Source organism: Manis javanica, chromosome 10 (genome assembly GCF_040802235.1).
Source record: "Manis javanica isolate MJ-LG chromosome 10, MJ_LKY, whole genome shotgun sequence".
In the NCBI taxonomy this organism is placed as follows: Eukaryota; Metazoa; Chordata; class Mammalia; order Pholidota; family Manidae; genus Manis; species Manis javanica.
In genome coordinates, this window is record NC_133165.1 from 6,895,617 (window position 1) to 7,020,555 (window position 124,939).

Genomic DNA, 124,939 nt, shown 5'->3' on the forward strand with positions numbered 1-124,939 from the left:
CAAAAGTCTCTTCTTGCAAGCACAGAGCTTATTTTATGTGGCAGACTCATAAGGACCCAACTCGGGGCCTTAGACGTGTAGCCAGGATATCTGTACAGTCATTAAGATTGCCACAATAGGGAGAGATGGTCTCTGTTTATCAGTCTCACGAGGTCATGATGTTCCAGGGGCCAACTGGACTCCATGGATCTGACCCACACATAACCATTTAAGTGTGAAGCCTCCCTCTCCCCATTAAAGACATCTGGAGGAGCGGGCTGCCATTCTCCAAATCCTGTATGATGTAATTAACTTGGAATGAAAAGGGATCAGTAACCCACCGGTTTAATTTGCCCATTACATATCTGGTGTGTTGCCAAGAGGTGAAGGCTGCACTGCCCTCTCTCCATTTCAGGGAATTATTCCCAGGTCAGAATAAAAATCCCTTGGCCAGAGAGAAGCTGTTTGCAGAAACAATGTGGTAGGAAAAGAGCTAGGACCAGGAGCCAGCACGCCTGGGTTTAGGCACCACTGCACTGCTGGAAATCTGGAACCAGTTATTTGCCCTCTCTGAGCCTCAGTTTCTTCATTTGTAAAAGGGGTTAGTCAAAGTCCTCCTCTGGGAATCTGTTCTGGGCATACCTTACACGCTGGAGAGTTATATCACGGCAGGCATATCAGGCGCATTTCCTTTTGAATCTTCACATCAATACTGTGAGAGAAATATGTTTTTTTCCCCTTGCCTTGGAATTGGTACAGTTGTATACCAAAAAAAAAAAGACCCAGCACAAAATGGATTTATACAATTCAATGAGTTTGGACATACACTTGTATTGGCACCACCACAATCAAGATAATAAACATATTCATGACCTTCATAAGTTTCCTTATTTCTCTCTTTTGCTTTGTTGTTGTTTTGCTTTTGTTTTGTGGTGAGCACACTTAACCTGAGCTGGACCTGCTTAACAAATGCTAATCTCATCTAGAAACACTCCCCAGACACCCCTGGAATCTGGGTTTAATCCAGGCACCCCTTAGCCTGTCCAGTTAGCACATTAAGTTAACCCTCACAAGGGAGTGGTGGGGAAGGAGGAATGACTATAGTGGGCATGAGGTGGCTTCACTCACTTCCTTAACACAGCCATCCTGGGGGGTGGTTTCCTGTCTACCATCAGCACATGGGCTCTGGAGGGGGCCACCTGGGTTCACAGCACACCCGCAACCTTCCTAGCCTGGGACCTCGGGCAAGGTCTAAAGCATCACTAAGCCTCAGTTTCTCCATCTGTCAAGAAGGCATAAGATGATCCTAACCTTGGGACCACAAGGACATGACCTGGAATCACACACGTGATGCTCTGAGCAGAGTCCCCCGGTCGCCATAGAAACAGTGGTAAACATTAGCACAGGCTCTTTGCGGGGATCTGTGTTTTACAAAACATGACAGGACCGCTCTGCATCTGACCCAGCCAGGTCACACAGCTAATAAGGCACAGGCCTGGCATTCAAACCCAGGCCCGACTCCAAACTCAGGGGGTTGTCCCTAGCCTGGTACGAATCTGAACAATTAGGTCTGACATCTTTGCCTGCCCCAGGCCTCCCCCTGAAAGTGTTTGCCGCTCCAGAGGACACAGTGTCTGTCCAGATTGTTAAAGCCAGAATTGCCACATCAGAGCCCAGCGCCAGACTCCAGACAACAACCCAGAGCCCTCTGTGGCTGGGGCATGTGAAGGCTGCACTAGAAATGTGCTGATAGAGATTCTGAACGTCTCAAAGGGTGGGTCTGGAGCCGGCTGGATCTCTGAAGTCATGTTCCTGCTGGGTAAGAAAAATGTTCCTCTCCCTTCAAGGTTCTTCTGGCTGGTCTAAGAATCAAGCTGTCATGATACAGTTTAGGAGGAGAAAATCTAAGTTAATTACAGGTGTTCGGGGAACCCACACAGACATGAGGTGCTAAGGCAGTCAGGGAAAATGAGGCTTGTAAGTCATCCCAAACCAAGTAGAAGAAGGTCGGGGCCTGAGACTTCAGAGGGAAGGCAATGCACAGAAAGATGGAAGAGCAAATGGGTTACAAGTGAATGTTTGCCGGGCCACAGAGAAACCATGGAACAGGGAGGGATTTTAACAAACAGACCTTACCGCGTTCCTCCCTGTCTACCGCTTCTAGTTCCTTTCAGAACGTGGTTGTCTTCCTGGAGCCGGTCCTTTACCTAAATCGCCTTTATGCATTTAGAAGGAAGGTCCAAGTTCCTTTCTGAGACTTTTGGGCCTTGATTGTTTTCAGCTCGACACAAACTGCCTGCCAAAGGGGCACATCTTGGGGCCCCTTGCCCTTGGCCCCTACATGCCCTTGAAACTTGGGGCCACTGTCACTCCACTTCCCCAGCAGAACCTGCAAGCAGAGGCCATGAGAGACAGATGTGGTCCTTCTCAGGATCGCGGCTCAGTGGCAACTGGGGACAGGGAGAGACACTAGAGTCACAGAGCTGGCAGAAGCCGTAGCGCCAGCCCAGTCATCTTACAGAAGAGGAAAGCAGGGCCCAGAAAAGAAAGGGCCTCACGGAAGACAAGAGGAGGCCCATCCCCGGGCAGCCCGACAAGCTCCAATTTACTGAGCAGCTACTGTGTGCCAGGCACAAATGATACAGCAGGAATGGGACAAGGACCCCTTCCTCCTCCGAGGACCTCAGTGTCCTGGGGACGGAGCAAAGGGAAGAAGTACATGCCATGTGGTGCGTCGCGTACAGTCACAGAGGTGGGTCTAAATTACACTATTTGATGACACCTACCGTTTGTGGGGCGCTGACTTAAAAAAGCCTTTCCATATGGGATTCCAGAGAGCTCCCCCAATCGCTGTCCCCCACCTTGTCATCGTGTTGATGAGTTTCATCTTCACAATGCCATGCATGAGTTTCCTGTGGCCACTGTGCCAAATTATCACAAGTTGAGCTGCTTAAAACAATGCACACTTATTCTCTTTCCGTTTTGGAAGTCAGATGTCTAAGATCAGTTTAGGCAGGGCTGCACTTGTTCTGGAGGCTCCAGGAGAGCCTTTTCCTGGACTCTTCTGGCTTCTAGAAACCACCCGCACCCCCATCTTTGAAGCTGACGAAGTAGCGTCTTCCCTCTCCTCTCTGATTTTGCATCTATCATTTGACTTCCTCTCTCTGACCTTCTGCCTCCTTCTTACTAGGACCCTTCTGATCACACTGAGCAAACCCAGATAATCCAGGAAGATCTCCCCACCTTGAGAGGCTGACCTTGGTCACACCTACAGAGTCCCCTTTGCCATGGAAAGGAACATAGTCACAGGTTTCAGGAGTTAAGAGTGGACGTCTCTGGGGGATCATGATTCTACCCAGCCCAAACCCTGAGAAGGCAGGGGTACCATGACCCCCGTGTTGGAAAGGAAGAAACTGAGGCTTACAAAGGTGAAGTAATTTGTCCAAAGCCACAAAAGGAGCAGGAAGGTGAACCTAGGTTTCCCTGATCCCTAAGAGTAGAGTCTTGGTCTCCCTTCTGCTACAAAACACAGCAGGGGGAATCCAGAGCAGGCCAGTGGAGGAAGGCTTCCTGAAGAGGGGCCCCCAAGCCACAGGGCATTTGCATTTGGGGCATAAATAGGCCATTCTGGAGCTGAGCCGCAGCACCTGGGAAATGAAGCGGGGTGGATGCTGTCCTCCAAATCATGCCTGGCCCGTTTCCCCTCTAGTTTCCGATCAGTGACACACCAACATTAGCTTAACTAGAAGCTTCAACAATTCAGCCATTTATCTCCACATGCCAGCTCATTTGATTTGAAATAAGTTGAATGAAACCTCTGTGAGCATCCATCTCCCATCTGGAAAATGGGTATAATTAGGCGTAATTGATGCTTATTCCTGTAAGCACATTAACCACCCCTCCCGACCTCCTTCTGTTGTCTCCCTGGCCTTGAAGTTGTGTTCAGAAACATTTTTCCAGTGTTAAGAAATATCTTGTTTCTACAGCAGCCAAGGGAAATAAGGCGTCTAGACACAAGCCAGACAAGCCTGGCTGTTATCCAACCTCAGCCATTACTAGAGTCTGAGTAGAATCCGCCAAAGAATGAACCATCAGAGACTCCTGGGGTTGTCCAGCTGGGAGGGAGTGGAAATGTTTAGTATAAAAATAGTATGGAATCTTTTCTTTTCAATCTTTGGAAAAAGGAAGAAAATAAAGGTGCCTTTCATCCCACAGCCAGAGAAAACTGTATTAACACGTCATGTGTGTTTCTTTTAAATCTTTTTTTCTATTCAAATCTTTTGAATCAAATAATGATAATAGCATTTATGAAGTTTTCTCTGGGTGTGGGGCCCCGTTCTAAGTGTTTTGCATGCTTGTCTCAGTCCTTCCAGAAATTCTATGGGGGAGGATGCTATTATCCCCCCAGTTAACATGTGGGAATGTTGAGGTAAAGGGAGAGGAAGAAGAAAGAGGGAAAGTAGAGTCCAGATGGTGGATAAGAGTAGAGGCTTTGAAGGCAGACCACCGGGAGTTCTTTTACTTTTCTCTCACTTTATGAATTCCTTATGTAGGTAATATTGACACAAGAGGGAAAATACACACGTTTAAAAATGCAAAAGGTTCAAAATGCCATACTGTGGAAAGTCTGCCTTTCTCTCCTGATCACGCTCACCAGGCCCCCTTCCCCAGAGGCAAGCCCAACTTCGCGATTTCTTTCCAGAGAGATTTTGTGCAAGCAAATACGGTTTTGTACACATGTATGTGTGTCTCTGTGCACTTTCTTTTTGCACAAATGGCAGTATGCTCTACGCCTGCTTTGTTCCCTTAACACAATGGCTCATGGGTCGTTACAGGCGAGTCAAGGGTGGGTTCCAAGTTAAAAGATACTTAACTAGCTCCTCCTTCCCCCAGTCATTGTGAGAAGCAGATGAAATAATACAAGACCCTTAGCTAGAGCCCTACACATAGTGGGCGCTCACAATATGTAAGACATTATTAGAATTGTAATCATACTCATGTAGAGTTTTCTCTTCAACTATAGCTACATCACTCAGTTGGATATCATGTGCAAAAAGAAAAAGAGAAAGAAATCCTGATCCTTACCTTGCACCACATATAAAAATTAACTGAGTGGATCACAGGCCTACGTATAAAAACTAAAGCTATTAAACCAGAGGAAGAAATTCTTGTGGCTCTGCGTTAAGCAAGATTTCCTAGGCAAAGCATAAAGAGCAAAAGTCATAAAAGAATAAAGCAATGCTCCCCAGTGATCCCACCTCCTAGTAATCACACCCTTGTGTAATTCCCCTCTCTGTGAGTGTGGGCAGGATCTGTGGCTTGCTTCTAACCAACAAAACACAGTAAAGGTGATGGGATGTCATTTCTGTGATTGTACTAGTTGAGATTGTAATTTCCTTCTTGCTGGCCGGCTTTCTCTATTTGCCTTCCCAGTGTGCACATCTCATGTTGGAAAGGCCACTGTGGCCAGAAACGGCATGTAGCTCCTCTAGTCAACACTAGTGAGGAACTGAGGCCCTCAGTAAACAGCTCGGGAGGAGTTGAATTCCGCCAACAACCTGAGTGACCTTGGAATCAGATTCTTCCCCTGTCGAGCGTTCAAATGAGACCCCAGCCCCAGATGATAGCTTGCCTGCACCCTTATGAAAGACAGCGAAGGAGAGGGCCCAGACAAGACAGGCCTAGGTTCCTGAATCACAGAAATGGTGGCATAATAGATGTGTGCTCTTTAAAGCCACTACATTTGTGGTGATTATAACTAATACAATTGTCATGTTTCTGGAGAGCAGTTTGGTGCTGTGTGTCAAGGACCTGAACAGGCACATACATACCCTTTGATTCTGCAAGTCCACTTTGGGAAACTGAGGCAGTTGCACCAAATACACACTAAGGTATCTATCATAAAGTGACATAGTCTGAGAAAAGTATCTAACATTTAATGAGGACCTACTACATGCCAGGCACTTTGTATGCTTTATTTCACTGAAGCCTTACACAATCCTACTCATATAATATTATACCCATTTTACATGCCAGAAAATGGAATCTCCAAGAAGAAAGTGATTTACCAAAGATGAATCAGACAATGCTTATTAAATTCTTAGCACTATGTCTGGTACAAGGCAAATGCTCAATAAATCTTACAGTGTTTGTTCTCATTCAGTTTCATGTTACAGAAACCTAAGCCAAATAGTCTAAGCTAAACAGGGCTCACAGAATTGGGAAGCTCAAATGAGCAACTGACTCCAGGCATGGTTGTATCCAGGAGCTGAAGGACATCTATTAGTGGGAGTCTGTCTTTACCAAACTATTAGCTCTGCTTGTTTCTGTTTCTAGGCTCTGTTCGCATAACAAGCAAATGCCCCAGACTTATTTCCATCTGACCTAGCAAGCCAGGGAAAACAAAAGCATCCCTCTCCCAAAAGCCATTGACAAATCCCAGAGAAAAATCTGATTGGCCCTGTTTGGGTCACATGCCTCTTTCTAAAATTGTGTTGCCAGCAGTTTGGGGCTCTATCACTGGCCATCCTGGATCAAATGACCATCTTCCCAGCTTGAGTGTCATGACTGACAGTCTCTCCCAGAACCACAAGGGTGAGGCAGTGTGGTTCCTGCAAGGAAGGAACGCAGCAGACAGCATGGGCAGAGTTACCCCATCGAGCAACTAGTTTTCCATCATGGATGTCGACAGGGAAAACCACAGTCAGACCTGCACCGCCCAGCTCTGGAGCTCACACCATGTCCATCACACACACCTCATCTCCCACCTCCCTGCTTGAATCTTTTCAAACTTCAGGGTAGCTCAGGAGACGAGAGCTAAAGGTTGCTGTCAGCAGGTCTGGAAAACCCCTGCCTGACGGCATGTCCCAGAGGGCGGCTTGTAAAAAAGACTCCGTGTATGAAGAAAGCCAGCTGCATGCAAAGGTCAGAGCCGAGCAGAGCTGACATGTCCTCTGGACCCTGCACACAAGGGTTTGAGGGCTGCCAACATTGTCAGCGAGCGACACAGCGAGCCCCAGAAAGGCTCTCTGGACCTCTGAGGCTCTGGTAGCTTCTCTGTGGCCCCACCCAGATAATAGAACACAATTATAATTGGCTACTGTTTATTGAGTATGCACTGTGGGCCAGGCCCTGTTAAAAATTCTTTACCCAAACTGCCTTCCGCAATCCTTGACACAACCCTATGAGGAATGTCCCATCATTACTCCCATTCTACAGACAAGGAAACTGAGGCATGCAAAGAAGGGGGAGTAACTCGCCCAAGGCCAAAGTCCCCAACCCCTCTGAATCCTGTCACAAAGAGGAGCAGGGTGCTCAGAGCCCCTTGGGAGTGCCATGTCCCATGACCCCTCATTGTCACGCCTTGTTGCACCCCTGTATTTCTGCAGTCACCTCCCACCTGGTATTTCTGAGCCCAGACTCACTCCCGCTAATGTCTAATCCGGTCTCCACTCTTTTCCCCATGGCCATTTGACCGCACACAGCTCTGTATCTGTTTGGATGTCTTAGTTGGAAGCCACTGAAACCAGCACTGGCTGATTTATGCTTTAAAAAAAAAATGTGATACTGTGCATGGGGACTCACACCAAACAGCGGGAAGAGCTGGAAAAGCCAGACAGTGAAAGGGCAGAGAGACTCAGGAAATTTAGGGCAGAAGCAAAGGGACCCTTTTCAAGACATTACCGTATAAATGAATAAGCCCCAAGCCCCAGCGCTTTCCGTCATCATATTCTCTCCATTATATTATATTCCTTCGTTAAATTCCGGAAAGACGAGCATCTGATTGGTCTACCTTGGCCATGAGTGGGTGGGACACCTTGATTGACAGCCCCGTTAAGCCTGAGACCTGGAAAGGATGGTTCCCCTATGAAAAACTGGGTACCATTGTCTGAAGCAGGGGAAAGGAAACCGGGCAGCCTCAATCCCAGAGGCCCACGGTACCGTGCCCTCTCACTCCTGGCGCGCCAGCCATGCAAGGCTGTGGGTTGTCTTGCAAAGACCATGCTTTACCTCTGGATCTTTGCACCGGAATGCGCTCCTTGTGACCTGCCTGTTGATTCATTCCCACACATCCTTGAAGCTCTCCCCCTTTGGGGGTCTTCCCTAGTCCTTTGTCACGCTGAATTGGGAACTCGGAATTATGGGAACTCCAGCAAGGGTGCTGCGCGTACTTCGGTCAGCTTCTCGAAGTGGCCCTGCATTCTTCCTGGCTTCGTTCCAGTCCCTAGCCAGCCCCTCGTCATCTGCTGGCCGGAGGTGGTGCCAGCTCAATACATACCAACTTTCTGCATGTCTCTGGATATTATTCCTGTTGTGGGGCCGGGGGTGAAAGGGGAGGAGGATTAGCTGCAGGCAAAAAGGGCAGTTTGTGCAAAAACAAACTTCTCGATTTCTTCTTTCCCAACTGGGGAAACGGGAGGCCAATCAAGCAGCCCCGAGCTCTGTGGACGACAGAGCAGGATTGCTTACAGGGCAGCGGGGGCCCGGGGAAGTCTCCGGGGAGATGGGCTGGTAGGGCGGGGCTGCGGGCAAGTGAGAGGCATTGCATGCTCCCAGGGATAAGCAAGCATCGTTTGGGAGTTGAATGGGGGAGGCTGGAATGCCAAGGAACCTGGAATGGGATATCGAGAACCAAAGGCCACCCTCGTGGGAGGCAGCATGATGTGGGCACAAAGGCCTGGGCTTCGGAGTCTTAGATTCAATTCCTGACTCTTGCTAACAAACTATATGACTTGGGCAAGTTTGTAGTGTCTCCGAGCCTCAATTTTCTTCATCTGCAAAATGGAATCAATTGTGCCCAGCTGGCAGAGTTGTTTGGGGGGTTAAATGAAACAGCCCCACTTGGCACATGGTATACAGTAGTTGCTTAATAAACACATTTTTCTCTTCAGTCCCTGAAGAGTTTATGGAAAGAGACAAATCTCTCCAGAAGAATTCCAGGTAACATATTGGTATATGTAGATACTTTGCTCTCCGGGAGGTGGCGCTAAATTCCCCTCTCCGTGAGTGTGGCTGGCCTCTGACTCCTCCCACCGCCATGAGGTGGGCGGTCTGATCCCCTTCTTGAACCTACACCGGCCTTAGGGACCCACCTGGCCAATGGAACAGCAAATGCTGTTCTGATACTCCCTAGCCCTGGTCAAAAGAGGCCCTGCAGCTCCCCCGGGAGAGGCCAGCTGCCGTGTAAGTCACTGGACGCCCCTGTGGAGCACACCCCAGGTAGAGGGGCCCTGGAGGATGCCCTGTCGTGTTGGAGAGATGGAGACCAAGGAGCACTCGTGTTCCCAGCGTGGATCCTCGGCTCCCAGCTTCCCATTGCATGGATCAGAAATAGACAGCGCAGGTGAACCCTTCCTAAACTCCTGCCCCCCACCGTAGTGAGCGAAACAAAATGCATACTTCAAGAAAGGTTTAGAGTAGTTTTCTGAGCCACTTTTAGAGTCAATATCCTCCCGGTGCAGCCCCCAAGGAGCTGAATGACTGCAGTCAAGTGACTTCACATCTCTGAGCCTGGGTTTGCTGATCTGCAAAACGGGACCAGTCTTGGGGCCAGCCTCCCTCTTAAGGTCGCCTGGAGAATTAGAGATGATGTATGTGAGCGTGAGGCGGGCGCCCAAGCTGTGGGCGCTGCGTTCTGCACCGCTGGGTGGGAATAGGTGGGTATGTCCCGCTGGGTGTGAGTTCTCAGGCCATGCAGCCTCGCCTCCATGCAGTGGGCTTGGAGCAGACCCTGGAAGATGTGGACCTTCCCCAAGCTCTCCGCAGAGTGGATTTGGTTTGCAAAGTGTTTCCAAGATAAAAGGACCGGATGGTGAGCCATATAATCAAAGTGTATTTGTGAGATCTGAAGCCTTAAGGAGTATTTCCAGCTAAAAAAATAGAAAAATGCGAATTAGAGGGAGGAAAATAACAGATCACAAAGGCCAGGCACAGAATGAAGGGGGCCGCTGCATCCTGGTCCTCCAACAGTGGCTCCCACTTCGGTTCTGGGGTGGTGCTGGCAGAGGATGCCCTGCAGGGGAGAAGGCATTAGTAGTCCTGTCCCAAGTGGAAGGCAGAGCTCAGAGAGGTTATCCCGAAGTCCCACAGGTAGAGACCGATCCTAGATCAGCTTAAGTCCAGAGCCCAGACTCTCAACCTCTGCCTCTCTCAAGCTGCCCACGGTCCCTCCTGACCCCGCTTCTGTGCTTTGTCCACTCTCCAGCCTATTCCCCCACAAACCACGTCCAACATTCCAAACCACAACGTGCTCTTAGGGGCTCTTGCTCAATACAGCCCTGATACCCAGAGGACTCTCAGAAACAAACAAGAAAGCGTCTATGAGAGGGACTGTGGTCATCCAACATGCCACTATTTTCCTGAAGGTCAAGACCACGATTGCACACCTGCATGGAAGATGTCAAGGTGTCACTAAAAAATAGGTAACTACTGCTCAGTTCAGGGACTCTCTGCAGCCAGTTTTGACATATGAATGTTGTAATGAGAAAGCAATCTGATGGCATAAAGTGGGAAACTTAAATACATTCTAAGTGTACAAGTCATGTCCACCGAGATGGGGCTGGACAGAGTTTAGGATTTTAACTGCTCTGTGCACCGCACTACATCTCAAGGTGAAGTTGAGGTTGTTTAAACAAATTAACGGTATCATTTTTGCTCCAGGTGGGGTCAACTCTCCCACTATTGGAAGGACTACCATCAGTTATGTGTGCATGATGCCTGTACTTCCGTCCATCTGGGAATTAATAACTGGGATGTGGCTTTGTCTTCCAGAGTCACTGCCCCTTACTCAGCCAGAAAAGATTGATCCATGCCCATATTTGAATGAAACAGATGTATTTTAAATAAAGAGAAATAGAAATCAGATGAGACCCCAAGGGCAGTGACAGTTAATGGGTGGCTGGTCCTCCCCTGGGGAGATGGTGCATTAGGCCCCCTCCCCCTCCCCATCACACTCCTGCTGCCCTCAGGATTCAGAGGTGATATACCCCACTCTCTGGATCCCCAGCGATTGTACTGGGACACTGCAGTAAGTGCCAGGATCCTTATTAGAACACCTTGCTAGGGCACAGCTATAATCGGAGGAGGGCAGAGCCTGGCTGAGAAGGTAATTGCTACTCAAAGTCCTCCATCAGCATTCTGGGTCCTGGGGTAACCTACTAGGAAGAAGAGAAATAACGCTTGCTTGTGACAATTGCAAATATTCATTATTCCCCTGAAGTCAGACACACAAAAGAACAGGGCAGCTTCTTAAGCGCATTTCAAAAGAGAACATTTTGATGCAGGTCTTCAAGGATCACGAAAACCTCTTCTCCCCGCCCCACAGAGGGAGGGAGCAGAGAGTCAATGGCCCACTTCTCCAAGATGGCATCCAGGGCGACAGCACCTCCAGGGGCATTGCAAAGTTTTCCATTCTGTCATTCATTCTGCAAATAGTTCCTGAGACCCTGGCTCCACGAGTTTCCTGATAACACCAAACTCCAGGAAACTGGACCCTTCGTGGTCAGTGGGAGGGACTGTCAATGTGGGCAGCCCCTTTGGGAAGCAGTGTGGGAGCTCCTCAAAACGTCAAATGCAGAGTCACCAGAAGACCCAGCAATTCCGCTCTTAGGCACCTAGCCAAGAGAAACGAAAACTTACATCCGTATAAAAACATTACATGAATATTTATAGCGCCATTGTTCACAATAGCCGAAAAGTAGGAATAACCAAATGCCCATCAGCTAATGAATGGATAAATAAAGTGTAGTCTAATCTAGAAAATGGGGTAGTATTTGGCCATAAAAAGTAATGAATTTCTGACACCTGCTACAACTTGGGTGAACCTGGAAACCATGCTCAGGGCAAGAAGCCAGACACAAAAGAGTACATATTGTATGATTCCATTTATATGAAACACTCAAGAGGGAATCCAGAGAATATGGTTTTCACTTACACTCCCTGAAAGAGCTCTGGGTTTTATGCTCTTTTCAAAATAAACAAAAAGGGGCAAATCCACAGACAGAACGTAGATTAGTGGCTGCCAGGGGAGAGGGCAATGGGGAGGGATGGCTAATGGGTGGAGGATTTCTTCTGGGGGTGATGAACATGTGCTGGCATTAGACAGTGGTGACGGCTGTACAACCTCGTGAATATAGTAAATCCGTGGATTTGTACACTTTCAGATGATGCATCTGATGGTCTGTAAGTCATATTTTATCTTAGTCTGTTCAGGCTGCTCTCAGGCATACATAGACTGAGTGGCTAATACACAACAGAAACTAATTTCCCACAGTTCTGGAGGCTACAAGTCCTCTTAGATCTTTCCCCATTCCAGCCCCCTCCCAGGAAGAAAGCATTGTTTCAGCTGGAGGATATCTTCCCCAACTTTTTTCTGTGCATTTACATAACAGGTACATCCTGAAAAAACATATTTTGGCATAACTGGTATTATGTAGTATGCATGGCACCATAACTTCATTTTTTTAATTACACAGTGTGACTAGATAAAATCAGTACAACTGATGGGCTCTTTAAAGTGCAACAAATACTGTCAGATCCCCTCAAGAAGTCAGGAGAGCCATGCCTGGAACTTCCCACATGTTATATGTCAATTCAGACTCCCTAAAACACTTCAAGGTAGGTATTATGATCAGTACTTGAGAAGTTAGAAAATTACGTTTCAGAGAAGTAACCATCCCATAACCTAGTATGTGCAAAGCTCCCGCAGTGAGGGACTAAGTGAACAATATAATGAATCAGTGGCCGAGCTGGGGATTTGAACCCAACTCCATCCCATCCAAAGGCCAGCCTGGTGCCTCTCCGCACAGAACCAGGAACCGGAGAGGTGGTCACTGTGAAGCTGCAGCAGCTGCTGTTAGAGGGGGGGGGGGGCGCGGGGAATTATAATCACCTGCTCTCAGCAGTCCTAACGGAAGAGCTCTCTCTTCAGGAGGACAAAATCTTCCAGAGCTGATAGGGGAAACACATCAAGCATTTCGTAAACACACAATCTCTGGGAAAAGGGCTGTCCTGGATACCCAAGCTAATAGTAATCACCTGATAGCAATTTCCTGCAAGCTGGTTTCTCATCACACATCTGGCAGCTCCTCCACCTTCTTCCACTGCATCGTGATTTGTCATTAGCCCAGGCGGTGGGACAGCATACGCTCCGGAACGTGTGAGTTAGCACCCTAATGCTTGCATTACCAAGCCTTGGGGGAGACTCTCAAAGGAGACAAGCCTAGGTTGCTCTAACACTCCATCCAACAGACTCACTTGGACATTTCAAGACCCAAGTCTGCACACCAGCTCTGCCACCCGGCAGCTGGGTGACTCTGAGTAAAAAAAGCACTTCAATGCTCGCAAGCCTCAGGAGTGGTTGTGTGGATGAAGGAAGAATTTAAATGCAAAGAGGCCAGCACAGTGGCTTGTAAATAATTGAGATTCAGGAATGTAGCCTGCTCCTTCACCCCCCGGACCCAAACTCCTGCAAAGCCCTGCAAAGAAGGGGTGGCTCACTCCCCCTTATTCCGACAAACTACCACTGTAAAGTACCCCCAAATTGGTGCATAAACAGTAATCCTTTTGTTATGTCCATGGATTCTGTGCATCAGTGGGGCTGGCTTGTGTCTGCTCCACAATGTCAGGGACCCTCTCAGCCAGGAGGACCAGAATGCCTGGGGGCACTCACAGCCAGCAGCTCAAGAGCTAGGTCTGGAGCATCTCTTGAGACAATTTCTCTTGTGAGTTGAACTGTGTCCCCCCAAAAAGGATATGTTGAAGTCCTAACCTCATACCTGAGAACATGACCTTGGTCTTACTTGAAAATAGGTCCTTTACAAATATAGTCAAGTTAAGACAAGGTCAGACTGGATTAGATGGACTCTAATCCAGTAACTGATGTCCTTGTAAGAAGAAATCTGGACACAGACACACACAGAGGGGAGGGGAACATGAAAAGACAGAGGGACAGATTGGAGTGATGCATCTACAAGTCAAGGACTGCGGGGAGCCTCCAGAAGCCGGGAGAGAGGCCAGAGAGGCAGTATGGACTGAATGTTTGTGTCCGCCAAAATTCATATATTGAAGTCCTAACTCCAGTGTGGCTGTATTTGAAGATGGAGCCTCTGAGGAGGTAATTAAGGTTAAAAGAGGAAAGAAGGGTGAAGCAATGACCCAACATGGTTAGTGTCCTTGTAAGAAAAGACATCAGAGAGCTCGCGGCCTGTCTCACTCTTTGTGCACTGGGAGAGGCCACATGGGGTACAGAAGACAGCTGTGTGCAGCCCAAGGGGAGGGCTCTCACCAGAACACCACGATGCTGGCACCTTGAGCTTGGACTTCTCAATCCTCAAAACTGAGAACATAAATTTTAGTTGTTCAAGCCACACAGCCTATGGTATTGTGTTATGGCAGCTCAAGCTAATACAGAAGGATCCTTTCCTAGAGCCTTTGGAGGGAGCACAGCCCTGGTGACAACTTGATTTTCGACTACTGGCCTCCAGGGCTGTGAGAGAATCGATTCTGGGTGATTTAAGCCACCCAGTTTGCAGTCATTTGTTACAACAGCCTAGGACATTAATACAGTTTCATGGATCACATTTGCAGGGCCAGCAGGATGACAAAGAACAGATTTGGCTGGTCCTACTAACCAGTCTGCACCTGTCCACCTGCCCACCCCATCCGACCCCAGCACGTGGGGGGTGTTTACTATCTGAATGAACTAGTATAAGCAATAATAATAGCTAATAAGGACAGTCGCCATTTTTTGGATGCTCACAGCACGACAAGGACGACGAAGGAGACACTAAGCGCTTTACAACAGTTAATAAAACTAGCATGCTGGTCAACAGCGCAGGCTCGAGAGCCCTATTAGTCTGGTTCGAATCCAAGCCCCACCAGTTAACAGCTGGGTGACCCTGGCGAGTTATCTAACGGTCCCCGACTCGAAACCCATCCCACGCAGACCGGCCACGCCAGCAAACCGGAGCAGAAGGGAGCTATGCTTCCCTCCGCCCCCAAGCCTCCACCTCCCCGAGGGCCCGAAGCCGCACCCGACAGCCGGCGGCACCAGCACGCATGCGCTGCCCGGGGAGTTAGGCGTGGCCAAGGGGCTGGGCAGGAGGACGCGTGCGGAGGGGGCGGGGCCGCGCCTGCGCAGGCTGCCTACTATGGCGGCCCCCACTGAACCTCTCTGCGAGAGGGTCGAGTGGGAGGGACAACAGGCTGCGGCCTTCGCCGGGTAAGCCTCTAGGAGAGGTGGAGGGACGGGGTACAGTGCGGGGGTCTCCCGCCACCGAGCCTGGCCTTGAAACCAGAGCTCCCATGGACCTGAGGCCGAGTCCCCACTCCCAGCCTCAGTTTCCCCTTCTAAGCAAACGTGTTGAGGGAAGGAGTCTATGTCGTCATCTCGGTTTCTGTCCGGGTTCCAGGCAGCCCCCTCAGTCTGGATCAGGGAGAAAAAGCGATGCCCGAGCGGTGACTGGCTCTTGAGAGGGCAGTGCTTGACCCATAGGCGGCTTGGCAGACGAGGGCACCGGGGCAGGAGGTCCGTGGAGCCCCCGGCTCCGACCTGCGCGGGTCCGAGTCTGGGCCCCACAGCCCTGGAAGAGTCAGGAACACCTGCTGTGGGGTGAACCTGCAGCCCCCAGGAGGGGACAGGATTGAGCGCTGTTCCCGGAAAACCGGCTGCCGAAGACAAGTGGGGACGAATGGAGAAATTGACTATGGGTTGGGTTTTAAATAGTGAAAAGGAATCGTTGCTTATCTCAGGTCCGCCAGTGTGGCTGTATACCAGCATGTTCTCTGACACTGAAGCATTTAGGAAGAAAATGTGACACCTGAAACGTACTCCCAGATCACATGTGGCAAAGTCTTGAAGATTATTGAAGCTAAGCAATGGTATAGCAGTGGTATATGGCTGTTTATTATGCCACGCCCTCAACTTTGTTTGAAATGTTTCATAATAAAACAGTTGGAAAAAAAAAGGAAGAAAAATTTCATCAGTGTAAGGGAACATTCAGATCCATTGCCGTAAATAAAAGATTACTATGCAAATGAATGCAATGTAAACGACACAGTTCTAATTCTAGCTGGGTTCTTTTCCCTTACCAAGGTTCTGAGGTTTTTCTCCTTTAACAAAAACTAAAAGAATTGAGAACAGAAGCCGTTTCCCCCAGGTGATGCAAAGCTGCTTACCACCCGGTGGGGTATGTTTACACTGTTCCCTTTGGGGGCCCTAAACTGAGGACCTGCTCTCCCCTCTCAGGTACTGCTGTCCCGTGATGAATGTGGAGCCATGGGCACTTGCTCCCACCCCAGCCATGGACGAGGTCACCTTCAAAAGCGACACTGTGCTGTCAGACGTCCACCTCTACACCCCAAACCAGAGACACCTCATGGTGCGGCTGAACGGCATGGGGCAGCCCGGTAAGGCCCTGGGTGCATGTGGAGTGGCCCGGCACCCCACAAATCCCATTTTGTTTTCTGCTTTCTTGCACTCATCTTTTTTGACAGATGGGAAGACTAGCTTGTTTAACTGTTACTCTCACACCACAACTAAGTGCCCTTGTTTCTTTGAGTAAACTCCTGTGCTTTCTGAGCACCTGCTGTGTACCAGGTCCAGGATTTGATGTTGGGACTGCAGAAGTGGACGAGCAGATCTCTACCCTCAGGAAGCCCGCAGTCCAGCAGGCTCCCTTTTACAGGGCCCCTGTGTCACTTGCCTCCAGCTCCTCCCACGGGGGGGTTCCCTGCTTTTTTTCCTGTACCACCCCACCAACCCCAGTCATCTCCCCAAGCAGCCAAGGGGATATTTTAAAAATGCTGATCACGTCTTTGTGCTCATTTAGATCTCCAGTGGCTTCTCCTGCTCTTAGAATAAATTCAGACCCCTCTCCCTACCTATGAGGCCCAGTCCAGCCCAGCGCCTGCCAGTGGGTCCCCACTTCTCTACCTCTCCCTAGCTGCTCTGCAACCCCTTCCTGTCCCTCACAGGTTGCACAACTTTCACACATCTTCCTCCTTGAGTACCTTCACTTTTGCTGTTCTTTCTGCCCAGATGTTCTTCCCTCCCATCCCTGGCTCCGCAGATGGCATCTCAGGTGCCTGGCCTGGCACCCTCCCCAGCTCTGATCACCATGTTCTACCTTGTTCTGATGTGATGAATAATCCCCCTTTCCCAAGTGTCCCAGTTTGGATTCCCGGAGGCTCAGAACAGATGAGTGACTTGCCTGGGGTCAGACAGTTACGGAGAGGGAGGAGGCCTGCCCAGGCTGGCCACCCCAGCACTTGCACCCCTGCCTCCAGCCCCCTCTCCTGGCACACGTACTCCCACTGAAACTTGTCCCAGTGACTTTCTGGCCACCAGATGGTAGGGAAACCTGGTGTCCTTGTCCTGTTCTCCAGACCTGACACAGCCACGTAGTGAGAAGGGCTCTGCTCAGGAGCTGAGCAGAGTGTGCGCCTCACCCCATCCTAAGCCTCATGCAGAGCTGTGCGGCCTCAGCAGCCTCACTGAAACGAAGTCCCCATGTCTGTGAGATGGAGCCTGTGCCCGCTTCGCGGCGGCCGTGAGGACTGCCTGAGCCGATACGGCCTGCCCCGGGGAGGCTCGCCCAGTGATAGCTGCCCCCACTGGTCACTGGGCTGCTTCGGTGGCCCCGCATCATGACTGAATTGGACTGGCCTTTCCCGCTGGCATCCGTGTGTCTCCACCTGGCCTTTAAAACTCTCCAGGTGGAAATCACATTTTCTAAAGGAAGGAGAGGAAGGAAAAAAGGTGATCACTTGGAAATATTCGCCTTTGGTGTTTTGTCTTGCCTTCAGTTTTCCTGTCCCGGTTCAGGCTTCTGTGGAACCAAGACTGTCAGACAGACTCAGGGGTCGAGGGCGGTGGTCCCGGAGGCACTCACGCAGAGGAGCCTCCCCCCGTGGGGGCCTGCAGCACCGAGTCCCCTCCGAGGAGTGGCCGCTGGAGCGAGGGGGTCTCCGTCCAGGCTGCGGCTGACACCGCTGGCCGGGAGCGTGCGGGAGCTCAGCTGGACGAAGACGGGGATTTGGATGTTGTGCGAAGGCCACGGGCTGCCTCGGACCCTGACACTGTGGGGCCCCTGAGAGTCAAGGTACATCCCGTGATTCTAACACAGGAGGAAGACGCCCTCCTGGGAGGGGGAGCACAGGAGAGCATCCCCCACAACGTCATCCAAATAGGTAAGTCACGTTCTGGCTCACCTGCTGCCAAGGCAGCGCCTCAGGATCAGGGCATAGGTATGTGTGTGTCAGGGGGTGTGAGTGTCAGAGGGGCGTGAGTGTCGGTGGGGGGTGGTATATGTCGGGTGTGAGTGTCAGGGGGGCGTGAGTGTCGGGGGTATGTGTCAGGTGTGTGTGTCGGGGGGGTGAGTGTCGGGGGGTATGTATCGTGTGTGAGTGTAGGGGGGTTATGTGTCGGGTGTGTGTGTCGGGAGTGTGAGTGTCGGGGGTGTGAGTGTCAGGGGGGCATGTGTCGGGTGTGTGTGTCAGGGGAGTGTGAGTGTCGGGGGGGTATGTGTCATGTGTGAGTGTAGGGGTGTATGTGTCGGGTGTGTGTCGAGTGTGCTACGTTCAGGTCCGAGCCGGGGCATAATAGGACAAGACAGATGTGCAGAACCAGCTCAGGCGGAACCGGGAACAAGTCGTGGCCCTGCCCCTGGGGGAGCTTTCCCGAGCACACAGATCGGTCTCCTGCTCAGCAGTCCCCGCTGGCTTCCCATTGCTCTCAGCCTACAGTCCAAACAAACGACTCACCTTAGCTCACGAGGCCCTGCATGATGAGGCTCTGCTCCGCTCCCCAGCCTCACCTCACTCCACCCTGAGCCCTGCACCTCTCCCTGTGCCTGCTCACCTGTGGGCCTCTGTGCTCTGCCTCCTGAAGGGCCCGCCCCCAGCCCCTGCTTTCCTAGCACTTCCTCCTGTCATACCTGTCCCAGCTTAGCCATCAGCTCCTTCAGAAAGCCTTGCTGTCACCACCTCCTGCCTTGGTGTTCTGACCCAACTTGGTGTGTAGCGGGTGTGGGTCCAGGCGAGAGACTGTGGGAGATTCTGCCAGCCTGGGCCGGAAGAGATTCCGGAGCTGGAGTGTGGCAGAGGGAGAGGGAGGAAGGCCAGACTGAAGCTGCTTGCAGGCCAAGCAGACGGGAGCTGGACCGAAGGGGCTGGAAGCCCCGTGAGGACGGGGAGGCGATCAGGTGGCAGGACAGCAGGCCGGGAAGGAGGTTGCCGCAGGCGCTCGGAGGCAGGACCAAGAGCGTCCACTGCCAGGCATGGGGCGGAGCAGAGGCATTTGGTGACACCATGCTGTCAAATCTTGGGACACGGAGCCTTAGAAGGGCCAGGAGTGGTAGAGAAGCAGGGTAGGAGGTAAGCACCTGTCGTGGTGTGATATTTTACCTACATCGCCTCATTCCCCCCATGTACACACACAACCTTCAACCTGCCAGGCGAGTCCCCAGGTCCTTTATTCTGGGAACCTGTACCCAGGGCTTCTTCAACTGTGTCCCTTCTGGGGGTGAGAAGGAGGCCGGCTGCAGGCGATGACTTGGAATCCCGTCTGTGGCCTCAGGCCGCCCACAGCGCTGCCCTCAGCCTCCTCTCCTCGCCTGTGAGACGACACTGGAACCTGTCTCGGGTGGTTTTGAGGATTAAATGAGATCTTACCAACCGTTTAGTGCAGCGCCTGTCGCAGAGCAGGTACCCTTTCCCCGTCACTTTACCAGTATAACACGGAGCCTCAGTCCCAATGAAATGAATGACACCTCCTCTGAGGGCTGCTGTGAGGATCAGGAAAGTGGCACAGCCTGAGGCCCGATTCAGGGGGGCTGTCCGTCCAGTAAGTGTTCACTGAGGGGACTCAGTTGTGGGGGGGTCGGTGGACATATTTTTGGTCTAATTTCGAACCACATGGGTACATGTTAGGCTTTAACAATCTTAAGTCCTTCTGAAAAGAGCATATTTTACTAAAAATAACTTCTTTCAAGCCACAATATCAAACCCAGGCCAGCTGCTAGTGGACATTTTTATTGTCTGCTAGTCCCGTTTTATTCAGGGGTCAGACCAAGTCTGCATTCAGGGCAGAAATCTCAGGTCAGATTTGTCCCGGAGAGGCCCTCGGAGGGGTGGCCCGGGTTGCCTTGTGCTCTGGACCCCAGTGGTGTGAATAGCACTGCCCTCTAACCTCAGCAAAGCAGGATGCTCACACCGTGAGAGTGCAGGGCCGCTCAGCTGCCGGGGCAGAGCCCCGCGGAGGGGGCGGGGGCAGCTGACCCGCACCACTCTGAGCCGGGCCCTCCTCACCTCCCTCGGCCGGTCGGTCCCTTGGTCCCTGCTCCTGTGTTGTCACAAGCAAGTGGTTTGATCTGTGCAAGTGTGACAAGCAGCCCAGGTTTCCCTGCTGTGCCAGGGTTGGGTGTGTTTTGATTTGATAGCCCCCACCACTTACCCAGACAGCCAGTCCTCACGTAACAGCAAAAGTGTTGGGCATCATTCCATTTTCTCCTCCATCTTGTGTTTCCAGTCTCCCTTCCACCACCACCACCACCAGATTTTGTCCTAATGGGTTTTGTGCGTGAGAATACTTCATTCTTCCCTTCACCTAAAAAACGGTGTGAACTCAAACTTACTTTACTGACTTCAGTGTGGTTCTTCGTGTACGAAAATGCTCTGGAATGAGTTGTGATCATTGTGAGCATATGGTTGATGGAGGCCACATAAATGTGTGATGACTGTAATGTGCTGTTGTTGCACATGAAGTGGAGTGTAGGGTAGGTGTGTGGGCTGGGCTGGGCCGAGACCTGCTGTCACCCTGGTCTTGGGGCTGTAGGGCAGAGGTCCCCGGGTACCGGGAAGACCGAGCTGCTGCGCCTGGCCTGTGAGTGCCACCCCGCCCCGCTCCCACCGCTAGCTCTGCCGGCTCCGAGGCTCTCCGCAGCACCCGCGCCAGCACCCACCCAGCCGTGTTCGCCAGCTGTTGTGCACCACTTAGTCTGTGTTCTGTCCACCCCCACGTTCACAGTGGCCCTTTCTCTTTCGGTCTCCATCCCGTCCAGAGCACACCATGGCCACCCCCTTGGAGGATGTCGGCAAGCAGGTGGGTAGGTCCCGTCCGCCTCCCGTGGCCGCCAAGGGTCTCCCCAGAGCCTCACATCACCTGTTGCTCCTTGCCTCCCCTCCAGGTGTGGCGGGGGTCCCTGCTCCTGGCGGACTACATCCTATTCCAACGGGAACTCTTCCGGGGACGCACGGTGCTGGAGCTGGGGGCGGGCACAGGGCTCACCAGCATCGTCGCGGCCACCGTGGCACGGACCGTCTACTGTACAGGTACGACACTGTACATGCACTCGGCCCACTCAGTGTGTCGACACTTGTACGCGAGTCTAGTACTTCAAAATAAAAAAGGAAATCAGTTGGAAATATGTATCAAAAACTTCAGAAAGGTCACACTCACTTCTAGGAGCCTAGTGTAAGGGTCATCAGATGACATAAAGGTTGTCTCTGAGGGGAGGCAGTTTCTTCTCAGAGCAAATGCTCTCTACGGAGAACGGGGCGGGGGAACTGGAAATCGAACCTGGGCTGCTGTCGGTTTTGCTGCCGTGTTAGCTGGTTTCCTCCGCCCGCCATCGTTTCCTCAGTGATAGCAGAGTGACTCAGCCACACCCGGCAGGCGCGGAGCCACTCCCGCTGCAGACGGCGCTGGTGGCTCTGCTGGGACCCCTTCTCATAGCCCCCTGAGAGAGAGCAACATCTGAAAACCGTGAGGGACGTGCCTTCGCAGGGCTTACACACAGGCTTACTCAGCTTTCCTGATTATAGAAGTCTTGCCTACTGTTTGTGGGAAATCTGTAGAACAGCAAATAGACTGTACTCGTAATTGTACAATCCCCAGATCCATTCAACAGTGTGCAACTTATTGAGAGCCTGCTGTATGCCAGAGACGGTTCTAGATGTGGAGGTCCGGGAGGGAGTGTGACACAGACCAAGTTGCTGGCCTCGGGGAGCTGTAGGGTCTGTATTGTATCCAACTGTCTGTATCTGTTTTTTTACAATCTGTTTCCTTCTTTGTGCATATGTATCCCATAACAGTAGCTGGAGTCATTATATGTATATATTCAGTGCTGTATCCTGCTAAAGAAGTTGAAAGTACTTTTCCCAGTGTCATTAAAAATTATTTTTAAGTATTAACTTTTAGTGACCAGGTAATATTTCACCCTTTTTTAAAAAAAACACAGTCTCCTTCTGCTGGGCATTTTGGTTGCTCCCATGTGTTTTGTTTTTGTTTCATTGAATTTGTCAGTTGCACTGCCGTGGACACCTTTGTGTTGTCTGATGACCTTTACACTAGGCTCCTAGAAGTGAGTGTGACCTTCCTGAAGTTTTTGATACATATTTCCAACTGATCAGCAGAGTGACAGGGCACAGAACCATCCACTGCTCCAGACCCGCCAGCACACTTGTCTAGAAAGGCTCTCTGTCAGTTTCATTAGCCATTTCTCATGGGTCAGTATTATCATTATCACTGTTAAATTTTATCTTTAGTCTCTGCTGATGTGTGTGCATCAGTGAGTCCCAGTTCCCATTTTCCTGGTACAGGTCTTTTGTTTCTGAGATAGGAAAGGGGAAACCAAGGATTGCCTCTGTTCCGGGCATACTTTTCATACATCCTGAGTTAACTACCGGTTGGGAATCTACAGCAAAGCCACCCTTTCTGCTGCTCCTTAACAACCTGATGTAAATGGCACTGACGGAGAGAGCACTTCTCAGAGTCAAGCCATCATGCCGTACCAAGAGCTTTGCTCTGTGCCTAGAGCCTAATGGCAGCGTGCAATCGAGCTGTCTCATTCTTGAGAGGGATTTGCAGACATGAAGAAGTTACTCTTGTATTAGCACCTGCTTGTAACTTCACAGTGACCCCGGCTGTAGCCAGAGCCATCACCCTCCCCTCTGTCCACATGAGCAGACTAAGGCTAAGGTCAGAGGGCTGGCCCAAGCTCGTCTGCGTAGCTACCAACTCACAGCGTGATGCCTTTCATCACTGGGGCATGTCAGACTTTTTCATGGAGTAGATTTCCCTGAGCTCAAGAGAGATGGGGTTGGGGGTGGGGGGCAGCCCCAGGGCTCCAGGGCTCCCTCCCCCACTCAGCCAGAGCCATGCCTCTCTTACCTATTTCATAGGCTAGGAGCCTACGCAAGGTCTGTTTTGACAAAAACTACCAGTAAAGGCTTGAAAACTGCCGTGCACGCGCGTGCTGTCAGGCACACGCCATCACTGTTCTCTGGACCCGAAGCCCCGGCACAGGGGTGGAGGTGTGTCCCTTCAGCGAGCAGGGAGCCCCTCCCCAGACAGGCTCTGTGTGGTTGCTGGGATGGTGGTGATGTTCTAGCACCCCGGCAGTCTGCAGGGCGTGGGCTGGGGGCATCCACACCGCAGCGGGCCGGGAAGATGTTGTTAACTAGACTTTCTCCATTTCTGCATGTACGTTCTCCTAATGGAAAATTAATTTTGACAAAACACTGCCCCCACCTCTGTCCCCGTCCCCATCATGGATTGACTGCACTACAACTCCCTCCTGTTGAAATGACGGGAAACCCCCCCCCCCTCCCCCGTCAGAGTGGGAAGTGACTCAGCAGACACAGATGGTGGCCCTGGCGGGGACTCAGTTCAGGAGACTGTGCCTCCAGCCTGTCTGAGCCTGCTCAGTTAGTCACATCCACATGCCCTTCTGGTTCTGGCTGGTTTCCCGGGGCATCAAGGAGCAAGCCTGGATTTGGAGTCAGACACCTGGGTTCAGACCCCAGCCCTTGCCCCCACTCACTATGTGACTTCACCTGCCACCCCATCTGTGAAGCGGGAGTCATGATACAAGCTCGGGGGTTGTCAGAGACACTGGGGGCTGTGGAGAGAATGCGCTGGCCACGTGCCCTGCCCATGTGGGTGCTTGCGCCCCTCCCTCTGGAATGCACCGATCTGTCCTCACCAGGGTGGGCATCTCTTATTTAAGGAGAAGATCTCTGTAATAAAGAGCCATAAGGTAAACATACTTGATTTTGGCAGAAAACCGGAGGGGGATCTTTACTCCGTTCAGTGTTGCCGCTTTTTGCCGTCACACTGCAGACACCAGCTCTCTCCAGCAGGGACGTGGAGATGAAAGCGACGCAGCGGCTGGCGCCTTACGGCACATCCTTCTGTCCTTCCAGATGTCGGTGCCGATCTCTTGGCCATGTGCCAGCGGAACATTATTCTCAACAGCCACCTGACTGCTGCTGGAGGTGAGGCCCCATGGGTTCCGCCTGGGGTGGAACCTCTGTGAGGCAGGTGGGACAAAGCCAGAACCGGGACACTGGGACACGGGTCCCATCTGCTGCCCGTTACCCCCTGGTGAACGGAGGGAGCAGACGTGTTGACTTCATAAAACTTCAGGTCCTGGGTCATGAGACCGCCTCCCACGCCCACTGCCACCTCCTGCTTGGGCTCTCTTCCCCCCAGAGGTCACAGCAGCCCCCTCCTGGTGTCCCCAGCTCTGGTCTGACCCCTTCCTCCGAGCAGCCTGGGTGCTTTCCCAGGACGAGCCAGGTCACTTCAGCCCACAGGCTTCAGGCCCGTCAGAGGGTTCATGTTGCTCTCTGAGTACAGACCAAGCTCCTTTGCTGGTTCTGGACCCGGAGGGGGCTGGCGCCGCCGTCTGTGGCCCTTCCTGGCCCATTGGAGCCTCCCTCTCCTTGGAGCCTTTGCGCTTGCTGTTCCCTCTGCCTGCAGTGGCCTCTCTCACTCTTGTCTGTTCCTAACCATGTTCACACTTGCAGACAAGGTCACAGTGCCCTATGAGACTCCCTTTGCCTCAGACACTTGCATTTTCACATGTTTGTGTGACTAAGACTGGTGCCTGCCAGTCGCCTAGACCGCGTGCTCAACGCAGGCAGCCTGTCTGTGTTTGAGCCCCAGTCACGTCAGCACGTTGTTGCTTGAATGCCCGGCATGCAGTAGGCAGTCTCCAAGGACTGGAAGGAAGGAGCAGGCACGAATCCCCGCCTCCGAGCCTTCCCTGCCACCCCATCTGGCACGGAGATCCTCTCTGCTCCTGCACCCACGTGTCCTCGTAGCACTGTCCTGGCCACACCGCCTTGTGGGGCTCTGCTCGCCTGCCGATCTGCCCCAGGCTGCTGGCTCCCAGGGACAGGGACATGTCTCATAAGTCCTTGTATTCCCTGTGTGAGGCACAGGGCCTGATGCTTAGAACTCAAAAAGTGCTGGAAGGAGGGAGACGGGAGACTTGGGTGTGTAGTGGAGAAGCTTCCCTCTTCCTCGGGTTGTCGTGGGAGCTGGCCATCGTCCTGCCTTTGTTTTTCAGGTGGAATAGTTAAAGTGAAAGAACTGAACTGGCTGGAGGATGACCTCTGCACGGGTGCGTGCCTTCCTCTCATGGCCCATTTGGTTCCATGGCCCCTGGGAACCCCTCGGGGCCGTCGCCCTGTGGCCAGGGCTGACCAGCAGAGTCCCCCACTGCTGCCACGGTCCCACAGCTCCTGGCGGTTCTCTCCGTTGGCTGAGTGACAGCTGTCATTTTGTGTTCCCCTGCTGCATGCCGGGTACCTCCGTTCGTTCTGTCATTCAGACTTCATGGCATCACTGCATGGTCAGTGCGAAAATCCCAGAACCGTGAGCGAGGACTGACGCTCAGAGGCTAAGTGCCTCCCAGGGTCTCACGGGTGCTTGGCAGGGGCAGGGTATGAGCCCGAGTCTGCCAGGCTCCAGGACTTAGCCCATTTCCCTGTGCCCACAGCGAGGTGGGCCATGTGGGCTCGGCCCACTGGGTGGGAGAGCTTTCTGAAGTCTCACACAGACTATTTCAGACTGGCATGAATGCTCTTTCTTTGCATAAGTTTGCTCTGTAGATATTAGGTGAGGGGCTGCTGCTTGTGGAGCTCCTGGTGGCTGCCAAGCCCCAGGCCCTTCCGGTCCCTGACCCTTCCCACAGGCCTGTGAGGGAAGCATTATTGTGCCTGTTCTGGTGGGAACCTGGAGTCCAGAGAGGTGAGGCACCTTTCTCAGGGTCACACAGCACATGCTTGGTGCCAGCAGTTCTGTGGATGGAGGTAGAGATCATGTGCCGAGGCCACGGGCAAGGCGAAAATCCACCTGCCCCCCAGCGGCTGAGGCAGACCGTGGCAGAAAGGGCACCTCTCGTTGCGGCACTCCCCGCGGGCAGCCGTGGCCCTGAAGCCAGGGTGCTGGATTCAGATCTGTGAGGCAGCCACTGAGAAGGGAGGGCGCGCCAACTTCCTTCTTTTACAGATCCCACGTTCCCCTTCAGCTGGTCCCAGGAGGACATCTCCGACTTGCACGAGCACACCACCATACTGCTGGCAGCCGAAGGTCAGAACACCCACCGCGTCCTTGCCAGCTTCCTCCCCACCTAGGCAGCGCCAGGTCCCGCCCCTCCAAGGAGGCCTTTGCTTCTTAGAACCATCATTCCAGGACTTCCGACCCCAGCCATGTGCAGTTTTTAATCAGAACCGTTGTGGATCCACGGTTACAAGGACTCAGGCCGTGGGGCTGACCTGTGGGGTCCTCTGAGGGGTGGAGTTCTCTGCCGTTAGCAGGTTTCCCCGATGCCTGGTTTCTTCCCACAGTGTTCTACGACGATGACTTAACTGACGCTCTGTTTAAAACGCTCTCCCGACTCGCTCACCAGTTGAAGAACGCCTGTGTAGCCATTCTCTCCGTGGAGAAGAGGTGAGCTCTGCCCCTCAGCCCCTGTGGTCCTCCTGAGAGCCAGGTGCTCGTCTGAGTGTGTTCCAGCGCGTCCTCACTGTCCCTTACGTGCTGAGCACCTTCTATGCACCGGGCCAGTGCTGCCACTTTACACACAGGGTCTCCTTCAGTCCACACACTGTCCCCATGTCACAGATGAAGAGAGGAAGACAGAAGACATCAGGGAGCCTGTCCAGGCCACAGCTGCTCATCAGGGGAATGAGGACTTGAGTGCAGACTGTGCCCCAATGCCAACTTGCGTGGCCGCCACCCATGCAAGGTGGAGGGCCTCTCCTCTTCCCAAACCTTCCCTCCAGGACGCTGTCTGCCCCGCAGCGCCCTGGGCTCTGTCCTCTCCCTTTGCAGACAGCTCCTCCAGGAATTTCCACCTGAGTATCCTAAAGTACTTGGGCTCTGTTGACATGTGTCTGTCTTGTCATTAGATGCAGTGCTAGACACCTTCCACACTGTTTTCTCCAATTCTTACGAGAGTACACATCTTTCCTGAAGGCACTTTGGAATATGCAGCAATAAAACTGAACATAGTTACTGACCCAGCCATTCAGCACTAGAAATCTGCCCTGTGGAAGCAATCCCATCTGTGTGCAGAGGCGTCCACATAAACATGTCCACTGCAACATTGTTTATACCCAGAACGTCAGGGACCCCCATCAAGGCATGTGACCAGTGGCAGCATGTGGACCTCACTTAGGCTCTGAATTTATAAACCATAAAGGAAAAAATGGAGACAGGAAAGGTTGTACACATTTGACTGGATATTTGATATTAAATATTTAGCAATAAATTTATTTTAGGTGAAAGAGACTTCATCTTTTCAAGACAAACACAAAACCCTTTCCGGTGGTGGTGTCAGTGTGTGTGTGCCCGCTGCTCGTTCGCAGGCTGAACTTCACGCTCAGACACCTGGACGTCACATGCGAGGCGTACGACCACTTCCGCTCCTCCCTGCACCAGCTGGAGTGGCTTGCTGACAGCCAGCTGCGCTTTGTGGTGGAGCTGGTGGACACCTCCTTCCCGCAGCTCCTCATTTATGAGCGCACCCAGCAGCTGGTAGGTGGCCTTGCATGTGGGGACAGGGGAGCAGCCAGGGCCAAGGCTGCCTGCTGAGTGAAACCTATGGTGGCCTCTCACCCTGTGCTTAGCGGTCATCATGTCCAGGATGGGCCTACGGGTGGCCTGTCACCTTGGACTGTACAGCACGCTCCTCCCTATGGGCAGTTCAAGCTCTGGAGGAAACAGGACTGAGGGCGAAAGTTTGTTTGGGAGACATTAGGTCAGTGGACGGCGACCGATGAAGATCCTGATGCAGGCGCCCAGTGCTGACAGCCATGTCCTCACTGGCAACATGCTGGCCTCGGACCAGGCAGGCTTGTCTGATGGCCACCTTCCAACCTGGCACAGCTGGATCCCCCCACATTAGGCCCCTGAGTGACCATCCTAAAGACGATGCATGTGCCAGGTGCCGTGCTGAGCTCCTTTCATCCACTGCCAGCATTAAAGGGAGTGTCGCAACCCATCACAACCCGTCACATCGGCAAGCACGGCTTCTTAACTGTTCTTGTGATACATTTGTTATAAAATCAAAAGCTCTGAAAAGTCATTATTACCCTTAAAAACCCCTTCCGTTACCTGGAGCAGGGGTTACGAGGCCCCAAGGTCAGGAATTACTGTCCTCTCCGCCTCCTGGCTGGGCCTCCCTTTCTCTAGCCAGTGGAGGCCTGGGCCTGGCAATGAGGAGAAGGGAGGGAGAAGGATGGCAAAGGGTGCGTTTGTTCCCGCTCCCGACCCAGGCCCCGGGCAAGCGCTGAGTTGAATTTGGGTGGTTGCCCTGGATGAGAGGGAACCTTCCATCAGTGTCACCACCTCTGGGCAGCGTCCCAGTAGATGGCAGATGCACTTCTGCAGGTGAGAATGCAAGGTCTCCACTAGGAACTTGGCATGTTTTGCTCCTCGTCCACCTGCCAGCATTAAGGAGAGCATCACAACCCAGAAAACAGGCTCCTTACAGAGCACGGCAGCTGCGGCACACGGCACTGAAGGTCTCTGCAGGTGGAGAGTCATGCTCTTCAGGCCCCTTGGCTGTGTCTTCTGGGGCCTCGTGGGTGGATGCCAGCGCTCACCCTCCCAGCCTCTCTTGTACATTAGACAGAACAGCTCAGAGCAACTCGGAAATTGGAGGAGCTCCCGGCTCTGCAGCAGCCTGCATGCTGTGTGGCCCACGTGTTGTTCGGCTCTTGGTGGCTAATTCCCTCTTTTCTGAAATTGTCGAGTCCTGTGCTGCTTGGAGACTCCTCTCTCCGTTCTCTGCAGGAGCTCTGGAAGGTCTCAGTGGAACCAGCAGCCTGACCCGTCGCATCAGCAAGCATGGCTTCTTGACTGTTCCTGTGATACATTTCTAATAAAAGCTCAGAAAATAATATGTTTGGGATTTTATCATTTTTAAAACATGGCAAATACACCTCATGTGACCCGGTGCAGTTTTCTGGCGTCTGTTGCTGCCTCCCGACAGCAGCCGCACAGGGTTTGTGCTCTGGGCCGGGGTCTGTTTAGTTGGGTGTGTTTTTCATGCTGCCGGCTTGTCATATGCGTTCCAGGATGTTTTGAGAGTGAGAGCGGCTTGATCCAGTTGGGCAAATGTTCTCAACTGGATTCCACTCCAGTCAATTTCCTTAACCCCCCACTTCCCTCAAGGGCAGGAGCAGGGCTGGCCAGCAGCCGTTAGTGCTTCCCTTTAGCAGCTGCTTACAAATGTGTTTAATATCTTCGCTGCAGTTGCAGTAGTAACACCCGAGGCCTCCTTTCCTCCAAGGCTGCATGTGCTCAGTTCCTGTCCCTCTGGTGAAGGCCGTTTGAGGACGCGGCAAGAGCTGCTGCCTCTTGGGCTGAACTTGTCTGGCAAGCGGACTTGTTTTCTGTTTTAACATTTTACAACTAAAATCGGCCGTGTTTGGAAGAAACATACGGGGCATTATTGTGAGTCCTGTGTGGCTGACCTGGGCCTGCATGATGGGCTGGCCCTCCTTCAGCCTGACCACATCCCCGTCCTCTCGATCTCCTGTCTTGCATCACCTGTGCACATGTCTGTCTGTCAGGGGTTTTTTTAATCATCACCTCTGTGCCTCTCCTATCTGCCCCCTCACCCTGCTGCTCTGCCCCCCTCCCATTGCCTCTCCCTCCTCTGTCCTTTGCAGAGTGGGGCCCATGTCACTTCTGCCCTGGGCCCTCCCCGCAGCCCCCTCCCTCCTGTCTTGCTGCTCCTGCACCCTTTTCCGCAGAGCCCTGCACGGCCTGCTCCCTGCATCCCCCTCATAGCCCATGTCTGGCTTCTCTGCCCCTCCAGCTCCAGCTGTTCTGCCTACACTCCCTGTTCTCCAGACACCAGGGGCCAGGCATCTGCATCTCTTGGGAGTCAGCAGCCTGGTTACACCCATTTAACAGTTGAGAAGACTGAGGCTCCAAAAGGCAAAAAACTCCATGCAGTCAGGGGCCCTGTTTTTCTTAAGTATCAATCTATTCCTGGCATATGGTCTGGTCCAAAAAATGTACTAACCACATGTTGTTGAATGAGTCATTGACAGGAATTACTGCTTGGAACAGGGTTTCCCAACTGTAGGCATTTTTGCCTTCAGGGGCATTTGGTGGGTTAGGAAACATTTTTGGATATCACAGCTCAGGAGATATGTGCTATCAGGACAGCCCCCCCACAATGAAGAACATCCCAGCCCCGAGTGTCAGTCGTTCTGAGGTTCAGAAAGCCTGCACTGGGAGAATTTGCTACTTCAAGAGAGAATAACAGGTGTCGGCTGAACTTACAGGGAAAGCGCCTCAGGAAAAGGTCTCGCTCCTCCCCTCTGGGAGTAGGAAGGAATCCACACAATCTTCGTAAATCTTGCAAAGACTCCAAGAAGCAGAAGTGATCCCCATTTTATATGAGAGACCTTTGAAAGCCAGAGAAGTTCAGCAACCTGCCCAAGATCACACAGCTGCTAAGTGGCAGAGTGACATTTGAGCCCACGCCAGCTGATCCCCATACCTGTGCTGTCCCCACATTCCCACTGTGAGTTGCCTGGACCAGCATCAGCAACCCAGCCTAGATCTGAGTTAGAATTGTGACAAGATGGGGTGATTTGTGTGCCCAGAGGTTTAAGAAGCATCGCCTTTTAGCTATTCCCATATTCTGAGATTCCTAAACAAAAACCATTCCTGATAGACTTGCCGTAATTGAGCTGAGTCACAGATCACAACAGAATATATTAATAATGAGTCTTCAAAACAGAGCCAGCTGGTGATACGTCAGCACTAACAGCAACATCTTCCCAGTGCTCCTGGACAAGCCCATAAAAGTCATCGGCACCAAGCAATAGAGCTGTCACACCTCTCACCTGGCGCATTAGGACGCGTGCTTGCATATCTAAACCCCCCAGCCTGAAAGCTTCCTCTGAGTGGGGGCCAGAATTCATCTTGACCCACTACACCTCAGAGCCTCCTCAGATGGGCACTCGGAGGTGCAGTGTGCCGCTGTCACCATGCTTTACATCTCTGCTTGAGCCTCTGTAACAGCCTGTTTGGCAGCAATATTTCAGAATCATCAAACCGTCAAGATGTTCTGCTAGGGAATTAACCTAGGCTATTGGACTCAATCTTTTTTTTGACACAGTCTACCATTTTCAGAGACTATATAGCCCAAGGAAGAGACATGGCTGTTCAGGCCTGCAGAGGAAAGATTTGGTAAGACCTACAAATAGTGAAGCCATGGGCCCATGCGCTTGGGGTCTTGCCAAATGAGTCACCCAGGGTCTTGCCAAAATGCAGATTCTGACCAGGTCCTGTGTGGGGTTCAATACTGCCATTTAACAAACTCCCAGCTGTGGCTGGCGCTGCTCGGCCAGCGACCACACTGAAGAGCAAAGCTGTGACGTGTCATTCCTGGCGAACAGCACAAACTCAGCTTCTGCAGAGCCAGGTTCAAGTCGCAGCTCTGCCACGTACCAGCCAGATGACTTTGGACAAATGACCTAGCCTCGCTGAGCTTCAGTTTCCTCGTTTATGACATGGTCAGACTCCTCTCGTCACAGAGTTACTGGAAATATTATATTAGGTGACCCTCATAAGATGCACCAAGGACATTTTCTATAGATTGGAGATGTCCTGATACGGTTTCTTGGTTTGGGAGTGTCTCCAGCTTGCACACTATGGCCTTCGTGATTTATAAGGCTTCATTGTCTAGCATTGCCACCTGCTAGAGGAAGCACTGTGGGCAATCTCTACCTACCTTTGTAAATAAAATGGAACCTATTTGTTTCCTGACCCTGTAGCAGGAGTTGGGCAAAGAGGAAATGTGAACAGTCATGTTGAACAGGCCTGCCTTAGATGCCAGGCTCTGAGTCATACATGAAGGTCTCTTTGGGGGACCTGGATGACCTTCAGAGGAATAGGCAAGTCACCCCCCACACCATGGACCCCACAGCCAACAAGATGCCCTGTGAGCTGCCAGCAGGGAGAAATGACGTTGGAGTCCAAGCTCCTCATACAGAGTGAAGATAAAAGGGGCCGTTGTGTCTGCCCCACTGGGGAGAAACCCTTGTGCAGTGAGCTGACCTAGACTCGGAGTCACGAGCTGGCGGGCACACCGGCCTGTGTGACTGTGATACAGAATACCAGTAGGAGCCCCAGCTTGCCTTGTCAGTGCATCACGGTGACCCACACACATCCTGGCTCTCAGTCGCAGCAGCTGTTCATGCCCCAGTGGGTACGGACGGGGGCAGAGAAGCCTTGCGCCTGGGTGCTGGAATCCCCGATGGGCTGATGATACTGTGCCTGCCATGTGTCCTGTCCTGCATCCTTTTAGAAAGCTAAGCCGTTGTGATGCCGTGGACCCTGGAAAGAGGCAGGCGTTTCAATCCTGGATCCCAACTCAAACCAGGGAGACCTTCCAGATTGTTCTGTTTCCAACACAGCAACTCAGTGCAGTGCCCCAAAGCAGCTATCAGCAGGGAATGGCTTATTCAACATGGCTTAGTGATTCTGCCCAGAACACTGGGGCAGCCAAACTGGTGGTTTTTAAATCTGCACACTGTTAATAATATTATTATGGTCTCTACCAACAGACTGAGAAACCAGCCTGGTAGTTTTAGCCCTCTGTTAAAACCGCCAAGGGCTGCACTACACCGGAAGTTCATTGACAGGGTCACTGCCTCAGACCACAACAGGTTTGGGTGATGAAACATGCCATGGACTCACAGGGACGGCCCCAGTCTGTCCCTACACAGGCCCTCATTCTTGCCAGAGCAATGTGACCCTCAGTGATATGATTTCTCTGTTAACAGGACAATATCGATGGAATGAATAGAAAGTGGTGGAGGAAAGATCAGTACCACTGTCAGTGATTGAAGACTGGGGGAAATCAACAAAGCTAAATGAAGTGCAGTATACAGATAAATTAATAGAAAAATCCATCTTATTGATTGATAGATACCTGGTTGAAATGGGTCATGGGAATGATGTAGACACCTCTGTGTCAAACTGTCTGGCAAGGCAGCGATTGGGGTGCTGGGCGGGGCAGGGTACTCGGCAGGTGTCAGCCCCTCACTGGAGGTTGACCAGAGACTCTTTTCATTTCCCTGCTCTTAAGGACTGAACACTTACATCTCCCAAAATGCGTATGTTGAAGCCCTGATCCCCCACTGTAGCTCAGTTTGGAAACAGGGTGTTGAAAATTCCTCCTCAAAGTGAGGACGGAAGGTTCAGTGAGGTCTCAGGGTGGGACTCTGACCTGAAAGGATCAGCATCCTCAGGAGAAGAGACAGCGGGAGCTCACTCCATCGGCACGCACCGAGGAAAAGCTGTCTGCAACCTAAGGGGATTGGGGGCCAGCCCCCTGCCCTGCTCATGTCTCTCCCAGGCCCCTGTAGATGAGGAGAGGGGAGAGAGCCTGCCTCCTTCTCAGGCACCTGGGAGGGCCCTGCCCTCTGGGCTGCGCCCCTTCCATGGGCTCTCTCCCCAACACGTTTGTTAAAACCAAACCTGAATAAAACTACAAGTTTAATATGAAAAAAAATGAATAAAACAGTAAAAACATCAGATAGCAGCCCTGTTGCTCCTCGGTTCTGGACTTCCCAGCCTCCAAAACTGTGAAGAAATAACTGCCTGTTTTCGAAGCCGTGCTGTCTGTGGCATTTTGCTCCAGCAGCCCTGGCAACCTGCTACACCTGCCATGCGCGCTCCGCTGCAGGCAGCTCGTGACATGTGACATGACAGCGGCCTTAGAGCAACAAAAGAGCAGAGCGAGACGTCGGCCCAACCGCAGACATGCCATCCCGTCCCGTTTGTCATACTCAGTCCTTCGGAAGGGAGTCACGAAGCATGGGGAGGGGATTACACACCCAGAGGTGGGGTGGCTGGGGACCGGCTCAGAGGCTGTCCATCCGGAGCAGGGTGAACCCGCCACCAAGAACTCGCAGCACGACAGGTTCCCATCCTCAGCTGACATTCGCTGGGTGCCCCCTCACCCGGGCTCGTCTGTCCAAATCTGTTCCTTTCCTTGCCCACCTAATGTGAGGTCACTGGGTGGGGGCGGGTTCCAGCCCCACCACCGCACGCATTTCCCCAGGAGTGCATGTGTCATTGGCTGGAAGGACACCGTGAGCGGATGGGTGAGGCCTGCAAAAATACTCAGTCTTCAGCATGTACATGTGATGGAAGATCTTCCTGCTGTGAACATCTACAAACTCATGAATTCTGGCACTTGCCCTTCAGGCCGGTTATCAGTCGTGAATGTTGAGGCTCTATGGTAGACGTCCGCTGTGAGAGGTCGTTGCTGTAAACCCAAGCCCACAAGAGATTTGCAGTCCCACAAGGCTCCCGAGGTCTGGCCTCCGCCTGCCTTTCCAGCCCCGTCCTGTCCACTGTACTTCACTCCTGCTCCCAGAACACACACTCTGAGCTGCGGACCTGATGCAGCCCTCTTGCTCTGAAGCCACTCTCACCCAGCCCATTCCTTTGTTTCATCTCCCAGAAACCCTTTCCCAGGTGTCCACAGTCCCTGCGCCTTCTATGATGCAACCCTTTTAAAACCCGGTGTGACAATTGCCTGTTTCCCTGAGCGTCTCCCTCACAAACGGTCATACTCATTCCCCAGCCTGACACACCCAGTCATGCCACAAATATTTATCGAGCACGTGCCACCTGCTGGATATTGACTAGGTGCCTGGGAGGCTGCAGGGAGCAAGACATCTCCTGTCCCTGCCCTCATGGGGTCCGGATACAAGATGAGGCAACGAACATACATAAACAGACAACATAAGTCAGGTCGTGTAAAGGACAATGATCCCAAAATGGGAAGTAAGACAGGTGACTGCTCACTAGAGCATTGGTGAGAGCGTGCTCGCATCCACAGCCAGTCAGGGGCAAGCCATTTTCAATCCTGTAAAACTGAATCCGTGCTGTGATTTCCTTTCCTGTCCAGTAGCAAGAGAACCCCAAGGGGTACCGTGTTTTTGCCCCACCAGATATAACCAAGTTTGGGTCTGATACGGTGCTTTCACCTCTTCACTTGTCATATCCTCTTTTGGACAGCTGTGCCATCCTGCATGGTCCCTTATTCGTGAATTAAAGACTCCGCCATGTGTTCACCACCTATTTTAAGAGAATTATGTCTTAATGGTTTAAGAATGATAACCTTGACAGGGTTGATAAGTGCTACAAAGAAAAAGTGGTCTAGGGGCCCGGAGGGCCTTAATGACGAGGAGGAAGGGGAGGAAGCCCTGAAGGATGACAGGAGCTGAGAGAAGGAAGGGACCTGTGAATGAATGACTGGAGTGTGTTCTTGGCTTCGTGGGTGGTGTTCTCCTCCCCCGGGCTGCAGGACTTAAGGAGGCAGGCCTCATCCTGCGCCTGACCTGGGGCTGGCTTGCTGGAGGACTCTGTCCACGAGGTGGCACCCCAGCCTCGTGAATCCATAGCAGAAACTGCTCCAGGGAATTCAGAGCAGTCATCCGTCAGTCTCAGCCTTGCGCTGGTTCTGAGAGCCACCAGCACCCAGCTAGCCCTATGCCCTAGTTCAGATCAAAGCCACGTTTATTGGGCATTTACAATGATCTCAGTTATCTGCATACCAACCATGTGCCCATTTTACAACTGGGTGAGCTGAGGCTCAGAAAGCACACATGGGCTGTCCGAGGTAACAGGATTCAGAAATAACCAGGGTAGCATCTGCACCCAGGTCTGTCTGACTGTAGCCAGCTTTCTTTCCATTACCTGCTGCCCAGGGTAGAGATTGTTTGAAGGCCAGGAGGAGCCATGTGGTTTGAAGACTAGGCTGTGCCATTGTCCTGGAACAGATTGAAGGGTTTGATGGGCCAAGACTGAGACACGATTCCGCCTGAGGCTTTAGGAAGCAATGGACGTTGGAGCCGTGCAAGAGCATTAACTGGGGCAGGAGTGTCCGGACCAGGAGGAAGCCAAGCTCAGAAATGAGCTGCACGGGCAGGTGGTAGCGTTTCCAGCGTCAGAGCTCACCAAGAAGAGAGCGCGGAGCTGATGGTTTAGATGCTGGAGCCGGGGACAAAAGGAGTTGAGCCTTCTCTCCACACCCCCTTCAACTGGAGGCCCCTGAGAGGCAGTAAAGCTTGGTGGGTAGAGCCTGGTAGCTCCAGCCTTCACCTCTCTGAGCCTCAGCATCTGTGTCCATCCAATGGGCACACAGCAGGGACTTACCTCTCCAGATTGTACTTGATAATGCACATAAAGCACCAGGCCCGTCACCTGCCCAGGGGAGAGGTGCGGGAGATGGTGGCCATTGTCGTCATCATCACTATTCTCAGTTACCTGCTGTGGCGTTTCTGTTAACTGCCGGTCTCAGTGGACAGAAAGTCCCCAAGCAGGCACCTTGCTCTATGGTTAGTGATGGTAAAACCACCTCACTTGCCTAACCACTTCCCCTAAGTATTACTTGATTGACAGGATGAGTTATTTTCAGGAGAAAAAAAAAATCAGTCAAGCTCTTTGAGTACCCATCCCTGAAAAGTTTCCATGACAATGCATGCCTGGATATTCTAGGGGGAGTGTGTGGCCTCTCAGGAAGAGTCAGAACTAAAATCAGGAGCTGGGGAGGGGGTCCCCCACTTCTGTTTTTCTGGTTGTTTGTACAGCCCTGGGCAGGAGGCTTCCCCTAGGCGATCCCTTGCACACCTCACCACAACCCAGTGGGATAAGTACTGTATTCCTGCCCCCATTTGACAGATGAAGAAATTGAGGCTCAGGGAGGTCAACACTTGCCCAAGGTCAGTCTGCCAGTCACACACTGGTGATTCTGGACCTTTCTGGGTTTCATTCATCAAACCGAGGAGTCATAGTGGGGCAGGGTTTCTCTGCCCCAGCGCTGCTACCACTTCAGGCCAGACCATTCTCTGTCGTGGGTGCCATCCTGTGCCCTGCCAATGTTTAACAGCATCCCTGGTCTCCTCACGCTAGACGCCAGTAGCGCCTGCCTCCTTGTCCCAGTGTGACAACCCAAACTGTCCCCAGACATGACTGGTTGTCCCCAGTTGACCACCACTGGGCTAGATAATCATTGCTTACACTTAGACATGCATAGAGCTTTATACACTCTGCATGTATAAAGCTCTTTCCCAGGACCTGTCTCATGGGATCCACATGTGATCATGTGCCTTTGGGTCCTCAATCGTCAGGATCCTGGGGTGAGCCCAGTGCCTGAGTTAGGGTGAACCCCAACCATCTGACCTCCTTGTTGGGCAGAGGCATCTCATGGTATCACCTGGGTATGGGCAAGGAGCCCAGGGGTCAGAGAGGAGGGATCCCTGGGGTCCTGAGGCCCATGAGAGGCAGGGCTGGGAGGGATCCCAGCTGGGTCTGACCCGAGGCTGGGGGCTTTCCACCGTAGCCTCGAATGACTCCAGATCCCAAAGGTCTCTGCTGGGTCACACATCGTCAGCCAGCTCCACTTAATGTGACGCACCATAGACTCGGAGCCTGGACTCCGGCCACTCCCACTCAGGACCCAGCATGGCAGATGGCAGGCCCCCAGTGACACATGGGAGGGTGAAAGGGGGGAGGCTGCCACCTTCCTGCAGGTACAGTGGGGAGTGAAGGTCATTACAATGAGAGCAGCTTTGATGCGATGGTCCTCAGGAGGATGGGGGCCTGCATGGAGATGGCGTGATTTCCCTAGCCACATGCACAAGCTGCCACGTTTACTGCTCTCAGCAACCAGCAAGGAGAAACTGCCATCCTCATGTAGAAAGCTGAGCCCAAACAGAGTCAGTGGCAGGCCCAGAGTCGCAGCTGGTCTGGGACTGGGGGGCTTTGGGGAATTCAACTCAGGAGCTGATCCCTAGAGCTGGCAAGAAGTCTGGTATCTTCCAGGAAATACTTCCCTGCTCCAGCCTCTATGTTCAGCAGGACAATAAGCATTTCCATGTACTGTCTGCAAACCCCCAGGCAAGGAGCCCAGGGGTCAGAGAGGAGCCAGGATTTGTTTTCATGAAGACTTCTCCATGGGAAAGATCTTTGAAGTGTAAGTGATACACATGTCTAGTCCCCATAAAAGCCTCAATCTTTATGGCATGTTCAGAAAGAAAAGTAAAAAAAGACACACTTCCTCTAATTCATTTCAGTTGAATTAAACATGTACTGAGCCCTGCTCTGCGCCAGGTGCCGTGCTTGACACAGAATGATGATTTGGGCCAAGGGCCTGTCCTCAAGGAGGTCCCTGGCCAGAGGAGACACTCCTGGAACAGGTCACTGGATAGCCTGGTGCCTGACACACAGTAGGTAGTCGGTCAGCAGTTCTGCTCAGTGTGGAAGAACAGGTGCGTGAGTCAGTGGATGAACCAGTGAGGACTTGAATAATCAGCTAGTGAATTCATGATTGAGTGGCTGAATGAATGAAGTTGCTAAGTGCTATGAAAGAGGTGAGCACACACTGAGTGCCCGGGAGAGTGGCGCTGAAAATCTTAACGGTGGTCAGAGATGAGGATGAGGAGGATTGAGGACCAGAAGGAGGAAAAAATCCAGGAAAATCTGGAGCACTGACAGCACCAGATTCTGAACGTGGAGCAACGGAACTCTCAGTCATTGTTGGGGGGCATGCAAAATGGTGCAGCCACTTGGGAAGATAGTCTGGTGGCTTCTTAAAAAACTAAACATGCTCTTACGACACAATCTAGCCATCCTGCTCCTTGGTATTTATTCAAAGGACTTGGAAAGTTGTATCATCACCAAAACCTGCATACGGATGTTTATAGCAGCCTTATTCATAGCTGCCAAAACTTGGAAGCACCCGAGATGCTCCAGAAGGTGAATGGAGAAATAAACTGTTTACATCCAGACAATGGAATATTACTCAGATGAAAAGGAAATGAGCGGCCAAGACATGAAAAGACCAGGAGGAAGCTTAACTGGATATCTTACTAAGTGAAAGAAGCCAATCTGAAAAGGCTGTATGAATCCAACTTTATATAACATTCTGGAAAAGGCAAAACTATGGAGACTAAAGGGATCGGTGGTTGCCAGGGGCTGTGGGGAGGGAGGGATGACTAGGTGGAGCATAGAGCATTTTTAGGGCAGTGAAAATACTCTCTGCAATACCACACTGATAGACACATGTCATCACTTATTTGTCCAAACTCATAGAATGTATAAAACCAAGAGGGAACCCTAATTAAACTATGGACTTTGGGTGATGGTGGTGTGTTAAGGTAGGTTCATTGGTTGTTAACAGATGTCCCTCCTGGTGGAGATGTTGCTAATGGGAGGCTGTGCACATGTGAGAGCAGGGGGTGTATGGGAAATCTCTGTACTTTCTACTCAATTTTGCTGTGAACCTAAGACTTCCCTAAAACATAAAGCCTTTGTAAGGGGGAAACAAATACCCTTGGCAGCGACCAACGATGATGAGGCTGAGGTGGAGGAGGAGAAGCAGCCACAGCAGGCGCCCTGCCCTGCTCCGCATTTCCTTGTCCTTTGCATGCTCACCTCTTTTCTGTCACTGTCTGAGACTCGGCCTGAAGGCTCTGTATGCCCACCTCAGCTTGCTCAACCCAAAAAAGGACGAGCCAGATGTGTTGCGGAGTTGACACCTGGGCAGGCCTATCCTCGACCAATGACTGTAGTAGTTGGTGTGTAAATGCCCCAGCCCCCCTGCTCCTCAGTGGGGTAACTCGGAAGTGACTGCCCTCTGCTGGCTGCCAGCATTCCCCAATGGAAAGCAGCTCCAGTTGCTCACAGGAGATCATTTTATTATTTACCTTTTCTATCTCACTACCCCCACTCCCCTGCTGGTGTCTCCTGGGATCATTTCCCAGATAAAGTACTAGAATCTTCATCTCAGGGTCTGTTTCTGTAAGAACCCACCCTATAAGAGTGATGGTTTTGATGATGTTCTTAGTAATAACTAATATTTGTGGATCACTCACTACACGTTATACACTCTGCCACGTGCTTTACAGACATCTCTCCTGTTTAAACATGCATAAGAGCCCAGTCACACAAGCATTATCATCATCATCCCCATTTTACAGAAAAGGAACCAAAGCTCAGAGAGCTTAAGTCACCTGAAGTCATGTAACTTAATTGTCACAACGAGGATACGAACCCAAATCTCTGTAACTCCAGAGTTTGACCACCCTTTCCTGGTTTTCATCTTCTGTTGTGTGTAGGGAATAAAGGGAAGGATGAGGGGGAGGAAGGACTTTGGATTTGCTGTTCCTGGGTGAAGAGTTTGATCTGTTTGAGTTTTCTCCTCCTCTGTGAAATTTCAGCAGGGAGTTGCTGGACAGCTCCTTGGCCTTCCGTGCTCCCCAGGAGAGAGACAATAGGAGTCAGCACCCTCCTTCAGCATCCTGCTTGACACTGTCTCTGCATAGCGAAATTGATTGGTATTAATAGAGCACCCACTGCATGCCAGATACTGTCCTCAGAGATCTCAGAAATGACATAGATCTTACACATGCCAACAGTCCTCAAAGATCTCAGAGAAGACATAAATGTTTAGCTCTTTTCTCCAGCAGTGGAGATGAGAAGGGGAGCGTTTATATTCTTGTTAACACTTATTATTTTCCATTTTTTTTATTATGGCCCCTCCTAGAAAATGTGAAGTGGTATCTCATTGTGGTTTTGATTAACATTTTCCTAATGATTAGTGGTTTTGAGAATCTTTTCATGTACTTCCTGGCCATTTGTATGTCTTCTCTGCAGAAATATCCATTCCGGTCCTTTGCCCATTTAAAATAAAATTATTTTTTATTTTACATTTGAGAGATTTTTTTTTATTATGGTGGTTTACAACTTGATATATATTTGAATTATCTACTTATTGGTTGTTGTTTTTATTGAAGTATAGTTGATATACAATATTATATTGGTTTCAAATCTACAACCTAGTGACTCAACAGTTATATACACTATTAAATGCTCACCTCAACTAGTGTAGTTACTATCTGTCAACATAGAATGGTGTTACAGAACTACTAAGAATATTCCCTATGCTGTATTTCATGACTAATTTATATCATGATTGAGATTTTGTGCCTGTTTATCCCCTTCACCTATTTCAACAACCCACCCCAACCCCTCCCCCATGGTAACCACCAGTCACTTCTCAGTATCTATGAGTCTATTACTGTCCTGTTCATATTGTTTTGTTTTTAGATTCCACATGTAAGTAAAATCACACAGTAATGTCTTTGTTCACCTGGTCTTTTTCACTTAGTATAATACCTTTTAAATCCATCCATGTTGTCACAAATAGCAGGATTTCTTTCTTTTTTCTTTATTTGCTCATTTTTGAATTGGGTTGTCTTTTTGTTGTCAAGGTGTAAGAATTCTCTATATATTCTGGATACTAGATTCTTTTATGATACATAATTTGCAGATATTTTCTCATTCTGTGTGTTGTCTTTGATAGTGTCCTTTGATACACAAAAGTTTTAAATTCTGAAAAAGTCCATTTTATCTGTATTTTCTTTTGTTTTTTATGCTTTTGGTGTCATATTTAAGAAGCCACTTCCAAATCCAAGGCCATGAAGATCTACCTGTTTTTTCTTCTGAGAGTATTGCAGTTTTAAGTCTATATTTAGGTCTTTGCTCCATTATGAGTTAATTTTTGCATGTGGTGTGAGGTAAGGGTCCAGCTTCATTCTCGTACATGTGGATTTTGCTGTAAATATTTTAATTATTCAGTTTACAGATTAAAACAGAGGCTGAGGGGGACAAATGATTTGTTCAATGTCACATGGCCATTGGGAGGTGAAACCAGATTTCAATATCTGGTTCCTGTCTCATCCCCTTACTGTCACACCCAAATGCCTTCTACAATGTCTCTTTATTGTTTTATGAGCAGATAGTGTGGAAAGCACAGGCCTAAGAAATAAGGCATACATTCTGACCCGGCTCTGGGCAAGTTCTTCCTTGTCTCTGGGCCTCAGTTTCCTCTTCCATACAATGGGTGGCTGATCTCTCTTTTCTGCTCAGACGGCTGGTGCCCCAAGAGCCTCACACTCCACTGCCTCATTTCTCCTCTCAAGAGGTGCAGTATGAGCCCTCCCAGCCAAAGCTGAAAGTCGGGAAGCAGCTCCCATCCTGGGCCTCTACCAGCCTCTGGAAAACATTCCCAGCATTCCCTGGAAAACTCCTGCTGCCCAAGCAGCCCCGTAGGGAAACCATGGAGCTGTGGAAAATGCCAGCAAAGCCAATGTGAGAACTCTCTCCGCCTACTGACAGTTTTCTTCACAAGTGTCACAATGAAGCTCTTCGAGATTCACTTTGCAAAGCACCTGGCTCTAAATATTCTTCTCACACCCCCGCTTAACCAGCAATAACAGCTCCTCCCAAATGCCCAGTACCAGGGCCTAACCTACAGAGGGCGCTCGACATGGAGTTGAATGAAGGAAGGCAGGAACAGACAAATGATGGCTCCACACACTTTGTTTCCCCTGATTGCCTTAGATCAGGGCGTGGCAGACTTTTTCTAAAAAGTGCTAAATACTTTTGGCTTTGCAGGCTGTACGGTGTCTGTCACAACTACTTGGTTCTGCCCTAGCAGCACAAAGACAGCCATAGAAGGCGCACACATGAGCGGGTACTGCTGTGTTCCAATAAAACTTTATTTAGTCACAATGAGATTTGCATCTTGTAGGATTTTCACATGATACAAAATATTATTCTTTTAATTCATTTTTACCATTTACAATGTAAAACCCATTTTATATCATAGCTTCTAGGTATATAAAAGAGACGATGGGCTGCATTTGACTTTGACTTTTTTGCTTGTGTTTCCTTTTAAATATTTTTTTCACACAAAAGCAATATATATTCAATATAGGATACTTAGAAATTAGTGACATGCAAATAAGTAAAATTAGAATCATCCATAATTTCAACATATAGCAATAGCTACTTCGACTAACGGGCATTAATTTTTTTCAGTCTGTATCAGTGCTGTCCATCTTGATAGCTGCTAGCCATATGCGACTAGTTAACTTAAAACTAATATTCGATAGATTTAAAAATTCAGTTTCTTAGTCGACTAATGGCGTCTGAAGTGCTCAATACCTAATATGGCTAGTGGCTACCATCTCGGACAGCACAGACACAGAGCATTTCTACCACTGCAGGAAGTTCTGTCGGACAGCACTGATATATCTATTATCTATTTATATAGACTTAACAAAAATAGGACAATACCAAATAAGCATTTTTGGTAAAGGTAAATATCTTTGTTCACCTAATATTTTGAGAAGACATTTCCATACCATTAAGTACGTAACACTGTCACTTTGCTGGAGGCATTCTATTTCATGCAACAGTTGTCCCTTCGGAGTCCCTTGATAATACAGGTAAATGTAGTAAACACATTGTCTTTTCATGTGAAACCTTCATAAGAGTGTATATCAATAATACCTTAATAAAAAATTTTTTTTAAAAAAATGTGTCAGAAGTAATGGAAAGATCAAGAGACACTCTAAACAGAAATAAAACTTTTTAATATGTTTTTTTAGCAGAATGTTATGGTGGTGAGAGATGGATAGAATTACGAGGATATGAGTAAATAAGTCTATAAAAATCTTATCTGTGCACGGGGCGCAGAGCCCGGAACCCTGTGGCTATTGCAGAGGGTCACAGTCTCCCTCTGAGCCTCGTCTCATAAGCTTTTTCATTCCTTTTATGAAGAAATAAGTAGTAATCCTCCTCCTTGTGCACATGACGCCATTTAGATAGATTTGTATAATCTGACAATCCCACCATTGGATACTTGGTGTGTTTGTTTTGATTGTGGGCCTGAAAAGTGCACTAGAACGTAAACTTACATTACCTATAACAGTTGGCTCCAGGTCCATGAAGAGTGCTCTGGGTACACGCTTCCCAGCTCTTGTCTCACAAAAGAAGGTATCAAAAGATGCATCCATATTATCCATTCTAGCACTTTCCAACTGATCCTTTTCACCGTTGAGAACATGTTTTTTGTACATTTAAGTTGTTTCCAGTTTTTTGTTACGGTAAACAAAATGACAGTAAACCATTTTATCACTAAACCTTTGTACCATTCATTGTTTTAGGATAAATTCCTAGAGGCCATTGCTAGGTCAAGGAGTAGGGTCATCTTAAAGTTTTTTTTAAATAGGAATACCCAGTTTCTCTTCAGAAAAGTCTGAATCATTTATACTCCTATCAACAATTCATGAAACTGTCCACTTCCTTGAAACCTCCACAAATACTAGTAGTTATAATAATATAAATGAGGCCATTTTGGTAGATGAAATTTTTCTCTTTAACTTGCCTTTCTTTGACAAACTTTATTTCCTCCCATGTTTATTGACCATTTTATAGAAATGGGTGGGTCTTGGGCATTATCTGCATGGCTTAGGTTTTAAGGCAAAATTGCTAGATTTATAGCCCATGCCTCATAAAGTTCTGCAAGCAAGATGACAGGATGAACCTATCAAAAAGAATGTCAAAGCTCTCAGTTTCAGCAGAACCTTGGATCAGTTCTATTTTCTGTCTATTCTCTTGAATTATTCTTATCTATTGTTTCTTTTTGGTCCCTAGAGCCACAGATCACACTAGGGGGCAGGTTGCTTGGTTGGTAGTTTTTTATTTACCTATTTGTTTGGTTTATTTATCTTAATTCCTTAATTCCTAGGACTGTAGTCTTCCTTGCCTAATAAGAGATAGGGCAGCCTGGATTCACAGAAAATAGAAAGGAGGAACCTCGGGGTTCTGCAAGATTCGAGCAGACCAAGGAAATAGTGTGTGGGGGAAACCAACCTGTATTCTTTCTTGACCTTTTAAGGTCTGGATCTCCGTTCATCTATTCATTATGAACACTTGATGGTCTCGTGTTGTTGTGATGGGCAGTTTCTTGTGCTTTGATTTTACACCTGAATAGATGCATCCTCTTTCTTAATACTTTTAGAAAGCTACTAGGCTATCAGTCATTTACACTTTAGTATTAACTAGTTTTCATACAGCATTTTAATTTTTATGAAGGCACCTTCATCACATCTGCAATCTCGTTTACGCCCGTGAAAGAGTTGCTCTCACTTTTGTCTCCATTTACTATTGAGGAAAGTGAGGTTCAGGAAGGTGGAATGACCTGCCCTAGATCACGCGGCAGGCACCCTGGACTCCTAGTCCAGTGCTCTTTGTACCACCCCCCTCATGCACAAGCTAGCTGTCTTCTGGAGCTACTGGGTCGGAAGGTGTTAAGTGACTGGCACCTCGGAAGGCTGAGTGACAGGACCCAGAGCACCCGCCTTGCGGGGGGACAGAGGGCACAGGGCATGATGCTGTTTCCCCTCCCTTTCATACAGTCTCGTCTGCTCTGACGCTAGGGTTCCAGAGCTGGGGATCCGGGGCGCGGGGCACAGGTGGGCAGCCACACTGGCCCGCTGCCCTAAGCATCCAGAAAAGGGGCAGGGGATAACTTAGGTCTAGGTTAAATCGGCCCTTCTAGAGACGGGCTCCCCTCCGGCTTGATGGGGTCCTTGACCGCCTCCCTCTTCCACAGCCCCGATCCTTGGCTTCGGCCCTCGCGGTCCCTCCTCCTGGCCCCCTGCTCTTCCGCCCGCGGAGGCCGGACTCTGCCCCCGCCCCGCCTTCCCCACCCCCTCGGGGGCGGTGGCCCGTGACGGGCACGCTCATTGGCTGCGGTGCGAGCGAGGGCCGGGGCCGGCAGCGCTGATTGGCCAGCGCGGCTCGGCGGAGCCAAGGAGCCCCGCGAGTCGCTGGGGGAAGCAGGGCAGAGAGCAGGGGCAGCCGGAGCGCAGGGCTCCGATACCGCGAGCTGGGGTATCGGGGTCCGCAGACCGGAGCCGGGACCCGGAGGTAAGGGCCAGGCGCGGGGTCGCGTGGGGCGGGCCCCGCCTCGCGGAGCTGAGATGGAGTCCTTCGGCCATGCCCCCAGGGAGCAAAAAAATGGGGCATCTTTCTGAAACGGGGCCCTCACTCCCGAGACGCGGGCCCCCTTCCCTAAAAGAGAGGGTCTTCCATCTCCCAGAGAGCAAAATAGCGCACTTTTCCCATCAGAAATGGCTCGTCCTCCTGGCCCTATGGCGCTGGAGATAGAATTCCCCTCCCTAATTTACCCCCTTGGAATGTGCCCCCCAAAAGTGGGATCCAGCCTCCCCAGGTGTCTAGAGCCTCTTGACCTCTTTGGAGGCTGATGCAGGGGTCCTTCCGTGAAAAACCAAGTGTGGGTCTCTCCTCTCACCTGCCTCGGGAGTGACAGGGGTCGTCTCGGCCCGCAGATGAGAGTCCCCCTTCCCTGGAAAATGGAGTCCCAGGTGTCCTGGGAAATAAGCCCCTCCTCAAGCCAAGGAAATCCCCTCTTTCCCTTCTGCACCCTGAAACCCCGTGTGGGCCTCCTTGCATTCCGTCCACCTCAGAAACTGGTCTCCAGGACTTGCCTTCAGATGTGGATGAAACCCCTCCCTTCTCACCCATTAGAGAGATGCGGTCGCCCCAGAGAGCAGGGCATTAAAGGGGTTCGGGGGACTTACCCTCCCCCCTCCAATGAAGGTGCAAGACAAGGGGCTTTCACACTCAGAATAGGGCCGGTCTGACCACCCGTCCAGACCAAGTCGCCACCTCACTCCACCCTTCTCTAACCCTGTTACACAAACCTCTCCCACTAACCCCCTGCACCACCTCTCCCTGCCTCTCCCGAATCCCATCCTTCCCCAGGTGTACCCCCACACCTCACTGTCCCAACTAATAACATCTTACCTTTCCTCACCCGCCCCAGCCAGAGATAAGACCAGAGGAGGTTTAGCAAAGCTAGAGCCCTTGATGCTGGGGCCCTGACAGACCTTTCCGGGTGGCCCCCAACTCTGACAGCGGAGATGGTCTCTAAGACAGAGGATTCGCAGGGACCACCCACCACCACGCGCACACCAAGGGCTGTGATTAGAAGATCCTTCCCGGAAGCCGTCCAGTCCTCTTCTGGGGAAGTGGGTGCCTGTCCAGAGAGAAGGGCCCCAGTTTGCTCCCTGGCGCCGCTCCTTCCCCAGCTCCAAGGGGCAGTGGAATTCCCTGGGCACTTGGCCAAGGAAGGTGGATGCTGCAGGAAGCATCCGTTGGGCTAGAGACAAAGTGTTGGCTCTGCTGCATGGATGAAGCTGAGCCAAGGGTCAAGATGGTGGTGACCTGAGAGGGGCTGAGAGCAGCTGTTTTCTGGCAGGCCAGGTTGGGGGCAGGGAAGAGAAAGGCAAGGAGCTTTGCTTGCTCTTTGGAGCTGTGCCTGTGATGTGGAGTACGGAGAAATGTGTGTCCTGGATGCTCAAAGAGGTCAGCTCCAGGAGAGAGAAATCTGGAACCCTAAGACCCCTAAGGGCTTCTAGGTTAAAGATCCTGCCCCTTCATCTGACAGTTGAGCAAGCGGAGGCGCAAAGGGGGAAGAGACTTGCTCAAGGTCACCCAGCCAGGGGGTAGCAAAGCTGATCACAGCCTCTCCAGGGCTTGTGGCTGCCAGGGTCTGGAATACCAGCTCCAGTCCCCACACGCAAAGCAGGACTGTTGGCACAGCTGTCCCCACTTGTCAGAGGAGGTGCAGAGGCCTTTAAGGATGTCACGCAGTTAGGAAGAGGCAGAGCTGGAACTCAGCACCGCCCTGCAACACGCTGCCTTGCAGGATCCTTTCTGGGGGTCTGCCCTTCACCGCTTGGCCCATGTGGTCTTATTGAGCCCACTGCCAAATCCAAGCTTGCCAAAATCTAAATCGACCTAGGATAGCAAATCAGATCAGTTGCAATATGCTACAGGAACTCAGATACATAGCTGGGATTGCTCCGGGAACTTCAGAAAGCCCAACGGAGTCATGTCACCTCCCTCCAGGGCCCATTCCTTGTGGCCCCAAGCCCCCATCCCTGCAGCAATCTCCCATCCCTGCTCAGAGCCCTGCTTCCTTTCCTGAAGCGTTGGTGGAGCATGAGATGAAACTGGCAGCGAGTTCTCTGGGACCCAGCTGGGCAACAGCAATGAGGTCCCTACAAATGAGAGCGTCTTGAGGTGAGGGCTTCCCCTTTCCTCCAGCTAAAGGGCTGGCTTCATGCTCCTCTGTAGAGCCAGGAGGCAAGTTCAGGGTGCCAAGGTGAAAGTTCAGAGCATAAGGGGGAAGCAGACAGTGCCTAGGGGTTGAAAGATCAGTCTCTGGTCCCTATTATCTGAGTCTCAAGTCTGCTACTTAGGGTGTGATCTTGGGAGAATTGTTAACCTTTCAAGGTAAAATGCGTTAATCCTCATAAAGTGCATAGCACACAGCAAGTGGGTGGAAGCAATGACTGTGATTACAGGTGTAAAGTCCTAAAACCTCTAAAACTGGGTAGGGAGGTTGTGCTTTTAGGTAAAACTTTGTAACCTGCCCTGTAGATAATCTGCCAGCGGCCAAGGCAGTGAGCTTTTGGCCGACGTTGGGAGATGAGGGTGGTGCCTTCCTAGCAAGACAGTGCAGTCTATGGAATGGACTGCGGACCAGAGTCAAATGGTGGCGTCTTCTCCTGGCTACTGCTGGCCAGGGAACCTCAGGCTCGTCACTCTCTCTCAGAACCTCAGTTTCCTCATCTCTGGGTGGGGTTTGCTGGGGGTTAGGCAGCAGATAAGGGATGGTCTAGAGCAGGGGTTCTTACCCTTGGCACTGTGGACACTGGGGGCTGATGATTCTGTGCTGGGCTCCCGTGTGTGCTGTAGGATGTTTATAATCATTCTTGCCCCTCAACCCACTAGATGCCAGTAGAAAACCCCTCTAAACCCCAACTAAAACTCTCCAAACACCACCAAATGTCCCTGGGGGGCAGACCCCCACCCAGCGAGAACTACTGGTCCTAAGAGACGTGCCTTCACATCACTGATCTGACTTAAGACAACGGCCTTCTCAGGCTCCTCCTTCTGCTGTCTGCCTGATGGAGGGGGTGGTAGCGTTAAGGACCATTTTAGTCTCTCATATGTCAAAGGACTCTGTCACCTCCGAAGCACCTTCATGTGTATGACTCTGAGTTTCCCACTTTAGATGATAAACTAGGGCTCAGAGAGGTTAAATGACCCATCTAAGGGCTTTACCCTCTTCCCTGCTAGAGGCCAGAGGAACAGCCATGCCAGAAACAGCTTTAGAAATAACCTAGTTCTGGAGCCCCCTTCAGAAGACCATTTGGCAGCTTCAGAATTTAAAGTGCATGCCCTTCGGCCCAGCCACCCCACCTCTAGGACTCTCTATAGAGATGCTCCCGTGTGCACACAGATAGGCAAACACAGTGCCCCTGCTGCAGGGCTTTGTAATACCAGGGTGCATTGTTACAGTGCATTCCGGTGGGGCAGGAGCAGTCTTCAGAAGAATGCGGTAGATCTGCATTCCTGCCCTGGAAAGGTCTCCCGGACATTACTTAGTGAAGACAGTAGGCCGTCACAGAGTCTATCTATATATAGTATAAAAAAGAAAGACACATGTAAATGCACATAAACACGGCTAGTTAGGGACGCGAGGCGCATGAAAGAGACCTGTACTTATAAGAACATGTTTGTGGGGTAAGAGGAAGAAAGGGACACCTCTGGCCAGCTCGCTCGCTGTGCATTGACACTGAGCAAAGCACCGTCCACAGAGGTGGGCAGACTTGCTCGGGCTCCCTCAGCTGGGAAGTATGGCTCTGGGACTCCAGGCTGGGGTCCCTTCGACTGCCCAGACCCCCACGAGGAACGCAGCCTTGACCCTCAGTGTCGGCGAGTTCCAAGATGGGACATTCCTGCAGATGCTGGTCCCTTTCTCCAGGGACATAGTCAGGCCAGAAGTTGCCAGGGGCCAAAACTTGGGCCTTTGCACTTGCTGAGAGTTGTGGGCCCAGAGACAGGGAGCCGAGGCCTCAGCTCCCCAGGCCAAGCCTCTGCCCTGGCCCCAGACTCAGAATGACTGGGTCCCAGTTGGGCTGACACCAGCATGATGGCCTCAGGCTGTGGCCACTTTCCCTCTGTGTCTCATGTCCCCGTCTTGAAAAAGGGAACAGTAGTTCAAACATGTGGTACACGGTCCTGCTCAAGCAGTGTGAGCCGTGGCCCACCCCCTCTCTCGGCTGGCCCACACTCTGGCCAGGAGGCAGATGACAGAGGCCTCATGCATGACAGCTGGGGAGCCCCAGGCCTTCAAGAATGCTCAGCTGCCTGAATCAGTAGCCCCCACTCCCTGCTGGTTCCCAGCAGAAATCCCGGGGTTGGAGGGGATTCTCAGGGTAACTGCCGTCATGTCCCTTCCCTTGTGTCCAGCTAGGCTTGCTTTTCTAGACACTCCATGCACTAAAGTGCCTCACCCATTGCAGAGACAGGATAGCCGCTGTGGCCTCTAAGTTACACGTCCCTTCAGGACAAGGATCGGCTCTCTAGCACAGCTTCCCTCCTCCTGCAGAAGCTATACCGCATTCCCTCTTTTCATCGCACCCCCCAGGCCCTCCCCATGCCCAGCGGGAGAAGCCTTTCTCCCAGGAACCACCGTCACCCCCACCCAAGGCTTCCTGGGGTCCAGGACTGTTTGCTGGGTTTTCTCCCCTTCTGGAATTCCCTGGAGAGTAGAGATCGAGACGGTCTCATTTGCACCTGAGTCCCAAATGCAGAGCCCAGTTCCCGGCCCACAGAGACTGAGCATTAGTGCATGCATGAATGTATGTTTTTATTGTGAAGTATATAACATTTGCCATTTTAATCATTTTGAAGTCTACAGCTCAGTGACATGAAGTACATCCAGGGTTATTCAACCATCACCACCGTCTAGTTCCAGATCTTCTTCATCCCCCCCACCGGTACCCATCAACCAGTCACCCACCCCCCGTCCCCAGCCTCTGGCCACCTCTAATCTGCTTTCTGACTCAATTGGATTTGCTTATTCCGAGTATTTCATATAAATGGAATCATATAGTATGTGCCCTGTGGAATCTGGCTCCTCATGCTGAAGCATGCATCACTACTTCGTTCTTTTCTGTGGCTAGGTAATATTCTGCTGGATGGCTGGACCAGAACTTGTCTATCCATTCATCGGTTGGTAGTTACTTGGGTTGTTTCTAGCTTTAAGCTGCTGTGAATACTACCGCTGTGCACACATGTATACAAGTTTCGTCTTGAGGACCCGTTTTCGGTTCTGGGTATATGCCCAGGAGTGAAACTGCTGGGCCATATGGTAATTCTTTTCTTTGTTTAACCACTTGAGGAACTGCCACACTGCACCATTTATTTCCCTTCCCACCAGCAATGTGTGAGAGTTCCAGCTGTGTCTACATCCTTGCCAACACTTGGTATTTTCTGTTCATTGTTATTATTCTCATAATTGTGATTACTATTATTGCCTTCCTAACAGGTGTGGGATGGATCTGTGTGGTTTGGATGTGCATTTCCCTAATGACCAATGCCACTGAGCACCTTTTGGTGCACTTCTTGGCCATTTGCATGTCGTCTTTGCAGAAATGTCCCATCAAGTCCTTTGCCCATTTTTGAATGGGTTGTATGTCTTTTGTCTTTCTGTTGTTGGCTTGTAAGAGTTCTTTATATACACAAATGTATTTTTGTGTTGCCATTTCCTCTTGTATTTAAACATCTGCTCAGCTTCTGTGGGTCAGGCACTACTGTCTGGTGACCTCGGGATATCAAGGTGACCACAGTGCAGTTCCCCCCACCCACCGACCTGTGCATTCTCAGAGGTCCCAAGGGTTTAACTGCCTACATCCCCCATTTATCACTTTGGAATATCACTTTATGGATTATTTCCAGCAACATGCTGAAAATCTATCCCTTGGCCACACTGAGAATTCCTTCAAAGCTGGGACCCACTGTGCCCCAGCACCTCACTGCCTGAGGTGTGGTCCAGTGCCCAGCAGTACCATGTCATCCGGATGCTGGTTGGAAGTGCAAACTCTTGGGCCCCAAACAGACCTACAGAATGCAAATCTGCATTTTAAAAATATCCAGCTAGGGATGGGGGTGAAGGACTTATGTGCACACCCAAGTTGAGGAGCCTAGCCTAGGACATCTCTGGAACCCTCAACTCAGCACTAAGCCCTGTGTAGCTCTGCTGGTGAGTTACACTGATGGAATCTGTCACAGTGTCAATGGTGCCTGAGCTGGCACATCACTAGGGCATTACTGGTCATTCATATCCTTGCTTGATGTGCTTTATCTCTTGGAATGTGTGAACTGGCTTTGCTTGACCCAGGGAAAACAGGTCCAGAAGGGCAGCACCTGGCTCAAGGTGGCACCATGACCATGAAGCAGAATGGAGATTGCCATCCATTCCCTAAAGAGGAGCAGGATCCAGAGGGGATGAGGCACCACGGTGGCAATACATGAAAATATGGAGGGCCAGGGCAGCCTCCCGAAGCTACTAGGTTTGCTCTTCCGAAGTGGGGAAAGGAGGTGACTTACAAGTGGGTCAAGAGCAGGAGCATCAGTGGCATTCTTTTGTTGATTCAACAAGTGTTACTGGGTGCTTGCTAGGTAGGTGGGACATTGGCATGACATTGCTATGGTGCTGAGCAAGGAAAACAAGGCCTCCCTTCGTGGCTTCTGTCTTGGTGGCAATCTGATCATCTGACATGCATCCATTCACCATGAGTGTGTCCTTTTACTGCACAATTCCATGTGTCATGTACCATACTAGGTGTGTGTGTGTGTGTGTGTGTGTGTGTGTGTGTGTGTGTGTGTGTGATGGAGGACAGATAAAGACCCAGAGGATCTTCTAGGGTAGCTGTGGGGAGACAGACCCATAAACAACTGCCATTCAATGTGGTGAGTGCTGACGGCAGGGTGGGGGCAGGGTGGGGGGAGTCAACAGATGTTGGAGCTCAGAAAAAGGAGAGGCTCCCTGTTTCTGGGGGAAAAGTTTCAGGAGGGAAAGGCAGAAAAGACAGGAAAATGTTCTCAACTGAGGAAACATGAACAGAGGCTCAGACTGCATGGAAAACTGTCATAATCTTCAAGAAAAAAAAGGATAAAGTCACGACTCCCATACAGATACAAAAACGAACACTTGTTAATGATTTTATTAAGCTCATTCCATGAGGGAACCAGGCGGATGTTGGAACTGGTTCAAAGGCAGAGTCAAATAAAGCACAATTATGTATGGCATAAAGGAATGCTGAAATGAATTGTAAATGGAGGCAAAAAATGGTTGGACAAGACAGAATTTGCTTATCTGTCAATTTACTACAACTTAAAAAGTGTTGAAAAAAAGAGCTCAAAGATAATGAACAAGGCTGGGATCAAATAACCCAGAAATTTGTATTGTATATAGACAAAGTATAATTTTCCATTGAGGCACACCTTTTTTCTATAAAACCAAGGTTCAGAGAATGGGAGGGACTCTTGGTGGAGCACAGGGTGGGTGAGGAGGGAGAGGGAAAGTGGGAGGAGGGCCTCACAATGGGCAGCCAAGTGACCCATGACAATGAGTTTGGACTTAACCCAAAGACCAATGGAGAACCATGGAAGGGTTTTAAGCGAGGTCACCTGATTTGATTAATGCTGGAGAAAGATCCTCTGGAAGCTGGTTGGAGAGAAGATAGACAGTAAGGGGCTCAAACAGAGAGGCCTGCTACAAGATGAGATGGTGGGGCTTCACCTAGAGGGCTTGGCAATCTTTTTTCTCTGAAGGAGCAGATAATAAATATTTGAATTTCTGTGGGGCATGCATATAAAATCGCAGCTACTCAGCTGTCTGTACATGAAAGCAGCCATGTAAATGAACAGGCAAGTCTATGTCCTAATAAAACTTTATTTACGAAACAGGCTGACGGCTAGATGTCCCCCCTTCCCAACCAGTTTGTCAACCCCTGATCTGGATGAAAATCATAGAGGCTAGAGCTGTCCATGGTTCTGACAGACTTCCTCTCTCCCTTCCTTCCTCTAGAGTGCAGAATCCATTGGCAGCTATTGGTAGGAGCCCGGGGACACTTTGTCCCACCTGCCTTTGAATGTGGGTTCCCTGCAGGAACCAGACAATCCAAGGAGCAAATTGCTGGCCTTCCAGCAAAAGCTTTTAGGACCTCGAAGCTGCTTCGGGGCAAGGTTGGCTGAATAGCGGCTTACAGCAGCCAAAAGAGCAAGCCACTCCTGGGCAGGGCTGTTCCCATGTGGGAACAGAGCCTGCCTCCCCTCTCCTTGCCCAGAGCTGTAAATAGCTCTCTGCTGGCTCTGCAGGCTGAGCACCGTTCTGGGGACAGGCTGGAAATGAGCACACCAAGGAGCATTTGTGCAAATTACTGCCTGTGTGCAGATTTGCATGCCTGGCATCCTGCCCCAGCCCTCAGCGCACAGTCCTCCCCAGAGCTGAAAGCAGAGCTCGAAGGAGAGTGGCACCCTTAGAAACGCATGGACCTTCTCACCTGGGGATGGGGGCCCAGGGAGCTCCAGAGCTGGACTGGCAAGGTAATGATAAGCCACAAGAGGACAGAGGAGACAGAGGACCCTGGACAGAGTCTGACTCAGCCTCCACCCATCTTAATGACAATGACCCAAAGATGGTGGCAGCTCTTATTTGCTGAGTACTGAGTGGGCGCTAAGGCTGTTCTACAGGTTTTATGTATATTTGCTTGTCTCACTGCTGACAGCAACCCCAGGATAAAGACTGATCAGATTGCAGAGGTGGGAAATGCAGGCTCAGAATGGATGGCTGGTTCGCCCGGGCTCACAGTGAAGGCAGCATGTGCACAGAGAGACCCAGGCTGACAGACTCTGGGGCCCTGCTGCCTGAACACTGCACCACCCGGATGCCTCTGGGGGTCCCACTGCTCTCTCTGGCCTCAGTTTACTCATCCATCAATGAGAATCATAATGTCTTACCCCTTGACAATCACAGCAGTTTGGGAGGACCAGCTGCTCCAGCAAATGAGAGAACAGGGTTAAACTGCTGAATAAATTAAGTATAAAACTGCTGAATAAATAAAACCAGTGGTAGGTAGAGAAAGTCCCAAGGAGCAGCCATGCACAGACAACTCAGACCATTTGCAGTAACCAGATTCAACCCCACACAACCCCTCAAAAGCCCGCTGCAGGCTTGGGTCGGGCTCTGTGACTTAGACGCCCCTGTGGAGTGGAGGGAAAAGTCCTGTACTTGGAAAGCGGCTGTGTTGCTGGCTCCCTGAGTGCCCTAGAGATTGTGACATCTGCACCTCACTTTCCTCATCTGTGAAGTGACAATAGTACCACCTCGTGGAACAACATATTGGTGATTATTAGGCTGGATGCTAAGAGCAAGCGTGGTTGAGTGCTTTTCCAGATGCCGGGCTCTATTTGTATCCCTTCATTTAATGCTCTCAGTACCCAGGCGGAGAGGTCCTCTTTTGTGGGTGAAGACACAGAATCAGTTTTAAGTTTTTTGGCTAAGGTCAGAATTAGGAAGACCCACACACCGGACTTGATCTGAGATTGGCTTTGCTTCAACCAGGGGTTTCACCGGGGACCTCCAAGTGCCAGGGTCCAGACCGCACCTCCTTCCCTCCCCAGTCCCTCCTGGCCTGCACACAGGTGCCTTCTCACTGTGCCCTCGCATGCCAGAGAAAGCACCCTGGTGTAGCTCTTCTTACAAGGACGTTTACCTTGTCATAAGGGCCCCATTTGTCCTCACCTGATCCAAACCGAATTCCCTCCCAAAGGCCCCATCTCCAGTGTGAGGGTTAATGGGCTCTAACATATGAATTTTTGAGGAAACACAATTTACTCCATAGCAAAGCCATTATAAGTAGTGCTGCCATGAACATTCTAGAACAAGGTATTGCCCAGTCTAGACTCCAGCAGCAATGTGTATGAGATTCCAGTTGCTCCGTGTGCCATCCAACTCCAGTACCTTGACTTACTGTTGTATTTTTCAGTATCAGCCATTCTGGTGTGTGTGTGGTGGTTTCTTTAATTTTCTAATTACTAACTAAATCTGATCATCTTTTCTATGTGTTTATTGGTCATTTGGGTTTCCTATTTTATGAAGTGCTTGTTCAGATCTCTTGTCCATTTTTCTTTTGTTTATTTTTTTTCTCATTGCTTTTTATCATGCTCTGTTGTGACCCCGTTGGCACTTACATGTTCTGCCAATATCTTCTCCTACTCTGTGGTATGAGTCCCGTTTTCAGTGGTGGCTTTTGATGACTGGAATTTTTAATTTTTGTATCATTCATGTTATTAATCTTTTCTTGTTAGTGCTTTCTGTATCCAGTTTCAGAAATTCAAGGTCATTTATATTGCCCCCTCTATTAGTAAACAGAAGCTTTCATGGTTTGCCTTTCAGATTTATCTCTAGAATCTGTGTGGGGTTGATTTTTACATATTGGGTTAAGGACAGTCATGACAAATTTATCTTTCCATATCAATAATCCCATTCACCCGGTATCACTGATACTTGGTTGGAAAAACAGGCATACGACTGTTTCTTTGTTCTCTCCCCTGTCTCATTAGTAAGTACCCCAACACCGCATTGTTTTGACCACTGTAGCCTTAGAACATGGTAAAACATGCTAGATTGCCCTCTGAAGAGACTTCCATACTTCTACTATCAATTTAACAAAAACATATTAAAGGCCCAGGACAGATGTAATGATGGGGGTCTAACTTTAAGCATAAGCACAGCTTAAAGAGGTTTGCAGTCTTGGAAGCAGCCAAACATGAACTAAATAATTATACAAACAGATGCCAAGTAATGTGATGATGCCACAAAGGTGAGAGGTATGTGGGGCTAAGAGTGTGCACAGAGGGTCAGGGAGGGCTTCCCAAAGGAGGTGCATGTGGAGTTTAAATCAGAGGGCTGAGTAGGAATCGAGGAGTCAGAAGCAAGGGAAAAACATTTGGGGCAGTGAGAACAGCATCTGCAAAGGCTGTGGAGTAAGTCTGCACGTGACAGGCACAGGTCCAAGTGGCGGAACCCAGAGACAGGGGAAGGTGGGGTGTGCAGAGACTGGGAAGTGAGCAGGGCCAGGGCTCAAGGCCTCGGAACCACGTTCAATGGCTGGTTTATGCCAAGAATGGTTATCCTAAGAGAGTAAGAAGAGTCCCTTTGAATCTTCCAGATTAAGGGCCATTCCAAGAGCCCTCTCAGCACCCCTGCGGTTGCTGCTTTGACATCCTCTGGAGTGTCACACAGGTCCCACTGAGTCTCACCCCGCAGTGCCTGGCACCGAGCATTTCAGTTTGCTAGTTGGGGAAGCAACAGGTCTCCCAGGCAGCAGCCTGAGCTCTGCCAGCAGCACCCTCTGCCAGGCACCACGTCAGGCCTGGAACCTACTCTCCCCAGCCTGGCGACTCTGTCCTGCTGTCCGGCATTCCTGGGATGGGCCTGGTGTCAGACACTGTGCTGCGGACTTGAATCATTCCTTCCCGTTTTTCATCATCATCTCTACTGCATGATCTCTAGCTAGTCCCACTGCAGATGAGAACAAAAGCTCAGAAAGCTCAAGTCACTTGCTTAAGGCCACACAGCTTCCAAGGGGCACAAAATACAGTTTCCAGCTCTCTACAGATTTTATTCTCTAAACTTCAGTGGTGCTGTTTTCCTTTTCAAGGTAAAGAGTGGAGCAGGCTGGTCAGGAATTTCACCCGCTTAGGTACAGCATCTAATCAGGATTCTAAAATGTCCGTAGGTCCATTCCCTGAGCTAGGCTGATGAATACCGAGGCCTAAGACCCCTCATCCTGTTCTTGGCACTGCCTTTTTAGTTGGGTTTTGTTTCTTTCTGCACCAACTAGAGTGATTGAGAAGGTTTAGTCAAGATGTAGGTCTGCTGGGCTGTTACAGAATCGGGAGACGGGGAGACAGACCTGTGTAGGCCAGCACTTAAAATCTCATTAAATGAGTCCGTCCCTGTTCCAGGGCGGGAGGTCCAGGCAGAGCCGAGAAGATTGATGTTTTCGTGAATCCAGGCATCTGTTGTGTTCCTTGTGGGCTTTCAAGGCAGGAATTTCTTGGCAAAAGAATGGAAAAGGTAAGCTTCAGGAACATTCAGAGCCTGGAAAGATGGTGTTCTGAATGAGGATTTTGGAATAGGATTGGCCTTCCTCTGTACGGTGGGATAAGTTAGGGAAAAACAACAAAGAAAAACCAGACCACGGATTTCTGTTAGTCCCTCCCTTTGTCAAACCAGGCTCCCGTATAGGCGTGCCTGGCACCTGTTCCCTGAGCACCGCCCCTGCTCGGCAGGCAGTGTCCTGGGTGCTGAGAGTCCCCCCTCTGGGAACCCCAGGACAACTCTGTGATATGTTTTCAGACCCACTTTCCAGCTGAGGGGCCATTACCAAACGTGCACCAGCTCCCCAGGAACTGCGCTGCGACCTGAACTATGCCACCAGAACTGCTTTGCCAAACGCTTGCATCTGGGGCATAGTTCATACATCCCCTCGGAGGAGATGAGGGCCTGACATTGTCCCCTAAGAGTTGTGGGTTCCCACTGGGCAGTTGTGACCCCCCTGCACCCCCCACCACCAAAGCGAGGGCACATTTGACAAGAGCCTGGAGATGTTCTAGGTTGTCACAAGGTCAGGGAGGGTAGGACTCCTGGCTTCAAGTGGGTGGAAGCCAGGAGTGTTGCTCCCTACCCCACAGCGCTCGGGACATCCTTCCACACACGGCAAGGAATTACCTGGCCCCAGAAGTCCGCAGTGCTGTCGTTGAGCACATGCCTTTTCCATCCCCTTCTGGTGTTTTCAGAGGATGTTCTGTAGGAAGTGCAGGTCTAACACCTGGTCCCTGTGATTGGTTCTTACCGGGCTTCTGGGGTTTTCTCCCGCGAGGAGAGCAGGCCCTGGGCTCTGCGTCCAAGTCCGTAAAATGCTTTAGATCCCATCAACAAGGGGGTGCAGCTAAACCCATGACACCTAGCTCAGGATAGATTTTGAAAACTCACCATTCTGAATCCTGCGTTCCAGGGCATTGCCAGTGTTGCGGTCACCCCTGTGTCGATGGGGGTGTTGAGAGAAAGGACCCCTCCATCGGGGCCTGAAACTCTAAGCACTTGCCGTATATGTTCTTTTCTTTCTCGACAAGGAGAATTTTAATAAATTATTGCCGTTGCTGCCAAACACAGTATGCCAGAGGTCACTACATTGGTCCAGGTGAATTACCTGCATGCTTATCTTGAGCAAACATGCAAGCCCCTCCCCGCCCTCTGTGAGGGCAGTCTGCTACCTTGGCCAACTGAATAAACACCTCCTCCAGTACGACTGAGGAGAGGTGCGCTTGGCTCAGACCTTTGAAGGATCGAAGGTATGTCGTAGGAGATAGTGAATTGTAATTGAATTTCCCCCAGGACTGGTGATGTTTAACCTGGAGAAGGTCATAAAATGAGGCACATGCTCCCCTTCCTGACACTGGGGTTGCTGGGAAGGTCCTGCCCAGGCCCAGCATGGGGGCAGCAGTCACGCCCCTGTGTCCTGCCTCTCCCCAGCTCCAATGAGCAAGGCTGGCTGCAGGGCTCAGGGGTGTCTGCACGTGACGCTTGCCACACTTAATTTTGGGGTCAACCTTGCAAGCAGTGCTGAAGATATGATGGCTGCCCAGGGCTCTGCCTTTAGTAGGGAACTGGGCACACAAAACTGCTTGCCTAGTTTCTGTGAGTTATTGTGTATCCCCCAAGGGAGGTCCTGTCAACACAAACAGGAAACTGAGGCACCGAGAGGTTAAGTACTTTCACAGGATTGTATGCAGGTGACATTTCCATCTTAGGTGATTAAGAGTTCAAGAGCAGCCTGGCCCAGAGAGGCTGTCAGAAACGTAGCCCTGTTCCTTGTCAAGAGCCTCCTATGAGGCATCAAATCGCTTGTCTTCTCTGAGCCTTGTTTTTTCACTCTGTTAAATGGAAGGTTGGACAAGATCTCTGAGGTTTTTATGCAGTTCCGACAGTTAATGAGATCAAGGCTGAGCAATCCCTAGAGTAATAGAAATCTGGCCTTGGGCTGTGTCTGGGCAGGAGCTCCTGGGCAGAGAAGGAAAGAAAACTGGCAGGCCACCACATCCTAACCCTCAGGGGCAAGTTCCAGGTTGGAAAATGTGGCTCTGTGCTGCCTTCCCCACGCGCTGCACTTCCCCGGCCTCCTGCCCAGGCCCAGCGTTTCACACAGACTCAGGCCCAGGAGGCATGTGCCCAGGCTCTGAGCTTGAGCCTCTGCTGCTGGGGACACTGGCGTCCATCCTCTTCGGACCCATGCTGCAGCAGCGCAAGTTTTCCTCGAGAGAACTTGGGTCTCCTCGAGGCTGTGAGAGAGAGTCCCAGCTTTGCTGGGGGACGGCCTTTGCAGGTAGGAAGGGCATGTGACTGCCACATGTTTTTAGGGGCCAGTTGCCGAGTTTACAAAATATTTCTCCCTTGAGTTGGGAGAAAAACTGGAATGAGAAGGAGGTGGCTCATACTGGCTGCAGTAAGAGGCCACACCTCACTCTCTTCCTTTCTGCAGGAGCCAAGATTGTAAAGATTGCATTTCTCCATCTCTGTAGAATCACCCCATAACACCCTGCTCATGATTCTGCAGAAAAGCTAGGCAGCTGGACAGATATGAGTTCCAGTGTCAACTGCTGCTGCTTCACTGTAAGAGTGGGGGTGAGTTTGGCTTAATCTTCTCTGAGCCTCAGTTTCCCCATCTGCAAAACGGCACCCCGTTGCATCACAAGATGTTGAAGAGTGTCAGCGAGCTCTAGAAATCAGGCGGCACAGAAGTAGGTACAGCCTGACCCACCACAGGGCCCTTCTTTGTCCTGGTTTTTCTCATCTGTGGGATGGGAAGTCTCCCCGTGATGGAGCTAAGGTTCAGAACAAGTCACTCTTGGTGAGCAGTTACCGGGCTGACTGAACAGATCAGTTTGCGTCCGGGAGCTCAATTCCTGCCGTCTCCCAAACCGGGGAGTGGACCTGGGCAGTAGACCGTCAGAGAGCGCACGGAATCTCAGAGCGCCAGGCCCGGAGGTACCTCGGAGCCCACCTGTCTAACCAGGCCCCTTCCCTCTGGACCATCCTAGACAAGGACACCCAGCCTGTGGATTGAATCCACTCCAATACGAGGAGCTTTCTTAGTTAATGAGCCAAAAGCGGCCCATTCTGGTTATTTCTCTCGTTTTGTAACTTATCCAAGACTGCAACCACGCACAAGACACAGCTAGGACTTAAACCCAGGTCTCGGGGCACGGCTCGTGCCATAGCTTATGGGCCCTTTCGCCTCTGCCATGTGGGGTCCTGTTGCTGCCTTCCCCCTGCCCAGGACTCTGTGACCGTGCAGGAGGGCTCCCTGGGAGGACAGCCGCCCTCGTCCTCCTCTCGGGAGGTTTGGGAATCAGCACTCCGCCTGTGTCCCCTCAGCCCAGGCCAGCCCTTCTTGTCTGCGATGCTGACCCACCAATGGGACCGTCGGGAGACCTGGGGCAGACCTAAGAAGCACTGATCTTGGACAGGCCAGGCCCAGCTGACCCAAGGCCTCCTACTCTCCCCAGAGGAAGCTGCCGGGGTTGGGTGACCATTTGTTGATTTTAGTTTTTCCTCCCACAAAATCAGCCTGCTGCTCGCATCCCCAGAGGTGTCCACATCCTAAGGACTTACCAACACTCAACACACAATTTATATTGCACGTCTGTAGTGAAACAGGTGAACAAGAGAGGCGAGTGACTTGCATTCCAGTATGGGGAAACGGCTGCATCAATCACCAAATGAGAAAATGGTGTAGGGCCACAGGAAAATAAAATTCGGGGGTGTGAAGCCACAAGAGCCAAGGAAGGCCTCTCCAAAGAGGTGATATTTGAGCTGGAGAAAGTGCTGACTCCTCAGAGATGCGGAAGCACGTTCCAGGCTCCGGCCAGGCAGGGGTCACTGAAGGTGCCCGGCCCAGGCCCGGAGACTTGGAGGTCCTAGTGGGAGCTTGGGTTTTCTTTGCTGTTACACACCCTCGGCAAGTAAGCAACCAGGGAGCGATGTGAGCTGTTTCACTTTATAACGGTTCCTCCAGCCGCCCCGTGGAAGGCGACTTGAACAGGAAGCTTGGAGATCACTTAGGAGGCTCCTGTGGGCAGAGGTGGTTTGGATTCAGCTGGAGAAGCGAAGAGAGGACGTCCCAGAAATATCTGGAATGAAGTCAGGACATGAGGGGAAGGAGTCAGTGCCTGGTTCAGATCCAAGCCCGTGTGATGGATGTGTCAGCTTGCGGTTTCCTTCCCTCACGTGTAAATTTGAAATTGGAGGAGATGACAATCTGTAAATTGGGGAGATGAGAGCAGTACCTGTCTGATGTGATTCTTGTAAACATTCGTTGAGAGAATGCACTTGCTTCCTAAGGGCTAGTGCACCACAGACCGAGTAGCTTGAAATGACAAAAAGTATTGTCTCATGGTTCTGGAGGCTGAAGTCCAAAATCAAGGTGCCAGGAGGGCCGTGCACTCCCTCCGAAGGCCCCGGGCCTCCTGCTTGTGTGCCTGAGCGCTCCCACTGCCAGGGGGAGAACGAGGGGGCCGCTGAGCTCAGAGCTCCCCTCCGCAGTAGCTGTGCCCCCTGTCTCACCCTGGGGTTCCTGAACAGGTGAGAGGAGAGCCAGGGTGGCCAGAGAGGGGGGCAAAAGGGAGCAGAGGGCCTGGCCATGTCATCTCTCCTTAGAACCACCTGGTAAGGCAGACCGGACCCTTGATCTCGGGAAGCCGGGGTTCAGTTACCGGCCGGCACTAATGGGCTGTGACTGAAGGGGTCAGTATTTGAGTCAGAGCAATGTGGCATAGAGCCTCACAAGGACTCCCCGCCTCAGATGGTCCCACAGTGCTGAGACCTGGGCAGAGCCTCTAGACCTTCAGGGCTGCAGACAACAGCTGATTACTCTCTCCCCCACTTCTGGGGCTGCCTGGCCTGGGCTTGGCTGGGTGCCCCGGCCCGGGGTCTCCTGCAGCAGTGGGGCAGGCGCAGCCAGGCCGGAATCATCAAAGAATCAGCGGGACTGGACGTCCAAGGCGGTTGCTTCACTCGCAGACTTGGCTCCCGGTGCTGCTGGCCTCTCTCTTTCTCTCTCTCTCCATGGGGTGTCAGCCTCGAGGACCCCCTCGTGACTTGGGCTTCTCAGAGTGGTCGCTCTCCTGCGGAGGCCGGCCGCCAAGAGGCAGGATGAGGCAATGCCTGGAGCTGGCATGGTGGCACTTCTGCCGTGTTGGTTTATTCTCTGGCAGCTCTATGGAGATACAATTCACATATTGTACAGTTCACCCATTCAGCATCCAATTCAGTAGGTTTGGGTATATGACATTATTAACATTTTATATATGTAACAAAATTTGTCATGTTGGTCATTTTTAAGTGTACAATTCAGTGGCATGAATTCCATTCCCAGTGCTATGCAACCATCACCACTATCTAGTTCCAAATATTTTAAATCACCCCAAACAGAAGTTTCTGCAACTGTTAAGTAATAACTCCCTTTTCCCTCCTCCCTCCAGCAACTGGTAACCTGAAATCTACCTCCTGTCTATAAATGGGCCTATTCAGGATATTTCTTTCAAGTGGGTCATATGTCATACGCTGTCCTTTTGTGTCGTTCATTTACTGTACTGTCTGCAGGGTTCATCCATGTTGTCACATGCATAAATACTTTATTGCTTTTATGGATCAGTGTTTTGTTGTACGGATAGACCACATTTTGTTCATCCACTCATTCATCAATGCATACTTGGTGTTTCCACTTGTTGGCTGCTGTTCATAGTGCTGCTATGAACACCAGCATACAAATATGTTTCAGTCCTTGCTTTCGATTTTTTACAGTATGTACTCAGAGTGGAGGGGAATTCCTGGGTCGTACGGTAATTCTGTGTGTAACTCTCTAAAGAATCACTGACCTGTTTTCCACAGGGCATCATATTGTTTTGGTCAAAGCAGGCACAGGGCCTCCCCAGATTCAAAGGGGTGGAGAGAGAGCCCCCACCCCCAGCTCCTGATGAGGGGGAGGGCAAGGTAACAGAGACAAGATCTGTAGGAGAGGACATACTGTCAGCCGTTCTTGGAGCGTGCAGCCTGCTGCGCTGGGGACCGGCCACTTCCTTTATTCCCTCTCTTTGTGAATACTTGTTGATAGGCACCCTGTAGCGAGCACCTTACCGGGGCGAGGATGCGTGTGCAAGCAGCCTGCATGTGTCCTTGCCCTCTCAGAGCTCACGGTTACTTGGAGAGGCCCCTTAACGAAAATGATGCAATTAATTTGGGGCTCAGGGTGGGAGCTGGATTTTCTTGATATTTTCTCTCTCTCTCCTTTTATCTTATTTTAAACTGATGAATAACTTACTATAGTGAACCACACCAAACTTAAATATACAGCTTGATGAATTCCTCTGTGGGAACACCTATGGGGCCAACACCCAGGTCACGATAGACTATTCCCAGCCCACAGAGGGTTTCCCTCTGTCCCTTCCCAGTTAATAACCCCCAAAGGGTAACTCCTACTTTGCATCAGTCAGCAGAAATCACCTTTGCTTATTTTGTACTTCATATGAATGGCATCAGGCATTTCCCTCCACCCTGTCCATGAAATCCCATGATTAATTCTGTAATTAGAAGTTGGAGCGAGGGCTGTGAAGGAAACAGGCACCATGTCATGAGAGCAGGTAGTGACGAGGCAGAGCCGGGCTGGAGAGACCACATCAAGAGCGGTGACAGAAGAGCTGCCTGACTAAGTGCTGGCTCCGCTCCAGGCCCCGCGTGGCTCTGCCAGAGCAGAGCGCTCATGCCCCCTCTACAAACTGAACTCCCCTTGAAAGGGAGTGACATGGATCACCAGTCTGCTTTTAGGAAGACAGGACAGATGTGTAGTTTCAAAGCTTTGAATGCCTAGATCAAAGCTCAGCAAACTCTTTCTGTCAAGGACCAAATGGGTAATATTTTTGGCCTTGCAAGCCAGGTGGTTTCTGTTACAGCTGCTCTGCTTTGCCATTGTAGCATTTAAAGCAGCCGCATGGAGGAGTGTTTCAATAAATCTTTATTTTAAAAAATCAGTGACCGGCCATAGTTTGCAGGTCCCTGGCCTGGAATTCAAATCCAAGGGCAGCAAAGCCTCAGAATCTCCTCTTCTTTGCTGGCCCTCTGTGGATTCCAGATTTCTCTCCGAGCTTCCCTTCCCTCCGCTGTGTTGGGATGAGCGGAGAAGTTTTGCTTTGTGTCAATTAAAGATGCACCACGTTGCCTGCCTATGTTGACCTACTTTCAACTTGTTAAGTATTTCCTGGGGATTGGAATTCAGTTTGGCCTGACTCAGTGCCAGAAAACCGTGTCCCTTTTTGTACTCCACTTAGAAGCTCGTCTCCTCTTTCCAGCACCTTCAGAAACCAAACCGAACATGGATCAATTTTCAAGTGCGTCTGGGTTCTCTGCTAATGCCATGTTATGCCAAGTTATTCAGTAGTTGTTTTCCTATAATCAAATGTCTAGACACATTCGGCTGCTGTCAACCGAGGCTGCTGTCATTCCCTGTCATAGTTTCTCTCTGTGTATTGTCTGAGAAAGCTAGAGAGGCTTCTTCCCTCCAAACATTTGAAGAAATGAATAGTACAGGTCAGTAGAAATGATTGAGAAAATACAAAAAGGTAGAAAAAAGTAGATGGCCACTCTATAGACCCTTCGGTGAGATAAAACTGTTGAACAGAAAATACACTTCTTTCTGGCCTTCCTTCCTCAGGTATTTGTCTGCGGTTTTGTTTTCGTGCCTCTATGAAATGATGGCCCTACTGCATATAAAATTTGTATGGTCTTTTTTTCTCTCATCATAGTGCTTTGAAAATCATTTCCTTGCCTTCTTATGTGGTGCTTGGTAAATAACTCGGCTGTTGTGTCACACCGTATTTGAGCTGTCCTCTGCTGTTGGTGCCACTGTTTTCAGCTGTCCACTCTTCTCAAGGACACTCTTCTAATTTCTAGAGTAATTTAGAATTTTTTGCACTCGCTGCATTTCTGGAGGTGGACTTACTTGGGTCAAAATATTTAATCTCTCTTTCTTCCTTGTGGATACATTGCTTTTCAAAAGGGTTGGACCCAGGTACTCCCTACCCGTGTCTGTCTGGAGAGCCAGGGCTGACGTTCTGACTCACACATGAGGTCAGAAGGGCCACGACCAAACTCCAGATTGATTAGTTGGTTGGTTGACTCTTCCTTCTGGGTCTCATTTCAAACAGAGGAAATTGACTCCCCATCTAACGTGCACCCTCAATTTCTAAAATAGTTGAAAGAGAAGAGCAGCTTTACAGTTCCCGTGGCAAACAGTGCCATTTCCTGTGTATCACCGTGTACCTGTGCCATTTGCCCACATTTCTTGGCAGAGCCTCTGGACCCTGTGAATTAAGACCTTGCACACAGTAGTCTATCAATAGTTTTTTTCTAATTGTGTCATTTGGGGAAGTTTCTTTTCTTCTAAGCCCTCGGGTCTCTCATCTGTCAAATGGGTACAGTAAGAATTCATGCAATAGATATTGCATGTGTTCATCCTGTGTGCCAGGCACTGTGCTGTCTGCTGGGGACACGCTGCATCTGTGGGGGCTGGGGAAGGGCATGGAAGGCATGCATTGAGCAGATACTCCACAAATAAATGCGTAAGTGCAAACTGAGATAAGTGGAAAGAAACAGTGACAGAGAGCTATAAGAAATTACAGTGGGATAGCTATATTGCCATGAGAGTAAAAAAGCTTTTCTGAGGATGTAAACATGGGATGTTTGAAACCTGAGGGATTCATGGAAGTTGGCTGAGCAGGAATGAGGGAAGCAGTCCAGGCAGCAAGAACAGCCAGTGCAAAGGTCCTGAGGCCACAAAGCCCTGCACTTTCTAGGAATCAGACGCCAGAATGGCCTCAGAGAGTAAGCAAAAGGCAGAGTGTGGCATATGAGTCAGGAGGGGTAGGCAGGCAGGGGCAGCCTTGGGCAGCATCTCGGAGGCCTCTTGACAGGCTAGGAACCACTATTGAGCTGGTAGGGACAAGCTGAGGGTATGGGAGCTGGAAGGTGGCCCTGTGCCTGCAGCTGTCCTGGTGAGAGGTGAGTGTGGTGGCCCAGAGAAGGAGGTAGTGGAAATGAGGGGGAGAAGCAGATGAATTAGAGACATAATTTGGTGGCAGATTAGGGGTCCCTTTCTCCTCCCTGCTCTGGTTCTGTCCTCGGGCTGGCAACCAGGTAATCCCGGTTGTGTCGTGTTCCAGAAGTGAGCACTCACATGGGCTCAACTTTCATGCCAGTTTGCACGAAGCAAGAGGGAAGCCTGGCTTTCTGAGGCAGAGCCGTACTCTGGAACCAAAAAGCTGGCCAGACACAACTCCAGTGCATCCTAACCAGGATGTAGGGAGCCCCAAGTCATGTAACTCTTGGGCTTTGAACAGGATCATTTCAGGACCAATCATAAAACCACCACCTCCGTCCCCACCCCCAGTAAACATGGCCAGTACTTCCATGTCACGGTCAGGTCAGATGTGGCCTGAGCGGATGGAGCAAGCCGGAGCCAGCTGGCCTTACCATGTGCCACCTTCTGAAGGAGTGAACCCCACTGTGCTGACGGGGAGCTGCTCTGGGGGCACAGAGACCTGCGCCTGAGGGAATCCCTCTAATGCACATCCCACCAAGGCAGAGGGAGGCGCTACGGCTGGCTAGTCAGTGTCTGGTCTATGATCAATTCTTCAGGCCCTTGTGCTGGTACGAAGTTCACAGTGCCTTGCGCACTTTTAAATGAATGCTTAAACGAGCGTATGGACTGATGAATCAGTTTGCTTAAAATTCAGTGCCGCAAGTCAAATCCTTTTCTCAGGAGTTTGATTTTTACAGACCCATGTGCCTGACATGTTGTAACAGGATATTTGGCATTCGTTGGTGGCCACAGGAAGGGCCAGGTTTCCAGGGATGAACTCTGATTCAGCTTTCAACCAACTCTTCAGGTCATTTAGCTCCATGGCCTTGGATGTGGACCCTAAACTGCCTGAACTTCAGTTTTCTCCTGAGAGCACCTGCTTTCCACAGCCATGAGGATAAATGGAGTCAGTATTTGTGAAAAACTTGGAACAGGGCCAGGTATACAGCAGGTGCTCAATAACTGGTGGTCAGAATCATTATTAAAGCTTTAGCTCCTTCCAGGTACAGGTGGCCCAGGTACAACTACTTCTCCAGTAAGCCACGTGTGGCTCCTCGGCACCCAAAATGTGGCTACTCTGAACTACACCCTGGGCATGAAGTACACATGGATTTCAAAGATATAGTTTGACAAAGACTATTAAACCTCCATTCGTTCTTATACATGTCGAAATGATGCTTTGTACATATCGGGTTAAACAGAACATACAGCTAACATTAATCTGTTCCGGGTTCTTTGTAAAGGAGCTGCATCTGTGGGGGCTGGGGAAGGGCACGGAAAGCATGCATTGAGCAGTTTAGCAATGACTTGGGTGTGCTGTTTGCACCTCCGTCACCACACTAGACCTTCAGAACGGCCCTTGGAGGGGAGTCAGCCCCTCAGAAAGCAGGGAGACAGAGGTGCAGGAGGCTTTCAAGCTCTGAGCCAGAACCAGACTCAAGTTTTTCCTGTCAACCTGTTGTGCTCCCCAAGACTTGCCAAGCCTCCAAAGTGTGTCCCAGTTTTACTTTACCCTCCAGTTAGATGGCTTCCACAAGCGTCCCCCAGACAGGAGAGATGACCAGTGCCTGGTCCAGCCCACAGCCTGCAGGGTGACCTTGCGTGATAATGGGGCTTCCCTGCTGTGTATCAGTAGGGACACTCGAAAGGCAGGCAAGGTATTCCTGGTGCCTCTGTGGACTCCAACCTGATGGAGAACTATTGTCACTTGTGACAGAGAAGAGGCAGCTCCTAAAGCCATGTCCCCTGGACATACTGGTACCTATTTGTGTCTCAGACCAACATGACACCCACCTGTAAGAGTGGGAGATGTTGCACTAAACATGCCCCATTGCAACTTGCTTGAAGTTAATGCGTCAGGCACTTTCTCATGTCAGTGCATAAAGCACAGGCTAATTCTCTTTATTAGATAAATGCTATTCTGTACTGTGGGTGCACCAAAATTTGTTTGGCCACCTCCTTCTGATGGGCATTTAAGTTGCTTTCAGTTCCAATCAGCGAGACAAATTCCTTCAAGCTGAATTAAGCTGGGAAAAAATGGTTGGTGCTGAGCGCCGGAGAGGGAGTAGGTGTGGTGAAGGGGAGACCATGATTTTAGCTGAGAACACGCTGAGCTTAATATGCAGGACCTCCTGTTGGAGGCAGCTACTGGACTAGGGAGGGAGAGGAGGGAAACGGCATGGTGAGCCATTCGTGGAAACCAGGAGCATGCATGAGATACCCCAGGGGGTGCATCGATGGATGGGTGGGTGGGTGGCTGGATGAATGGCTGGATGACAGAAATCTAGATTTTATTCTATTTAGATTGGACCATATGAAATTGCTGTTCTTGTTCAAAAATCATCAGATATTTAACTTTACTCAGACTGTGGTATTTGAAGGGGAAAGGGTACTGGTGTCTGCAATTTACCTTGAGACGCGTCAAACACGGAGAGGGTAAACGGATGGAGATACAGAGGCAGATCCGAGATAAAGCGCTCATGGGAACGGCGTCAACAGCGGAAGCCGGGCGCTGGTGTATGTGTGCTCACTGTCAAGTTCGACTTTGCCCTTCATTGGAAATTCGTATACTAAATTCATGGGACGTATTTTTCAGTGGTCAGATGTTGGCAGTTTCATACGGTCTCGCTTAATACTGCTCATTGTGCAAGAGATCCTTCCGGGTTCCCATTCTGGGGCATCAACAGATCTGCCTTCCAGCCCCCCGGTGGCCTTCTCCCTCCCCGAGGTGGGGGCTGGGGGCCGGCATCTCGCCCTCCCAGAGTTCAAGCAGAATTGCCCTACGTGCTGATTACCGTGCCGAGTTCGCTGGTATCTGGCTTGTAATAATTACAGATTTCCTCTGTGATTTGATCCCATTGGTTGCCACGGCAACAGCGTAATAGCTCAACTGAAGCGCTGTCACGGTGATTTAGAACCAACCCGTCTCTGGGGCTGGGGGCCCCCACCACCTTGCCGTCGTCATGGCAGCTGATGAGCAGCACGTGACCAAAAGCTCTGTGTCCCCCTCCCCCCTCCCCCCAACCTTGTGACCATGTCCACTTCCTCTTCTGGACCCCCACTGGACAGGCGTTGACCCCAGCTTGGGGCTCTTATGGGGGGAGGGAGCTAGAGCGCTCGGCCCCCCAATCTCCTCCAGGCAGGGGATCAGGGGGATTGTCAGGGCCGGAGCCGCCCCTCTGCCCGCTCCCCAAGGTCTGGGAGGTGACTCAGCGCCCCTCAGAGCCCCTTCCAGGCTGCAGCCATCTCATGAGCTGAGCAGCCGCTGCCACCAGGAGCATCCGGGACGCCATGAGGAGTCTGGAGCCTTGGGTCTCTGCTTCCTGAGCCTGTTAGAGAGAAATCTAGGAAGAGACCCCTGGAATGGGACAGGGGAGGCAAAGAGCCCACTTCAGAAGGTCCCTTGGCAGGTGGCTCACCTTTCCAGCTTAAACCGAGCTGGACTTAAAACATCTTTTTAAAGATCTCGTGTGTTTTCTATTTTTCTCTCTCTGATTTTCATTCTCCTTTTTTCCAGCTCTGTCTTTGTTTCTGTGTGCATCTGTCCATTTCTGTCTGAAAGTCTCTGGATTTCTGAGGCCGTCTTTCAGACTCTCGCCCGCCGCCCCGCCTCACCCCCTCCCTGATCCTCTGCCTCTAGCACTTGCTGGGAACCAGCTGAGCGCATCCCTTTCCCCAATCTGCTCAGCTTCCGATCCTGTCCTCCCTGCTGCGCCTGTGCCCATGTCCTGGGGACTGCCAGCAAGTCGGGAGCATCCTCCCGAGCGGGGGGCTGGTACCCAAGGCACCTCTTAGGATGATCCAGCTGGTCACGCCCCTGAGGCTCCGCAGAATGGCTTAGAGGAGGCATTTTAAGCAGGCCGGAGCTGGGCTTGCTGCAGGACCCTGCCTACCAGGCTCTGTGAGTGCAGACGTGTGTGTGTGTGTGTGTGTGTGTGTGTTCTCATACATTTGCATGTATCTGCTGGCATGTGGAGATGTGTCTCAGTGCATGTCAGTGACTTAACTGTGGTATTGTGCAAATGTGTGTGTACTCGTGCACGTGTGCAAGTGCACCTGTGTGTGGCTTTCAGTCTGAAGGACACACAAACGTATAGGACAGATTTTGCAGGGACGCTTTGTGGAGAGAGCAAGGGGAAGAGCCCCTTTAAAGGGTATTAAAGCACTAGAACCAGGAATTTGTTTTGGCCAATAGGTGTGTGGACCCACTTCTGCATACATTTGCTTTCTGGTCGGGAAATGAAGTGAGGGTCACCTTGAAAAGGCACTTGTGCCACCCCCAGATAAACCCTTCCTCCCCATTCTAAGGGCTAAGATAGCACACACACCCCATTCTCTTGGAAACCCAGGAGAATGTAAAGCTCAGAAACACGTGATGGGGACACTTTATGTCTTCCGTCCACCGACAGAGTTTCCAGGAAGAACCTCTCGGCGAGATTCTGACAGCCTGGCTGGTTCGTGCCAAGAGCAAGGCTGAGGAAATTCTGGACTGGGACTCCCCTTTGCGGCTTTCACTTCTATGGCCCATTAGAAGTTCATTTCAAATTTTTTCATGAAAGCAGGCATGCCCCAAGAGGGGACAAGGAGAAAGCAGGCTTAGAAAGCAAAATGTCCTTCGCAGGGCAAAATGTGGGCATCCTGATGACTTGCTGTTTAAGAGCCCTAGCCACGCCACGCCTGGAAGGGAAATCTTTTGTGCCTCTCCTGTCCCTATTTGGGAGACTCGGCAGCCAGTCGCTCTGGGTGAATGCTGACTGGGGCCTGGGCACACCCTTGGGGAGAGGATGGACTCAGGGACAAGGACCAGCCTCAGGACAGCTCCAGTCCAAGTAGGAACAGACCCTGGGCATATGGTGCGGTACCCTCACAGTCAGGCCTTGCTGCCCCTTATGATGTCTCTAAGATACCACTCCCATTCTCCTAGGCTGTGGCCTCTGCCCTTTAGCAGCCCCACCATCTTGGGCTCCTGCCAGGGCTCTAATCACCTTTGAACGTCCTCAGTCACTGCTCCCAGAAAACCTTTACCTTCTACCCAAGTAGGGAGGATTCTGTTCGCCCTCCTCCACCTGCCCCCAAACACCCTGTGCCTCTAGCATCAGGTACCCTACAGACCTCTGTCTCCAGGTGCCCATGAGCTGCAGTTTATTTTACAATATCACAAGCAAATGCAATCAGTGCTCCCAGGGTGGGGCCTGGAGCACAAAACACTGCCACAAAGGACGTTTTGGGGACAAGTGGGGAATTTGAATATAGGCTTTCTATTAGATAATAGTATTATATCGAAGGTAAATTTCCTGAGCATGAAATACCTTGCACCTCAGATCATGTGTGCTGAGGTTACAAAGGAGAAAGTCTTGTTCTGAGAAGATACAGGCTAAAGAATTTAGAGAGAAAATTCTGAAGTATCTGCAACTAACAATTCAGAAAATAGAACAGAAAGAGAGAGTGGGTACAAATGTGGCAAAGTATTAACAATTGGTGGTTCTAGGATTATGGGTGGTTGTTGAGCTATGCTTGCATTTTTTCTGTGGGTTCGAATAGTTTTGAGTGCCCGCTACATGCAGAGCACAGTGCCTAGCTTTGTGCACAGACCGTCTCCTTTAGTCTCATTGAATCTTCAGGGCAGCCTGGAGATGCGGTAGCTCCATCACACCCAGTTTTCAGTTGAGAAAACAGAGGCAGACCTAGAACGAAGCCCAAGCCAAAACTCGCATTATTCCACCACCCCACGGCCACCGCCCCCAGCCCTGTTACTGTGAAATTCTTAATGATAAGTCAACAGTCTTGTACCTCTAGTAGAATCACTTCTGGTTTGAGTCTGAGCGACTTCAACCCTTTACTGTGGTGTAGAGGTTAAGAACGCTGGATCTAGAGCCAGTCTGGGTTTGTGTCCTGGCTCAGCTACTGAATGGCTGAGTGCCACTGGGCAAAGTCACTTAACCTTTCTGCGCTCCCATTTCCTCCTCCTCCTTTCTTTTTTTTTTTTGGTTGTGTGTGTGTGATTCTAAGAGTGGATAATTATTGTAACTACAAAGGTTGCTCTGCAAACCAAAGGAGCTCAGCACAGGGTTTGTCCCAAAGTTAAGTGGTCAGTCAGTTTTGGCGGTCGCTGTCATTGTTACTCTTGTTCTGGTAACCCCGGCGCCCTCCCCCTTGGCCAGTGATGGATACACTGGAGGGTCCTTCTCTTCTGCACCCAGGGCAGGCTTCGCAGGTTGGAGACCTGGTGGTCACATAGGACCCTGCACTCAGAAAAGCCCCAAACATGGTTAATACTCTACTGGCACCATCTGGAAATTCTTAATCATTTTTTGACAAAGGGCCTCGAATATTCACTTTTTTGCACAAGGTCCCCCAAATCACATAGCCAGTCCTATCTGCACACCATTTTTATCAGACCCCATTGGGAGTAACTCGTAGGCTTAAATACTTGTTACTGCATCACAGCTCAGACAAGCCCAGGCAGCCAGTGGAAATCCAGTGGATCAGATCGTTCATTGCTTTAGCCACACTGCAACCTGGACACAATACGTCAGCCCACATTGTCCAGTATGGCACCTGCTGTCCACGTGTGACTGTCAAGCCTGTGAGATGTGGCTGGCCCAAACTGAGATGTGCTGTGAGCATCAAAATTCACATCAGATTTTGAAGACTTCACACAAAAAAAGAAAAAGAATGAAAAATATACTATTGATAATCATCTTGATTACATATTAAAATGATTATATTTTAAATATGCTGGGTTAAATAAGATACATTATTAACTTTGCCTGGTTTTGCTTTTTTAATGTGGCCACTAGAAAATGTAAAACTACTTATACAGCTCACCTTCAAGGCTTGCATTATATTTCTGTTGGACAGCGCTGCCTTAGACCAAATTATCTGTTATTTCAGAATGACCTGTGGATCAACTTCCAGGTTATTTTAACCAGACTCCAGCCCTAGTGCTCTAGCCTAGACCCAGGTCTTCCCCAAAAATCCATCAGGCACCTCTCTCTCTGGGGTCATTGCTGCTAGCCAGCTATTTTTTTCTCTTTCTGATTTGTATACCCAGATTGTTGGTCAAGTGGCCTAAAGGTATTTGCAAGAAAGCATAGTGGACAGAAAGAACCTTGGAACCAGACTGACTTAGGAATTCAAAGTCCCAAGTCACCTGTTCTTCGGGGGATGAGCTTGGGCATGCTACCTAACTTCTCTGCACTGATGCACAACAGCGTTCGATTTAGGGTCTCGTGGACCTGGTTGTGATTTCTGGCTCTGCAGCTTATGAGCTATGTGACACGGGACAAGTCACTCACCCTCTTTGAATTTCAGTCTGATCTGTGCAGTAGGGTTGATTTAAGACTGTTAGCATGAAGTATGGTGAAGCAGAGCAAATGCCTAGCAGCTGGCACATAGCAAGTGCATTCTTAATCCCAGAATCCTCAATGACATCAATATTGCCCCCCAAAGGGTACGAGTTGATTCATGGGAGACAAAGAAAAAATCTTACTGTTTATGAGGAAAGCGCAGGTTATACCTACAGTACATAATCAAATAAATAGTATAACTTGAGGATTTAAATTTTCATGGGAGATTTGTCTAAAATGAGTTCTTAGGAAGATGATAATGAAAAAATGGTGAGAAACATTGTTTTAATCTGATGGACAAGATTCAGAGACAGACTTTCCACTATCACATCTGATGACAAGGCTGTTTTTTAGCACCTGCTATTGCTAGGCACCCTTATGGGCCCTGGGAACAGGATGGTAAGCAAACACTGCTCTCCAGGCCCAGGCTGGCCCAACCTAGCCTCTGAGGTCCTGGGGCCAGCCCCTCCCTCTGGGCGGGCACCCCCTGTGGACTCCTCCCGAGATCTCAGCTGGGGACCAGGACTTAGAGGCCTCCTCATCCCACCTCCTCCCTGCGGGACTGCCCTCCATGACTCCCCTGCGAACGGGTTACTCAGGTGGGTTACTCAGGTGCGCCGTAAAGGCCTCCTAGGAAACACACCTGCTCAATCAGGGCCCATAAATGCGCCAAGTCACAGAGCCTTAGACGTTTGCCTCAGGCAGCTGGGAACAGCCTCTTGTATTTTGCTCGTTTTGTGTTTCTTTCCCCACCTTGGTGTTAATAGTTCCTTGGAATGAACACGGAAGAACCCAGATAGGGAGTGTTTATAAAATCGCTCAATGTTTCTGGGTCCTGTGGACCAGGAGTTCACACACTTGAAAAGCCATCCTCAGAGCAGACTGCAAGAAGGGGGTGGTCTTTGTCCTGAGCAGGTGGGGTGGGTCCTCAGTCCTCTTGGTCGCCCTCCCTGCCTCCGCCCCCGCCCAAGGGCGTGGAGAGGAAAGGGCTGTTGCTGTGGTGATCACAGGACCCAGGCTGCCACGGGGACCCCTGGCTGGGGCATTCAAGTGGTGGAGTGGGGCAAAAATGTGCCGAGCCATGACGTGGTGCTGGGGGTGTGAGACGAAGCAGTCGCTCGGGATCACGTTAAGCTGATGCCCCTCCTCATAGTGTGACCTCATCTCTGTCCTCTCTCCCTTCCACCAGGGCAGAAGGCAGAGACTCTGCTGTCCGGTTCCACCACCCCCTTAGGATGTAGTACTGCGTCTTCTGACAGTAGGCGATCTGGAAATACTGTGCCTGACAATGAATCCACGAATGAATGAATGAATGAATGAATGAGTGAGTGAATAAAGGAATTTCACAGGCTAAAGGGAGAAAGAGAGATTATCACATTACAGGTGAACTGGAAAAGAACACAGATGACATGAACATGGCAAATGTTGACAACTGTTGAAGATACATGGTGGGTAGAGCCACGTTCATTCTGTGTATTTGAAAATTTGTATTAAAAAAAAAGAAGTTGGGTTGCTGGAGAAATACAGATGAGTGGCATGGAACCCTGAATTTGAGAGTCAGGAAGGCTTCCTGGAGGAGGTGGCTAGAGGTATGCTCCAAAAAGATGCGCAAGAGTTAAGGGAGTGTAAACAGAGGCGAGGGTGGAAAGGACTTTCCAACACTGCCACCTGAGAGAGGGCCAGGAGGCAAGAAAGAGCAGAAAGTGAACCGGTCAGTGTCAGCAGGCAGGGAGGGGCCAGAGACCCAGGGAGACCTGTGTACCCAGGCAAGCAGCTGGGCTACTCCTAGGGAGTAGCAGGGAGCCAGGGAATGTTCAAGAAAAGTCAGCTTTGAAGTGTGAAGAAATAAAATGCTTTAATTAAAGGTCTTCTCTTTCCTCCTGTAGGATGACGAGGGTTTTTTGCATGTCTCCAGTAGTATTCATTTTAGACATTTGCTTTTTCCACTTAGCAAGTTTGTTTTCCCCCAAAAGTATCAAAAAGTCATAAAATAGAGGCATTTTTCCCAAAGGGGAGTAGGGTGGAGAACACCTCCTGATGGAAGCCAAGGAACCAGGTGTTCGCACCCGAATGGGCTCCCCTCCAGTGAGGACTCCTTCCTAGGAGAAATTCCATCACAGTTTTACTTGGCTCTGTGTGGACAAAACACTGGGGAAGTGATTGATTTTAGAGGGGAGGGGGTAACAAAAGTGACGCTCTTCTGGCCTCGCTCGTACATTGATCATCACGAGCGCCCTGTGATCAGCCCTCTTCCCCAGATTTGTATTCCAGCTCCTGTGCTTCCGTGCCACATTTTGCCCTCCAGGCCCCACCTCTTTCACTGAACCAGCTAAACAAGGTATCAGCATGCGGTTAACGGCTCAGGGCTCCGCCAGCTGCCCCCTGGAGTCCCGCGGGAAGACTCCGAGCACTCCCCAAGTGGGCAAAGTACATTTGCACAAACAAGCTGCCAGATGGGGAGGGAGGGCTGGGCACGAGGATCTGCCAAGGCCATCCAGAAGGCCCGACTGTGCGGCCAGGGCCGTGTGATTGACAGCCACTGAGGCCCCGTGGAAAGCAAGGTGTAAGCCTGCCTATGGGGTTGGAGTTGTTTTTGACAAAAGGCCGTGAGTCCGAGTGCTTTTTCATTAACTTGGACCTACCCTTCAGGGCTTTCTGCCCCTGAACATTTAAAAAATGTTTAAAAAGTTGACTAGAAGAATTAGGGGGCTTGAAAAGGTAGGTGAACTCAGCAGATGAGTGTTTAAAACACCCAGGAAGCATTCTTCATTACCTGGAGCTGTCCTAAGTTCCTCCCTGCAAACATCCCACTGGTTGGGATAAGACGACCTCATCATAGAATTTGGGCCTCCGCACCCTGGAAGGGACTGCAGGGACAAGTGTCGGGGTGTAGCGGAAGTGCCAAGTGTGGACCCAGGTGGGGATTGCGCCATTAGGGTGACTGTAGGCACCATGAATGTGTGGCCCGTAGATGGGAGTGTTCAGAAAGGCTGCACGTAACTTGCAGATTGTTCTTGTTCCCATAAGAGATACATGTATTCGCCTGAATTGTCTGAGATTCTGAGCAAGGATTGAAGCCTCCAACCTGGTAATGCACCCAGATCTTGGCCTTCAAGCCCAAAGAGGCCTGGTTCTAATCCAGCTCCACTATCTCCAGCTGTGTGTTCGTCGGCAAGTGGCAAAACCTCTCTGAGCCTATTCTCTCACCCAAAAATACTGCACGAGTACTATCTGCCTTCTGGGATTAGATGAGATGGTATGTGTTAAGCCCTGACTTGTCAGACCTTCACCTATTAAATCGTAGCAGTTCCCTACTTGCACATATAAACGAAAGACCTCTTAAATTACTAAAAAGTCAAGATATTTCCAGGGGACAGTAGGAATACCATCAATCAAACATCACAGCTCTGCTCACCACCAAACTGCTCCCCGGCCACCTGCCCAGCAGACCTTGGAAGAAATGAATGATCCATTTGTTACAAGCTGTGGTATATGCATACTTAGCACTTCCTGGAGTCCTTACAGTAGTTTGTTTTCTCTGAATGGGAAACATGTCCTCTGATCACACTGACCTTGCTTGCTTGTCATTGGCCCTGCCCTGGGAATGCAGGGTCACCAAGAACAGAGCCAGGCCATCTTTGTTCTGTGTGCATCAGTATGCGCAGCTCAGCTCGGGTGCCCTGAGCATGTGGGGAACCAGACACACAGATTCAAAGGTTGGACCTACCGTGGCTTTGGCCGCGGGTGGGGGCTTCGCACTGCACAGCTTCCTTCCTCAGCCAGATGCTGCTCTCTGACCCCTGTCCCCTCGCAGGGTCATCCGTTTGCAGACGCCCCACCCTCAGAGCAACGGCTCTCTGTCTCTGTACTCAGGGGGCCTGCATTCCAAGCCTTAATTGTTCTCCTTCCCTTCACTTTGTTCACAGACTAGCGGGGGACCCACCTTTTGGCAACAACGTGTCCGTGCTCACTGCTCCCTGCATGTGTGATTTAAGTTCGCCTGGGGTGGAGGGGGCAGACCGGCAGGGTCCCAGGTGGGCGAGGACAGCAGGCCTTGCCGCACACCAGCTTCTGTTCTCCCTTGTGGAACCTGGAAGTGCAGGCTCGTAGCAGGGCTGCCGTGAGTGCCTACAGTCCTTGCCCTTCCCAGCACCTCAGGCCATAGAAGAAATGCCTTCCCTACGAGGTAGAGGGTTCTTTGGACACAGAGGAAATGGCCTGCAACGAGCCATCTCCTGTACATGCTGTTCGCCCTTCAGTTGGGCCTGAACAAATGGAGGGCCTCGTGACCTCAGGGGTAGGCTTCCTTCTTCCCATTTTACAGATGAGGAAAGTGAGGCCCTGATGAGTTGAGCAACTGGCCCAGACTCATCCAGCCCATACACGGCACATTTGGACCCAATTTCTGGTTCGTGTGACTTTCTCAGCTGTACCCTTCATCTTTTTTAGGAGTTAACACTTGCCGATTTCCAAGAACAGTATTCCCCTGTCCTCATACTGATGACTATGATGCCCCAGGAGGCAGCTTAATAGAAAACCATGAGTGCAGGGAGGCCGGGCTGGGGCCCACGCTGCAGGAGAGGCCAGCGAGGCCTCCGGAGCTGGGTTGGAGGAGGGAAGCCAGGTCCAAGATAAAGTCTGTCCGTCACAGCCCCATGCACGGGGCCCTGTAAGCCATCTGCAAAGGCCAAGGGCTCCACTTTATTCGTTGCCATGGTGACCCCTGGCCTTGACAACGGAGCCCCCTTGGCTGAGTGTGTCATTGTGTCCCATTGAGTCTGCCGGCAGCTGGGGCTGCAGACAAGAAAGGAATGTTCCGAGCCTCTGCCAGCACTTTTGTCTCGGCCCCAGGAGCAGATAAAATGAGAGGGAGAGCATCTTTGGGAAGTCTGGGAGGTCCATTTCTAGCCAGTGAGGGATGTAAAGATTTTGTATTCAAAGGGCCTGGGAGACAGCATAGTGGAAAGATGAAGCAGACACCATCTTTGCAGGATGATTGTCGAGCATTTACTATTCATTCAGTGGTTGTTTGCCACCAGGCACTGCTCTGGGGGCTGGAGATAGAGCAGGGACCCAGGCTCCAGGTCTCAATTCACTATCTACTAGCCCAGGAGTTTGGTTCAGTCGGTATTATGCCCATTTTACAGATGAGGAAACTGAGGCTCAGAGAGGTCACCTCACATGCCCAGAGTCACACAGCAGACAAAAGAAGCAGGTTTCACATTCAATGCCCTGCATGCCACCTGCCCGGACAGCCACCCTGTGTCATTGAGACGTTTAACTTTCAAAGTTATAAACCCTCTATTTCCCTGAGGATTCTCGCAAGCAGCCCAGGCTTTTGATCTATGGGTTTTGAGCTCTGAGACCTTGGAAAAACCCCCTGACCTTCTGTGCCTCTCAGAGCGCAGAAGGCTGAAATTCCATATGGAAGGACAGGACATGGCGTGTAATAGGACAGCAGTAAACAGCAGCCGATATTTCTATGACTGTTACCCTCCCTCCGGAGCAAAGAAGAAGGATTTTTTCCCCCCTTTTCACCCAATTCCTCTGACCTCCTTGACTTGAAAGCAGCACAAGCCTCTCCCCACCCCATCCCACCTTCCAAAGGCAAGAGGCAGATCGGAGGGAGCAGAGAGAGCTAGTTAGCATTTTAATTAAAGGAAAGCGGTAGGGAGCAGTGGGAGGGACTGGTGGCCTCGCTGTCCGGTTACACCAGCACTTGCAACCCCTTCTGACTGAGACACACATCAAGACATGGAATTTATTGGAGGCCCACTGCATGCCTTGAACAAAAATGTATCTGTTCTTGCCATGCATTCTGATCGTTCCTATTCAATTGATTGGTTTAAATTCTTTCTCAGTTCTGATCACAGTAAAGAAAAAAAAGTCTCAGTTTGCCCCTCGCTTGCCTTTAACACCTAATATCTCTAATATCTCCCAGTGTCCCTTTCCATCAGGAAGAGGGGCCAGGCCCCAGGCCCAAGCTTTGGGCAGTCAGCCAGACCTGGCTTCTCATTGAGTGACCTGCTGTGATTGTACTCTATCCTTTCCCAATCACCTTTATGTGTAGCTAATGAAACTGTGGGGAAGAGGAACAGCTGGTGATTAGAAAGAGTTCTGGGAAAATAACCATTTAAATTTAAAAAGCAAGTTGATTTCGAGAAAATGATTAAGTCTGTATCACCGGAGAACTAAGAACCTGAGGGAGGAGAAAGGTGCTGTGCTAAAAAAGCTGAGGTCTGGGAAACACGGGGGGTGGGAATCTGGGGCTGCAGCGACCAAGAGTGCCAGTGACCAACCGGCCTTCCGTTCGGATTCCAGGATTTCCCCAGTCTTTTCTTGGTCACAAACCCCAATGTGACAAAAGCCCCCCCACAGCTGGGAGCCCTCGGGCACCCCCACGTCTTCCCAGATGTTCAATCCAAGGTCCAGCAGAGGCAGAGGGCAGGCATGGGGGAGCTCTCGGCATGCTTTCCGGGTTATTCTCAGGTCAGAAGGGGCCTCAGGAGTGAGGTGATCCGACACCCAGATGTGACACAGGAGGAAACTGAGGCCAGGACCGGGCCCGCCTGGTTCCCGAGCCAAACGAGGGCTGTGGTGGACGGTCATGTACACAGTGGCTTCAGACTTGACAGGAGAGGAATGTTACTATTAAGTTGTTCTAACATGAAATTCAGACCCGCTCACTAATTGCATACGAATCCTGGGTCCCCCTAGAAGGCCTGTGTCACCATCCCCAGTTCACAGCGCGGAATACGGCATCCGCTCGCCCCGTAACCTGAGCACTGGTGCCGCAGTGAATGAGAACTCAATCCCCGTTCTCTCAGGCCACATTTTTCTAAGTGTGATGGGCAGGATTTGAGGCAGGAGAGTGACGCGAGATGATTTACCCTTAAAGAAGTTCGGAGGCCAAGTAGAAATGCTGGAGGGTGAGTAAGAGAGGAAACCAAGAGGTCCCTGAGGGTGCCACGGCCCCGTCCAGGTGAGAGACGAGGCGGCTGCCCCAGAGCAGTTTAGGGGCCCCCCCCAGTGCAGGACCCCCAGGTACCGGCCCTCGGCTGTCACTGTCATCACTTTGCGCATCTCTGCCAGCGATAGGGAGCCTTCCTTGTGACTGGCTTGCATCCGAGGGGCTCCAGAGCAAGTCCTTGGGGAGACCGCTGGACCCCTTTGCCCAGTGACCCCAGAAACCTCCGTGCTTCTGAGACGACGGAGCTCTGGAACAGTGACTGCATCAGCAGCAGAGAACGTGAGAGAGAAGAGCGAGTCAGAGACAGAGCAAGCTCCCACGTCTGCAGGGCCTGTGGTCTGCCAGGCTGCTTACACCCATCATCTCCAGTTCCCAGCACACCCCAGTGAGGGAGGCCTCACCCTCCCCATTCCAGTCTGCTTTCTATCTCTGTAGATTTGCCTATTCTTGAAGTGTCATATAAATGGAATCCTATACTGTGTAGCCTTATGTGTCTGGTTTCTTGCACTTAGGGTCATGTTTTTGAAGTTCTGTGTTGTAGCATCTAGCAGTACTTCATTCCTTTTTATGGCAGAGTAACCACTCCTTTGGGTGAATAGACCACACTGTTTAATCCATTCATCCATTGACAGACATCTGGGCTGTTCCCACCTTTTGGCTGTTGTGGGTGGTGCTGCTATGAAGGTGCATGTATGTGTATTTGTGAGTTCCTACTTTCGGTGTTTTGGTACATACTGAGATGTGGAATTACTGGGCCATGTGGTCATTGTACACTTAACTTTCTGAGGAACCCATACTCGTAAAGGTCAAGCCACCTCTCAGACCAGGAGTTCAGGAGCTGGTCCCTGCTTCTTCCTGCCCCTCATCTTCCCTTCCACTGCTCTGTGATTCATGTCATGTCCCAGCCACCCTCCCTGTGTGCCCAGATCCTTGTTCGTTGACATCCTCTCACATTATGAGCATTTTCTCAGGCCTTCCTTTTCCTTCTGGAGCCTCTGACATCCCCTAACATTTCAAGGTGTAGCTCAGGTGACTCCACCTCTGCCAGAATTCATCTCTGTGTTCCCAGAGCACCTTGCTCATACCAGCAAGAGTCATGGTTCCATCCTGTCTTATTCAGAATTAGTGTTGACAATGAACTGGGAAAATGTTATATGCACGCCTCGCCAGGTTATTTTAAGAATTTATTGACCTGATTGGCAGAGCAGCCTCCCATTTCCCCCCTCATTCCTCTGCCACTAAATTATGAGCTTTAGAAGAGAGGAGCATTTTATCCATCTTCATTTTCCTGTACCTAAATAATGCAGTGGCTTGCCTGTAACAGGCACCTAATTAATTGTTGACAACTGAATTAGCGGGCTAGAGAAAGTGATCGAAATGACACTAAGTCTTCTGACTGTTGGAACAACATTGTGCTGAGAATTAGTGTCTGACAGAGATCAGGTTTTGTTAGAAGGTCCTTTTCAACTGCTGATCACCAAAATATCCCCAGGACCTATTTCCCAGGGTGACAGTTTCTGTACCTGAAAGTGTGCAGGTGTGACACTCCCTCTCGCAGAATATTCGGATGTTAAATGTGCCAGTTCGCAGAGATTCTCACATTTCCAGAAACACGTTGAATGGGAACTGAGCGGTGTAGAATCTTAAGTGCCCCCACTTGAGACAAATGGTTTGAAATGCGAGACAGCGGCCACTACTCGCTCTACGCAGTCCCCACGATGCTGCCTTAACAGGCCTGCTTTGAGTGAGAGATGCCACAACAGACCGAGAGAGCCCCAAGTCGCCGAGGACAGAGTAGGTTCCTCAGGTAATTTATGGTCACAAGCCCATGCTTTTCTCGATAACATTTCTTCTAGTACTAGATCATTTGTATTCCTCAGCCCCATATCTACTGCAGTTACGTGTCTTGTTATTTGAGGGATTAATGAGTAGAAAACAAGGGCTTTGGTGTCAGACAGTCACAGGCAACCCTCCTACCAAAGCCAAATAATAACTCCTCTGAGCTTCTGTGTCCTCATCTCCGAAATGGGGTGACACCCAGTGTAGTACTGGACAGTTGAGAAAATTGAGGGGGATAAGCTACCCTTCAGAATCTCCCAGCTGACTCAGACTACAGTCACTTGCACCCTGTCCTGTGCCTGCCCCCTCCCTGGAGGGGCTGGACCGGAAGTCTTTATCCTTAACTACCCTGCAGGGCCCTACTCCTCCTGCAGCGCTGAGTTAGAAGGGGCATTGTTACCCCAGTGCACTCCCAAGATTTGGGGCTCAACAGTCTGATATTCTAACTCTACTCTTAGCTGGGCCTCTGTGTGCAAGCAACAGAAACCCACTCAAATCAGCTAGATAAATGTTGGGATGGGTGGATTTGGGTTTCTGGACTTTCTTACCAAGTTGTTGCCAGGCAACTGGGTCTGGGGAGGTCTCTCCCTGCACACTAGGTGAAACCTCAACCTTGATGGGGAGGGTTCTTGACTCTGGATGAGATAATTCTTGAATGTGTCAGATGAGTGTAAGGAAGGAAGGAATTCATTAAAGTGAGAGTGGCAGGGAATGGCAGCAGGAATGCAGGCAGCAGAGAGCAAGGGAGTGCAGAGGGGGGAAGGGAAGCTCACTGAACTCCTGCTCGGCACAGGGCAGATCCCCTGCCAACTCCTGAAGCCAGGGTCACCTGGCGTGCAGTGCCCACTTGAATCTGCACAGCATGAGAACTAAGCCCCCACCACCCCAGGATTGGGGGAGCCGCAGAGCACTGGATGGAGCGAGATGATGTGCTGAGAACTTCCCAAGGCAAAGAAAGGAGATTTGGGGGCGGGCTGCTAAAGAGCATGATGGCACAGCTGCAGTCCTATCCGGGTCACCCAGGCGATGAGAATCTGCAAGCCCAAGTCAGAGATCTCGGTAACTGTTCCCTGCTTATCTGAACTAGAAAAAAAGAGAAAGAAAATCTAGTGCTTAAGTCTAGAAAATAAAATGAAATAGCAAAGTAACAAAGGTGCTTACCACTGGACAAAACACAATAAGTTGAGCAGTGAGATGTCTTTATTTAGGGCAAAAAGTACACACTCAAAGAATGGGGAATGTGAGTAACCTCAGAGAGGAGGCTCACTTAAGGGCTTAGGATTCTGTCTTTAAGGCCTTCAAGAATGGAGCAAAGGGTGGTGGAGGGGGCGGTGCATAGACTTGACATGTGGTCTCATGATGTGTATCTCATCGGCATAAAAGGGATCACATAGCATTGTTGTGGGTATTAATAATAAATATTAATAATACTCTATGTAAAGTGCTTATCGCAGTGTACAGCACACAGAAAGGACTCTGGGAAACAGGGCCCATGAGTAGTAGTGAGAAGTGAATGGTTCTATCATTGTTCTGAGATACAACACAATACAACTGAAAATACATGTGCGAAATAACAAAGCAGGGATTTAGCAAGAAGACCCACAAACAAAAAGATGTGCAGGGAGCACACTGGTGGCCTGGGGGAAGGGGAATGGGAGTGCAGGGAGGCTCTGAAAGAAAACAAACCATGGTGGGGGCAGAGTGTTCCAGACCCCTGATGTAAACGGTCACTAGCAGAGCTAAGCGGGGGCCTGAGGGCAGGAGAGAACTGCATACCTGTGAGGTGGGAGCCAAGAACCTGACAAGCAATATTCCTGGTGTGAACAGGGCAGAGGGAGTGCCCAGCTTCTCACATCAAGTTATTCCTGTGACATCTGCTCTGAAGTTTCCTCCGTCTGAGTCCTTCCATTACGCAGAACAGAGGCTTGCTTTGCCTGCCCTGGGTGGATGTCACGCTGAGCTTGTCAGCTTGCTTACAGAGGGATTTCAAGCCAACTTTGTCCCCCTCTCTGTTTTTCCCATCTAAAAAATGGGCATAATAACCCTACTTGGGATGTGGTCAAGGTCAGATGAAAACACGTGTGATTTAAAAGCAAAGCATTTGATGTCAGAAGAACTCTATGTAAGGAAATAGTGGGGTGGGATAGTTGGTCAGGAGGGGATGGCCTCCACTGGCCTAAACTGCATTTCTGGTTTCTTTCAGTGCAGGAGTGTGTGAAGAGGGTCTCTGTTCCTGAAGGAAAGGGTCATGGCCTCCATGTTGCTCAACCGGCGGCTGGCCTGCAGCCTCCAGCACAGCTACCGCCTGCTTGTGCCCGGTAAGCCCTGGGGGATCTCGGCAAGACCTGGGCCTAGTGGAAGACACAGTCCAGACTCAGGGTTCTGGACTGGAAGAGTCCTTGGTGATAAAGGGACCAGCCAGCCAGTGCTTCTGGGGTTGTCCCACCATCCCCTGTAGAACTGCCCCCATCACCACCCCTTGCCATCTCCATGCCCGCCATGTGCTCTTGTCCTCAGCTGGGGGACAGGCTCCTCTGTGGGCAGGGGGCTGACCCATCCTGGAGCCACACTGCTTGCATGGAGATGGTGGCCCAGCAGCCAGAGGGCTCAGGCCGTGCCCACAGGGACTGTCAGGGAAAACACACAGCTAGGCTCGCTACAAGGAAACAAGAAAGCTACAAAAGACTTGGAAGTGACTCAAAGGCCAGCTGTGCCACAAGAACACTGGACAGGAGGTGGCGTCCCAAGAATGTCCCGCCCCCTGCCGCCCCCTCCCCTCCACCCACCCCGCCCAGGGCAGCAGCCTCCACTCCTTCCGCAGCCGTGGCCTCTTTCCGAAGCTTCCATCTCTCTCTGCCCTGCCGAGTTCAGGCAGCTTAGCCGTGTGAGCCTCATCAACGAGCACCCTGCTCGCAGGACCCCAGGAGAGCTCCCTCCCAATAGTCCCATGTGTAAATCCCATTTTACAGGTGAGAAAACTGAAGCCCAGAAGAGCGAAGTCATTCGCCCAAGGTCATGCAGCCACTTGACTGCCAGTCAGTCTGGCTCCGAACCTGGGTTACATCCCTCCTGCACGTGCCTCTGTCCAGCTCTGGGAGAACCAGGCTAGCCTCCTTTGGACAGCCTGCATCCCCAGGCTGTCCCCACTTCTCTCAGCCACATGCTGGGCGTCAGGGTGTTCCCTTGTTGTTACGGTCCCATCTGCCTTCTGAAGACCAAGTGCTGGCTATGCTTTTGGTTTGCATGTTAAATGCTGGCATTTGTATCCTGGCATTAAAAGCAGGAGCGTTCTCTCTCTCCCCTGGGAGTATTAGCAGGTTTTATTTTTAAATAACATTTTATTTTGGAATGATTGTAGACATACAGAGAGACCCCCACAGGCCCTCACCCAGTGTCCCCCACTGCTAATGTGTTACAATGCCAGTTTCTCCCTCAGCGCCTCCTTCTGTCCCAGGATCCAAATCCCATTTGGTCGTCACATCTCCTCTGTCCCCTCTGGGGGACAGTGTCTGTCTTTCCTTGTGTTTGACCTTGTTAGCCTTGGACATTATTAGCAGGGTTTGAGGTTTTGTTTTGTGTCACTTAGTTATCAGAGAACCCTATTAATGTTTGTCCATCATAATGTTAAAAACAAACAGAAACTAGAAGGATGCAGTCATGTTGGGCTCCGGGCACGAGGGTGGGCCATTGGCAGGGAAGAGTCGGTCCTTCCTTAACTAGGACTGTTGGGCGGCCTACCAGGTGCCGAGCGCTGTGCTAGGTGCTGAGGACATGCCAGTGAAAAGAGAGCAGGGCCCTCTTGGGGCTCCAGCCTGGAGCACAGGCAGCTGTGCCTGCGAAGGTCATTCTCAAGGACATCTGAGCCTTCCCTGGCAGACAACAGGGAAAGAGGCTTAAGACTAGTAAGATTGGGCTACTGGCTTCATTCACCACCCATGAGCCAGGTGGGCAGAACTTGCACAGGCTCAGTTTCCTTGGCAGAAAAATGGGGATGATACTAACACCCTCCCTGCTTCACAGGTTTCTTGTAGCAGAAGAAATGGCTCATGCGAGAGCACCTCATTTATATGTACAATAAAGTGGGGAATGTCCTAACTCCTGTTTTACAAGTATAGAAATGGAGACACAATGCAAAAAAAAAAAAAAAAAAAAAAAAAAAACAGAAATGGCTAAATCAGAGTAACTCAACCTTGCCAGAGTTGAAAATTCTTTTGGCACATTTGTGCCGGATTTTGAAAACCATACAGAGAGATTTTTTTCTTTTCTTTTGGCCTATCAACTTGGCATATCTGGGGAGAGAGAGAGAGAGAGATGGATGGATGGATTTTTTAAGAAAACACATGTTGGCAAAGATCCAAAGATCTGTGCACTTTCCTACCCTGCTGATGGGCAAGTAGCAATGGGGGACTAGTTGTAAATGCCAGCTTACCTTCAACTAATTTGGGCCTCACTACAACTCCATAAGACAGACGAAACTGAGACTGAGAAATTGAGTAGCTTACTTACCCAGAGTGTCAGAACTGGCAAGCGGCTGAACCAGGCTCTGAGCTGAGCTAGGCTGGCCCCAGAACCCCCACCCTTAACCACCGTATGAGTTACCCATTGTATGACAGATACCCCCAAACATAGCAGTTTAAAATAATGTGTGTTTATTACCCCACAGTTCCTGTGAATCAGGAACCCAGGGTGGCGTAGCAGGACCTCCTGGCTCCAGCTGTCTCAGGAGGGACAATGGGCTGTTAGCCAGGGCCCCGCTCGCATCTGAAGCTCACCGTGGGAGCAGGGGGATCCCGCCCAAGCTCACTCACACGGTTCCCATGGGATTCACCACCAAGTGACATCGTCCTGGAGCAGCTGGCAGCACGGCAGCCCCGTCCTCAGAGTGAGGGAGAGTGGCAGGGAGCCCGAGTGGGAAGCCGTCGCTGCTGTCACACCCGTGTAGATGTTCCTGTGTGGTGTCTCTACCCATCAGCTCCCTGTGAAGCCACTAGCCAGTATGATAGTTCACGGCCTGAGACAGCATCCCCAGGGGCATCATTTCCTGCCACTCCACCCCCCCAAAATAGTTTATAATCTTACAATGGCAAAGCAAGTACAGAGACTGGGAGGTCCAACAGCACAGTGGTTATCTCTGGGTGGTGAAAATACACGTGTCTTTTTTTTTCCCATTATTGCTTATTGATAGTTTCCTCAATGAGCACATTATCAAAAAATGAGGGGAATGGACAGTTGGGGGGAAGGAAAGATTTTTTTAAAAGAAAAGCAGAGCAAACAACTTCAGTTGAACTTGACCTTGACGTTAGCCAGGCCCACATATGGAAGGAACCCTTGCTGTTTGGGGAAATGGCATTTATTACTTGTAAAGATCAAGAGGACGTTAAAAACGGTTGATGGCTGTTTTTACAGTTCGGAGTTAACGATTAACTCTGGACTGGCCTGGCCACTGAGGGTGGTGAGCACGGACCGTCAGACCCAGACTGTCAGACCTGGATGTAGGCCCTGTGTCTGTGTGTCAGGATGCACCCCTGCCTCTGCGGGCGCTATTCTAATTCAGGAACGGAAGCACTGGATCATCCAACATAAGTTGAAACTTCTCGGCTGCCTTGTGCTTTCTGGAAGTAACTTGTTTGGGGGAAGTGATGTGCTTCCAATGTTTCTTTGCAAAGACGAGCACCAGATGAGATGAAAGGAGAGGTCAGATGGTACATTTCCAGCTCAGCCACTTAGTAGCTATGTGACCTTGGCCAACTTAATCGACCCTTCTGAGCTTCAGTGTCTTCTATAACATTTACCTCTTAGGGGGTTATGAGGCTTAAATGAGATAATCCATGTAAAGTGCCCAAGACAATTTCTAGACCATTCACCATAAAGTGCTTAATAAATGGACATTGGCTCCTGTGACTTGACGTAAGAGAGCCCAGAAAAGTCTTACTTGACCATTCAGATCTTGCTCTTTTCTCTTGTGGCTTGTGGCATTGTGTATCATCATTAAGAGAATATCCGTTGTATTGTTATTTGGTTATTTTCCTCTACAAAAAGCCACAATTGAGATATAGTAGGAAAACCAGAAGTATTGGACCTGACTTCAGGTCCTGACTCTAGTTCACTAGCTCTGTGACCTTGGGAAAGTCACTTAACCTGTCTGATGCTCGTCTGTAAAGTGAGAATAACAATACCATCATCCAAGAGGGGTGTGGATTAATTAAAACAATAAAAGGGAGTTTGCCTAGGTAGGGCCTGCCTAGCCCACAGTAGGGGCTGAATACTGGTAGCTTCTCCATCTTCCTTTTTCGGCCCTCTTCCATCCACACCCACAGACCTGGCACATGGTGGGAACTGCTGCAGCTCTTGACACAGACCCTCACCCAGCCTTCAGCAGCCCCATCTCATGCCCCACTGGCCCCTGCTCCCAGGGGATGTCCTCACCCTCGCCCCACTGCCTCTCTGTGTGTTTGCCCGCACGCTGGGCTCTAACCGTAGCGCCACACAACCCCACACGCTCCTGGTCATTTCTCTCCAGGTCCTTTCAGCTGCACCTCCCTTTGCTAACCACATCCATTCCCACTATTTCCTCCTGCCAATTCCCAAGATACCTTATGGCTACAATGTAATGTCAAGATGTTTTCTGGAGAAAGGAAGAGAGGACTTGTATGTCCTCATTAGAGGACACCTTGCTGATTTCGAATTTTTCACTTCCTCCTCTTTTAGCAATGAAGCAAGTTCACTACCAGTTAAGCTAAGAGCTATTTTTATCCCAATAATGCGCCCCCATTTTACACAAGTCTAGTTGGAAGCAGTCTTGACCAGCAACCCTGAGTTCTGACCAAGAAAGAGATAAAAAGTTTAGTGTTAAAAAAAAAAAGTAAGTTACATGATCTTTAACTCTGTTAATTTAATACACTCTTTAGGAATTCCCCTCTCATTTTAAGATCAAAGAAAAAACAATAAAAGCTGTTTGCTTCACGCCGTCAGATTTTAACTGGACTTTATGTTCAAGGCCTATATTTTATTACATAATTCATTCAGAAACCTTCTCTGACACCCAAAGCAACTTTGGAAAACCAGGAATAATTTACATAGAGTATCAAGTGATTCCCTAGTTTGGTGCAATATTCCCTAACCACTGAAGTATGCTAGGAAGAGAAAAGATGAACAGGGCCCTCAGCAGGATTTCCAGGGGCTACTGAATGTAAATCATGACACACTCATCCTGGATTTACCACAGATGTATTTCATTCAGGGATTAATGAGACATGGGGTCGCCAGGCTGCCCTTCAACAACATGCTGAGCTGACAGGCCCAGTGGGGCTAGCCTGGGAGCTCAGAGTCCATTTATTACTATGCAAAATGTGAAATGGGTCTCAGGAGGATGACTTATGCCCAACTTTTTTTTTTAACAAAAAAAACATCTGTAAGTGAGGACCACCTCAACTCAGACATTTGATTATTCCCTCCTAGGTGATTTCTCAATGTCACAACTAGGGACACAACTAGAAGGGCAGTGCTACTGACATCTAGTGGTTGGAGGCCAGGGGTGCAGCTCAACCTACCATGCACTGGACAGCCCCTGCAAGGATTATACATGGATAGCACCAAAGCTGAAAAACCCTGGTCTATATATACATTTGAATTTAGATTAAATTTTTACAAAATTTAAATGATTTTTATAATCTTGTCTGTCACATTGCTAATACCATGGGCATCCTTCCATGTCCATAAAAATTCAAAATGTCTACCTAAAAACTACTAATGGCTGCATAATATTCCATTGTCCATGGAAATGGAATGTGTCATTTTCTATGTAGCTGCCTTCCACTGTTGGACATTTAGTTTGTTTTCTGTTTGTTGTTGGACACAATACCATTAGGAATATTTTATATAACCTGTACTATGAGAAATCTGTTACATAATATTTTATAAACTCTATCTTTGTGCAGTGGTCCCATTACTTTCTTAGACTGATTCTTAAAAAAATGAGATTGCTCAGTTCAAAGGAGTAGGCATATACTCAGACTGGCAGGATGTGGATGTGCCTGTTTGCCTGCAACTTCTCTGGCACTGGACTTCCCCATTTTTAAAAGGTCTTCAGTGTTCTTGTGCTGTCTAGGTCTGGCCCCACTCAGTGTTCTGAGGTGGTCTGGCGGGGACGGGGCTGAGGTCCTGGTACTGCCTCTGCTGGAGACATTGGGCAGCTGTCAGGGATAGAATTCTCATTATATCCGCTGTCACCAGGGGTCCTCATCATCTTTGTTTACTGCAGGACCGAGACGCATCAGTCAGGCTGCAGCCAAAGTCGACGTTGAGTTTGATTATGACGGACCTCTGATGAAGACAGAAGTCCCAGGGCCTAGATCTCGGGTGAGTTGAGCACACCTGCATGGTGTGCTTCAGAAAAGAGCAAAAGGAATCCATGGGGCAAGAATACAGCCAAGCTTAGGGACCTGTATTCTTAGCCACTTTCAGAGAGTTCACCACTAGAGATCTGGGGCATGAATAGAGGCTGTTAGGCCATCAGAAGTCAAAGAAGCTTCTGAGAAATGTACCAGTTAGCTGTTGGTACAATAATGCTGCATAACAAACAATCAGAAAATGTCAGCAGCATCATGATTGCTCGTGCATCTGGGGTTAACTGGGAGTTGGCGGCTCTGTTGGGCCCGTCTACATCCTGGGGGATGACTGCCATCCGTTGATCTCAGGTAGGCTCGTCATAGTCACTGCAGTGCCTTCGCTCTGCTCCATGTGCCTCTCAGCCTCCAGCAAACTGGGCTGGGCTTCTTCTCTTGGGGAAGGCAGGGAGGGTGTGCTGTGGCTCTCCAAGGCCTCAGCTCCATCCTGGCCCACCACCACTTCCCGCTCATTCTGTTGGCCAAAGCGAGTCACATGGCCTGCTTTGAGCCTGGGATCGAGGGCTAGAGCAGAACATTCACCAACAGTGGCAATGCAATCAGGGACAGGACATGGATAGCAAACGCTCTTGAGGTTGACTCCAAAGGATAAAAAGGAGGAATTTGCCAAAAGAGAGCATTGTGCTCTAGGCAAGGGGAATTGTATGGGGGAGAGGCATGCGGGGTGACAGTACATGGCATATAAAAGACAGCGGGTGGCTCTGAGTCCCTGGAGTAGATGTTAGTGTGTGAGAAGGAAGTGGCACATGAAGAGTCTGATGAGGGAAGCTGGGGCTTCCCTTCAACGATGCTACGAAACCTGCATGTAACACATTTGGAATGCTGACTAATCTTGAATCTGGGTTGTGATGTGCAATACCGGTTTTAATGTTTGCACCTAAAAAACAACAGTGTAAACTTTTCTAATGCAAATCAACTTTTTTTTGCGCATTTTGCAGATTTTATTCATAGTACCATTTTTTTACTGTCAAGAAATCATTACATTGATGTAAATGATTATAGTTATTTTGATAGCCTTTTGCTAACAAAAGGAGAGATTCTTTCAGGCATATTTCTTTTGGGGGTTAATTTAATCGTAGTGAAATACTTGGAATAATTTTTCATATTCTTTTTATTAATATATTTTCTATTTCTATGTAGAAATATATAATATTTACACATTTTATAAATACACATGCATATATATATATAAATAGTGCAACATTTTATGACTCTGGTAAAGTTTATTTCGTGTTGAATTATTCCAATCAAATCTTTGTACTATTAAAGCAACTCATTTATAATTCCCACCTCCTATACAGATTCGCACAAAGGGTTTATGCAGAGTTCAGATTATAACTGTAAATAGTTCTTTGTTGTGCTAATTTTATTTTCAGTTAATTTATTTCCCTAATGAAGTATTAAAGACTTTTTTTCATAAATAAAAGCAGAACCTATGCTTTTATGGACACTAAACAGTTTAAATTCTTTTGTTCAATATTTTAGTTTATTTTATCGTTATTTTCCAGGTGTCTAAGTCTGTCCAGTGTCCTGGTAATTTAACTGGTAGGAATACTTTCCTGCCAACTATTTGTATTAAGCAATTTAAAAATATTTATAATATAACTGACCAATTATCAGGTTGTTGGCATGAAAGGGAGAAAATGCCCCAAGGTGTGGGAAGACCTGAGAGATTTCAAGCTACTTTGGCAAGTGTGTGCTCTCACGGTAATGTCTTTGCTCTTCTTGCCTGCAGGAGTTGATGAAACAGCTGAATATAATTCAGGTAAGTGAGGCTGAGGTAGCATTCCTCCCATTTCCCATTGCTTCTGAATTACAATTAAGCTGAGGAACAGATACTTGCTCTGTCCTGGCACTTTAAAAAAAAAGTACAGCTGACTTTTGTTCTAAACCTTTCTTTCTAATTTCCCTACTGGTTTCTCCTTTGATTATGTGTTGCTTCATTTCCACATTTTCGTGAACTTCCCAAACTTCTTTCTCTTATGAATTTCTAATTTCATTCTATGGAGGTTGGAAACTTATTTTGTGCGATTTCAATCCTTTCAAATTTATTGAGCCTTTTCTATGGCCCTGCATATGCTCTATCCTGGAAAGTGTTCCATATGCACTTGAGAAGAGTGAACTCTACTGTTGGTCAGGGGGGTGTTTTCTGTAGATGTTTGTGAGGTCCGTTAGTTTAGACTGTTGTTCAGGTCTTTTTCCTTGTTATTCTTCTGGCTGGCCATTCCACCCACTATTAAAAACCAGGTATTGAAGTCTCCAGATATTCTTATAAACTATTTTCCCTCCAATTCTGTCAGTTTTGCTTCATATGTTTTGGGGCTCTGTTATCAGGTGCTTATATGTTTATCATTGTTATATCTTAGTGGAACTACCTCTAGAAATATTTTTTGTTTGGTTTTATTGTCAATTTGTCTCATGTTAATATAAACCATCCCAGCTTTCTAATGATTACCGTGAGAATCATATATCTTCTTCTATCCTTTTACTTACAACCTGTTTGTATTCTTGAATCTCAAGTATGTCTCATGTAGATGCATCCAGTTGAATCTTTAGTTTGACAGCTTCTGGTTTCTGATTAGATTATTTAATCCATCCACAATTAATGTTATGGTAGATATGGTTGTATTTACATCTGCCATTTTTACTTTGTGTTCTCTATATGTCTCATATCTTTTTTTGTTCCTCTGTTCCTTTTTTACTATTTTTTTCTTTCTGCATTACATAGCTATCTCTAGTGGAAAATTTTCATTTCTTTCATAATTGCTACATATATTTTAGTTTTCTTCATGGTTGCTCCAAGGCTTACCATATACATCTTAATGTACCAGAATCTTCTTCTGATTTATATCTCAGCCTTCTTTGTTATGATATATAAAACACATATGGAAAAATTCATAAAATACAAATTCACAGCTTAATAAACTATTATAAATCACACCACCCATGTAGTTCCCCGGAAAGCAACAAATACAGCATTGCCAGACCCACAGAAACCCCCCATGTGTCCACAGAATGGGCAGATGTGCTTTACTTCACCAATTTAAGCTTAATCCTGAAAGACTGAGAATCCAGGGAACTACAGTGAGTTGATTCAGTCTCTTCTTTCCCCAAGAATGCAGAGGCTGTGCATTTTTTCTGCAATTATGAAGAAAGTCGAGGCAACTACCTGGTTGATGTGGATGGCAACCGGATGTTGGATCTTTATTCCCAGATTTCCTCTGTCCCCATAGGTAAGAGCCGGCAAAGCAGTCCTTGAATGTCACTTCCCTCCGTGTCAGTCGTGACTGTCCAGATTCTGGGTGCTCTTTCCAGCAGGCACATCCCTCTGTGCCGCCAGCCACTTCCCTCAAGGGCAGAGAAAAGGAGCAAGTCATTCATAGAGGGGGTATTACTAGGAACTTCACACGTTTTCTGTCGTTCACCCCTCCCCAAAACCCAACAAAATAAGCATGTATTCGTGTATTCATGTCCCCATTTCATAGATTGATAAAGCTTGGAGAGGTTGAATCACTTGCAGAGGAAGCATAGCTACAATGTGAACCCAGGTCTGTGTGACCACAGTGTCAATGTCAGTTAGGTTTTCTGGAAGAGCCTGAGGCAGGGATTCTGCACAAGTAGTTCCCTGAAGGAAAGCTCTTGGGGAGAAAGAGGAGGGAGGGAAATGGTTTAGGACAGGGTGGGTAGCTAGGAAGAATGAGGTCTCAGTCTGAGACTGGACAGACCCCACAGGGTAGGGCTCTGGAGCATGGACTGCACCCCAGAGTCGATCCCAGACCAAGAGAAGGAGGCTGGCCTTTTTGTACCCCATGCCAGTCATTCACTGCCTGTCAGCTGCCAGAGGAAATATATGTCTTCTCTTGGGCAAAACAGCTTCCATTTGCCAAGAGCAATTTTCCAGAGAGGAGGCAGCTGGACCATTATCAGCACCCCCACACAAAGTATCTGGGAGAAGGGTGGCCTGCCCAGTAAGGGTGACCTGGTGGGGCACCAGTAGCATCTGCCTCACCAGGCTCACCTCCTGGCCAGACAGAGCTAACTGCTGTAGGGGGGCACAGCAGACGATGGCACAGACAGGGCTGGTGTGGCCATGCAAGCAGCTGCTCTTTGTAGCTAAGATGGTTGGTGATCCTGTGGTTGGAGGAGTCCCTGCAGCACCCAGTGATGTCCAGGCTGTGTCTAATGAAGCCTCCCCCTCAGATGATGCCACGCATCCTCTGCTCCCCATCAGCATCTCCCCATCCCTCCCCTCCCAGCAGGCTGGGCCTCCCGCCCGTGACCCCTGTGAGGTCTGCACTCCTCCTCCGGTTCCCCTGACCCAGTCTCTGGAACCTATTTATTTCCCATTAAGATGCAATTAGACAGTAAGCAGATGGCCTATTCCTTTTGGGAAGTCCAGCATTCCCAGATGGACTTTGAAGGCATTTTGGATTCCAAGATTTTCAAAACCCGGCCTGCATTCTGTGTTGGAGTGGGAGGGATCAGATCTCAAATTTTCCAGGGTTCAAATCCTAGCTCTGCCTTATAACAGCCATGGGACTATGGGTCACTCACTTCCCCAGCCAGGCAGCATATGTATGGGGGATGTCGGGGGCCAGGCCAGCAGTAGTTGTTAGAAGACTAGAATTTCTAAACGTTCTCTCTCTGGCCACCTTTTCCCCCATATCTGTAGTTTTTGAGATGATTTTTTTAAGCTAATAATCACTGAGCATTTAGTATATGCTGGCGTATTGCTAAGTCCCTGAGTTATTTCATTAAATCCCTACAACGGTCCTTAGACATTGGGTCTTTGAATATCATGTCCAATTTATCCATGGGGAGCCAGGTTGCAAGAGGTTCACGGTTTGCCCAGCGTGTACAAGGAGCCCAGGGGTTTGAACCAATGACTCTCTGCCTACTAAGCTTACTTCTGTTAAAGCAGCCTCCCAGCCAGCTGCCCCTGCCCTGCCCTCCCTGCAGTGGGGGCGCCCCCAGCATCAAACGCTCAGGTGTGGGATTTCCCTGGTCTGAGGGAATGGCTTGGCTTTCACATCTCCTCCTAAAGCCACTATGACAAGCTGCATCCGGGGCTTAATGAGATTTCCCTGGAACTGGCATATCTCCTGAGGCAGGAAAGTCACAGACACCCAGGCTGCGTGATAAGGAGCCAGAACTGAAGGACCTCTGGCCAACACACGGCTGGAAGAAACCCACCGTGTTCCTTCCGTGATGATGAGCATCTACCAGCCTGGGGCCCAGCGTACCTTGCAGTGGGGTGGAATGGAAAGGGGGTGCTGTCAACAGCTCTGTCCCTGTGTCCCCTAGGCAGCACCCCCAATCCATCCTCTTCACAGCAGGCAGGGTGGAACCACAAGGCTCTTCAAGTCTGTTCGACGTCTTTGATGTCAGGGAGGAGAAGTCTCCCCTGGCTGGTGTGGGCCTGAACCTGCTGAACTCCTGTCAGGAGGAGGGCAGGCCCCAAGCTCAGAGCCTGGGGCAGGCCTCTCCCCATAAGGAATTAAAGCCTCCTTTCAAAGTAAACATACTTACTTAAAAATGAATTGTTTTAAAGCAAACAGGTACGAGGATAAGAACCATGGTACTTGAAGACCAGGAGTGTGTCTCCAAGGCCTACTTCCCGTACCAAGTGTCAGCGATTAGCCTGTTCTCGTAGACAAGTTTCGAGTTCTTGCCCAGACCGCTGACTCTGCACAGTTTTCATTCATTCAGCTAATTCCCATTGAGCTGAACACCTGGCCAACACCTTTGAGGGGTTCACAGTCTGCTCTCCTGACCTCTGTGCCTCCTACAAACTTGGCCTTCCCGTGGGAGCTGTTGCCTGAGTCAGGGGGAACCAACAGGAAATGGAACTGAAGCAACCAACCAGGGCACTGCGGCTGAGTGCTGGACAACACCGTCTGCGCCTCCCTCCTTTCCGACAGAAGTTTCCATTCACTGATCACCTACCTCGTGCAAGGGCTTCCTGCCCATTATTGCTAACCGGGTACCACGTATGGGTATGAGGCTGCTTGCAGGCCTGGAGATCGGGGCGTCACGGCTGACACATACATACATTGGTCTTTATACACACGTGCAGGATAAATCGTAGGAGAGCAATTGCCGATCAAAGGGCGTCCTAAGCCTTGTCGTGGGGCGTCAGGCTCAGCCTGGATGGTAAAGGCAGAGGGACCCTTGGGATAAGCCGATGCACAAAGGCTCTGACATGCCGGTCACAGACCGCCGGTCCCATCCCTCACTGGCACCTCCCTGAGCAGACATTCACTGCGATTTGACTCAGCCTGCGGGCCCTGGGGAAGAAGCTGAGGACAATGTTTGCAGTTTATCACAGCGGCCTGGGGAAGCCCTCCCAGCCCTGGTCCTGAAGTTGCTTTGACCTTGCATTCACCTCCCTTGTGTGTCCAGTTCAGTCCTGTAGCTCTCAAAGCTGAGCATCAGAGTCAACTAGAGAATTTGTTGAAGATTTCTGGGCAGCACCCTGAGACATTCTGAGCCAAAGGGTCTGGGGGTGCTCCAGGAATGGGTCTTTCTGTCTGCAGAGGATGGGAAGACCCCCTTGGTGGGTGAATGGAGAGTTGCAGGGATGGAGAGGAAAGGAGGGGCAGGCAATGGGCGGGCAGGGGACACTTGACAGGTGCTGGCCTCTAACGGTGCCCCCTCTCCCCAGGTTACAGCCATCCTGCTCTCATGAAACTCATCCAACAGCCTCAAAATGCGGTGAGTCCCATGTTTGCAGTGTTCGTGGTGACCCAGAGGACCCTTCATTCACTCATTCATTCATTCATTCACTCCATGGATATTTCTTGAACACCTACTATTCACTAGTCACTTGCAATACCTCGGTGAGCAGAACACAGAGCCTGGTCCCGCGAGACAGTCGATAAACCACACTCGTAAATAGAGAGTTGTGTCCATATTAAGCACTACAGGGAGAGGCAGGCTGTGCTGTGTGGGCATAAAACAGGGATGATGATAAGCATGGCTGACGTTTATTAAGAGCAAAACGTACACCCACCACTGCATTCGGCACTTCACAGCTGTACTATTGACAAGTCTGTCGGCAGGTACTGTTTTTATCCATTTAACAGACAAGTAAACTGAGGCACAGAAAAGTTGAATATTTGTCCAAGGTCACACAGCCAGAGAGGTACTGGGAATAAAACCCATAGGAGCTGGGCTTTTCGGGGATGGCTGGGGTCAGGGAAGAGTTCCCAGGAAGTGACATTTGAGCTGAGACCTGAAGGAGAAAGTGCTACAGGTGACCAGCCAGGGAGAGGGTGAGGGGGACCAGCAGCGGGCTGAGCACGAAGGGAATAGCATGGCTGGAGCAGGGAGCCAGGGGGGTCCCAGGAGGATGGGGGTTCAGTTGTAGATACCACACACCTCAGCCTCAGCACCCATGACAGTCGGTGACCCCTCCCTGATGGGTGCCATCCCGGGCACTGCGGGGTGCTCAGCGGCACCCTGGTCCCCTCCCCCTCGACACCACTAGCATCAGCTCTCTGGTCGTGAGAACCCAGTGTCAGCAGACAGTGTCAGATGTCCCCGGGGGGTGGCATCTCCCCCCCGTTGTGGACCCGTGAGCGGTTTGCGCCTCTGTCCTGAAGGGTGGAAAGCAGGAAGCACCCCCACTGCCTGGAGCAGCTGCCCCCCAAGCACACCGCTCGATGCGCTTCCCCTGTTACCAGTGTCTCTCAACTGCTTCTCCACTGTTACTTCCCTAGGGAGCCTTTTGAGACATTATTTTCCTCATTGTTCCACCATCATTAAATTTTACCACCACCACATAACAGTTTCCTGTTGGTATCGTCACAAATCACCACCAGCTTAGAGGTGTAAAACAGCACCTGCTTACTATCTCAGATTCGGTGGGCCAGGCGACCAGCCGGCTCCGCGGAATGCTGCACTTCGGGCCCATGGAGCCGAAGGCTCTGGGGGGGGACCGTGCTTCAGGGGAGCTCATTCAGGTCCTGGACTTCATCCTTGCGGTTTCCCTCGTCGTCCCTCCGCCTTCGAGCCAGCAATGGCCGGCCAGTCCTCTCTGTCCCCTCCCTGTGTCTGCCTCACATGAAGGGCCCCAGTGGGCCCACCCGAAACATCCAGAATAGCTTCCCTCTCTGAGCTGATCAGGAACATTAATTACATCTGCACGTTCCGTTTGCCATGTGCGTGTGACATATTCAGAGTCCCAGGGATGGGATGAGGGCGTGGCATCCTCTTGGAGATCACAGTTGTGCCCACAACACACTCCAAGATGTGGTATATATGATATTCAATAAGGTGTGTATGGCGTGGTGTGCAATATGGTTGGTGTGTAGGCTAGTGTGTGAAATATATGGGGCATGGTGCATAGGAATAGATGGTTGTGCCTTCTGCGCCACAAGAGCGAGATGTTTGTCACCCCCACTGAGAATGCATGAGTTGCAGGTGGTCCCCACAACCCAGCTACCATTCCCCCAGCTCCGGCTAGGCAGATCACCTCCCTTACTTCTGACGGCAGAGGTGTGCCCCTGCCGTTCTGTATTCCACATAAATGGAATGAGGTACAATGCGCGCTCTTTAGCTTATCTGGCTTATTCGTCTGGCAAGCCATCTATGTGATTCACCCGTCTTGCCTACTGCCACAGAGCATCTATTCTCGTGGCTTTAGCACATCCCACTGTGAGAATACAAAGCAGTTAAGTCATCCATTGTACCGTTGATGCGTTTTTGGGTTGCTGACTGCTGCCTTTGCTCATGTGTCCTCGGTGAACACGTGCATGCGTTTCCCTTGGACACAAGGCCGAGGGGAATCGCCAGCTGTCCTAGTGTGTGCACACAGTAAGCTTCAGCTAGTGCCTGTGCACAGTTGGCCTCAGCAGATCTGACAGGCAGTTTCCAAACTGATGGCTGGGTCTCCACTCCCTCCGGCCGTGTGTGCGTTCCAGTTGCTCCACATCCTCACTGACACTGAGCATTACTGGAGGGGCCTTCATTTTACTCAGAGTGACATACCTGTCCACACATGACAAAGAGCATGATGCTCTTGTGGCTAAAACAGGAGGCAAGAGCTGAACGCCCAGCCCTTGTCAGGAACCGACTCCTCAGCCCCAAGCTTGAAGGCAATAGGGAAGAGCCACGTCTCCCTCCTTGCACACAGGTGTTCCTGTGTGGGAGCCTGTGGGGACATTCCTCTCCTCCAGTCAGTTGGCACATTCAGGGGCTGCCGTAGTGGTAACGGGCGTCTTCCCTGGGGCGTCTGGTGAGGTCCCTTTGCGGCCGGGGCTCGTGGCTGTGTTTACACGCAGAGCCCAGCTTTGTTTCGAAACGTTCTGCGGATCCCAGATGCCTCAGCAGTTGGTGCTGAAAAAATGTGTCAACAAACATGTCATACACATTTGCAGTGTCGGCTGCCTCCGGAGGCAGGATCGTCTGCGACAACACGTGACTTCAAGGCCTAGGGATTCTGATTGCAGGGGGTACCCTGCCCGCATCTGTCCCTGAGCCAAACTTCATCCTCTGTCCCCCAGCCGGCCCATCTCTGCCCTCTCACCCTCTCAGGGGCCAGCCCTATAGCTCTGCCATCACCCACTAAGATCTGCCCCAGCCGATCCCCTGCCAGCTCCATGGGCACTCCTCCTAACTGCCTTGCAGGGACCCCTTTCTGGTGCCCACTGCCTTCCGGAGGCACCGCTAGCCCCTCCACTTCAAAGGCAAAGCCCCTCATGATCTGGCTATTATTGCTTCAGCTTTATTTCTTGGCATTTGTTCAATCACCCGTTATTGACTGAATGCCTATTGTGTGCAGGGAATTCTTGGTGCTGGAATTTGATGGTGAGGCCGTGGTTTGGGTCACAGTCCAGATCAGCCTGTGTTGGCACTGTTGCACAGGGAACGGGGCTTGGGGCTGTGAAAGGAGCACCTGGTACAGTCTAGAGAAGCGACATCTGACTGCCGTAAGCTCAGTGGGGGCACCCCAGCCACCGGGGTGGGGGACCCCTGGCTCACGTCTTGGCTACCAAATACTTGGCTGGAGACACAGTCAGGTGGTGTCACGGTATTTTTGCCCATCTGGAGCAGGTCCCTGGCAGGTTGCTAACATCCTGTCCACCCTATGGTACCCCAACCATGTCACCCTGAAACTCCAACATGACCTCATGGCCCTGCAGAAAATGAAGCCATGGCCCCTGGAGCCAATATCTGATCCAGTTACGATTTCCTGTGTCACCAGGGCCACCTCATTACATTGCCCACAAGTTAAACAATGATCATTTGGCCCTGCACATGCACAGCCATTGGCAATGAATGGGACTGATATTCAAAAGATGTGACATGAATAATCACAGTCTGACATTCAAGGTGCCTGGGATGGACATGGGGCAGCCGGCCCAGTCAGAAACACACATGCCATCACCGTGACGTCCTGGCCTTCCCACCTGCGGGACTGTCCTTCTAGACTGAGCTCTGGCCTCCTCTTATGCTATGTCATCTCACTGGCTCCCGACAAGCATTCAGTGGTCAGGGGTTCCCCATTTTGGCAGCTAACAACTCTGAAGACCAGAGAGGTAAAGTGACTTGCCCCAAGTTGCATAGCCACTTAGACCGAGTTCCATTCTCTCCATGCCACACTTCACGGCTACTGAGTCTGACGGCAGCGATGCTAGCAGCCTGTCCTCATTTGATTCTGCAACCCAATGTCCCAGATATCTTCTGTTCTTAATGTCACGCTTTGTCGAGCAAGAACACCACCTCCACATCTTCCCTAGTCCCAGATAGGCACTCAAGCTGCCAGCCAGCCTGGTCATCCTCTCTGTGAGCTGCTGCCGCCACTGCCAAAGGATAACAGTTCCCCTCCACCCTGATCTCGTGATGCGCTTGATTTCTTCAGAGCCCCACTAACTGCTTGGAGCAAAAAGGAAAGGCCCCCAAAGACCCCTCCAAGCTAGCCATGGTCTCCAGGTTGCGCCAAGCAAACTTGTATCCAGAATTAACATTTTTGGGCGGAGGCTGTCTGTGGTGTCTGGCAGAGGATGGAATCTCATGTCATCAAGCCTGTGTGTGAGTCGTAGTTCCTCCCCTTCCTGTCTGTGTGACCTGGGGCAGGTTGCTTGACTTCTCTGGTCCTGTTTCCCCAACTCTACAATAAGGAGGGTTAACTTCCCCCATTATTTATGCTGGACACACCGGGAGGTGGTAAAGCAGAACAGTCAGCCCTAGAGTGTGGATCTGCCCCCATGCCCAGCAGTCCAAGCCAAACGCCAAAGCTGCCGGAAGGATGAATTCCGGGGCCTCCCTAGGTGGAGATGCTGCTGTTTGGCTTTGCACCAAGTTCGTCACACTGATTCTGTCTCAGAAGGAGAGGTGCCCAAGAGGTCCCCCAGTCCCAGGCTCAGTCAGTCCCCCCTCTTTAATTCAGACTGATTTCAGATTTACTGGCAAATTGTAGAGACAGTGGCCATCTACTGTCAGCGAGGTCCCCCAGGGCTAACACTCACCTCTCCACGGCACCTTTGCCAAAAAGACATTAACATTGGTCCATTGTGTAGGACAGACTGTATTCAGATTTCACCAGTTTTCCCAGTAATATCCCCTTTTTTGTTCCAGGATCCAATCCAGGATGCCACATGGCATTTGCACCATCCCTTTTTAGAACCCAAATCTGCTTCCTGGAGACCTCATTCTTACCCTTTGTGCAGATCCTCCCAGACTTCCCAGTCCCTACAGGATGGAGAACTGGATGGCGCCACTCTTATTCCACCTGCATTTCCATTGTCTTTTCTATAACGATGGATACGTGTCATTGTAGATTTGTCAAACCCATAGGGTGAACGACATCAAAGGTGAACCCTAGTGTAAAATAGTAGCCTTTTTAAACACCACTAGCCCCATCACATCACCTTGTACTAATGTTCCCTAGTTTACTTAACCTAATACTGGCATGTAGAGAGTTTCTCTTTTTTGTTAAAAGCAGGAATACACGAATAATTAAATGCATAGCCTTTGGCCACGTTGGAAATCATATCTTTAGAGGAGATCTAGAAATGAGGTAGCCAGTCAGAGTATAAAATACCATAAGGCTCTTAACCTAATGCCCATGCAATTGAAAGTTTCACCGAGGTTGGTGTCCTTGCAGTAGGAATATTATCCTTTTCCTTTACTTTAAGGAAAGTATTTGAGGACAAGCCTTTGGGGAGATTTGGGACCATGGCCCTGCGTGTGCCTCCAGCCCCGTCGTGTGGGCAACTAGCATGCTGTCTGTGTTTTGAAGCCAGCAAGGCAGGGGATGGTTTTCTGCAAGACGGCAGCTGAGGAGTGTGGACTGCCCCTTGGCCAGAGATTGTTTTAGGATGATCTGCCAGCATGTTAAAGTGGTATGAGTTCCCATTAAAATCTGCGTGTCCCTTCGCTTTTGAAGTCCGGGGGCACTGACCCCCTCAGCCTGCTTCCCTGCTCTGCAGTCACAGGCCAGGGCTGCGGTTAGCCGAGCGGGCTCATTCTGCTGCCCTGCCATGCCCCCCTCATTTCCCAGGCATCAAAGCGAGCATCCATGCAATATGAGGCTTTCACTATTGCTTCCCTTGCCGAGGGAAATACTCCAGATTTATCAGCATCGGGGGGTATAAATCAACATACAGAGTCAAGGCATTTTCCTCCCATCGCTCTTCCCATGCTCCGGGCATTCTGCTCATGTAGCCAGCCCACTTACCAGGTCGCTCACCAAAGCCCTGTTCCAATTAGAAACTCCAGAGCTGCCATACTGCCTCTTAATGCCCTTTTTCCCTGTGTTTTTTTAAAAAGTTGAAGTGTAATTTGCATTCAGTGAAATCTATCCTTTGTAATACATAGTTCTGTGAGTTTCCCCAGCTGCATAGTCATATAGTCACTGTCAAAACCCAGACACATTTGCACACCTGTGTTCAGAGCAGCGCTAGTCATGGTAGCCAAAGGTGGAAGCCACCCACGTGCACATCAGCAGAGGAGGGGAGAGAGAAAATGTGGTCCATCCACACAATGGGAGATCATTCAGCCTTGAAGGGCATTCTGACCCACGCTACAACACGGACGAACATTCACGTGCATTCACGTCTCAGTGTGATTGGGTGCTCTCATTTCACTCAGCTTAATACCGAGGAGTGGGGTTGCCAGGTTAGGGGGTGCATGTATGTGTGACACTTTAAGAAACTGCCAGACTGCTCCCCAAAGTGGCTGCACCTGCTTACAGACCCACAAGCTGTGAAGGCGAGTTCTAACCACCCCACACCCTCACTGGGGCTTGTCCATTTTGGTTTTCAGCCATTCTGATGGATTTTTTTCTTAATTGCAGATTCACAAGAAATTGCAAGAAAATAGGGTAAAGGGGCCCCATGTGCCCTTCACTTAGCTTCCCGCAACAGTCACATCTTTTATAACCGTCGTGCTTGTAACTGTCGTGCAATATCACAACCAAGAATTAGCACATCACTTTTTTAAACCCAGAGCATCTTAGCAGTGGATTTCTGTAAAAGTACAGGCAAACCTGTCATTCCCAGCGCTGACAGAGACCATCAGCCTGCCCGAACCTGTCTGCTATAGGACACATCCTTGGTGGCTGGGAGCTGGGTCAGAGCCGCCAGGTCACCGTTTGTCCCCCGGCCTTTTTGTAGAGCACGTTCATCAACAGACCTGCCCTGGGGATCCTCCCTCCGGAGAACTTTGTGGAGAAGCTCCAGGAGTCCTTGCTCTCGGTGAGTCCGGGGAACAGCCCACCACCCTTGGGGTCCACGTCCACCTTCCAGCCCTGCTGAGGGGCAGTTCTGTGCTGGAGGCGGGGCCTGCAGGGAAGGAGAGGCCTGAGATCAGAACCAGGAAGGCTGGGGCGCCACTGCCCCGCTTTGCTCTTTGTGCTGTTTGCTTTCTCAGAGTATTTTAATTTCCTTTTGAAGAAGGGGTTCCTTGTGTGCAGGAAGAAGGGAACTCAAGAGAAATAATGTTTGTCCCATGATAGGAGCTTTGCATTTACTCAGCCTCCCTGATGGTTCAGTTTCGGTTGTTAGGACCAAAGTCATTCGGAACCTCAACATCCCACCTATAAAATGCAGGCGTCTCGGGAGTGGCGGCTGCGTCAGCAGAGACAGTCTGGGCTTTCCTGCACCCTCTCTCCCTCTCTGCTCTCCAGCCTTGGGGCCTTCCTGGGCTTCTCCGCCACCCCGGAAGAGCCTGAGTCCACTCTCCCTCCAACTGCTTGCAGGGCATCGCTTGCTCCCTCCCAGCATCCCTCTGCATCCTGCAGCCTCCACGGCCCAGCGTGTGGTCTCCACGGAGGCCCTGCCCCAGACGGGAATCAGGACGTAGGGATTCAGGACAGGGCTGAGCCCACCACTGTTTCCCTCCCTGCAGGTGGCTCCCAAAGGGATGTCCCAGCTTATCACCATGGCCTGCGGCTCCTGCTCCAATGAAAACGCCTTTAAGACAATCTTCATGTGGTACCGGGTGAGCTTTGGGGCATAGCGCATGCACACACATGCATGCACATGCACACGCACACACATACACACACACACAGAGGTTCCCAAGTACCCCCAGCCACACACTCACATCGTACTGGTTGTGCCTACTGGCTGGGGTACCAAACACGAGCGACCACAGTCACAGTACGGAGAGGGCCCCTGCCTGGACTGGGCTTTCCAAACATCCTATGGGGTATGAGGCTTTGGAACCAAACTTACCCAATGTAATTACACTGTTTTACCTGGCACAAAGAATACCCTCAGCAGATCTTAGTGGTTGCTAACAGAACAATGATGCACTTGATGTATTCATCTGCGGGTTTCATCACAAACACAGTTAACAACCTCATGCTTCCATACTTAGTGTAATGTAGACTCAGCCTCGAGGAAGCTCTCCCTCTTGGTCTGGACAATGTGTGACCCGTGGATGCGAGTGGAAAGTGGTGGCCCCTCTGACTCCAGGGCTTCTCTGAGACTTTTCTGTTTTGTTTTGTCAGAGCAAGGAAAGGGGCCAAGCGGGTTTCTCCAAAGAGGAGCTGGAGACTTGCATGATCAACCAGGTGAGCAGAGCAGGGGAGCCGCCACCGCAGCCTGCCTCGGCTGACGCTGGTCCATGGGACCTGTCCTCCTCCAAGTCAGCCATAGCAAAACGCCATAGATAGGGCAGCTTTAACAACAAAGTACTTTCTCACAGTTCCGGGGCTGGAAGTCCAAGATCAAGGTGACCCACTTGCATCCCCAGGGTGGGCCTTCTTCAGGGCCCAGGATGGCTGCCTTCCTTCCACGTCCTCACATGTCAGGGAGGGCCCGCCGTCCGGTGTGTCTTCTACAAGGACACTAGTCCCATCATGAGGGCTCCCCCATCATGACCCACTCACGTCCCAAAGGCCCCACCTCCAAACACCACCACACTGGGGGCGTGGGCTTCCCCGTAGGAATCTGGGTGGGGAGAGGTGCAGGCGTTCAGTCCATACCAGGGCCCCCAACCATTCCCATTCCTGAGCCCATTCCCTTTGGTATCAAGGCCAATAATTACAAAGGAAAATGACTGGAGCCGCTCCTCACCAGCACTCAGCCGTTCATCAGGATAACCGCCTGAATGGGACCCATCTGTGGAGGCCTTTAATGCATTCTCTAGAATAATCCAGAATGTCAGCACAAATGTTCAGGGGTATTCCCTCCATCGGCGTTTACGGTAATGGTATCCAGGAAAGACTGAAATCCACCTGTATCTTCACTAATGGGCAGAGAGGGCTTAAGTGCAGGAATTCCAGGGTTCTAGCAGTTGAGAGCACAGGGGAGGCTGGTGGGGGAGGAACAAGCGGGTAGATTCCAGGCTCCCTAACCAGCTTCAGCCAGAGCATGCCTGTCCTTGCCCCGGTGATCTCGTGTGGGATCCCATCACGATGTAGACAGAAGTGTCTGCTGCTTAAAATGGGAAAAATGAACCAAGAGCCACTGAACTCAGTAGCCCGCTGTGTGCAATATTCTGAAAAAATAATCAGACAGGCTTCCTCTTGGCCTGGAGACAAGCGTGCTGTAATTTAGTGAAAACAGCGCCAATTGTACGGACACTGTGCTCTCAACCATGTAAATAAATATACAGGAAATTACTAGAAAAAGTCCCGCTGACATGTTTACAGTGGGTTGCCTCTGGGAGGCCAAGTGGCTTCAGGGCTTTTTTTCTAATGCTTTCTTAATTGTTTTTCTCCCAATCCAACTCTTGCTTGCAGATAGGCCCAGGACCTTCCTCCACGTTCATAGAAACTGACATAAACAATAAGCTTTTTCTTTTTCCTTCTGGCCCTTTCTTTAAAAATGGATAGTGCCCTACGTCTTTTTCACTTGATGTCTGAAAATCCCATCCCACCAACATTTCCAGATCTCATACTTCAGCGTAGTAGCTGCACTTGGATGTGCAATAATGTGTATATATCATATTTATAATCAGGAGATGAAGGAAAATGACAGGAGGGTCTTCTGGAGTTTGTCGGGGGAGGTCCTGGGGCTTTTCCAGGGGGTCTCAGGGACCCAGTGGGGATCAGCCAGCCTGAGAAAATGCCATGCACACCTCCCAGGCACTCGGGGCCCCCAGGCTACCTGGCAGCTCCCCCTGAGTCATCTGGGAGCAAGTCCATTTCCCATGGCAGGTGGAACAGGAAATGGTCAGGAAACAACAGCTGAGCCATTTGCTTGGGCTGGTAGGGAATTGGGAGTTCACGCATCCCTCACGGAGAGTGGAAAGAGTGGGGTCCCCCCCACCTTCCACACTGCCCTCCTCCAAAGGCCTGGGGCCTTCCCTGTGAGGTACCCAGCCCAACCTCACGTCACCAGAGGCAGGTATGCACCCATGAGCACCAGCCCACCAGGAACAGGAGAGTCCACAGCTGTCTGGATCTGGAGCAGCCTGTAGATGCGGGTTAAAACTCGCCCCAGCAGCTGGTGGGTGGCAGAAGGGAGAGAGGCTGCGGTGGCCTGTGGGCAGGGTGCTCGCCGGCCTTGAGGCCTGGCCACCTCCCGTTGCCACTGAGGGAAAATGGGCCCAAATGGTGCAGAACTTGTGAGAAGACAGAAGTTCAGATATTTATGTGAAATCTCTTTATTTAAAAAAAAATTTTTAACCATGTGAGCAAAAACAAAATGTCTGTGGGCTGGCTATAGACCCCAGGAGTCCAGTTTGTGACTTCGGCCTGAGAAGGGGCTCCTGTTCTTCGGACAGACGTTGTGTCCCCCAGGTTCATGGGGGAGACGACCGAGTCCCCAGGCCTTACAGCTCTGACTTATGACCACTGTTCCTTGGTTCCAGGCCCCCGGGTGCCCTGACTACAGCATCCTCTCCTTCATGGGCGCGTTCCACGGGAGGACCATGGGTAAGGAGGGACGCACGGTGCCGGGGGGCAGCCGGAGTAACAGTGACAGTGACGGGCCTTTGCTCTCACGTGGTGGTCTCCACATGTGCTCTCCTTGACTCCATGCTGTCCTCTGCCGAGTTGGGATTATTATTCCCGCTTTGCAGATATGGATACTGAGGCTCAGCAAGGGAAGGAACATTCCCAGGCCACTCAGTGGCAGAACCAGGATCTGAACCCTCGTCTCTGCCTTCAGAGCTTGCACTTTGTCTATGATGATTCAGAAAGCACATGTGTGCACACGTGTGCACACACACACACACACACACACACGCAAAGGGTTCACAGGCTCTGCCTCAGCCTCAGGACCTGGGGTTCTGCAGGCACAGACCTCCTGGACATTTGAAGACTTGGTCCGAAATGCCTGTCACCCTCCTTTTCAAACACTGTTCATCATCTTTGCCCACGCCAACCGCCTGCTCTTCTGTTTTGCGGGGCCTAGGTTGCCTAGCGACCACGCACTCCAAAGCTATTCACAAGATCGACATCCCATCCTTCGACTGGCCCATCGCACCGTTCCCGAGGCTGAGGTACCCTCTGGAGGAGTTCGGGAAGGAGAACCAGCAAGAGGAAGCCCGCTGTCTGGAAGAGGTAGCACTCACGCAGCTCCTCCCGCACCCCTGCCCCTTGCCCTCGACACTCCAAGACTCAGCCCAGGAAAAGAGGGGCACACAGAGCATTTACCCTGGGGCCTGTGTGGCACTCCCCAAGAGGGATGTGGGGACAGTGGCCTTGCGTCCCAAATGTTGCGCATTAGGGAAGGCAATGAGGCACATTGATTTTGCCACTGAGCATCCATCACCCCATTTCTCTCACCTATTTCTGTGTCATTTAAGTTTCTTTGGGGGCAAGCTTCACTGACTCTCAAGTAAAAGAAAATGGATTTACGGGGAAATTAGGGGATAGCTCATAGACAAAGTGGCTCCATAGGACCCTCTCCACTGTTTTCCAGTCTTCTTCCAAATCCTGGGGCTTCTTTGGGACCCCGGGGTGGGGCGGAGGCCGTGCAGCGCCCTGTTGGCGCCGTGCCTCCCCTCCACCTGGAATAGGCCCCTCTGGCCAGTTCGCAGAGGGGGTCTTTCTGGGGAAGAGGCAGTGGCTGGCCCTCTTCAGGTCTGGATTTGAGCTGCACTACTGCTGGCTCGCCTGCAAGCATACTCCTTATCTCAGTCAGTCAATAATGAACACCTAGAAGGTGTGCAGCCAGGTGCGGAGTGCCGGGTAAATGAAAGAGACAAGATAATGGAGGCCAGTGCAGCCCTGCCTGTAGAAATTCCGTGCAAGCCACAGTGTAATACAGTATTTCTAATCACATTTTTAAAAAGTAAAAAAAAGGGATGAAATTAATTTTAATAACATTTTATTGAACCCAGCATATGCAAGCTATTAGCATGTTACCATGTGATTAATTCTTAGAAATTACTGATGAGAGGGTTTTCTCCTAGTTCTGCATAACAAAGAAAGATTGCACTTGTTTTTCTGGGTGTGTGGCTTGGGTTTCATTAATCATAAATAATGTATCACAGTTACTACTCTTTAATTATCTGTAAGATGATACCCACTTTAGAACAGGAGTTCAAGAAATATAACCAGGTAGAGACAGTCAGGCACTTTTCTTACCACCCTGTCACTGTTAACAAGTAAATTCTCTTTTAAGTAACTTCAGCTTCATTAACATATATATATATACCATAAAGTACGTTCATTTAAGTGTCTAGCTTAAAAAGTTTTGACAAGTAAATGCACACATGTAACCATCACCCCAGAAAATGTCCTAGGTTCCGAGGAGTCAGTCCCCTCCCCACTCCATGCAACCACTCCTTGGATCTCCATCACGACAGATGAGTTTTGCAACCGTTTTTTTGAACACATACTCTTCTCAGATTCTGCACAAAAAAGACTCTCCTACCCATAATAATTATATAGCAATACCAAGAGTAATGACATAGTAGAGTTTGTAGTAATACAGCAGCCCTGGAGTTCCGTATGGCGGACACTGGGCTGTTAGGATCCCGTTCAATCCTCCCCAAGGCCCGGTTAGGTGCACGCTGTCCGTATGCCAATCGTACAGATCAGGAGAGTGAGGTTCAGAAGGTTGGATGATTTTCCCGAGTCACCAGTTTCTATCCCACAGCACCAGTGCCAAGTAGGACACGTTCCCATCCACATGTGTGGCTCCAAATGGATGCCGCAGCCCTCATGGGAAATGCACAGGAACATGTTCTCCACGCAACTTCCAGGGGTTCCTGGAACCACGTCCCCATCCACAACGCTGCTCAAGAGCCTCCACAGGCCACTATCACTTCCCCCTTTGGAATCCAGGTGGAGGATCTGATCGTGAAATACCGGAAAAAGAAGAAGACGGTGGCTGGGATCATCGTGGAGCCCATCCAGTCTGAGGGCGGGGACAACCACGCGTCCGACGACTTCTTCCGGAAGCTGAGGGACATCTCCAGGAAGGTCAGTGCACAGCGATGCATGGGGCCTCAGGCCATTTCCAGTTGATTTTCCAGGACCAAAAGTTAGGTTTGGGTGCCTTGTAAACCTCCAGATGTCCAGAGGCTGCTTGTCGGCCTCACAGGTAGAGAAGTTGGAGCCAGGGACAGGCTAGGGAATTCTTCCCTAGAATTTACTGCAAAATCAGCCTCAGACATGCCCAGTCAGGGCCTTTCCCCATCAAGGGCTTTCTGGGTGGCCTTGCCTCCCTTTTCCTTCTAGAGACCCCACCGCACCCCTCAGCCCAGTGTGACATGACTGGAGGTGATTTACACACAAGTGCTAAGTAATGGTCTGGGTGATGAGCAGAGCTGTCACACATGTGGGGTGAAGTCCAGGAAGCGGGTCTAGTCCTCCGCTGGGACCTGTCTCCTTCTGAGGAAGTCAGCTTGCCCACTTGAGGACAAAGCTGCCCTCGGGTCAGGGAGGATTGGAGGTCCCAGTTTTGTCCCAGCCCAGCGGCGGGGGGAAGCACTCAGAGACAGCTCTGGCAGGGCTGCTCCACCAAAGCCTCCTTCTTACAGCGATTAGGTGGGGGTTCATGTCTCTCCCTCTCTCCCATCCCGGCCAGCATGGCTGTGCCTTCCTGGTGGATGAGGTCCAGACAGGAGGTGGCTGCACCGGCAAGTTCTGGGCCCACGAGCACTGGGGCCTGGACGACCCAGCAGACGTGATGACCTTCAGCAAGAAGATGATGACGGGAGGCTTCTTCCACAAGGAGGAGTTCAGGCCCAACGCGGTGAGAGCGGACCCCACCTGTCCTTTCCGGGGCAGGGAGGGAGGCGGTGAGGGCGCTGTCCTGCCTCCTAACTACTCCTTCCTCACAAACAGGAACCAGGTGCACACCTAACCTGTCACAGAGGTTGTCTAAGGCCCATCTTACCAATTATTAGACAGTGGTTTCAATCACCCAGCTCTCAGCAAGGACACTTCCTAGCAGTGTGTTGTCAGTCTTGTCCTGATTTTTCTGTGTGCATAGGCAATAATGTTGTTAATAGCTGCTGCCATAATGAGCATTTGCTCTCCACTCCACCCAATTCTAAGCACTCCTAATGTACTTTTAATCCTTATAACAGTCTAACCAGGTTGGTGTTATTTTTGTCTCCCCTTTTACTAAAGCGGAATCTGTCACAGAAAGGTTAAGTAACTTGTACAAGGTCACACAGCCTATTGAGTGACAAAGCCAGGATTCAAACTGAGAGCCCATGTTCTTAACCACTATACTGTACTGCCACAGGTACACAGGATTCTCATAACCACATACACGGTCATCCAAGGCCCAGGATCCTTCCTTCTACCTTTTCTGCATGTAATTTCCACCCTAAAGCTTTCCTCATGGTCCAAAATAGCTACTAGAGCTCCAGCCATCACATCTCAATTCTGGGTAGTAAAAAGGAAACAGAGGGACAGGGAGGACAAAGTAGCCCCCTTCTTGTCTTCAGCAGCCTTCCAGGAAATCTCACGACACTCCGAACACTTTGACTAAGATCTGGTCACGTGACCACTCCTAACTACAAGGGAGGCTGGGAAGTGTGTTTCAGTCGGCTGCACTGACACCCTGAATAGTTCATGGAGTGAGTCAGGTGGTCTTTGAGGGTCACACTGCCGTCAATCAACTCCTGACTCCACCACCCATGAGCTATATTTTCCCTGGACAAATTACTTAACCTCTCAGAACCCCAGTTTCCTCTTCTGATAAATGAGGATTACAGTAAGTAAGGCCACTGTCTTGACTTCTCCAGGAGAGGAGTTTCCCAGGGCAGGGACGAGTTGGTCTCCCTAGCAGTAGTCCCCTGTACTACACCTGTAGGGCTGTTTTCATGGAGGGAATTCAGTGAGATGACGCGGGTTGTCCTCCCTGGCACCTAGGGTATGTCCACCAGCTTAGTTTCGCTCCTCTTAATGGAGAGACAAGTGTGTTTGGGGGAAGTGGGCCCCCCCGAGGTACACCTACGGGTGGCTCTTCCAACACCCCGTGCCTCCTTCCAGCCGTACCGGATCTTTAACACCTGGCTGGGGGACCCGTCCAAGAACCTGCTGCTCGCCGAGGTCATCAACGTCATCAAGCGGGAGGACCTGCTGAGCAACGCAGCCCACGCCGGGAAGGCGCTGCTCACGGGGCTGCTGGACCTCCAGGTACCCAGCCCCTGGCCCACCCAGCTCCCCCAGGACCCCCGTGGGCTCCCCACCGCCCCTGCTGAGCTGTTCAGCTGGCACTGTCCGTTCCTGTAGGGAATGCCTTCCTGCCCCTCCGTATGCCAGCCCGTTCCTGCTTCCCGAACACCTGGTTTTCTGTTGAGCTCAATTCAGACATGCCTCTCTCGTTCCCAACTCCCCCTTCTCTGTACAATCTTCCTTGTACTCTGTAGCCATGCCGTCCAATGGGAGACACATGCAAGCCACACACGTAAGCTGCACGTGAGTGCTAAATGTTCTAGCAGCCATAGTGAAAGCAAAAAAGGAGTCGAAGTTAATTCTGATTGTGTTATACTTAACCCATTCTATCCAAGATGTTAGTATCTCACCATGCCTATAGAAAACGGTGAATGTGATAGCTCATACTGGTTTTCTTATGTAAGTCTTTGAAATCAGTGTGTACTGACCCAGCACATCTCGATTCGGACGTGCCGCCTTTCAGCAGCACGGTGGCTTCCGCACCACAGAGCGTGGCCTTATTATAATCATCTGGCCTGTTGCCATGCCCCCTGCCTCACACCCAGCCCCCCACATAAAGGTCACTGTCCTAGACTTGGGGTGGGGGCTGTAGGGGGAACCAGGCCAGCACTGGGGTTGGGAGGAGAGATGACCTTCTGTAGGTTGCTGGTCACACAGAGTGCTCACCACCCCCACCCCAACCCCCACCCTATCACCCATGACCTGAGAGACCCACCAATGGGCGGTGGAGGAAGGCAGGAGGGAAGCACAGTCCCAACTCCATTTATTGAGCTCGTGCTATAGGAGGGCCTCTGGGGCGCCTTCAGTTCAGGGTGGCCCTAACACTCTGAGGTTGTTACCATTGATGAGTAAATATTTCTGTTCATTGAGAACTTGCTATGTGCCAAGCACCGTGTTAAGTGTTCTATCACATTTAATTCTCAGAAATGGGTTACTGCATTCGGCGGGGAGGGGAACAGGACCACCCCGACCACCACCACTGCTAGTGGGGTGGCGGCAAGCCCAGGACTTGGTTCTGGACACAGGACAGAGGCAGGAGCTCCAGGACCACCCGGAACATGGCCCCAGGAACCGATGCCAGATTTAACAAATTACAACAGGACTCCCAGTGAACAAGAAGAAACAGCAGCCGATTTTTTTAGCATAGGTGTATCCTAAGCAGCATTTGGGATATACTTAGGCTGAAAGGTTACGAGCTGCTTATCTGAAACCCAAATGTTCCTGGGCATCCTGTGTTTTCTGGGGCACCCCTAACTCAGAACAGTCTGAAATTAGGGACGTGTAAGCACCCTTCTTTCCCGGGTGAGCAGAGGGCATCGTGGGGAGGCAAACAGCAGTGAGGCGGTGGGTCTAACTGGATCTGCCTGATCACAGCTCTGAGGGTGACGGACAGCTGTGGCCCTCGCAATGGAGTTTCTCTTCTTTTTCTGTTCTTGGACTGGGCCTGGTGGGTGAGGGGGCTGGGCCCTTCCTGCCACTGCTGTGCCCCTTCACTGTCCCCAGGGCGGCAGGAAGCGTGACAGGCGGCGCACCTTTCCCCCAGAGATGGCTCCTGCCCACTGTGCCACGGGAGGGCCAGGCAGGGATCTTCCTGTCCTGAGGCTGTCACAAACAAGGGCTGCTCCCTGTCCCGGAGCGACCTGCCTTCCCTTCCCTTGAGGTCCATGCACACTGATGGCTGCCTTCTTCTGAGCTGGGCATCGTGCCAGGCTCTCGGAATATGGAGCACCCGGCGGAGTTCACAGCCTGGCAGGGGCCATGGGTGGACACAAACAAGGCTGCACTGGGAAGAAAGAGAAGCTGAAGGGTGCAGCACCGTCTGAGGTGTCCCCTGACAGGCCGGTGGCAGAGAGAACAGTCGGAGGGTCACGGTCAGACTGCAAGATAGCCTTGCGGCTCAGGAGTAAACAGCAGACGGGAGCATTGTGAGTGACATCATACCCCAGACACGCAAGGCCAGGGGCCGGACAAGTGGCGGCCACATTAGCTCTGTAGGTCTCTTACTGTCCCAGTTAATGCTGTCAGTCCTCAGTCACCAAGGCGGGTCCTGGAGGAGGCACCCTGAAGGCCCCCGACTAAAGCACCTGGCTCTGCGAAGGGGCATGGAGCACAGTGTTTCCCGAAGTGCATTCCGTGTGCAGGATGGTGCCACGAAAACACCCCAAGCCAAGGCTGGAATCTCACGTTTGGGAGACCAGAGCTGGCTCCCTGAAAGGAGGGAAACTCTGGGGTCCCTATCAGGGCCCTGCACAGCTGTAGGCAAGGGGTTAGGGTTACAGCAGTGCAGGGAGCGGAGAGATGGGTGACAGAAGCAGATGTGTGTACACACTCAGCCCTGCAGGGACAACGGGTGGGGAGTTCTGTGTCCTACCTGCGTTAATTAAGCAAGTCGACAGTTCCTAAGACCTGCTGTGTGTGGGGGGGGGGTTACTGGCCGTCAGTGGCATTCTCTGGCTTATAGACGCATCCCTCCAGCCTCTGCCTCTGGTGTCACATGGCCTTCTTCCCGTGTGCGTGTGTCTGTGTCCAAATCTCCCCCTTCTCACAAGGACGCCAGTCATTGGATTTAGGGTCCACTATGATCCATACAACCTCATCTTAACCTAATTAATCACATCAGCCATGACCTTCTTTCTGAAGAAGGTTGTCCTGGACATGAATCTGGGGAGGGAAGCACTATTCAGCCCAGTCCAACTCCCAGTCCCAGAGCCTTGAGTGAGAATGAGCCTTCACCCTAGAAGAATATCCTCTTTCCTAGGAGAAGAGCTGATTAAAGGTGGGCAATCTATCAAGCATGACCAGGTGCCTGGCCCTGGGCTTAGGGCTTGACATAGAAACCTCACCTCACTAAATTCTCACCACAGCCCATTGGGTTCAATAGCTTGTACAACCTTCACTTTACAGAAGAGGAAACTGAGGCACAGGCCACTTAAACAGCTGGCCCAAGGTTGCACTGTGAGAAAGAGGCAGGGTCGAGTTCTGAACCCAGAACTGGATGTCTGCTGAGCCAGAGCTCTTACCTGCTCAGGGGCCCTGCCAGTCCACAGGGAGGCCCACTGACTGGGCACGTGAGAAACCACAGGCGCGGAGCCTGGCCAGTACACAGGGGATGGACTTTGATGCCAGCCTTGTCTGCCCCATTCCAGGCCCGGTACCCCCAGTTCATCAGCAGAGTGAGGGGACGAGGCACCTTTTGCTCCTTTGACACTCCAGATGAATCCATACGGAATAAGCTCATTTTAATAGCCAGAAACAAAGGTAAGGTGGCCAGGAGCAGGAGCTGAGCTGGTGTAGGTGCAAAGTATTGCTAGGTATGTGGTGGGGTGGGAGGGGTGGGGAGGAGATGGACGGAGGGAGCGAGAGGGGGGGACCCCCCAGGGAGAGGCTGGACGCCCGCGCGCGCTCCCTCCCTCTCAGCCGGGGCTCTGGGCGGCTCCTACGCCCTCCTGTCTTCTCTCCCAGGCGTGGTGCTGGGGGGCTGCGGTGACAAGTCCATCCGCTTCCGTCCCACTCTGGTCTTCAGGGACCACCATGCGCACCTGTTCCTGAATATCTTCAGTGACATCCTCGCAGACTTCAAGTAAAGAAGCCATTTCCACTGAACTCTGAGAAAGCCCCGATCTCAGCAGTTGTCAAATTGATTAGTTCGCTAATTCATGTTTTCACTTACAGTATCAGAGGTGACTGCGTAAACTGAAGGTTCATTTGTGGAGAGGGGGTGTTTTTGGTGGCTTGGGGGTGGGGGCGGGAGGGAGGGGCCGGTTTGATTTTCCTCCCGGCAGAGCCAATGATGCACGTTGGTCGAAGCCCACACATTCTGCTGGAGCTCTGGATGGTCTCAGGAAGGGCCGTGAGGGTCCTGGTCATATAGCTGCCCACCTTGAACCCAACCATCCTTTGGAAGCAAAGCAAGGGAAAGACACCTGCTCTGGGACTGGTGGCAGGGACTCCTGGGTTCTGGCCCCTCTCGAGTGCCAAAGTCTGTGACCAAGGATGCTGGCTCCCCGACCCTCTGCAGAAGACAAGCTCTGCTCTCACCCGGGCCTGGAGCTCTGAGCACCCCACACACAGCCTCGTGAAGGACGGGACACAGCATGCAAAGGCAGGGCGCAGGGACATTAGGACTGAGCCTGGGGGCTGGGGAGGGGCCTTCTGGCCTCCTTAAGACTCGGCCCCTCCTCTCAGTGCATCCGGGGTTCTTCTGACTTCCCTCCTTTGATGGGGCTTTGCCCTTGGTGAGTCTCTGGTCAGCATCACAGACAGCTCCCGCTCACTGTCCTCCATTCCGTGGACCCTGTCCCCTCTGAAGGGTCAGCCCAGCCCCTGTGGTCTGAGCGTCCACAGGGATACACATGGGCCACAAGGACAGAAGCACACACCATTGCCCAGGATGGGAGCCCAGGGCCTGGAGCAGCAGAGCCACGTCCTCCCATCTCCAGGGGTTCTGGGGTCTGACAGCTCGGACGCCTGACCTGGGAGGCTCTTTCTGTAGCTTTTCCTCCAGTCCCTTTGCCGCACTTTGGGGCAGCCCCAGGGGCAGCTTTGCTGTGCCACCAGAGGAAACCGGTTGCTGGACTCAACTTCTGGAAGGCAGCGTCATGAATCAGAGGCCGCAGAGCTCCACACAGAAGATAGCCTGTTGGTCCAAGATGGCATCTTTGTGCATCTCCAAGTTAGAGACTTTCCAGATGGGAAGGAGCGTTTAGATTACTAGGCAGCTAATGCTTAAATGCTTAATTGGATGGAGGCTTAAGCTTAGGAATCTCTGCTGGACGCAAGACATTCTTGAAACCGACTGGGCTTCACATGTTCTTAAAAGTAGTCTTTAGTGAGTAGACTCACAAAGTCTGGCTTGTATTCCCTGCCTGGGAAGGTCCACTTCATTTCCACTTCTTCTCCTGGGGCCTCGGTTGACCGGTTTGGGGAAAAGGACACATCAAAGTTCTCCATTCAGCACTTTGCTCTTTTAATAACTAAGCATCCAAAGATCTCAAGGTGTTTTTTCCCTGCTTCCACTCTTCAGGAGACTTGGTGACTGACTGATTATTTCTGCGGAGGAGCAACAGGCACTGACACATCTGACAGACAAGGACAGACCCATGAGTGCCGGTTCGCTCTGCATTCTTGCAGTCAGAGCTGATCTGCCGCTTTTAGGAAGGACTTCTGCCGTGTTTAAGGCCATTTTCACTGCCGGCAAAATGGAGTTGCATGCCTCTCTCTCTCTGCAAGCTTTGACTCGTTTGCATGTTCATTTGTTGATTCATTCATTCACAGAACTTTCATTAAATACCTGCTCTGTCCCAGGCCCAGTGCTAGGCACTAGGACCCCGGAGGTGAAGTAAAACATAGTCCCTGCTCTCAAGGGCATCCCATCCCAGTGGGGACAGCAGACTCAGGCCAACAGTTAAAGCAGAGTGGCAAGTGCCATAACAGAGGTTATATGCAGGAACATCAGGATATCAGAGGGAGAGCCCCGCTCCACCTAAACTTCAGCTGAGGTTCCGAGGAGAAAGTGAGCAGGATTTTGCAGAAGGAGTAAGAGTTCACCAAGCACACAAGCAAGGCAAGAAAGAGTGGTGCAGACAGGGAACAGCATGTGCAAAGGCACATCACTGCAGTCTCACCTTTTGCTGAGGATAGGCTATATTGATACCCTAATCAGGCAATATCCCAAGATTCAAGGCCTTATTTAACAAACAAGCGAAATGCAAACCAAACCACCATTCACTTATTGGCATAAGTATGTTTGCTCCTGAGCACAGGAAGCCCTGGGTGCAAAGGTACAGTGATTCCCAGAATCCAAGGCGTCACCACAAACTCGGCTCTTTTTGGTGGAGAGAGTGGCTCTAATATTTTGCTCTCTCCCCAGGAGGCATTCAAAGAGAAATGAAACCATTTTATCTGGGAAGTCATTTCCAGACTTCACTCCTTACCGAGGGAAATTACTTCTTGTAAAACTTTTTAAGTCATTTATCAACAAGCTCTTGTCGACTCAGGGCATAATAAGTTCCTGAGACAGCCTCTTTGCCGGGTGGAGATAAAGTGGGAAGAATTTCAGGGAAGGAACTCTCGGCAGAGCTCCAGATGGTGGAAACCTGGACAAGGTTGGTGAAAACACAGGGAGTCCAGCAGACAGGCTGCCATCTAGGGCAGAGCCCATGGAGGAGGACTTCGGCGGCCCACAGTCTGGAAATGAAACCGTCATACATTAGTGCCATTGAGTTTAGTAAATGTTCCCAGCAAGTCTTGTCATTTTATAGAAAATGAGGCCCAGTCATAGCAAGTCTTAGCATATCCTCACTTTTATTATAAATGGGTGTTTTTTTATAATTTTTACTGACACTCAGTAACTGGTGTGCACATTAATATCTCTATCCATATCTATGTATCTCCCTATAAATATATCAGCTCACAGTAGAGAACCACAGCTAGGGATCATCGCCGGCATATGCGTACAAAGTGATCTTGTTTACAGTACTCTGTTGACAGTGCCAATAAATGATAAAGAAGTTAACACATCACAATGTAACTGATGACCATATGCACAATTCCATGAATTAAATGTTTCCTATGTTAATCAGTATTCTTAAATTAAAAAAAAGAACTTTACAATGGAACATCAGAGTGAATGTGGCATTTTTTGGGTTGGAAATGGTTTTGTTAAGTAATTACTTGATGAGTAAATTTAAGCACCTCTTAGTTAGTATTACCTGTCTCAGGGGTCTGCTCTACCTGCCTAAGTCAGCCTTGGGTCCAGGAAGCACTGTGAGGCCATTAATCTCTCCAGAGTCCATTGAAGAACTCAACAAACAGAGTTCATTATCATGTGACAGGAACACAAGGCCTGGTCCCTACCCTCTGCTCATCTTCTGGTAGGGAAAGGTCACAGCAACCCAGCGTGAAAACCAGAATTCAGGAAGACCCTGGCTGCTGTAGGCACACACAGGTCAGGCACCACGTCGGTGTGGAGGCCAGCCCCCTGCGTTTCATCCCCCCATTGGAGCAGAAACTGCTCCAGTGGCTCAGAGGAGGGGTGGGAGGCATTGCAGACCAAGACAGTAGCTAACCGAGGGCATAAAGGCAGGGCGAGGGTGGGCTCTGGCACAGTGGCCAGCACTGCCGGATCCCAGGGAGAAGAGCCTGGAGGTGAGGCCAAAGCAGCAAGCACAGCCCGGGTCCGAGCTGCTGAGAGCGTGGAGCCAGAGGCATCCAACGTGCTCCTTGGGAGGATCGTGCTGAGCGCTCCCTGTGACAGACAGGGAGGCGGGGAGAGCGGCAACGAAAGTACTGCAATCCAGATGGCCTGGCGGCCTGACCTGGGAGCGTGGGGCATGGGCTCCTGCCTCGCTTCTGCTCCCAGCCCTTCCGGCCACCTTCAGTGGCCCTTCTCTCACTTGTGAAATGTACGGCTCAGAGTACATCACTTCTGAGGGTCCTTGCTGCTTGTCTATAAAACAACAATTATCTTGGAAGGCAATACTTGCCTTTAAATGTGTTTTTTAAGCAATCACATAAGAGTGATAATAGTGACCATTTGCTGAGCATCTACCACGTGCAAGGATGTTCTGGTGCTTTAAAATTTTCACAACAAACCTACAAGCAATGTATTTGTACACCTATTTTTAAGATGAGGAAACAAGCTCAGAGAGGTTGGGGAACCTGCCCCAAATCACTCAGCTTGGAAGCCAGGATTTGATACACACAAATGTATGAAAGATAATATATTTGTGTGTACACAGTGTATGTGTGTGTGTGCGCGCGCGCGCGTGCACGTGCATGCACGTGCATACACTCAGCTTGGGGTTGGCTGAGGATCCAGACTGTCAACCACTCAAGGACCTCCCTCACGGCCAGCCTGACCACCAGTCTGGGAGATCCAGCCGGACCAGCTACATTAGTGTGAGCTCTGCTCCTAAATGTACATTCCTAGGGGGTGAGGGTGGAACTGACCTCGAGGTCAAATACTCTGTTAAAAACAGTCACAGTTTTCTATTCCCTGTCTTTCTTCCCCCCACCCCCTGCCCCCCGATGAGGTGGGACGAGGCTGCAGAAGCTCTGCTGCTTTTAGCTGGGTGACCTTGAGCTAGTCACTGTACCTTCCTGAGCCTCATCTGCAAGACCAGGTTGATAATAGTAACGCAAACTTACCAAACACTTCCTTGGACAGACACAGAGAGCTCACACAACGGGCCCAAGAACACAGCTACGAAGTGGCAGGCCTGGGATTCAAGCCCGCAAGAAGTCTTCCTTCAGAAGCCACATGCTTTATCCTACATCTGACACCTCAGGGCATCTCCAACGCCAACAGTTGCAGGAGGATTAAAGGAGATCATGTGATAATCACCCAGCACTTAGTGGTCACCTCATCTCCACAAGTAGCTGAGTGTGACTCACAGAGGGTTTTGGACCACCAGTACTCGATTTCTGTCAAAGGTAAGTTCCCACTCATAAATATTAAATCTACTTCCCGAATCCCGGAGTATAGCTCAGCATGAATCAGTAAAACGGATGTTTTGTCACTAGACTTGGTAAAACGTGGCCAGATGGCATCCGCCTTGCCTGATTAATTCTAATCAGGCAAGATTTTATAGTTGAATGCCGCAGGATCAAAACAAGGCCGTACAAGTTGAACTCTGACTACGGATCAAAGGGACCGTGCTGGCTTTCCATTCGGGGACCCACAAGTCCTGAAGTCAAGAAGAACCAGCAAATGGGAAGCTCCAGCCTAGTTACTGGGGCGGTTTACCCGGGGCTGGGCCACACAAGCAGCAAGAGCCCCCAGACCTGTTCTGGGACCGCATTAAACGTGGTTGTTTGCTGATGGACTTGGGGTAGGACGTCTGGGCCTGCGACATGGCAAGTCTCCACTTTGGGAACTGGGAAAGGAAGGGTGACGGCCCCCAGCCTTCCTGCCCTTAATGTCCCCAGTTAGCGCCGACCCGCCGTGGTCGGGAAACCACTATCTTAGTGTGGTCTGCTGCTCTAACAGAATCAGTTGTTCGTTCAGGACCTCCTCAGGAGCTTCCCGGGTATAATCTGAAACCAGCCCCCTGCACAGAGAAGGCAGGAGCATGGAAAAAAGAGGCAGGCCACCCCAGTTGGGCAGGGGGCAGCATTAATAAGCATGGGAACTTGTATGTGAGGCTTGTCCCGGCCGCTGCAGGCTGAGCAGGTCTCTGTCCCCTCCCCGCCCTGACCCGATCCACCCACCAGAAGCTTAGGAGTTTATGTGGAAGCCTTAGGGGTTCAGTCCCACATAGTGTCCAGCTGGTCTCCCCCCCACATCATTATATCAAGGCTGTAGCTTGCAGCTTCTGGAAGCAAGGAAGGCGGGGGGGATGCACATTCCAAGGATGGGATCAGGGGGGTGAGGAGCCTCCGATTGCCTGGGTCTGTCTCGAGGGTCACTAGCAGTCACATCCTCTCGATGACCTCCAACAGCCACACACTGGGGGGCTTACAGCACACATTTATTTCTCAGGTTCTGGAGGCTGGAAGTCCACAGTCGGGTTCTTGGTCTTCTGTGGCCTTCCAGTGGTCCTCTGCAGTGTGCTCACACACTTCTTCCTCTTTCTATTAAGGGCACCAATCCCATCATGAGGGCCCCACCCTCCTGACCTCATCCAACCCCTCTTGACCCTATCACCCCCCAAAGGCCCCACCTCCAAACGCCATCACACTGGGGGTTATGGTTTCACCATCGGAATGTTCAAGGGAACACATTCACTGCACAGCAACCACCGTGTGGTAACTGAGAAGCCACAAAACCACCCCACTCCCCGTGTGAGAACAATACCAGCCCAGGGATAGGTGGGGACCAGGGGGCAAGGTCCAGGCGGTGCTCGGCAAAGAAGAGAAACCACGCTACAAGGGATAAACATGCTACGTCACTGACACTTTCAATGACTGTTCCCTAGTCGATCCAGCTCCCGCGTCCACAAGGGGAATCCACGGCTGAGAAATTCTGCTCTTTACCTAGAAGCTGACGTGAGGAGGAAAGGATGGAAGAGGGGACAGAGCATCTTTCCTTATTCATTAAGACGCTCATTATGAGCATTTTAAATACTCAGGTTTAAAGTTGAAAATGGAAGCTTCCCCTCATTGAATCTACCTCCTGCCCACCCCAATCCTCTCCCCAGAGCAACCGCTGCTGACAGTTTGGAAGGTAGTCACTTTTTTTTTAAACACAAGATCACACAAAACTTATTCTGTGACCTGCTTCCAACACTTTTCACTACCCCATGGCTGCATCGGCAGATATAATCAACCTCACTCTTTTTAAGGGCCAAGTAATATTCCATAGAGTGGATCTACTAACATCTATTTAATGGTATTGCCTAGTAATGGAAACTTCCAGTTTTGGTGCTGCTATTGTTTGTCTGTTAGAATCAGTCAGTGACCGTCCTTGCTTATTTCCATTAGATTATTATTTTTGGAAGTGTCAAAGCAGGGAATCACCAATATATCCTCTACCTGAATCTAAAAGACCACTTCCATTTTCTGAGAAGCTGCTTTACCCTCCACTTCACAGCTTTGGGGAAGGGTAAATCTCACACCGGTTCTCAGAGCTCCAGGTGCCTTGGGAATACCTGGGAAGCATAAAAATACAGATGCCCAGCTTCTACCAGAATCCCCAGGGGGTGAGCCCAGGTGAGTTTGGTTTCAGTTGATATTGATTTGGGGAGTTTTGGACCAGCTCCCTGTTCTACTGGTGCGTGGCAAAAGCCCTAACTGGCTTCCCATTGTCAACATGGAGATCTATGATTTTAGCTCTGGCATAAAGGGATGGAATAATGCATTTGCTCTGTGTGCCCTCTGCTGGTACCGTGTGAGCAGATCGGGCGTCGAAATGGAGGCTGTTTCACGCCATGGCTGCTGAGAATGGGGCTCCCAGTGTGGGAGCTTCAGGGCAGTGATGGTCAACCCAGGTTACACCTGAGAGTCACCAGGGAGCCTTGACAGTAGCAATGCCCAGTCACAGGTCTGGCAACAATGTTTAAAAAGCTCTCCAGGTGATTCT

At 50.6% G+C, this 124,939-nt stretch overlaps 2 protein-coding genes and 1 long non-coding RNA gene across 8 annotated transcripts; 2 read left to right on the forward strand and 1 right to left on the reverse strand.

The window, feature by feature from the left end:
- Positions 1 to 15,070: 15,070 nt before the first annotated feature.
- Positions 15,071 to 29,177, forward strand: METTL22 (methyltransferase 22, Kin17 lysine). Of its 4 annotated transcripts, none has more exons than XM_073214725.1 (11): positions 15,071 to 15,199; positions 16,226 to 16,386; positions 17,785 to 18,168; positions 21,039 to 21,079; positions 21,165 to 21,309; positions 24,184 to 24,255; positions 25,335 to 25,388; positions 26,279 to 26,359; positions 26,617 to 26,719; positions 27,640 to 27,808; positions 27,901 to 29,177. In XM_073214725.1, the coding sequence occupies exons 1-11, from the start codon at positions 15,129 to 15,131 to the stop codon at positions 28,051 to 28,053; spliced, it is 1,434 nt and encodes a 477-aa protein (XP_073070826.1). In that variant the 5' UTR covers positions 15,071 to 15,128; the 3' UTR covers positions 28,054 to 29,177. The 4 variants fall into 4 exon arrangements, with proteins under 4 accessions (XP_073070826.1, XP_073070828.1, XP_073070827.1 ...); XM_073214727.1 differs by having other exon boundaries at positions 29,069 to 29,177; XM_073214726.1 differs by having other exon boundaries at positions 27,640 to 29,177.
- Positions 29,178 to 45,964: 16,787 nt separating this feature from the next.
- On the forward strand, positions 45,965 to 120,536 carry ABAT (4-aminobutyrate aminotransferase). 3 transcript variants are annotated; one of them, XM_037020804.2, is made up of 16 exons: positions 45,965 to 46,099; positions 85,676 to 85,790; positions 91,733 to 91,830; positions 93,613 to 93,642; positions 94,993 to 95,110; positions 98,542 to 98,591; positions 105,497 to 105,577; positions 106,230 to 106,322; positions 106,837 to 106,899; positions 109,146 to 109,209; positions 109,691 to 109,839; positions 111,571 to 111,708; positions 112,316 to 112,483; positions 113,734 to 113,880; positions 117,066 to 117,177; positions 117,382 to 120,536. In XM_037020804.2, the coding sequence occupies exons 2-16, from the start codon at positions 85,721 to 85,723 to the stop codon at positions 117,501 to 117,503; spliced, it is 1,503 nt and encodes a 500-aa protein (XP_036876699.1). In that variant the 5' UTR covers positions 45,965 to 46,099; positions 85,676 to 85,720; the 3' UTR covers positions 117,504 to 120,536. The 3 variants fall into 3 exon arrangements, with proteins under 3 accessions (XP_036876699.1, XP_036876706.1, XP_073070832.1); XM_037020811.2 differs by having other exon boundaries at positions 45,971 to 46,099; positions 85,681 to 85,790; XM_073214731.1 differs by lacking the exon at positions 45,965 to 46,099 and adding an exon at positions 58,092 to 58,199.
- Positions 58,043 to 70,844, reverse strand: LOC140843969 (uncharacterized). The gene is made up of 3 exons (XR_012121965.1): positions 69,725 to 70,844; positions 59,118 to 63,399; positions 58,043 to 58,178 (listed from the first exon to the last, which is right to left on the reverse strand). It is a non-coding gene; the product is annotated as an uncharacterized lncRNA (long non-coding RNA).
- Positions 120,537 to 124,939: the final 4,403 nt, after the last annotated feature.

Bases quoted from the DNA above. Each gene is read 5' to 3' on its own strand.
- METTL22 (XM_073214725.1), top strand. From the start codon at position 15,129: ATGGCGGCCCCCACTGAACCTCTCTGCGAGAGGGTCGAGTGGGAGGGA. The intron at 15,200-16,225 runs GTAAGCCTCTAG...CTCCCCTCTCAG, and splicing joins CAGGCTGCGGCCTTCGCCGG to GTACTGCTGTCCCGTGATGA. The intron at 21,080-21,164 runs GTGGGTAGGTCC...CCTCCCCTCCAG, and splicing joins TGGAGGATGTCGGCAAGCAG to GTGTGGCGGGGGTCCCTGCT.
- ABAT (XM_037020804.2), top strand. From the start codon at position 85,721: ATGGCCTCCATGTTGCTCAACCGGCGGCTGGCCTGCAGCCTCCAGCAC. The intron at 105,578-106,229 runs GTGAGTCCGGGG...CCCTCCCTGCAG, and splicing joins TCCAGGAGTCCTTGCTCTCG to GTGGCTCCCAAAGGGATGTC. The intron at 106,900-109,145 runs GTGAGCAGAGCA...CCTTGGTTCCAG, and splicing joins AGACTTGCATGATCAACCAG to GCCCCCGGGTGCCCTGACTA.